This window comes from Bufo bufo, chromosome 5 (genome assembly GCF_905171765.1).
Source record: "Bufo bufo chromosome 5, aBufBuf1.1, whole genome shotgun sequence".
Taxonomy (NCBI): Eukaryota; Metazoa; Chordata; class Amphibia; order Anura; family Bufonidae; genus Bufo; species Bufo bufo.
The window spans coordinates 379,853,104-379,997,282 of NC_053393.1; the positions used below are offsets into that span (position 1 = coordinate 379,853,104).

General features: G+C 44.2%; 1 protein-coding gene across 1 annotated transcript; it reads left to right on the plus strand.

Moving 5' to 3' along the window:
• Positions 1-36,231: 36,231 nt before the first annotated feature.
• On the plus strand, positions 36,232-120,061 carry LOC121001281 (N-acetyllactosaminide beta-1,6-N-acetylglucosaminyl-transferase-like). The gene is made up of 3 exons (XM_040432275.1): positions 36,232-37,264; positions 117,557-117,646; positions 119,871-120,061. The coding sequence occupies exons 1-3, from the start codon at positions 36,289-36,291 to the stop codon at positions 120,059-120,061; spliced, it is 1,257 nt and encodes a 418-aa protein (XP_040288209.1). The 5' UTR covers positions 36,232-36,288.
• Positions 120,062-144,179: the final 24,118 nt, after the last annotated feature.

Below are 144,179 nucleotides of genomic sequence, written 5' to 3' on the forward strand. Positions count from 1 at the left end.
CATATAATGCCATGCGCAAAACCCGGGCATGGTACAAAAAAGTTGTGGTCTACTTGGTACAGATTGCCTTGTACAACTCTTTTGTACTATCCCGAAGCGCTGGCAGCACAGGGACATTCCTCCAATTCTATGAGGCAGTCCTCAAAGACCTGATTTTTTCTGACCGGGAAAGGGCAGGCCGGAGTACATCGGGAATTGGAGGCGCCCGGATCGTCCCTGGCCAACATTTTCCAGGTGTGGTCCCCCATACTGGAAAGAAGGGACGAACCCAAAAAAGATGCAGAGTGTGTCACAAGAGGGGGATACGGAAGGACACCACCACTCAATGTGACACTTGCCCTGATCATACGGGCCTCTGCGTTATCGATTGCTTCAGGGAGTATCACACTTCCATGGAGTACTCAATTTTTATAATCCCAAACAGTCCCCTAGAGAACATAAAAAACTATAGCTCTCAGACTTTGGAGACACGGAAACTATTTTTTTTCCCCAAAAAAATATTAGTTTTAGTGCAGGCATCCTCAAACTGCGGCCCTCCAGATGTTGTAAAACTATAACTCCTAGCATGCCCAGACTACCTACAGCCATCGGCAGGGAATGGTGGGAATTATAGTTTTACAACATCTGGAGGACCACAGTTTGAGGATGCCTGCTTAGTGTCTCCAAAGTCTGAGAGCCATACATATTGGGCATCGCTGCGTCCGTAAAAATCTTCTCTATAAAAATAACATTTAACCCAACCCCCCCGGATGAACAGCGTTAAAAAAATAAAATAAAAAAAGTAAAAAAAATCAAAATGTTATATGCACCCCCAATTAGTGCCAATAAAACAGTCATCTCATCCCGCAAAAAATGAGCCCCTACATTAGATAGTCACCCAAAAAAAAAAAAAAAAAACTGTAGCTCCTAGGCTATGGAGATTCTAAAATATTTTTTTTTGGTTCCTAAAATGATAATATAGGGTAAAATCTAAATAAATTTTAAAATGTAGACATATTAGGTATCGCCGTGTCCATAAGAATCTGCCCTATAAAAATAACATTTGACCAAACCCCTCGGATGAAAAGCGTTAAAAATATAAACTAAAAACGGTGCCAAAATTTCCATTTGAATCCTTTTTTTCCGGTAATAAAGCAAGGGTTAACAGCCAAACAAAACTAAATATTTATTGCCCTGATTCTGTAGTTTGCAGAAACACCCCATATGTGGTCGTAAATGGCTATATAGCCACACTGCAGGGCATAGAACGAAGGGAACGCCATATGGTTTCTGGAAGGCAGATTTTGAAGGACTATTTTTTTTGACACCATGTCCCATTAGAAGCCTCCCCTGATGTAGCCTAGACTAGAAACTCCAAAAAAGTGACCACATCTAATAAACTACACCCTTCAAGGTATTCAAAAGTTATTTTACAAACTTTGTTAACCCTTTAGGTGTTCCACAAAACTAAATAGCGAATGTAGAAACAATTTTAGAATTTAAATTTTTTGCTACCTTGCCTCAAAAAAGTGTAATATAGAGCAACCAAAAATCATATTTACCCTAAAATAGTTTCAAAACAACGACCACCTAATCCCGTAGTTTCCTAGATGGGGTCACTTTTATGGAGTTTCTACTCTAGGGGTGCATCAGGGGGCTTGAAAGGGTACATGGTGTAAACAAACCAGTCCAGCAAAATCTGCCTTCCAAAAACCATATGGCGTTCCCCTTCTTCTATGTCCTCCAGTTTGGCCACACAGTAGTTTACGACCACATATGAGGTGTTTCTGCAAACTACAGAATCAGGGCAACCCATATTTAGTTTTGTTTGGCTGTTAACCCTTACTTTATTACTGAAAAAAATGGGTTAAAATGGAAAATTTTCCAAAAAATAGAAATTTCTAAATTGTTTCTCCATCTGCCATTAACTCTTGTGGAACACCTAAAGGGTTAACAAAGTTTGTAAACCCAGTTTTTAATACCTTGAGGGGTGTACTTTTTTAGATGGAGTCACTTTTTTGGAATTTCTATTCTAGGGGTGCAAGAGGGGGCTTGAAATGGGACATGGTATAAACAAAACCAGTCCTGCAAAATCTGCCTTGCAAAAACCATATGGCGTTCCCCTCCTTCTATGTCCTCCCGTTTGGCCAAACAGTAGTTTACGACCACATATGGGGTGTTTCTGCAAACTACAGAATCAGGGCAACCCATATTGAGTTTTGTTTGGCAGTTAACCCTTGCTTTTTTCCTGGATTTTTTTTTATTATATTGGAAAATCTTCCAAAAAATCAAAATTCTTAAATTTTATGTCCATTTGCCATGAAGTCTTGTGGAAGACCTAAAGGGTTAACAAAGTTTGTGAAATCAGTTTTGAATACCTTGAGGGGTGTAGTTTCTAGAATGGGGTTTTTGGATGTTTTTGGATGTTTTCTATCATGTAAGCCTCACAAAGTGACTTCAGACCTGCACTGGTCCATAAAAAGTGGGATTTGGAAAATTTCTGAAAAATTTCAAAATTTGCTTCTAAACTTCTAAGCTATGTAACATCCCCAAAAAATTTAATATCATTCCCAAAATGATACAAACATGAAGTAGGCATATGGGGAATGCAAAGTCATCACAATTTTTGGGGGTATTACTATGTATTACAGAAGTAGAGAAACTGAAACTTTGAAATTTGCTAATTTTTCTAAATTTATGGTAAATTTGGTATTTTTTTTTGCAAAAAAATTAACTTTTTTGACCCAATTTTAGCAGTGTCATGAAGTACAATATGTGACGGAAAAACAATCTCAGAACGGCCTGGGTAAGTAAAAGCGTTTTAAAGTTATCAGCACTTAAAGTGACACTGGTCAGATTTGCAAAAAGTCCTTAAGGTGAAATAGGGCTTAAGGGGTTAATATTAAATTAATTTTATAAAATGGATTTTATAATAGAGAGAGTTGTAGATAAAATAATTTTAAATCAAATACTTTTTAAATAAAATTACTTTCGAAATAGAATATTTTACAGTCTAAAATTATTTTCAGCGATTTGAACATAAAAGAAAAGGGCGTCAATAATTTGTATATTCTAATGATTCATTTAAACTAAACGGCGACAGAGTGTTCAATTTAAAAATCCAAAACATTTCCTTTCTACATAATGTCTGGAAAGAATGGGGTACCCATTCTAAGGGTCTAACTGACAAGGAGGAAGGATCACCATCGTGACGGAGGGCATAGAGGCGGGAGACGCTATGTATATTAATTTTCCGTCGTATATTCGAGCGATGCTCGTTCATGCGTTCTCTTAGTGACTGGGTAGTACGACCTACATATAAAAGTTTACAGGGACATTGTAATAGATAAACAATGTTGGTGCTGCTGCAAGACATATTTTGTTTTAAAATAACGCATTCTCTCGGGTGAGGTAGGGTTATTTGTTTGCCACAAACATTAATCATATCACAGCACATACACCTTTTTCCACCACACTTGTGGGGACCAATACATTTTTTGGGGCTAAGCTTTTCCAAGCCAATCATGAAAGGATTAAGGCATGATTGTGTTGTCACTTTATTACCCCCAATGGTTAATTTGGGGCCGGATGGGGCAAGAATATTTTTCAAAGTCTGGGCTCTCTTAAAAATTAGCTTAGAGGTTTTGGGAATAGATGTACCTATAATAGGGTCTTTTAACAAGATATTCCAATGTTTATTCATGATTTTCCTGATGTCATTATGCCGCGTGTTATAGCGAGTGATGAAATTAAGATTAAATTGTTTAGTGTCATCTTGTTCACCAACAATTTTCTTTTTCCCTTTAAGACTTTCTGTTTGAGAAATTTCAAGGGCCCTTTTCATCGATTCATTCACTAGTTTATTTGGGTACCCTTTATTCAAAAATCTCTGTTTCAACACGGATAGTTGTTCCTTACATGTAATATCGTCTGAACAGTTCCTACGAATTCTACCTATTTGGCTATAAGGAATATTATTCCGCCATTTTGTATGATGGCAGCTTTTATAATCTAGATAACTGTTCATATCAACTTTTTTTAAATGCGTTTTAGTGGTTATTTCATTGTTGATAATTTCTAGTTCTAAATCTAAAAAGATAGCCTTAGTGCGGTGATGTTCAAGCGTGAAAGTGATGTTCCAGTTGTTTTTATTAATTTGTTCGGTGAATTCTATAAGTGTTGACGAATCTCCATTCCAAACCATGATGAGATCGTCTATATATCTCTTATAGAAGGCCAAATTCCTTCTCAAAAGCACCCATGAATAAATTTGCGTAGGCTGGGGCAAATTTAGTCCCCATTGCTGTCCCTTTGCATTGTTCATACACTACATCCTGAAATATAAAATAATTGTGATGGAGTATAAAGTGTATAGAATCCAACACAAAGGATTTTTGAACTTTCGGCATCAAAGGGTCTAGGCTAAGTGTTTGCTCTATTGCACGGAGGCCCAAAGTATGGGAAATGTTACTGTAAAGAGAAGTAACATCTAATGTTGCCCAATAATAAGTATCCCTCCATACAAAAGGATTTAAAGTGGTAATCAAATGCGAGGTGTCACGCAGAAAAGACGGCAGCTGTAAAACATATTTTTGTAATAAGCTGTCAATATAATCAGATAAATTAGATGTTAATGAACCCACACCAGAAATAATGGGTCTCCCCGGGGGATTAATCAAGGATTTATGCACTTTAGGTAGAAAGTAAAAATGTGGGATGAGATGTTTTCAAAAAAACACGTTCTTTCTTGTTGATAATACCTTGACTAAAACCCTTGTCAATAAGGTATGCTAGGCTTTTTTTATAATCATTAGTTGGATCATATGGTAAGATTCGATAGTAGTCCCTATCCGAGAGGATACGTGATGATTCTGCCAGGTAGTAGGAAGAATCCATAATAACGATACCTCCGCCATTTATCGGCGCTTTTAATAACAATATCTTTTCTCTGTGGGAGAGACCTAAGAGCTTTTGAAAGGTCTTGATTTAATTTACTGTTAGTGGTGGGGTTGGTGGGCATAGATGAAAAACTCTCTTTAAAAACCGACATCACCACTTTGAAAAAACTTTCAATATGGGCTCCTCTGCTATCGAGAGGGAAAAAAGAGGATTTAATCTTAACATTTTAAATTATGGGGGTCTGTTGAAGATCACAGACCATATTAGTAGATGGTGGGGCCACCAATGTACTGCTCATTATAGAGCTAGCATGATCTATGGATTTTGTGCCAGAAAAATGATCACTGTTTAAATCTAATGATGATGTCGTAGCACCAATAGCTTGTGCATGTAAAGCGGTGATAGCATTAGAACTGTCAGAGGGAGATATTGTAGTTTCAACTGTGATACCCAAATCTTATATGGAATTTTTAAAATGTCGATGTAAAGTTAGTTTACGTGTAAATTGATTCAAATCGGCAAACAATTCAAATAGATTGGGTTGATTAGTTGGACAAAAAGAGAGTCCTTTGCCCAGTAGTTCAATTTCTTTCCTCGTTAAATTGTGTTTTGATAAGTTAAAGATTCCTAGTTTTCTTTCAAAATCTATAGGGTTATGAATAACACTATTTACTTTCTTGTGATCGGGATTTCTTTTCTTGGTTTTAATTTTTTGTTGACTGGAGCATTGTTTTCCACTTCCCATGCATCCTCTAGGTCTACATTTGATCTTTTTTTCTTCTTTAAACTGGAAACTGGTGTGTAAAAGTGTGTTATCTTGAGTGATTGAGGGGTAATGGTGGATGTTCTGGGTGGGGAGGGGTCGGTGGGTCTTAGTAGTGGGCTTAAGGTTAAAAAACTGGTCAGTATTTTCCTGGTCGGTAATATCAATGGTCCTTTGTTAATGGTCGGGGAAACCTGTTCTAAAAAAGAAGAGTTGTCTGAGAGGTTCGTAGGTAGAGCTAAAAAACTTTCAGGACTAACAGATGAAACGGAATGCGTGGAAATATTTAAAAGATGAGAAGAACTGTTAGGGGAATGGTAGATGACCTAGGTGAAGAGTAGACAGACAGATTAGTAAGTAGTTCCAATGATTTAGAAGTATTAGAATCAGATAGATTCAATGAAGCTAACGGAGAGTCTATTAAAGACTGTGATTGAGAATTAGGTCCTGACACTGATGATGGAAGTGGTGGAGGAATGAGTTCTAAAGAGTGAGATGCAGTTCCATCTGTAGATGGGACCTGTGACCTTAATGCGGTGGGAGGTATGATAGACTCAGCCTCGGTGGTGGAAGGGGCACTCAGACTTGTTACGGCCTGTTTTACAGACACTCTGCTGCACGGACAACCACAGTTCTTTATATCTCCACGACGATTATGTAAAACGCACCTTAAAGTTCTTTATATATCTATATGAATTTGCATTTGCTTTTACCCTAAAGTCTGGTGGAATACGCATATATAAACTCCATGCATTCCACTGACGTCACATCCGGTTTTACCCATAGCTACCAGACGAAGTAAGGAACCTAATTTATTCTTATTTATATATTTTCTATACGATAATTTGCTGATTTAAATCATAACATTGTTTGTCCCCTTTTAGGACCATTGTAAAACCTATATCCAGATTGGTTTCTGTACCCCTAAGATGACTGTGTATGACGTTATTTCCGTAGCCCCGCCCACAAGAATTTGACGCCCGTTTTTGATTTGTCCTGATTTGTTTATTATGTATATATATATATATATATATATATATATCTGTAGATTATCATTCACCTCCCTTATTTGCTCCTGAGGAAGGGGGGTATTATATGGACCCCCGAAATGCGTTGAGCTTGTTTTATTTCCAATAAAGAGAGATTTCATGAAGTTAAGGATCCAGCTGCTGCTTCCATCTTCACTGCAGATTTGGTCCACTTACATGGATCTCTACCATTCTACGAACGATCTCGGATCAGGGGGGAATCACCCCAGGTGTCTTGAGTTTATCCTGGAGGCGACCCCCCTTGTGAAGTGAGTGGAAAAGTTCTTTGTTCTTACTACTTGTTTTTATACATTTTCCATATATATATATATATATATATATATATATTTTCCTTTGACCTCCATTGGGACATATCTTCTATTGGGGCATATCTAGATTCTGGGTTTTTTGTCCAGTTTTAACTATATTTAATTATAGTGACTGCATTCTGGTATTATTACCATTAAGAATCTACAATAACAATGCTATATTCGTCCGTCTTGTTCACTTATCTAGAGATGTATTCATCTATCCATCTACTATTAATTTACATATATCACTTATATGTACATCACATTTATTCTCCATCGTATATGATATTAGATTAGAAGTTTGGCGCTCGCCTTCTCCTTCCCGGTGTTGTTTCTACCACTTCACTGGTTATGGATCCTTGTGTTTCTCTCTAATCTGTTTCAATTTACGTTGATGACATCTTGACATGTTTTGAACAAGAAGGGAACTATGACCAAATAGTTCACAAACTAAAATAAAATTTTGAAATTAAAGAGTTGGGGAACATTACTCACTACCTACCGTAGGAATTCAAATAGAGCGGGAAGAGGATGGAAGCTATCTTCTTAACCAAAGTCAGAAAATTACAGAAATATTAGAACAGTTTCACATGCAAGATGCAAAGGAAGCGAGAACACCAATGGAACCAGATTATCCAAAAAACAATGGAACAGAAAGCTTGTTACCTAACAATGATTATTACCGCAGGGCAATGGGAAAATTGCTATACATCACCACCGTGACAAGACCAGATATCACCGTAGCAGTGGGAATACTTTGCAGGAAAGTCGCAACACCGTCTCAACGTGACTGGAACGTAGTAAAGAGGGTAATGCAGTACCTAAAGGGAACAAATCTGATTAAGCTGCGACTTTCAGCATCGTCAAACCCAAAACTGATTGGATATGTGGACGCCGATTGGGCGTGAGACACCACTGACCGCAAATCTACAAGTGGTTACATCTTCCAGTATGGACAAGGAACAATAAGCTGGTCTAGTCGGAAACAAGTGACTGTTGTACTATCCTCAACTGAAGTGGAATACATACCAGCAGCAGATGCATGTCAAGAAGCCATTTGGGTTCATCAACTTCTACTTCACATGGGACTGAATATGTCACAACCCACACCCATCTTTGAAGACAATCAGGGATGCATGAAGTTTATACACTCTGAGAAGATTAACCCAAGAACCAAGCACATTCATGTAAAATATCATCTGCTCAGGGACATGCAAGAACAAGGAATTATCAACATCCAGTACTGTCAATCAAAGGAGATGACTGCAGACACACTCACCAAACCTTTGCCAAGGGAACGTCATTGTTCTTTACAAAAGAGACTGATTGTCGTATAATTATGCACATGCCGTTGAGAAGGGGTGTTGGGGATGCAACAGTATGTACTATATAAAGTATTGTGTATTAATATCACTTTACCAGTAGATGGCACTGTATGTTAAGGTTAGCAGTTTTGTATATCTGTAAAAACTTGTTGGTTCTCTCTTTCTCTCTCCTTATACCAAGATGGCTGCTGTTACAGTTTGCTGAAATGTCTTGTATGTTTGGAACTTAATCCACACAAGTAAACCAAGTTCTACCTCATCACAAGCTACTAGTGTCTTCTCTAACCCACAACCAACATAGACCTGATCCCTTTACAAGATCTCTGTAAAAAAAGTACTCCCTTCTTTATCTGACATGGACTTGGTGATTGTTCGAGCTCACAGACTGCCTACACTGAAGTCTATTCCAAAATCTGTACCAAGAGATGTACTTGCTAGGATGCATTATTTCCATGTTAAAGAACAGATCATGGAAGCTGCTCGGAGAATACATTCGCTACCAGTCCCATATGATTCTGTTCACTTGTATATAGACTTATCTGTAACTACACTGCAAGCACGTTGTCAGTTTGTGGATGTGACAAAAGCACTCCGGGCGCAAAAGGTGAAATATAAATGGGAGTTCCCAGAGGCAGGAAAGCAATGGCTCTTACACCATAATATGTTTGGGTTGTAAGGTTCAGCCGGAACTGATTCTGCACAAGCATCGACGTGAAAGTGATAAAGATGAGAGGAAAATTAGTGACTAGCAAGGATTGATGTTTACCTTTTTCATTTATGATGCTGGGTCAATATTTTCTCTTTTTCTTTTTTTTCTCTTTATGCTCTCAGGGGAAACAGCATTGTCCATAATTAAGCAGCATTGTTCATTGTGTATTGAGCAGATAAGAATTGCCCACAGGGAGAGTTGCTTAGGTGTTTATTTTCCTGTCGTTACAAAGGCCTGAATTCACGAGACTATAACATGTTGGGCTTCCAACAAATAGTAATCAATACAGAAACCCAGACAATTCCAAAGGGCTCACTTAACTTTACTTGCAACTGAAGGGACACTACCAATACAGCATGCATAACTGTATTAAAGGTCAGGGCCGATATCTCACTTTCTTTTAAATATTTAGAGATAAGCTAATCGAATACAAAGAAGTGGAATTTGATTTACAGCTCCCTGTCATTGCACCCGCTACTTACAAAAAGATGTGCTTTGCGACAAAGTAACATTTTTTGTAAAATTCGACGAAGCAGCCGAATCAAATTTTCCAAAACTTCGCTTATCTCTGTAAATAGTTATAAACACAGAAACAGGAGAATGTCATTGAGCCTCTCTCTGAAATATGGGATATTGGCATACCCCAAATATAGAAAAAAAAAAAAATCTTTCATATTAAAGGGTAGTGATGGACGAACATCGGCCGGGACGATTCGCGATCAAATGTTTGTGAACAGCAACTTCGCGGCGGGCCCCATTCCCTTTAATGGCAGGCGAACCTGAAAAACCTTCAGGTCAATTACTAGAAGTGTACAAATCGTCCCACAACATGGACAGTGACATACCAGAGGGGGATCAATGGCAAAAATTTGCACAAAAAATATGTATTCTAATCAGGGGCCATTTTTATACACCTTAAAGGGAAACTGTCAAAAATGTGCCCTGCTGGAGCCTAGAAATTTTTTATTTTAGAACACAGGAGTACAGGCCCCAAACATTAGGCATTACCTGGACAGAAAACATCAAGTGATTATGTGGCTGGAGGTATATTGGACTGTCATTAAATATCAATTTTACTGCAGGCCAGTGGACTACAGGCTCCAAAAATTATTCATTCACCGGACAGAAAACATCAAGTGATTATTATTATTATTTTTATTATTTTAATATTTTATGCACTTATATAGCGCTACTATATTCCACAGAGCTTTACAGACATTAGCATCCAACTGTCCCCAATGGAGCTCACAATCTAAGGTCGTATCCACTGCCAACCTCATATCTCATAGATTCTGGTGGCCGGGGTGGCGTAAGTGTGTGAAGGACTATGTGTCAGCCTGTACTACCTGTGCACGTGCCAAGGTGACACATGCTCGACCTTCTGGATCTTTACTTCCGTTACCCATTCCGTCCAGACCATGGACTCATGTATTCATGGACTTTATCACTGATCTACCTAATTCTTCAGGAAAGACAGTTATTCTGGTGGTAGTTGATCGATTTAGTAAAATGGTACAATTTATTGCATGCATAGCCAACCTGCGGCTCTCCAGCTGTTGTAAAACTACAACTCCCACCATGCCCTGCTGTAGGCTGATAGCTATAGGCACTCTGGGCATGCTGGGAGTTGTAGTTTTGCAACAGCTGGAGAGCCTCAGGTTGGCCACCCCTGTTTTATTGCATTACCAGGCCTACCTAATGCTAAAACCCTTGCACAGGTATTTGTTGACAACATTGTGAAACTTCATGGCATTCCTTCTGACATGGTCTCAGATGGTGGGACTCAGTTTGTTTCCAAATTCTGGAAGGTGTTCTGTACTCGTCTGGGAATTCAACTGTCCTTTTCTTCGACTTTTCAGCCTCAGTCGAACGGACAGACGGAGCACACTAATCAGAGTCTGGAGACTTACTTGAGATGTTTTGTATCTGAGAACCAGGAGGATTGGTCTTCCTTTTTGTCTTTGGCAGAGTTTGCCATAAACAATCGTAGTCAGAAGTCCACTGGTGAGTCGCTGTTTTTAGGGTCCTATGGATTTCAACCGCAGTTTGGCACATTTTCTGGTTCTAATACTTCTGTTATCCCTGAGGAAGAACGTTTTTCATAATCATTGTCATCGATATGGCGAAAAATGCAAAATAACTTGAAAAATATGGGCAACAAATATAAATGTGTGGCCAACAGGAAACGTATGAATGGTCCGGACCTAAGTGTGGGTGATTCTGTGTGGCTGTCCACAAGAAACATTAAGTTAAAGGTACCTTCCTTGAAGTTGGGTCCAAGGTTTATCGGCCCATATAAGATCACGGCCATTATTAATCCTGTAGCTTTTTGTCTTGAGCTTCCTCAGGCCCTGAAAATTCATAATGTGCTCCATAGGTCTTTACTGAAAAAATATGTGGAACTTTTACAGCCATCTTCCTTGCCACCCGCTCCGGTCATGGTGGACGGTAATTTGGAATTCGAGATCGTGAAAATAGTTGACTCTCGAGTTCTACGTGGATCCCTTCAATATCTTGTCCACTGGAAAGGTTATGGACCGGAGGAGAGGATGTGGGTGCCGGCATCCGACGTTAATGCCAATCGTTTAGTGAATACCTTTCATAGATCTCACCCGCATAAGGTCGGTCCTGGGTGCCCGGAGGTCACCCGTAGAAGGGGGGGTACTGTCACGGACGTTCCCGTGGCAGGTACCAGGAGATCGGAGAGACTGGTAACTCGTGAGTTAAATTGACAAGTTGACTGTGGATCTTATTGTGTCTGTGTTTTGGTGAATGCCACACCCCTTGCTTCAGGTGTTGCTTGTTGGTAATTTACTTTTCCCATAAGTAGCTGCTTCTCACTCTTGGAGGTGCGGTTTATAGATTTTCTTCCTGCCTTCTAACTAGTTGGTCGGTTGTACTCTGTGGTGCTTCTGGAGTTGCCAGTTTTCTACTTTCAGATAAGTCTTGTCTTTTCTTATTGTTTTGTGTTTGTTATATTCCCTGTTGTTTTTATCTGGGCCTGAGACAGAGACTTCCATTCGTCCATCTGGAGAGGAATGGGTTGTCTCTGGTCCTAACCTCATTCCAGGGCCTTATAGGGATATAAGGGCCTAGGTATACAGCATATGAATATTCCTACCTTCAAGGTCTATTCATATTGATAGGTAGTTAGGGCCCGGATTAGGGTTGTTTAGGAGGTGACCTGTTCCTTCCCTAGTTTCCAGGCCCAGTTACTGTTCCCCTTCCCTCCTGTGTTTAGTGTGGAGTTTTTCCCCCACACTGATCATGACACAACTGCTGCACAATACAAATGCACTATAATATACTTTCTATGTTAGAAAGTATATTATAATTATATCACACCCCTCAGTATGTCACACTTATCTATAGCACACCTATTCCAGTCCATAAAAGGACTTTTGTGGCCCCATTAGCTAGTGTTTGGTGTCCCTAACAGTCTGTCCATGCTCCACACAGCAACCTCTCCCTACACTAGCAAAAAACAAAATGTAAAATGGCTTCCAGATCGGGTTTATTTATAGGGTAGAGGGTGTGTCCATGTGCTGAAACATCTCTATTGGCTGTCCTGTCCCACCTGATAGATGTGTCATGGGTCAAAGTTCTTCACAATGCAAAAAATATGGCGCCACCTGTTCAGCGAACCGCGAAATGTCCGCCGGGCGAACTGCAAGGCCATCTCATTAAAAGGGTTGTCTGACATATTTAAGGCTGAAGCTGCTGGCTAGATCTTCACTTTCCGCTCTGTAGGTGGGCGCTGACTGGAAGCTTGATTGATGGCACAGGCAAGGAGTTAAGATTATGTAATCCTGCGTCTTGCCTGTGCGTGGACGCTTCTGAGGCTGCTAATGAAACATATTCTCTAGCAGCACTGAGGATCTTTTCCCGATCGTGACAACCAGCTATAGGCTATTAAGGCCTATTTATAACAGAAAATCATACAAAATTGAACGCAGACAATGCGACAATCGCCCCATGTAAATGATATGACCGATCAAGTGACTGCTGAGAAAACACTTGTTAGTCATATTTAAAAAAATCATTGATATAAATCCTTAAAAGGGGTTTCTGAGATTTTGATCGGCGGGGGTCCAACAAGGATTAGCTGTTTGAGAAGGCACCAACACTCCTGTGAGAGCTGCAGCCTTCTTGCAGCTTAACAGTATTGGGCCCTATTCTCTTCAATATATTTATTAATGATCTTGTAGAAGGCTTGCACAGTAAAATATCAATTTTTGCAGATGACACTAAACTGTGTAAATTAATTAACACTGAAGAGGACAGTATACTACTACAGAGCGATCTGGATAGATTGGAGGCTTGGGCAGAGAAGTGGCAGATGAGGTTTAACAGTGACAAATGTAATGTTATGCACATGGGAAGGAATAATGCAAATCACCCGTACATACTAAATGGTAAAACACTCGGTAACACTGACATGGAAAAGGAATTAGGAATTTTAATAAACCGCAAACTAAGCAGTAAAAACCAGCGTCAGGCATCTGCTGCCAAGGCCAATAAGATAATGGGTTGCATCAAAAGGGGCATAGATGCCGTGATAAGAACATAGTCCTACCACTTTACAAATCACTAGTCAGACCACACATGGAGTACTGTGTACAGTTCTGGGCTCCAGTGAACAGGGCAGATATAGCAGAGCTGGAGAGGGTCCAGAGGAGGGCAACTAAAGTAATAACTGTAATGGGGCAACTACAGTACCCTGAAATATTATCAAAATTAGGGTTATTCACTCTAGAAAAAAGACGACTGAGGGGAGATCTAATTAATATGTATAAATATATTAGGGGTCAATACAGAGATCTATCCCATCATCTATTTATCCCCAGGACTGTGACTGTGACGAGGGGACATCCTCTGCGTCTGGAGGAAAGAAAGTTTGTACACAAACATAGAAGAGGATTCTTTACGGTAAGAGCAGTGAGACTATGGAACTCTCTACCTGAGGAGGTGGTAATGGTGAGTACAATGCAGGAATTCAAGAGGGGCCTGGATGTATTTCTGGAGTGTAATAATATTACAGGCTATAGCTACTACAGAGGGGTCGTTGATCCAGGGAGTTATTCTGATTGGAGTCGGGAAGGAATTTTTCCCCCCTTGAAGGGACACTGACAGGCCCTATAATCCTATTTAGTTATTCCTATGCAGTCATAGATCTATTAAAGTGTATTCCAATGATATAAGAGTACCCCCTGTCCGCATTGTAAACCATGTAAAAACAACTTTATATTAATCTGTCAATCACATTTCTTTATGCCAAGGGGCGTTTTTTCTCATACCTTTGTGCCCAGCCGCGCCTCAACTGTCGATTCCTACCGCCGCCCAGCTCATTATTATTCACTGCGCTGGGCGGCTCTTACATTCCCCGATCCTGTCAGTTCCCGCGCATGCCCGATAGAGACTTATTGGCATCGGCCTCAATCGGACCATCTGCGCATGCGCCGGCACACTCCCAAGCCTGTAATTGAATGCGCCTGCATCCGATCTCTCCTCCAAGGCACTCGTATCCAGCGCTTCAGAACGCTGATGTCATCAGAAATTCAGATAGTTAATGCGCCTGCGCCGGCCAAGAAACTCTTCTCTCCGCTGACAGGATCTGGGAATGTAAGAGCCGCCCAGCGCAGTGAATAATAATGAGCTGGGCAGCGGTAGGAATCGACAGTTGAGGCGCGGCTGGGCACAAAGGTATGAGAAAAAACGCCCCTTGGGCATAAAGAAATGTGATTGACAGATAAATATAAAGTTGTTTTTACATGGTTTACATTGCGGACAGGGGGTACTCTTATATCATTGGAATACACTTTAATAGATCTATGACTTCATAGGAATAACTAAATATGTTTATAGGGCCTGTCAGTGTCCCTTTAAATGGGGAAAATTGGCTTCTACCTCACAGGTTTTTTTTTTTGCCTTCCTCTGGATCAACTTGCAGGATAACAGGCCGAACTGGATGGACAGATGTCTTTTTTCGGCCTTATGTACTATGTTACTATGTTACCAAGCACAGCGCCATAAATTGTATAGTGGTTGTGCTTGGTATCGCGCTTAGCCCCATTCACTTCAATTCACTTCTGCTGTCAGCATGTTATAGAGCAGGAAGAGCTGAGCAGACTTACAGTATATATGATGTTGCAGGAAAAGGAGCAGTATAACTTGTGATTTACTCATTTATATCTGTGCTCATTCTGGGCTTTGAAGTCACATAGGCGATCCTATCAGTGATTGACAGCCTTCCCTCTATGACTGTTTATACAGAGATAGCTGTCAATCACGAATAGGACCGCCTCCTTGACTACAAAGCCCAGAATGAGTGGGGATTTAAATGAATGAAATACAGATTATGCTAAATCTATTCCCACAAAACTATAAATCAATCTGTTCAGCTCCTCCTGCTCTATAACATGCTGCCTTCAACTCAGACGCCATGTTCAATATGACAGATTCCCTTTAAATTATTGCTTGTTGTTAACAACTGATGTATGAGAAGTGAAATCACTGTATCGTTTATTGATGAAAAGAAAATCGGAGTGGTGTGGTGTTCGGTGGAACGAAAGTCGAATTAGTGGCTATATGATAAACTGAAACAATTATTTCTAGAAATAACTTTGGGCCTAAAATATTGAATGTTGGGTACTGGAAGTGATTGTGTCTGCAATCACTACAACATATATCTGTCACGGCTGTATGTGAGCAACAATAGTATACACAGTAAAAGAGCTACTGACCGGACCCAAACTAGGGAGGATAAAGGGTGACCCCTGTCAGACCCTCAAAGCTCTCCCTATTCTGCTAAAGCACATGCCCGGATCCAAATGGCGGAACGAGGCATGCCCACGTGCCTAAGACTGATGACCACTGTAACCCCTACAATAGTGGAAGGGGCACGGCCACCGGTGCCCTACTCAGTATATGGAGGGAACCGTAGCCACCTCAGATCCAGTCAGAAAATAATCAGGTACACAACAATGTCTGTACACTTAGCTGAAGGTGTTGCAGCCGCAGAGAAGACGGATCCAAGGACAGCTGGCAATATCCGGAGTGCTTGCTGCAGCAGAACACAAGTCCAGTGAACTGATAGCTACAAGTGAAGATACTAAAGCAAGAGCTACAACTGAAATGAGAACTATAATCCACGCCCTACAATAGGAGGAGGGGTGATATAAAGAGAGGGAAATCAAACGCATGAGGAACAGTTGGGAGGAAGAAACCAAAAGTAAACAGAGCAGTGAGAACTCCTCCCAGCTCTAGTAGTGACATCATCACAGGGGTGGAGAAACAGAGCTGTGAGAACGTCCCAAAGCTCTGGTAGTGACAGTACCCCCCCTCTATGGGGGGACTCCGGACACCCAGGACCCACTGTCACTACCAGAGCTTTGGGACGTTCTCACAGCTCTGTTTCTCCACCCCTGTGATGATGTCACTACTAGAGCTGGGAGGAGTTCTCACTGCTCTGTTTACTTTTGGTTTCCTTCCTCCCAACTGTTCCTCATGCGTTTGATTTCCCTCTCTTTATATCACCCCTCCTCCTATTGTAGGGCGTGGATTATAGTTCTCATTTCAGTTGTAGCTCTTGCTTTAGTATCTTCACTTGTAGCTATCAGTTCACTGGACCTGTGTTCTGCTGCAGCAAGCACTCCGGATATTACCAGCTGTCCTTGGATCCGTCTTCTCTGCAGCTGCAACACCTTCAGCTAAGTGTACAGACATTGTTGTGTACCAGATTATTTTCTGACTGGATTTGAGGTGGCCACGGTTCCCTCCATATTCTGAGTAGGGCACCGGTGGCCGTGCCCCTTCCACTATTGTAGGGGTTACAGTGGTCATCAGTCTTAGGTACGTGGGCATGCCTCGTTCCGCCATTTGGATCCGGGCATGTGCTTAGCAGCATAGGGAGAGCTTTGAGGGTCTGACAGGGGTCACCCTTTATCCTCCCTAGTTTGGGTCCGGTCAGTAGCTCTTTGTCACTACCAGAGCTTTGGGACGTTCTCACAACTCTGTTTCTCCACCCCTGTGATGATGTCACTACTAGAGCTAGGAGGAGTTCTCACTGCTCTGTTTACTTTTGGTTTCCTTCCTCCCAGCTGTTCCTCATGCGTTTGATTTCCCTCTCTTTATATCACCCCTCCTCCTATTGTAGGGCATGGATTATAGTTCTCATTTCAGTTGTAGCTCTTGCTTTAGTATCTTCACTTGTAGCTATCAGTTCACTGGACCTGTGTTCTGCTGCAGCAAGCACTCCGGATATTGCCAGCTGTCCTTGGATCCGTCTTCTCTGCGGCTGCAACACCTTCAGCTAAGTGTACAGACATTGTTGTGTTCCTGTTTATTTTCTGACTGGATCCGAGGTGGCCACGGTTCCCTCCATATACTGAGTAGGGCACCGGTGGCCGTGCCCCTTCCACTATTGTAGGGGTTACAGTGGTCATCAGTCTTAGGCACGTGGGCATGCCTCGTTCCGCCATTTGGATCCGGGCATGTGCTTTAGCAGCATAGGGAGAGCTTTGAGGGTCGGACAGGGGTAACCCTTTATCCTCCCTAGTTTGGGTCCGGTCAGTAGCTCTTTACTGTGTATACTATTGTTGCTCACATACAGCCGTGACACTCTTTTACTGTGTATACTATTGTTGCTCACATACAGCCGTGACACCCACCTTCTCAGGATGAGCCCTATGAAATGCCCTGATGAGGCGAGTGGCTTTAATGTCCGACACCGGAACCCACATCCTCTCTTCAGGACCATAACCCTTCCAATGAACGAGGTACTGAAGAGAACCGCGGACAATGCGAGAGTCCACAATTCTGGAAACCTCAAACTCCAGATTGCCATCAACCAAAATCGGAGGAGGAGGCAAAGAGGAGGGTACCGTGGGCTGGACATATGGTTTTAAGAGAGATCTGTGAAATACATTATGTATCTTCCAAACCCGTGGAAGATCAAGACGGAAGGCAACAGGATTGATGACTGACAAGATTTTATAAGGCCCAATAAACTTGGGACCCAATTTTCAGGAGGGAACCTTCAGTTTAATATTTCTTGTAGACAACCACACCAGATCACCCACATTCAGGTCCGGACCAGGCACACGTCTCTTATCAGCCACACTCCTATACCTCTCACTCATCTTTTTAAGATTACTCTGAATCTTTTGCCAAATGGTAGACAAAGACGAGGAAAATCTCTCCTCCTCAGGTAAACCAGAAAGAGCCCCTCCCGAGAATGTCCCAAACTGCGGATGGAACCCATATGCACCAAAGAATGGTGACTTATCAGAAGATTCCTGACGACGGTTGTTCAGAGCAAACTCAGCAAGAGGGAGAAATGAACACCAATCCTCCTGGTTCTCTGCCACAAAACAGCGCAAATATGTCTCCAGATTCTGATTGAGGCGCTCAGTCTGACCATTCGACTGCGGGTGAAAAGCAGAAGAGAAGGACAGCCGAACCCCCAGGCGAGAACAGAAAGCCTTCCAGAACCTGGACACAAACTGCGTGCCTCTATCGGAAACAATATCAGAGGGAATGCCGTGCAATTTAACAATATGGTCGACAAAAGCTTGCGCCAACGTTTTAGCATTGGGTAAACCAGGGAAAGGTACGAAATGAGCCATCTTGCTAAAACGGTCCACCACCACCAGGATCACCGACTTCCCCGAGGAACGAGGAAGATCCGTGATAAAGTCCATGGACAGGTGTGTCCAAGGACGGGAAGGTATGGGTAATGGGAGAAGGGAACCTGAAGGCCGTGAACGAGGGACCTTAGCGCGAGCGCACGTCTCACAAGCAGCCACAAAACCCTCCACCGACCTACGAAGAGCCGGCCACCAAAATCTCCGAGCAATGAGATCTACCGTGGCTCTACTCCCGGGGTGACCAGCAAGAACCGTATCATGATGCTCCTTAAAGAGTTTGTGACGTAGCTCAGGAGGCACGAACAACTTCCCAGAAGGACAACGGGCAGGTGCCTCAGTCTGGGCAGCCTGGACCTCGGCCTCCAAATCGGAATATAGAGCAGAAACAACTACCCCCTCCGCCAAAATGGGACCCGGGTCCTCGGAGTTTCCTCCTCCCGGAAAACAGCGAGAGAGAGCATCAGCCTTCACATTTTTTATCCCTGGTCGGAATGTAACAACAAAATTGAATCTGGAGAAGAACAGAGACCATCTGGCCTGTCTCGGATTCATACGCCTGGCCGACTCCAAGTATGCCAGATTCTTATGGTCGGTAAAAACGGTGATAGGGTGCCTGGCCCCCTCCAACCAATGGCGCCATTCCTCGAAAGCCCACTTGATGGCCAACAACTCCCTATCTCCCACATCATAGTTTCTCTCTGCCGGGGAGAGTTTTTTAGAGAAAAAGGCACAGGGTCGCCATTTGGCAGGAGAAGGGCCCTGGGACAAAACCGCACCCACACCCACCTCGGAAGCATCCACCTCAACAATAAAAGGTAAGGAAACATCGGGATGCACCAAGACGGGAGCAGACGCAAAACTCTCTTTAATCTTAGAAAAGGCTGCAAGCGCCTCCTCCGACCAAGAGGAAAAATCCGCCCCCTTTTTTGTCATGTCAGTAAGGGGTTTGACAACAGAGGAATAATTCAAAATGAACTTTCTGTAATAGTTCGCAAAACCCAGAAAGCGCATCAATGCCTTCTGATTCTCAGGAAGCTCCCACTCAAGTACAGCACGGACCTTCTCCGGATCCATGCGAAAACCAGAAGCAGAGAGGAGAAAACCCAGAAATTGAATCTCCGATACCATAAAAAGACATTTCTCCAGCTTGGCGTACAATTTATTTTCCCGCAGAATCTGCAGAACCTGAAAAAGATGATCCTGATGGGTCTGAACATCAGGGGAAAAAATCAAAATATCATCAAGATACACCAATACAAATTTCCCCATTAAATGGTAGAAAATACTATTAACAAAATGCTGAAAGACGGCCGGAGCATTCATCAGGCCGAAAAGCATAACGAGATTCTCGAAATGCCCGTTAGGGGTATTAAAGGCCGTTTTCCATTCATCCCCCTCTCTGACCCTGACCAGGTTGTACGCTCCTCTCAAATCCAATTTGGAAAACACCTTGGCCCCAACAATTTGGTTGAAGAGGTCCGGGATCAGAGGAAGGGGATAGGGATCGCGAATCGTGATACGGTTCAGCTCCCTAAAATCTAGGCAAGGTCTCAGAGAGCCATCTTTTTTTTTAACAGCCACAGGTGACTTTGAGGGACGAATATGCCCCTTCTCGAGACTCTCGGAGATATAAGTTCGCATTGCGATTCTTTCCGGTTGTGAGAGATTGTAGAGGCGTGCTTTTGGCAGCTTGGCGCCGGGAATGAGGTTAATGGGACAGTCAAACTCCCGGTGAGGAGGTAGATCCTGAACACCACTCTCGGAAAACACGTCCGAGAAATCAGAGAGAAATGATGGCACTGTTTTAGTAGACACCTCTGCAAAAGTCGCTGTGAGACAATTCTCTCTACAAAAGTCACTCCACTCATTTATTTGCCTTCCTTGCCAATCAATAGTGGGGTTATGTCTAGTGAGCCAGTGTAACCCCAAAACTAGAGGAGAAGGCAATCCGTTAAGGACAAAACAAGATATATCCTCCACATGAGTGTCACCTACAGCTAGCCGGATATTGTGAACAATGCCCTTCAGAGATCTCTGTGAGAGTGGAGCAGAGTCAATAGCAAAAACAGGTATATCCTTTTCTAATGTGCAAACCTGAAAACCATGCATGGCTACAAATTGAGTGTCAATAAGATTGACGGCCGCTCCACTATCGACAAAAATCTCACAAAAAATGACTTTGCTCTCTAGCGCCACCCTGGCAGACAGGAGAAAACGGGAACTGCAGGTCAGAGGAAAAGCATCAATTCCTACATCAACTTTGCCCAAAGTAGCAGATGAAGCAGAATTTGATGATTTACCTTTTGAGGTTTTTCTCTTATTATCGCTCTTAGTACAGTTCAAGAATCTCCTAGAGGGACAAACATTTGCCAAATGACCTATGCCCCCAGAACAAAAACACACCATACTCTAAGGACTAAATCCTCTTTTATCAGGGGCAAGTCGACCTAGCTGCATGGGCTCCTCCTCAGAGGGGAGCAAGACAGGATGAGGCCCCTGCACACTGAATGAGTCCGCACCACTGCCCCTAGACTGACAATGGCTGGACAGAGAGGTCTCGTTTCTTTCTCTTAGACGCCTGTCAAGGCGTACCGCCAATGACATGGCAGACTCAAAGGACGTTGGTCTCTCATGGAAAGCAAACGCATCTTTCAATCTCTCTGAGAGACCATGACAGAACTGACTCCGGAGTGCAGCATCATTCCAACCCGAATCAGCTGCCCATCTCCGAAATTCAGAACAATAAAGCTCCGCAGACAGTTTGTTCTGGCATAAAACACGTAAGTTAGATTCGGCCAGAGCAACACGATCCGGGTCATCATAAATCTGCCCCAGGGCCACAAAAAATCTTTCCACGGATCGAAGGGAGGGATCCCCTGATGGCAGCGAAAAAGCCCAAGTCTGAGCATGACCCCTGAGCAGGGAGATGACAATCCTCACCCTCTGCTCCTCCTTACCAGAGGAGTGGGGACACAAGCAAAAATGGAGTTTGCATGCCTCTCTGAAGCGAACAAAATTCTCACTGCCCCCGGAGAACGTTTCCGGAAGTGAGACCTTTGGCTCGCATCAGACTCCATGAGCCGGAGCAGAGCACAATGCTTGAAGCTGAGTCATAGATTGACGGAGATCCGCTAATTCCAAAGAAAGACCCTGCATGCGGTCAACCAGGCCAGAAAGCGGATCCATGTCAAAAAAGGACGGTTTTGGTGGATTATAATGTCACGGCTGTATGTGAGCAACAATAGTATACAGGGTAAAAGAGCTACTGACCGGACCCAAACTAGGGAGGATAAAGGGTGACCCCTGTCAGACCCTCAAAGCTCTCCCTATTCTGCTAAAGCACATGCCCGGATCCAAATGGCGGAACGAGGCATGCCCACGTGCCTAAGACTAATGACCACTGTAACCCCTACAATAGTGGAAGGGGCACGGCCACCGGTGCCCTACTCAGTATATGGAGGGAACCGTGGCCACCTCAGATCCAGTCAGAAAATAATCAGGTACACAACAATGTCTGTACACTTAGCTGAAGGTGTTGCAGCCGCAGAGAAGATGGATCCAAGGACAGCTGGCAATATCCGGAGTGCTTGCTGCAGCAGAACACAAGTCCAGTGAACTGATAGCTACAAGAGAAGATACTAAAGCAAGAGCTACAACTGAAATGAGAACTATAATCCACGCCCTACAATAGGAGGAGGGGTGATATAAAGAGAGGGAAATCAAACGCATGAGGAACAGCTGGGAGGAAGGAAACCAAAAGTAAACAGAGCAGTGAGAACTCCTCCCAGCTCTAGTAGTGACATCATCACAGGGGTGGAGAAACAGAGCTGTGAGAACGTCCCAAAGCTCTGGTAGTGACAATATCTGTTCATGTAAAAGTGCTATTGCACTCAGCATCAGTCCTCAGTAAAGGTGCCTTTGCACAGGACGACTATTGGGCTGATTATCAAGAACAAAGTCTCATACAAATGCTTGTTCCCAATAATCGGCCTGTGTAAAGCCAACTGTGCTGTCTTCACTATTGCATAGTCTGTTCATTTGTGTGCCTTCAGCACCATCTAGTGACCTTTATCTGTAAGTGCATCTTTTGCCTTGTTAAGTTATGCATATTCATTAGGTCACCTGACTTCCTGCTCACAGTGCTTTCTGGGAAAGAGACAGGCTCCTGCTTCCTTTTCTCCTCACCTCATGGAAGGAGCAGCTACACATTGTGTGTCTCTTACTAAAGCATCGTCTGTAAGGGATTAATTAATGTTTTTGTGTAAGTTTTGTGTACATTGTACTGTATATTCAGCTCTTGAATGTTCATTTTCTTATAGTTTACCTTATCTACTGCCGGTTAATAAAAACCACAGACTACAGAAACAAGTCTCATCTTATTAACTAGTAGAATGGTGATATCTGCCTGTTGAACTGCATACAGACCCCGGGGGTACATGTTGTGAGAACAGGACAGTAAATGACGACTTCTAGCGAGAGAGACGCACCTGACTACACAGAAGTCTGTTACGGTCCACACAATATCTGCAAACGGACACCACAGCGACTTCTATACAGTCCAGTGCTGCAAGGGGATAGCCGCTTCAAGCAATGTAGACACATTTGATTGCATACTGTGACCGCTCTCTAAGTACAGTGACCGACATTCCACAGCACAGTAGTCTCCACGCAGTTAAGTGTCTTCACCAACACCATGTCGTGTAGCACAGTATCAAGCTACAAGACAAGATCAAGGAAGGATGGTTCCACTAAGTCGTCTTCCGTTAGCAATGCGGCTGCCATTACCCGCGCAAAGGCAGAAGCTGTGAAGGTCAAAGCAGCCTTTGCCGAACAAGAAATGAAGATGAAAGAAGAAAAGGCACAGCTGGAAATGAAGATGAAAGAAGAAAAGGCACAGCTAGAGGCTGAGAAAGCAAAGCTAGAGGCTAAGAAAGCAAAGCAACAGGCTTCAATAGACATGCAAAAGGTCCTCTTAGATGCAAAGCTAGAGAAACTCGCCGTAGAGAAAGAAACGGCAGCCGCCATAGCTGAAGCAGAGTTCTTGGAAGCAATGGAATACCCGAAAACCGGAAGTCACCGCAGTGTGCTTAGCCCAGAACTCGGCCAGCAAGATCCTGTACAACTCACTTCAGAGTACGTCAGTCAACACTCTAGACCAAACGGCAATGCTGATCCATTCCCAGGAACCGAAGACGTCACCTATGCCACAGAAGAATCATACCGTCCAAAAGAAAGAGTCACACTCGGATCCCAGTCCTATAAACGAGAGAGCCCAGAGCCATGTGACAAAACCAGCTAACTTCCCTGCACACCAAGGAAGCCAGCTTCCAGTCCAGCCTGCAGAACGACCTTATCCCACAAGACGGTATGATATGGGCTGGCCTAAGTCAGAGACTCCATACAGGTATGATCGCCCACCACATTCTCACTGTGACTTTCCACCTCCAACCAACCTTGGTAGTAACCATAGCACAATAGACTTTGCCAGGTTCTTTACTAAACGTGAGCTAGTTACAAAGGGACTGGCGAAGTTCAGTGATCGCCCTGAAAACTATAGAGCATGGCGGGCCTCCTTTTATAACATTACAAAAGACTTGGGTCTGTCACACAGTGAGGAGATAGACTTCCTTGTAGATCGGCTTGGAAAAGACTCTGTAGAACATGCCAAGAGAATCAGGGATATTAATATAAACTACCCAGAGATTGGCCTAAAAATGATCTGGGATAGACTTGAGGAATGTTATGGTTCTGCAGAGGTCATAGAGGATGCGTTGTTTAAAAGAATTGACGAATTCCCTAGAATATCTAGCAAAGGGTTCCAGAAACTTAGGGATTTAAGTGATCTACTGATGGAATTACAGGTTGCCAAAGCCGAAGGGGATTTACCGGGGCTTGTTTTCCTCGACACTGCCAGAGGTGTCAAACCGATTGTATTAAAGCTTCCCCACAACCTGCAGGAGAAATGGGTCTCCCACGGGTCAAGGTACAAACATATCCACAATGTGCCATTCCCTCCCTTCACTTTGTAAGGCTAGAGGCCAATATTCGTAATGACCCTAGCTTTGATCTATCACAGTCTTGTGCCGCTCCCTATGACCACAGACCACACAAAGGATCAGTGGCAGTGCACAAAACTAACATTTCACCTGCAGATTCTTACAGGCATTACAGCTCCGCCAGCCACGAAACAGTCAAAGATCCTGGTAAGCAGTGCCCTCTACACAAGAAGCCACACCCTCTTCTGAAGTGCAGAGCCTTTAGAGAAATGTCCATAGGAGATCGCAAAGCCTTCCTCAAGGAGAACCGCATTTGCTACAAGTGCTGCTCATCAACATCACATATTGCCAAAGACTGTCAGGTTAGTGTAAAATGCACTGAATGCAACAACTCAGATCACAACACGGCCTTACATCCTGGGCCTTTCCCATGGACCTCATCACAGAGTAACGGTGCCAGAGAGCATGGCGGGGAGGAAAGTAACTCTGAAGCTAACCCACCAGCAGTTACTTCACAATGCACTGAAGTCTGTAAAGGACTCATAGGCGGCAGGTCCTGCTCAAAAATCTGCCTAACAAAAGTATACCCAAAGGGCTGCAGAGACAAAGCCATCAATGTTTTCTTTGACATTTTCAACATCAAAGGGCCTAACACTCCTTATTCTCTAAAGACTTGTGCGGCTACTGTAGAAACAGTAATTAAATCCATAGATGGTAAAACGTGTCTTTCCTTACCAACTATTACTGAATGTATAATCAATCAGGTAGTCAGAGATGGTGGCTCACTCAAGACGTGATCACAGAGTTGGTGCTACTAACCCGCAAGAGGGACACCCACCCTCTGGTCAAAAAACAGTAGCTATAGAATAAATAAGGGTGAGCACTCAGCAAATGGCATTTGGAAATTAAAAGTTTAATTAAACACTAAAATATTAAAATTAATAAAATGGTAAAATACTAGATGAAGGATAAAACGGTATCAACAATTTCATATATAAGCAATTCACATGTGTTCACAGTTCGCATGAATATGCATAAATGTACATTAGACCTATTCAATATACGTAATCTCTTAATATATGTTTGTTCAATCAGTGTCCTGAATAGGTGATCCTATTCGACTGTCTCCTGCAGGTCATTTTTATGAAAGTAGTCTGTATGAAATCATTGTACTATATCTTGGAACCTACACTCAATTGTTCTGTATTTATTATCAAATAGTATCCACAATATGTCCCATTTGTAATGATGTGAATATTCTTGATTTTAATAATTTTAATAATCTTAATTATTTATATTTTATGAATCTATGTTATATACTAAAGGATATCCAATATATACAACTCCATTTGTTATTTAAATATACCTAATATTGAAAAAAGAACAAAAGGAAAGAAAAAAGCCAAAAATACAAGCTAAAAACATAATTCGAAATTTAGATTGCAAATATCTCATTCATGCAATCCTGGACTATCTTTTCCTCTATACAAGAGCTTCAGTATGAGAAAATGCATCTATATTATAAAAAACGCATAAGTGCTAATAAAAACGCACACAAAACGTATGCAAACCGCAACAGAGTATTTATGGTCCAGTGAAATCCAGGTATCCACAGCTTTGATCTAGATTGTGGGTATAAAAGGCGGAGACTGTTACAGAAGCGATACCACTGATGAAGGGAAGCAGAGCTCCCGAAACGCGTCTGGGCTGGATCGCTATTATAAAGAAGAAAATACCTCCGCAATAATCTGCATGGCCATGCGAGAAATTCAATAACCTGGAAAAGACCGCTACTTTGTTGTACCGTTACGCTGGATACAGGTCACGTGAACGGACTAACCCGGAAGAGAGCTTCAACTCCCGCGAGAAGTTGGTGAGTTCATGAAGCAGCGTGCAGAACCAAGCCAGCTGTATCCCGCGGCACCCTCGTTAGATGAGAGGAAAATTTGGGACAGACACGAGGAAGGTAAGATCCAGCTACCTCCGCAATCTGCCCTTATACTGGTAAGGCCGGTACTATATTGGAGATCAGCAAGCGCTAAGCCAAATTAATATGTATGATATTGAATGATGTCACTGGAGGCGCTTTAACCTATTATTCAGCATCAATTGCTGTAAGAGACAGTCGAATAGGATCACCTATTCAGGACATTGAGTGAACAATTATATATCAACATATTATCACTGGAGGTGCATTAACTAATTATTTAGCACTAACTGTTGCAAGAGACAGTCGAATAGGATCACCTATTCAGGACACTGATTGAACAAACATATATTAAGAGATTACGTATATTGAATAGGTCTAATGTACATTTATGCATATTCATGCGAACTATGAACACATGTGAATTGCTTATATATGAAATTGTTGATACCGTTTTATCCTTCATCTAGTATTTTACCATTTTATTAATTTTAATATTTTAGTGTTTAATTAAACTTTTAATTTCCAAATGCCATTTGCTGAGTGCTCACCCTTATTTATTCTATATTACTGAATGTAACCAAATCCCTGATAATAGACACGAGATCCCTACACCAGAGGTAGCCATACATCACCCCCATTTACAGCGTATAGCCCATCTCTTACCAAAACTCGATCCTAACGCTCAGATAATCCTACTCCTAGGGAGATATATCTTACAAGTTCATAAAACTAGAGAACAGATTAATGGCCCACATCATGCTCCTTATGCCCAAAGGCATTACCTAGGATGGGTCATAGTAGGAGATGTCTGCTTAGGAAGCATACACAAACCAACCTCCATTAATAGCATGCTCACAAGCACATTAGATAATGGACGTCCCTCTATTTTCCAACCATGTAAAAACAACTTCCTCATAAAGGAACTGCCACATAGTACTCAACTACCTTGTTCTTTCATAGACTCTGTAGACCACGACATAGCTTGTGACAGTGACGAAGACCACTTAGGTTGCTCAGTGTTCCAAAGGACCAAGGAGGACAATCAGGTAGCAATGTCCCACGAAGACAGATTGTTTTTAGAAACCATGCAAAAGGAAATCACTAAGGATGAAACAAATAGTTGGGTCGCACCCCTTTCCTTCAGGCCTAAAGCTCAAGAAATGCTCGCATGCTCAAACCTGAGACTCCACAAAATAGCCTCCAATAGTAAGCAGCTGATAGAAGCATTTCCCTCTCAAGACCACTCAAATGACCTACAGAGCTTAGACTTAGGGACTGACTCCCTTCCTATACAACGTAGCCTTGGTCTCCTCTGGGATCTAAAATCAGACACGTTTACCTTCCAAGTCAGCCAGGAAGAGAAGCCCTTTACCTGTAGAGGTGTCCTGTCTGCCATAAACAGTCTTTATGATCCCTTGGGATTCACGGCCCCCGTTACAATCCAGGGCAAATCACTACTTAGAGACTTAACTCGGGAGACATTGGATTGGGATCACCCACTTTCCCCTGAAAAAAGAAACATATGGATAGAGTGGAGAAACTCCCTAAAGACTTTATCTAACCTGCATGTTCCACGTTCTTACGCTCCTGTGCCATCCACAGAAGTAAAAACACAAAGACTTTACGTATTCTCTGACGCGTCTGTCAAAGCAATTGCCGCTGTAGCTTATCTTAAAACTATAGACAACAAAGGTCAGTGCCACACAGGGTTTGTCATGGGCAAAGCAAAACTCGCACCACTTCTCGAACATACAATACCCAGGTTAGAACTCCGTGCCGCTGTACTAGCCGTTGAACTAGCTGAATTAATTACATCAGAGATAAACCTAGAGATTCGAGACACCGAGTTTTATACAGACAGTAAAGTGGTCCTGGGCTACATTTACAACCAAACTAGGCGTTTCTATGTCTACGTTAACAACCGAGTGTTAAGAATCAGGAGGTCCACTTTCCCACTTTGTACCTACTGACCATAACCTAGCAGACTTAGCAACCAGGTCAGTTGCTGCCAGTCACCTTAAGGACACAGTTTGGTTCACGGGTCCTGCTTTTCTATACAACTCAGAACATTCTTCTGCCTGTGACTCATATGAGCTGTTAGATGCAGATTCTGACAAAGAAATCCGCCCCCAGGTATCTGTGCTACTTACTGAAAGTTCGTACAATCAGCTTGGTAGCCACCGTTTCATCAGGTTTTTCACCTGGAAGTCACTCGTGCGAGCTATCACCTGTTTAGCACACGTAGCCCGTTCCTTCAAGCATGCCCCATTTGTTATGGAATGTAACTGCAAAGGTTGGCACCATTGTAAGAATGGATACTCAGTGAGCTAGAACAATCGAATAATCTAATTATTTGTTCCATGCAACAAGAGACATTCGCCAAGGAACTCTACTGCATCAACAACAAAAAACCTGTGTCAAAAGACAGTGTGTTAGTGAAGCTCGATCCAGTCCTTGATGAGAATGGTCTGCTAAGAGTGGGAGGGCGGCTTAGGCTACTTTCACACCTGCGTTCAGGTGTCCGCTCGTGAGCTCCGTTTGAAGGAGCTCACGAGCGGTCCTGAACGCAGCCGCCCGGCCCTGATGCATTCTCAATGGAGGCGGATCCACTGAGAATGCATCTGCCTGCCAGCGCTCAGCCTCCGCTCCGCTCAGTGAGCGGACACCTGAACGCTGCTTGCAAACGGATCCGTCCAGACTTACAATGTAAGTCAATGGGGACGGATCCGTTTGAAGATGACACAGTATGGCTCAATTTTCAAACGGATCCGTCCCCCATTGACTTTCAATGTAAAGTCAAAACGGATCCGTTTGCATTATCATGGTAATGCAAATGGATCCGTTCTGAACGGATCTAAGCGTTTGCATTATAGGTGCGGATCCGTCTGTGCAGATACCAGACGGATCCGCACCTAACGCAGGTGTGAAAGTAGCCTTAAAGAGGCCAAATTAGGGTTTAATGAGAAACATCCTATCATAATACCTGGTCATCATCATTTAGCTTCCTTGCTTGTAGAGCACTACCACAGTAAGATAAAACACCAGGGCCGACTATTCACCGAAGGAGCATTATGTGCTGCTGGGCTGTGGGTCGTTGGTGTAAAAAGGTGTATTAACAAATGTATATTCAAATGTATCACTTGCCGCAAGCTACGCGGGGGTTTACAAACGCAAAAAATGGACAATCTCCCATCCGACAGGGTTAACATGGACCCTCCATTTACTAACGTGGGCCTTGACGTGTTTGGTCCCTGGTCGGTTATCACACACCAAACAAGAAGTAGCCACGCTAGCTCCAAGCGATGGGCAGTCATTTTCAGTTGTATGTCAATTCGAGCCGTCCACATTGAAGTTATTGAGTCTATGGACACTTCTAGCTTCATAAATACCCTCAGGCGCTTTATAGCAATCAGAGGTCCTGTAAAACAAATCCGCTCTGACAGAGGCACAAACTTTGTTGGAGCTGCTAATGAGCTAAAGATTCTCTCCAACTTGGATAATAACAGTGTAAAAAGATTCCTTAGTGAGCAAGGATGCACTTAAATTTTCAATTTCCCTCATTCTTTTCACATGGGAAGAGCCTGAGAAAGAATGATTGGCATAGCCCGCAGAATCTTGAACTCTATCTTCCTACAAGTGGGCAATGCTAGACTCTCTCATGAATGCCTTACAACCTTTATGGCCGAAGTCTCTGCCATTATCAATGCCAGACCCCTGGCTCCGATATCAAATGACCCAGGAGATCCAATACTCCTTACGCCTGCCTCTCTACTTACCCAAAAGACTGGAATAGTGAGTGCCCCTTCTGGAGAGTTTGGCACCAAAGATCTCTACAAACGCCAATGGAGACAAGTGCAAGGCCTTGCCGATACTTTCTGGAATAGGTGGAAGAAGCAATATCTTCCCACCTTACAGACAAGAACCAAATGGCACACAGTTAAGCCTAACCTAAAACCTTATGACATTGTTCTTGTTAAAGACTCTCAGGCTCAAAGAAATCATTGGCCTTTGGGCCTCATTACTAAAGTGTTTCCAAGTGAAGACGGACATGTCCGTAAAGTTGAGGATAAGATTTTCAAACAAAATTAGACCAAACTGTTTATCAGACCTACTTCCGAACTAATCCTACTGTTATCTGTTGAGGACTCTAATAGTGACATCGGCTGATGTCAAGCGGGGAGTGTGCTGTCTTCACTATTGCATAGTCTGTTCATTTGTGTGCCTTCAGCACCATCTAGTGACCTTTATCTGTAAGTGCATCTTTTGCCTTGTTAAGTTATGCATATTCATTAGGTCACCTGACTTCCTGCTCACAGTGCTTTCTGGGAAAGAGACAGGCTCCTGCTTCCTTTTCTCCTCACCTCATGGAAGGAGCAGCTACACATTGTGTGTCTCTTACTAAAGCATCGTCTGTAAGGGATTAATTAATGTTTTTGTGTAAGTTTTGTGTACATTGTACTGTATATTCAGTTCTTGTATGTTCATTTTCTTATAGTTTACCTTATCTACTGCTGGTTAATAAAAACCACAGACTACAGAATCAAGTCTCATCTTATTAACTAGTAGAATGGTGATATCTGCCTGTTGAACTGCATACAGACCCCGGGGGTACATGTTGTGAGAACAGGACACCAACGCTGATCACCCGATTCAAAGAGCATCAGGTAAAAGCATTGTTTCTAGTCAGAAGATCATACTGTGTAAATGATATTCTTGAGGGACAAATGCAATACAGCGGAGGTAACTGCTGTAAATGAAGTTCTCACCTTCCCTGATGAGCACGCAATGATCTGGAAAAAAACAAATCATTCCGATAATTGCCTACCCAGTCAACCCATGCAAATTGGCCTTAAATAACTTCATTGTATACTTTGTGCATATCAGTTTTTAACACAAATACGCTAACCCCTCAATGAGCGGGCGATTTTTCATTTTTTTCATTTTCGTTTTTTACTCTAAGGCCCCTTTCACACGAGCGAGTATTCCGCGCGGATGCGGGAGGTGAACGCATTGCACCTGCACTGAATACTGACCCATTCATTTCTATGGGGCTGTGCACGCGAGCAGTGATTTTCACGCATCACTTGTGCGTTGCGTGAAAATCGCAGCATGCTCCTCTTTGTGCGTTTTTCACGCAACGCAGGCCCCATAGAAGTGAATGGGGTTGCGTGAAAATCGCAAGCATCCGCAAGCAGGTGCGGATGCGGTGTGATTTTCACGCACGGTTGCTAGGAGACGATCGGGATGGAGACCCTATCATTATTATTTTCCCTTATAACATGGTTATAAGGGAAAATAATAGCATTCTGAATACAGAATGCATAGTTAAACAGCGCTGGAGGGGTTAAAAAAATAAATAAAATCATTTAACTCACCTTAATCCACTTGATCGCGGAGCCCGGCATCTCCTTGTGTCTCCTTTGTTGAAGGACCTATGGTGAGCATTAAATACAGTTACAGGACCTTTGATGACGTCACTCCGGTCATCACATGGTACGTCACATGATCTTTTACCATGGTGATTCACCATGGTAAAAGATCATGTGACGTACCATGTGATGACCGGAGTGACGTCATCAAAGGTCCTTTACCCAGGTCCTAAAGAAAAGAATACAGAAGCAGATGCCGGCTGCGCTATCAAGTGGACTAAGGTGAGTTTTTAACCCCTCCAGCGCTGTTTTACTATGCATTCTGTATTCAGAATGCTATTATTTTCCCTTATAACCATGTTATAAGGGAAAATAATACAATCTACAGAACATTGATCCCAAGCCCGAACTTCTGTGAAGAAGTTCGGGTTTGGGTACCAAACATGCGCGATTTTTCTCACGCGCGTGCAAAACGCATTACAATGTTTTGCACACGCACTGAAAAATCGCGGGTGTTCCCGCAACGCACCCGCACATTTTCCCGCAATGCCCGTGTGAAAGAGGCCTAAGCCTTCCCAAGGCCATAACGTTTTTATTTTTCCATTCACATAGCTCTGTGAGGGCTTGTGTTTTTATTGTGTGGGAAAAGTTGTAGTTTCTAATAGCACCATTAACAGTTGCATACAATGTAGTGGGAAGCAGGGAAAGAATTCCAAATCGGTTGGAATTATAATAAAAAAGTAGATTCTGTCACAGTTTTGTTTTTCCAGCATTTCCTATGCAGTAAAACTGACCTGTAACTTTCATTCTACAGGTCAGTACAATTACAACAATACCCCAAATGAATAGTCTTTCTTGTGTTTATATACAGGGTGGGCCATTTATATGAATACACCTTAAAAAAATGGGAATGGTTGGTGATATTAACTTCCTGTTTGTGGCACATTAGTATATGTGAGGGGGGAAACTTTTCAAGATGGGTGGTGACCATGGCGGCCATTTTGAAGTCAGCCATTTTGAATCCAACTTTTGTTTTTTCAATAGGAAGAGGGACATGTGACACATCAAACTTATTGGGAATTTCAAGAAAAACAATGGTGTGCTTGGTTTTAACGTAACTTTATTCTTTCATGAGTTATTTACAAGTTTCTGACCACTTATAAAATGTGTCCAGTGTGCTGCCCATTGTGTTGGATTGTCAATGCAACCCTCTTCTCCCACTCTTCACACACTGATAGCAACACCACAGGAGAAATGCTAGCACAGGCTTCCAGTATCCGTAGTTTCAGGTGCTACACATCTCGTATCTTCACAGCATAGACAATTGCCTTCAGATGACCCCAAAGATAAAAGTCTAAGAGGGTCAGATCGGGAGACCTTGGGGCCCATTCAACTGGCCCACGACGACCAATCCACTTTCCAGGAAACTGTTCATGTAGAAATGCTCGGACCTGACACCCATAATGTGGTGGTGCACCATCTTGCTGGAAAAACTCAGGGAACGTGCCAGCTTCAGTGCATAAAGAGGGAAACATATCATCATGTAGCAATTTTGCATATCCAGTGGCCTTGAGGTTTCCATTGATGAAGAATGGCCCCACTATCTTTGTACCCCATATACCACACCATACCATCATTTTTTTTTTGTTCCAACAGTCTTGGAGGGATCTATTTAATGTGGGTTAGTGTCAGACCAATAGCGGTGATTTTGCGCAAACTGAGGGTCCTGTTCCAATTTTTGTTTTGCCCATTCTGCAAATTCAGTGCGCCGATCTGGGTCATCCTCGTTGACATGCTGCAGTAGCTGGAGTTTGTAAGGGTGCCATTTGTGAGTAGCTAATATCCACCCAATGTTCGACTAATGCCACTCTCCAGTGACATGCGGCGAGTGCTACGCTGTGGGCTCTTGCTGAATGAAGCTAGGACAGCCACTGATGTTTCTTCATTAGAGACAGATTTCATGCGTCCACATTTTGGCAAATCCAACACTGAACCAGTTTCACGAAACTTAGCAAGCAGTTTGCTAACTGTAGCATGGGAGATGGGTGGTCTTGTAGGGTGTCTTGGATTGAAATCTGCTGCAATGACCCGGTTACTGCGTTCACCAGACATCAAAACAATTTCTATCCGCTCCTCACGTGTTAACCTCGGCGACATGTCAATGGCTGTAAACAAAGAGAAACTTGTAAATAACTCATGAAAGAATAAAGTTACGTTAAAACCAAGCACACCATTGTTTTTCTTGTGAAATTCCCAATAAGTTTGATGTGTCACATGACCCTCTTCCTATTGAAAAAACAAAAGTTGGATTCAAAATGGCCGACTTCAAAATGGCCGCCATGGTCACCACCCATCTTGAAAAGTTTCCCCCCTCACATATACTAATGTGCCACAAACAGGAAGTTAATATCACCAACCATTCCCATTTTATTAAGGTGTATCCATATAAATGGCCCACCCTGTATATACAGTACAGACCAAAAGTTTGGACACACCTTCTCATTCAAAGAGTTTTCTTTATTTTCATGACTATGAAGGCATCAAAACTATGAATTAACACATGTGGAATTATATACATAACAAACAAGTGTGAAACAACTGAAAATATGTCATATTCTAGGTTCTTCAAAGTAGCCACCTTTTGCTTTGATTACTGCTTTGCACACTCTTGGCATTCTCTTGATGAGCTTCAAGAGGTAGTCCCCTGAAATGGTCTTCCAACAGTCTTGAAGGAGTTCCCAGAGATGCTTAGCACTTGTTGGCCCTTTTGCCTTCACTCTGCGGTCCAGCTCACCCCAAACCATCTCGATTGGGTTCAGGTCCGGTGACTGTGGAGGCCAGGTCATCTGGCGCAGCACCCCATCACTCTCCTTCATGGTCAAATAGCGCTTACTTTCAAAGTTTTCCCAATTTTTCGGCTCACTGACTGACCTTAATTTCTTAAAGTAATGATGGCCACTCGTTTTTTTTTACTTAACTGCATTTTTCTTGCCATATTACAAATTCTAACAGTCTATTCAGTAGGACTATCAGTTGTGTATCCACCTGACTTCTCCTCAACGCAACTGATGGTCCCAACCCAATTTATAAGGCAAGAAATCCCACTTATTAAACCTGACAGGGCACACCTGTGAAGTGAAAACCATTTCAGGAGACTGCCTCTTGAAGCTCATCAAGAGAATGCCAAGAGTGTGCAAAGCAGTAATCAAAGCAAAAGGTGGCTACTTTGAAGAACCTAGAATATGAGATATTTTCAGTTGTTTCACACTTGTTTGTTATGTATATAATTCCACATGTGTTAGTTCATAGTTTTGATGACTTCAGTGTGAATCTACAATTTTCATAGTCATGAAAATAAAGAAAACTCTTTGAATGAGAAGGTGTGTCCAAACTTTTTGTCTGTACTGTATATGCGTAAGGCCGCATGCACACGGCCGTTGTGCGGCTGTTTCGTGCATTGGGGACTGCAATTGCGTCCCGCAATGCATAGGCAACATCCGTGCAGCGGGCCGGACCCATTCAATTTGAATGGGTCCATGGTCTGTCCGCACCGCAAAAAAATATGACATGTCATATTTATTTGCGGTGCGGAACAACGGAAAGAAACACCACGGAAGCACTCCGTAGTGCTTCCGGTGTTCCGTTCCGTGACTCCGTTCCGCATCTCCGGAATTGCGGACCCATTCAAGTGAATGGGTCCGCATCCGTGATGCGGGGTGCACACAGCAAGCGGCCGTGGATTGCCGACCCGCCTTTTGCGGGGGCGCAATACAGCCACGGCCGCCCTAAGGCCGCGTGAATGAGGCCTAAGGCGGTTGGGAACAGGTTAATTAGCAAAAACGGCAACAGCCGTATGCATGAGCCCTAATAGACGTATCCAAACACACACAAACCTGATCACTGCTTATGATGCCAAAGGATAATGATAAAGTTCATGAAAAATTATCCAACCTCTTCGTACATAATTGCTAAATCATTCTCTTGTAGGTCTAAAATATCAGTATTTGCACATCAGATTAACACAGTTGTGATCTAATAATTTCAGACAATCGCTGAGTCTACACCTTGTACATTGCTGGGATTTTAGTATGTAATCTGACCGTACTGCAAAGGAAAAGGCGGAATGCAGGTCTCAGTCATTCATGCTCGAGTCACCAATAGCAGGTCTGCTGCATTCATATGCAAGTGGTCTGTCCCAGAAGGCTGGGCATTGGGCACTGATAAAGCTGAGCTTTCAGAGGAAACAGACACACTATGAAACAAGCTGATAAACATCCTTCCCCAGCAGCGATGAAGAAAGTGATGACACCTGGAACACACAGCTAGAGGACTATGAGGCTTTCGAACAAATATCAGAAGCTCTTTATTTATTTGACCCTGGGAAGAATGACTTTTTATTTTCATTTATTTATCTTTGCGATTACGTTGGGAGTTGTGCTATTGTTCCTTTGTCAGTTCAGCCAATTCAATGGACAGAATAACTTGCACAGACTTCAGTTTTCCCACAGTGCGACTTTGTTACAGATCGCCTGTGACAGACTGACTAAACAGGAAAATTCTTTTATTTGGGTAAATTCGTTAACAATGCCTTTGAAGAGAATGAAATGCATGGAAGCATATGTCATTCAGAACCATTACATCACGGCTTCTCTCTCGGCTGAAGAAGCAGATTTTCCTCTAGCCTACATTATTGTGTTACACAAGGAATTCGATACCTTCGAGAGACTGTTTAGGGCTATCTACATGCCCCAAAATATATACTGCATCCATGTGGATGAGAAGGCGAGCGCGGATTTCTTGCAGGCAGTAGATGATTTTGTAAATTGCTTTCCTAATGCTTTTCTTGCCTCAAAAATGGAGCCTGTGGTTTATGCTGGAATATCGAGACTGCAGGCTGATCTGCACTGCATGAAAGACCTGCTGAAATCAGAGGTGCGGTGGAAGTACGTGATCAATACCTGTGGACAGGATTTCCCTTTGAAGACCAACAAGGAGATTGTACAACATTTAAAAAAATGTAATGGGAAAAATATCACTCCTGGGGTCCTGCCTCCAGATCATGCCATCCCCCGCACCAAATATGTTCATCGCGAGGATATAGTACATTCATATGTGTTGAGGACCAACGTTTTAAAGCCTCCCCCTCCTCACAATATCACCATATACTTTGGGTCGGCATACGTTGCCCTGACAAGGGAATTTACGAAATTCATTCTAGAAGATCAGAGAGCCTTGGATCTACTGAAATGGTCTAAGGACACTTACAGTCCAGATGAACATTACTGGGTGACACTGAATAGAATACCAGGTATGTGCATTGGGATAGTATAATGCTGTACCAAAATACAAGTATTCATTTAGTAGCTTGGTGAAGGTGGTAAAAAGCTTTAGTGACCAAATGTAAGGCTTATATAGTGCAGTTTGCATGAATTTTCCATTTTATAATAATGTCAATGGAATTAATTTACTTTAGCATTACAAATTGTCATATATAGTGCGCATATCAGGACCAATTCTATCCATTCTGTTGCCTGAGATAAAAATTGAAATGGCGCCCCCGCCCACCCCATGCACAGATTCTCAATCCAACCCCTTCTCCCAGCCCTACAGTTAGGCCTCCTGCACATGGCCATATCCATTTTGCAGTTGGCACTTTTCGCGGGCCCCATTGTAGAAATGCCTATTCTTGTCTGCAAAACTGACAAGAACAGGACATGTTCTATTATTTTCAGCCCAGCCACATGGATATGGATGGCACACAGATTTAGAAACGAATGGGTCCACATTCAAACTGCAAAAAATGCGGATGTAATGTGGACTGAAAATATAGTTGTGTGCTTGAGGCCTTAAAGACATATTTGGATGGACATTACCAGTGGCGTGCCCAGGGTGTTTGGCACCCGGGGCGGGTAATTTCTCTGCCCCCCCCCCCCCAATACTTGACCACATACCTCTTACATCCAGGGACATCTCCTGTCATGTAGACCTTCTCTTTCCTCTTCTCCTCCATTAGACCGCCATGGGAAATTCTTTCAGCTGCATCTCGTCTCTACAGAGTTTGTAACACATACACAGATTTCTCAGTTTTTCCATCAACCTCCCCATCCTGGTGTCCCCACAGTGTGATCCTGCTGCCACCCACAATACCTGTGCCCGTTGTGCCCCCCAATTCCCCAGGTACTATACTGCTGAAAAAATTGTGACCCTAATAGACATAATTGGAGTCCTTTTATCAAACTGGTGTAAAGTAGAACTGGATTTCCAAAATCGCTGTCAAATATGAAAGGTGGAATCTGATTGGTTGCTATGGGCAACTAAGCCAGTTCTACTTTACACCAGTTTGATAAATGACCCCAAATGTTCATATAGTGTCTACAGCAGTTAAAATGTCCCCTAGAGTGCCCCCAGTAATAATAACACCCAATACTGTGCTCCAGGCAATAATCCCTGTATAGTGTCCCCAGAAATAATAGACTGGCCCCTACAGTGCCTCCCCAATAGAAAGGCCCCCACGCTGCCCCCCACGCAGTAATTTCCCCAACACTGCCCCCCACACAGTAATTTCCCCAACACTGCCCCCCACACAGTAGTGTCCCCAACACTGCCCCGCACACAGTAGTGTCCCCCACACTGTAGTGCCCCCCACACTGTAGTGTCCCCCACGCTGCCCCCACACAGTAGTGTCCCCCACGCTGCCACCCACACAGTCGTGGCCCCCACACAGTAGTGTCCCCCACGCTGGCCCCCACACAGTAGTGTCCCCCACGCTGGCCCCCACACAGTAGTGTCCCCCACGCTGGCCCCCACACAGTAGTGTCCCCCACGCTGGCCCCCACACAGTAGTGTCCCCCACTCAGTAGTGCCCCCCATGCAATAGTGTCCCCCACACTGCCCCCATACAGTAGTGTCCCCCACACTGCCCCATACAGTAGTGTTCCCCACACTGTAGTGTCCCCCACACTGTAATTTCCCCCACACTGCCCCCCACTCAGTAGTGTCCCCCACACTGCCCCCCACACAGTAGTGCCCCCCACACTGTAGTGGCCCCCACACAGTAGTGTCCCCCACGCTGCCACCCACACAGTAGTGTCCCCCACGCTGGCTTCCACACAGTAGTGTCCCCCACGCTGGCACCCACACAGTAGTGCCCCCCATGCAGTAGTGTCCCCCACGCTGGCTTCCACACAGTAGTGTCCCCCACGCTGGCACCCACACAGTAGTGCCCCCCATGCAGTAGTGTCCCCCACGCTGCCCCCCACACAGTAGTGTCCCCCACGCTGCCCCCCACACAGTAGTGTCCCCCACGCTGCCCCCCACACAGTAGTGTCCCCCACGCTGCCCAACACACAGTAGAATCCCCCATGCTGCCCAACACACAGTAGTGTCCCCCACATTGCCCCCCACACAGTAGTGTCCCCTACACTGCCGTCCCTCCCATAATAAATTTTCCCCCACTGTGCCACACAGTATCCCACCATATTCCCCCCACGTCCTCCTGTGTGCACCCCCCTCATGTCCCCCAAAGTTGGCACATTATGAAATAAAATAAAAGTTTGCCCCCACACGTCCTCTGTCCTGTGTGCACCCCGGCCCCCCATGTCCCCCAAAGTTGGCACATAAAAGGAAAAACAAAACAAAAAATAAAATAAAAGCTAAATACTTACCTGCGCTTACTTGCAGAGTCCCAGCACTGTGCTGCTGAGTCCCGGCACAGGCGCGCGCGATGACGTCATCACGCGCGCCTACGCCGGGATTTCACTACCGCATAGGCTCCAGGCCTACTAGGCCTGAAGCCTATGGCAGTGATTGGCGGCGGGGCAAGGAACTATGCGCTCCGCTCACTGCCCCGCCGCAGTATATGGGACTGGGTCACGGGTGTCAGCGCTTCAGCAATGAGAGCTTCCATCTGTATTGATGGAAGCGCTCATTGCTTCTGGGCCTGCTGGCACCGCCCCCCCCCCCTACCTGGGCACGCCACTGAACATCACATACAGCACTATGAAACATACAAGGTAATACAGCACTACATACCTCTTACATTCAGTGATGTCTCCTCTGATGTAGATGTTCTATTCCTTCATCTTCTCCATTCGGAGATCAGACCGCAATGATAACTTTTTTCTGCCACATCTCGTCTCTGCACAGTTTGACAGAGACATCTTAGATTTCGTGCCCCAACATTATTCTCCCCAATGCCCACAAACACTATATTACAAAAATAATAGTACCATACAGATAGTGCCCCCAAAATAACTTGCAGACTGCCCTCAATAGTAATAGTGCCCCCTACAGTACCACCAGTAGCGACCTCATTAGTATAAATGCCCTCCATATTGTGCCCAATAATAATGCTACCATAGTGCCCCCATAGGGCATTAAGACCCCCCTTATAGTGCCCCCAGCAGTAACAAGGCCCCTCTATATAAGGCACCCTTTTAGAGCTATCAGTAGTAATAAAACCCCCATAGTGTCCCCAGTATTTACAATGTCCCCTGTAGTAGTCCCAGTAGGTATAAAACCATGCAATGCCCCTTGTGATTATGACCCCATGTAGTGTACCCTGTATTATAATGCCCCCAGTAGTGCCATAGTGTCTAATGAGCCCCCCTATAGTGCCCATTTGTATAATGCCTCCTGAATTATAATGCCCCCTCTAGTGTCCGGTCTGCATTATAATGTGCCACCAGTAGTGGTCCACCTGTATTATAATGTGCCCCCTATAGTGCTCCGGCCTGTATTATACTTCCCCCTGTATTACAATCTCCTCTGTAGTGGCCTGGCCTGTATTGTAATGTCCCCCATAGTTCCTATTGCACTATAATGCCCCCCGTAGTGCTAGTATGTATAATGCTCTCACCCTCCCCCCATAGTCCTCCTGTAGTTTAATGCTGTCCTGTAGTGTTAGCATGCATAATGCTCTCGTCAATTCCCCCAGAGGTATAATGCACCCATGTAGTGGTAGTATATATAATGCTCTCTTCCTGTGGTATAATGCCTATATATATATTTATTTATATATATATACTGTATATATAATGTTTCCCCCTGCAGTATAATGTCTCCATTTATATAATGCTCTCTCCCCCCCTTACTGTAATGGCCCCGTATATATAATGTGCTCCCCCCAGTAGTATAATGACCCTGTATATATAATGCTCCCCCTATAGTATAATGCCTCAGTTTATATAAAGCTCTCACTCCCATAGTACAATGCACTCCCCCTATAGTATAATGCCTCTGTTTATATAATGCTCTCCCCCGTAGTATGGTGCCTCCATATATATAATGTTCTCCCCCCCATATTATAGTGCCAGGCCACTGTACTGCAAAGGCGAGAGAATTTAAATAAAAAACTAAAGATTTGTGAGGCTAGAATTGATTCTGCAGAAGCGGTACTATTAGGAGCCTGCATGGCACATTCTGGCAAAAAAAAGGACAAAACCTTGCTGCATTCAGCAGTATTTTGTCTGGCAGAATGGCAGAAACCATGATGGAAACCCAAGGGATTCCATTATAGTCAATCGGGTCCGTTGGGCATCTTTGGTGTCCATTAGATGCCAGATCCAGAGCTCCTGTTTTGTTTTGTGTTTTTAAATTTTTCTGTTTCATACTTGAGAGTAACATTGGCAGGCTGAGATAGGGCTATTTAACCAAACACCAGCACAAAAGAGCTTCCTATCCAAGGGTCCGAAATGTTGCACCATCCTAATAGGTGCTGTATAAATGGCTGTAAATTATGAAATAATAAACAAGCATATTAAAAATCATATTGGCGCGCTGTTGAAAACTTTTAGGCTACATACACACGGCAGTGAAAAACAGACATGTGATGTACATTTTTTTAACGGCCATCACACGTCCATTTTAAGACCAATGGTAGTCTATGTCTTATTCACACGGCAGTTTTTTTTTACGTCAAAAAATAGAACATGTTCTATCTTGTCCATTTTTCACTGACCAACAGCCATCATACAATACAATTGAATGGGTCAGTTTTTAAGTCCGTTTCTCAGAAAGGCATCAGTGAAAAAAACCTCTGTTAAAAATGGACAGTTTATTTTGGTGCAAAATGGTGCATCTTAGGCCATGCCCCTTTACAGTGAACCCACACCCTTTCCAGTAAACTATATCACCTATTCAGGCGAGGAGTAGATAATTTATCTAAGGCCTCTTTCACACGGGTGAGTTTTCCGTGCGGGTGCAATACGTGAGGTGAACACATTGAGGGGCTGTGCACATGAGCGGTGATTTTCCCGCATCACTTGTGCGTTGCGTGAAAATCGCAGCATTCTCTATTTTGTGCATTTTTCACGCAACGCAGGGAAAATAATAGCATTCTTAATACAGAATGCTTAGTAAAATAGGGCTGGAGGGGTTAAAAAAAAAATTTAATTAATAATTTAACTCACCTCATCCACTTGTTCGCGCAGCCGGGCTTCTTTTCTGTCTTCTTCTTTGCTGTGCAGTAGGAAATGGACCTGTGGTGACGTCACTGCGCTCATCACATGGTCCATCATGGTCCGTCATGGTGATGGATCATGTGACGGACCATGTGATGAGCGCAGGTAAGTGGATTCAGGTAAGTTAAATTATTATTTATAATTTTTTTTAACCCCTTCAGCCTTATTTTAGCATTATTTTAGGCATTCTATATTAAAAACGCTATTATTTTCCCTTATATCCATGTTATAAGGGAAAATAATAAAATATACACAACACCTAACCCAAACCTGAACTTCTGTGAAGAAGTTCGGGTTTGGGTACCAAACATTCAGATTTTTCTCACGCACGTGCAAAACGCATTAAAATGTTTTGCACTTGCGCGAAAAAATTGGGCATTTTCCCGCGACGCACCCGCATCTTAACCGTCGCCCAAATCCATGACGCCCGTGTGAAAGAGGCCTAAAGGTTGATGTTTGTGTGACATTTTGGTGCAATTTAAGCTAGAAAGTAGGTGCACATACGTTAGTAGATTTGGAACAAGGTCTTCCAGTGGAGTAAAATGCATCAGCCCGGTTAGAATTTATCAATTTTATTTTGTGCGAGATAAGCAGCACCTGATAAAGTTCTCTGACAAATAATGTAGATTATCATAAATCTGACAAGAAAGTTACCGTAATTCTTTATCTCTCTGTTGCTCTTATTAATTATTACTCAAGCCTTTTGCCCAGAGAGCCAACTCTCCTAATTTCTGAAAAGGTGCGGCAGGTACTCTAAAAGTCTTACAGAAATGTGAGCTTAAATGGAACCTGTCATTATACTGTATCTATGCAGCAAATGGAACATCACTGCTCGACATATTACACAGTTTTCAAAATTAAAGGGGTTATCCAATACTAATAAAGGCGTCCCAAAGCGTGGCTGTCCCGCTGTGGAGATCATACTTACCTGGTCCCTGCTTTTGAATTCCGTATCTGTTACAGTGGGGACCTGCTCCTTTTGAGTCACATGACCAGTTGTCGTGATACAAGGAGAGCAGGTCACCGCTGTGGCCTGTAATTGGCTGCGACGGTCATCTGTTTTCAGCACTGCAGGGAGAGGAAGACCCGGCCTAAGAGCAACACTGAACCCAAAGGCGGGGACTAGATAAGTATGATCTCCACTGTGGGTCGGCCACTCTGGGAGGTCTCTTGGATAACCCCTCTAAGCCCATTAAGCCATTTTGCTGAAATAAAAGTTAGTATATTGTCCTGATCTGAAGTCGTTGTAGGATCAGGAGTCATAGGGACGTATAACTGAAATTCCTGTGTCTTGGAATCACCATTACCGGCCCACCCAACTCACTCTGATTGACATTCCCTTAGCTTCCTGATATCAGGGCAAGCTCCTCTGAAATCTCACGCCTGTGCATTGAACACTCTGCTTCCTCCTTGCTCACATGCACAGTGAGCTGAGGTACATACACCTCAATAGGTCACTGCGCATGTGAGCGAGGAGGAAGCAGAGTGTTCAACGCGCAGGCGTGAGATTTCAGAGGAGGTTGTGGTGATTATACAACAATGTCGGGCGGCATTGTGCTTGATGTGGGTGCTCGGTCAGCGGGTGTCATCCCAGGCGAATCAATGAAGAAGAAACCGGCACTCCAATTTGCTGAATGATTCTTGTTTATTGGTCACTCATATATGCAGTAGTGACGCGCGTTTCGGCACATACAGTACAGACCAAAAGTTTGGACACACCTTCTTATTCAAAGAGTTTTCTTTATTTTCATGACTATGAAAATTGTAGATTCACACTGAAGGCATCAAAACTATGAATTAACACATGTGGAATTATATACATAACAAACAAGTGTGAAACAACTGAAAATATGTCATATTCTAGGTTCTTCAAAGTAGCCACCTTTTGCTTTGATTACTGCTTTGCACGCTCTTGGCATTCTCTTCATGAGCTTCAAGAGGTAGTCTCCTGAAATGGTTTTCACTTCACAGGTGTGCCCTGTCAGGTTTAATAAGTGAGATTTCTTGCCTTATAAATGGGGTTGGGACCATCAGTTGCGTTGAGGAGAAGTCAGGTGGATACACAGCTGATAGTCCTACTGAATAGACTGTTAGAATTTGTATTATGGCAAGAAAAAAGCAGCTAAGTAAAGAAAAACGAGTGGCCATCATTACTTTAAGAAATAAAGGTCAGTCAGTCAGCCAAAAAATTGGGAAAACTTTGAAAATAAGGGCTATTTGACCATGAAGGAGAGTGATGGGGTGCTGCGCCAGATGACCTGGCCTCCACAGTCACCGGACCTGAACCCAATTGAGATGGTTTGGGGTGAGCTGGACCGCAGAGTGAAGGCAAAAGGGCCAACAAGTGCTAAGCATCTCTGGGAACTCCTTCAAGACTGTTGGAAGACCATTTCAGGGGACTACCTCTTGAAGCTCATCAAGAGAATGCCAAGAGTGTGCAAAGCAGTAATCAAAGCAAAAGGTGGCTACTTTGAAGAACCTAGAATATGACATATTTTCAGTTGTTTCACACTTGTTTGTTATGTATATAATTCCACATGTGTTAATTCATAGTTTTGATGCCTTCATAGTCATGAAAATAAAGAAAACTCTTTGAATGAGAAGGTGTGTCCAAACTTTTGGTCTGTACTGTACATGTGCCTTTGTCAAACAGTGAGTGTACAGCTGATTGCAAAGATACAAACTAAGAAACTTTCGTAACACGACCACGGAGAGGAATAACAGAATTTGCATGTTTCCATGTATTTTTTTCGCTTGTTTGGTTACCACCCACCATTTCCTCTTCATTGAGGTTGTGGTGATGTCAGGAAGCTAAGGGAATGTCAATCAGAGTGAATGGGGAAGGGGGCTGACAGCAGTGACTCCGTGACTCAGGGATTCCAGTTTTACACCCCTGTGACTCCTGGTCCCACAATGACGTCTGGTTAGGACTAAATACTAACTTTTATTTCCGCTAAGAAATTTTAAGAAAAAAACTGTGAAAATTGTGTAATTTGCATGAATCATTTGGTGCATAGGCATAATCTGTAGAAAGGTTCTCATTAATTGATTGTAATTTGGAACGAATGAGAAGAATGACTGGTTCTGGCCAAGTTTCTAAGTGCAAATAATTAAAGGTGTGGCACGAATCCGATTCATTGTGCTTGTACAATATTGAGAAATCTGAACATATAATCATGAGTTGAGTTGAGAATGAAATAATATCCAAGAACTATGGTGAAGATATTATGGCATTATGAAGACTACTAACATCATATATAGAACAGAATATTCTGAACCTTATGAAAAACAGCCAAATTCTAGTAGCTATGGAGAAGTGCGTCAGGATGGCTTTTGTAGAAGCTCGAACTTTAGGTTATCCAGTCAGGTACGCAAACAAGGAAGATATAAAAATGTGTCTTTGCCTGGAAAGTTTCTTACTAGTGCTAGACATGACACATTCTTTATGCCGATCTAATATTGATGGCCTATCCTGAGGATAGGTCATCAATATTAAAAATATTAAAAACCCCTTTAAGGCCTCTTGTAGACGAACGTATTTTCTTTCCGTGTCCATTTAGTTTTTTTTGCGGACCGTATACAGAACCATTCATTTCAACGGGTCCGCAAAAAATGCGGATGACATCCGTGTGCATTCCGTATTTTGTGGAACGGAACAGCTGGCCCCTAATAGAACAGTACTATCCTCGTCCGTAATGCAGACAATAGGACATGTTCTATTTTTTTGTGGAACAGAAATACGAAAATACAGAAACGGAATGTACCTTCCGTTTTTTTGCGAACCCATTGAAATCAATGGTTCTGTATACGGTCCGCAAAAAAAAAACGGTACGGACACGGAAAGAAAAAAAGTTCATGTGCAAGAGAAAGAACGCATTTTTTTTTCCGTGTCTGTTCCGTATACGGAACTATTCATTTCAATGGGTCCGCAAAAAAAAACAGAAGTTACTCCGTGTGCATTCCGTTTCCGTATGTCCGTATTTCCGTTCCACAAAAAAATAGAACATGTCCTATTGTCCGCATTACAGACAAGAATAGTACTTTTCTATTAGGGGCCAGTTGTTCCGTTCCACAAAATACGGAATGTCATCCATATTTTTTGCGGATCCATTTTTTGCAGACCGCAAAATACATACGGTCGTGTGCATGAGCCCTAATGCCTCATTCACACGTCAGTGTTTTGGTCAGTGATTTCCATCAGTGATTTTGAGCCAAAACCAGGTGCGGCTATGAGTACAGAACAGGTGCAGATCTTTCCCTTAGGCCTCTTTCACACGGGCGTTGCGGAAAACTGTCCGGGTGCGTTGCGGGAACACCCGCGATTTTTCCGCGCGAGTGCAAAACCTTGTAATGCGTTTTGCACTCGCGTGAGAAAAATCGCGCGTGTTTGGTACCCAAACCCGAACTTCTTCACAGAAGTTCGGGCTTGGGATCGGAGTTCTGTAAATAGTATTATTTTCCCTTATAACATGGTTATAAGGGAAAATAATAGCATTCTGAATACAGAATGCTAAGTAAAACAGGGCTGGAGGGGTTAAAAATAAATAAAAAGTCATTTAACTCACCTTTATCCACTTGCTCGCGTAGCCCGGCATCTCCTTGTGTCTCCTTTGATGAAGGACCTGTGATGACGTCACTCCGGTCATCACATGGTACGTCACATGATCTTTTACCATGGTGAATCACCATGGTAAAAGATCATGTGACGTACCATGTGATGACCGGAGTGACGTCATCCCAGGTCCTTAAACTATAGTTAATGCTCTCCACAGGTCCTAGACAGGTAAAAGAGTCAGACGGAGATGCCGGCTACGCGAGCAAGTGGATAAAGGTGAGTTAAATGACTTTTTATTTATTTTTAACCCCTCCAGCCCTGTTTTACTATGCATTCTGTATTCAGAATGCTATTATTTTCCCTTATAACCATGTTATAAGGGAAAATAATAAGGTTCGGGTCTCCATCCCGATCGTCTCCTAGCAACCGTGCGTGAAAATCGCACCGCATCCGCACTTGCTTGCGGATGCTTGCGATTTTCACGCAACCCCATTCATTTCTATGGGGCCTGCGTTACGTGAAAAACGCACATAAAATTTTCAATAGATGGTTCCGCAAAAACGGAACGGATACAGAAGACATATGAATGCATTTCGTATGCATTCTGTTTTTGTTTGCGGAATCATTGACTTGAATGGAGCCACAGAACGTGATTTGCGGGCAATAATAGGACATGTTCTATCTTTGAATGGAAATACGGAAACGGAGTGCATACGGAGTACCTTCCGTTGTTTTTGCGGACACATTGAAGCGAATGGTTCCGCATACGGACCGCAAATGGAATACGCAAAAACTGAATGGAAACGTAAAAAAATATGGTCGTGTGCAGGAGGCCTAAGGCAGATAAAGACTTTACTGAACTGAGAGGGACACCCTTCACACTTGGACACAGCCTGGCGAGTCGTATCTTAATCCTGTATCCCTCAGCTGGAAATCACAACCACCCTTTCAAGAATAATATTGCCAGCATTAGATTCTGCCAAGAAAGTCTTTGGAGAGATAGAGGGAAGAAGTACCACAATCCCCATCCTGGCCTATATCCATACATTGCTATTGAAGAAGATTTGCACTGTGAATTATTTGGAACTTTATTTTGATACCTTTGGTTGTACTAAAACTCTGCACGTGCTGTACAGGGATGGAGCAGCCATCAGTCTCCATCCCTGTACAACACATGAGCTGAATGCTCCTGATATTGATGACCTATCCACAAGATAGGACATTAATATCCAATTGATGAGGGTTTGACCATGCCTTACCTTCACGGATGAGCTGTTGCCTGCAGCTTCCGGCGCTGGAACTAGCACTATTAGGGCTTCTTCACACGAACGTTGCCCCTCCGTGCCCGTGCTGTGGAGCGCAAATTGTGGTCCGCAATGCACGGGCAACGGCCGTGGGGCTGCCGCATGCAGATCGAGACCCGATTCACTTGAGTGGGGTTCGCGATCCGTCCGTTCCGCAAAAAAGATTGAGCAAGTTCTATCTTTTTGCGGTGCGGAGGCATGGAACTGAACCCTCGAAAGCACTCCGTAGTGCTTCCGTAGGGTTCCGTTCCGTTCTGCACCGCATCTCCAGATTTGCGGACCCATTCAAGTGAATGGGTCCGCATCCGTGATGCGGAATGCACACAGCCGGTGCCCCGTGGCAACGGTCTTGTAAACAAACCCTTAATGGAATATGAAGCATATCTTTGTTCAAAGTATAGTTATCATGCTAGGTTACTGCAGGTCAGCTCCCATTCACTTCAGTGGGAGCTAAGGTGCAGTAACCCCGTAACTTTGCAGTAACTCTTGGCTTAAATTGAAAGTTTTCCACCAGACATGGCGTTTTCTAACACTGCACATCACCCTGAACACACCATCAACATGGTGGTGGCAGCATTATGTTGTGAGGATGCTTTTCTTCATCAGAGACAGGGAAGCTAGTTAGAATTGATGGGAACATGGATGGTGCAAAATCCAGGAAATCCTGGAGTAAAACCTGGTGCAAAAGACTTGAGACTGTGGTGGAGGCCTCCCCTTCCAGCAGGAGAACAACCCTAAAAATACAGCCAGAGCTATAATGGAATGTTTTAGATCATATTCATGTGTTAGGCTACTTTCACACTGGTGTTTCTGGGTCCGCTTGTAAGATCCGTTTTAAGGGCTCTCACAAGTGGCCCAAAATGGATCAGTTCATCCCCAATGCATTCTGAATGGATAAGGATTAGGGATGAGCGAACCCGAACTGTATAGTTCGGGTTCGTACCGAATTTTGGGGTGTCCGTGACACGGACCCGAACCCGAACATTTTCGTAAAAGTCCGGGTTCGGGTTCGGTGTTCGGCGCTTTCTTGGCGCTTTTTGAAAGGCTGCAAAGCAGCCAATCAACAAGCGTCATACTACTTGCCCCAAGAGGCCATCACAGCCTTGCCTACTATTGGCATGGCTGTGATTGGCCAGTGCAGCATGTGACTCAGCCTCTATATAAGCTTGGGTCACGTAGCGCTGCACGTCACTCTGCTGATTCAAGCATAGGGAGAGGTTGCTGCTGCGACGTTAGGGCGAGATTAGGCAGATTAACTCCTCCAAAAGACTTCATTCTGTGATCGATCTCCAGCTGTGGATCATTGAAGTGCTAATATCGACTTGCTCACTTTTTTTAGGCTGCCCAGAGCGTTTTTATATCACTTTTTTCTGGGGTGATCGGTGGCCATTTTGTGGCTTGTGGTGCGCCAGCACAAGCTACCACCAAGTGCTTTTAACCATCAATAGTATGGTTATTTTTTGCTATATCCTACATCAGCTGCAGGCTAAGCCTGTGTCACCGAAGTGCATTTAACCATCAACAGTCTGGTTATTTTTTGACCATATACTACATCAGGTGCAGGCTGAGCCTGTGTCACCCAAGTGCATTTAACCATCAACAGTGTGGTTATTTTTTGGCCATATACTACATCAGGTGCAGGCTGAGCCTGTGTCACCAAAGTGCATTTAACCATCAACAGTGTGGTTAATTTTTGCCAATATACTACATCAGGTGCAGGCTGAGCCTGTGTCACCCAAGTGCATTTAACCATCAATAGTGTGGTTATTTTTTGGCCATATACTACATCAGGGGCAAGTTGAGCCTGTCACCCAGCGCCTAAAAAATAGACCTGACATTTCTATTCAACAAAATCTGTACTGTTTTAGCTGGTCAAATTATTTGTAGTGACCGTAAAAGCACAGTTTTTGTTCTGGGTTGAAAAACTATTCCCAAATTTGCCATTCTCAAAATAAGTAGTTTATGCTATATATATCAGGCCTACTTGAAATCTATCCCAAAAAGGATATCTTAGATTCAAGGTGCTGATAGTGTCATTCAGAAAAACTTAACACACACGCTACCGTGCAGATACAAGTCTAATTCTGTGATTAAACCTATACCTGTCACACAGCGCAAAAAAAAATAGCCCTCACATTTCTATTCAACCAAATATGTACTGTTTTAGCTGGTCAAGTTATTTGTATTGACCGTAAAAGCACAGTTTTTGTTCTGGGTTGAAAAACTATTCCAAAATTTGCAATTCTCAAAATAAGTAGTTTATGCTATATATATCAGGCCTACTTGAAATCTATCCCAAAAAGGATATCTTAGATTCAAGGTGCTGATAGTGTCATTCAGAAAAACTTAACACACACGCTACCGTGCAGATACAAGTCTAATTCTGTGATTAAACCTATACCTGTCACACAGCGCAAAAAAAAACAGGCCTCACATTTCTATTCAACCAAATCTGTACTGTTTTAGCTGGTCAAGTTATTTGTAGTGACCGTAAAAGCACAGTTTTTGTTCTGGGTTGAAAAACTATTCCCAAATTTGCCATTCTCAAAATTGTGGTGAACGGGAACAATGAGGAAAACATCTAATAAGGGACGCGGACGTGGACATGGTCGTGGTGGTGTTAGTGGACCCTCTGGTGCTGGGAGAGGACGTGGCCGTTCTGCCACAGCCACACGTCCTAGTGAACCAACTACCTCAGGTCCCAGTAGCCAGAAGGAATTTACAGCGATATTTGGTGGGGCCCAATGCCGTTCTAAGGATGGTAAGGCCTGAGCAGGTACAGGCATTAGTCAATTGGGTGGCCGACAGTGGATCCAGCACGTTCACATTATCTCCCACCCAGTCTTCTGCAGAAAGCGCACAGATGGCGCATGAAAACCAAGCCCATCGGTCTGTCACATCACCCCCATGCATATCAGGGAAACTGTCTGAGCCTCAAGTTATGCAGCAGTCTCTTATGCTGTTTGAAGACTCTGCTGCCAGGGTTTCCCAAGGGCATCCACCTAGCCCTTCCCCAGGGGTGGAAGAGATAGAATGCACTAACGCACAACCACTTATGTTTCCTGATGATGAGGACATGGGAATACCACCTCTCTGATGATGACGAAACACAGGTGCCAACTGCTGCGTCTTTCTGCAGTGTGCAGACTGAACAGGAGGTCAGGGATCAAGACTGGGTGGAAGACGATGCAGGGGACGATGAGGTCCTAGACCCCACATGGAATGAAGGTCGTGCCACTGACTTTCACAGTTCGGAGGAAGAGGCAGTGGTGAGACCGAGCCAACAGCGTAGCAAAAGAGGGAGCAGTGGGCAAAATCAGAACACCCGCCGCCAAGAGACTCCGCCTGCTACTGACCGCCGCCATCTGGGACCGAGCACCCCAAAGGCAGCTTCAAGGAGTTCCCTGGCATGGCACTTCTTCAAACAAAGTGCTGACGACAAGACCCGAGTGGTTTGCACGCTGTGCCATCAGAGCCTGAAGCGAGGCATTAACGTTCTGAACCTTAGCACAACCTGCATGACCAGGCACCTGCATGCAAAGCATGAACTGCAGTGGAGTAAACACCTTAAAAACAAGGAAGTCACTCAGGCTCCCCCTGCTACCTCTTCTGCTGCTGCCGCCTCGGCCTCTTCTGCTGCTGCCGCCGCCTCAGCCTCTTCTGCTGCTGCTGCCGCCGCCTCGGCCTCTTCCTCCGCCTCTGGAGGAACGTTGGCACCTGCCGCCCAGCAAACATGGGATGTACCACCAACACCACCACCTGCGTCACCAAGCATCTCAACCATGTCACACGGCAGCGTTCAGCTCTCCATCTCACAAACATTTGAGAGAAAGCGTAAATTCCCACCTAGCCACCCTCGATCCCTGGCCCTGAATGCCAGCATTTCTAAACTAGTGGCCTATGAAATGCTGTCATTTAGGCTGGTGGACAAACACAGCTTCAAACAGCTCATGTCGCTTGCTGTCCCACAGTATGTTGTTCCCAGCCGGCACTACTTCTCCAAGAGAGCCGTGCCTTCCCTGCACAAACAAGTGTCCGATAAAATCAAGTGTGCACTGCGCAACGCCATCTGTGGCAAGGTCCACCTAACCACAGATACGTGGACCAGTAAGCACGGCCAGGGATGCTATATCTCCCTAACTGCACACTGGGTAAATGTAGTGGCGGCTGGGCCCCAGGCGGAGAGCTGTTTGGCGCACGTCCTTCCGCCGCCAAGGATCGCAGGGCAACATTCTTTGCCTCCTGTCTCCTCCTCCTCCTACTCAGCTTCCTCCTCCTCTTCTTCCACCTGCTCATCCAGTCAGCCACACACCTTCACCACCAACTTCAGCACAGCCCGGGGTAAACGTCAGCATGGCCGTTCTGAAACTCATATGTTTGGGGGACAGGCCCCACACCGCACAGGAGTTGTGGGGGGGTATAGAACAACAGACCGACGAGTGGTTGCTGCCGGTGAGCCTCAAGCCCGGCCTGGTGGTGTGCGATAATGGGCGAAATCTCGTTGCAGCTCTGGGACTAGCCGGTTTGACGCACATCCCTTGCCTGGCGCATGTGCTGAATTTGGTGGTGCAGAAGTTCATTCGCAACTACCCCGACATGTCAGAGCTGCTGCATAAAGTGCGGGCCGTCTGTTCGCGCTTCCAGCGTTCACACCCTGCCGCTGCTCGCCTGTCTGCGCTACAGCGTAACTTCGGCCTTCCAGCTCACCGCCTCATATGCGACGTGCCCACCAGGTGGAACTCCTCCTTGCACATGCTGGACAGACTGTGCGAGCAGCAGCAGGCCATAGTGGAGTTTCAGCTGCAGCACGCACGGGTCAGTCGCACTGCGGATCAGACCCACTTCACCACCAATGACTGGGCCTCCATGCGAGACCTGTGTGCCCTGTTGTGCTGTTTCGAGTACTCCACCAACATGGCCAGTGGCGATGACGCCGTTATCAGCGTTACAATACCACTTCTATGTCTCCTTGAGAAAACACTTAGGGCGATGATGGAAGAGGAGGTGGCCCAGGAGGAAGAGGAGGAAGAGGGGTCATTTTTAGCACGTTCAGGCCAGTCTCTTCGAAGTGACTCAGAGGGAGGTTTTTTGCAACACCAGAGGCCAGGTACAAATGTGGCCAGACAGGGCCCACTACTGGAGGACGAGGAGGACGAGGATGAGGAGGAGGTGGAGGATGATGAGGATGAAGCATGTTCACAGCGGGGTGGCACCCAAAGCAGCTCGGGCCCATCACTGGTGCGTGGCTGGGGGGAAACACAGGACGATGACGATACGCCTCCCACAGAGGACAGCTTGTCCTTACCTCTGGGCAGCCTGGCACACATGAGCGACTACATGCTGCAGTGCCTGCGCAACGACAGCAGAGTTGCCCACATTTTAACGTGTGCGGACTACTGGGTTGCCACCCTGCTGGATCCCCGGTACAAAGACAATGTGCCCACCTTACTTCCTACACTGGAGCGTGATAGGAAGATGCGCGAGTACAAGCGCACGTTGGTAGACGCGCTACTGAGAGCATTCCCAAATGTCACAGGGGAACCAGTGGAAGCCCAAGGCGAAGGCAGAGGAGGAGCAAGAGGTCGCCAACGCAGCTGTGTCACGGCCAGCTCCTCTGAGGGCAGGGTTAGCATGGCAGAGATGTGGAAAAGTTTTGTCACCACGCCACAGCTAACTGCACCACCACCTGATACGGAACGTGTTAGCAGGAGGCAACATTTCACTAACATGGTGGAACAGTACCTGTGCACATCCCTCCACGTACTGACTGATGGTTCGGCCCCATTTAACTTCTGGGTGGGAAAAGGGGGGGGGAAGTGCGAGTAGGCGGGCGCGGTGAGGTGAGCTGGACGAGGGGGTTTAAGAAGGGGGACCTGGCCCCTCCCACAATTACAGGCTGCACGCAGCCTTAACTATTTGTGGCCGCGGCCACGGTCAGTAAGGTGACAGGAGGGGGCCCTAACAGTGGCTGGTGTGTGCCTGGAGCCACGGGACGTGGGCCTGCCTAAACGAGGGCCAAAAGACACCGGGTAGGAAAAGTGCCGTTGTTTAATACATGTTGGAACAGTATTACAAAACCAAGGAAAGGAATACCTGCCGGGTTTCAGTCAGCGGATCCGGGATGTACCGGGAAAAACAGGCAGATCTCCACCTACCCATGTGACGAATGACGTGCGGAGGCGTCCCGTGCTTGGAAGCTGCTGAGGCAGCTCCGATGCGGAATGAATGTCCTGATATAGTTTTGGGGTCCACCCCCAACCCTGCGACCAGGGATCTGATGTGTGAGACGAACTGTGGCGTGGAAAGGGGTTTCCCTTGGAATGGAAGCAAAGGAGACTCTGGATCTGGAGATGGCGTGGAATCAAGGAGACGTCGGAGTACCACCACCGGACACCAGGCGTTTTCGGACTTGAAGAAGCGGATCTGTATGGGAGGACCGGTTTGAGACGTCTTGGTGGAAGGAAGGCTTAACACCAGATGATCCTGGCTCCAGGACAGCTGCTTCTTCTTCAGAAAGATCGTCTTCTGGGAGGAAACTGAGAATTCTCCTGGACGTAGGAAGCCGTAGAAGCTTAGATACATTGCGGCCTTGATGACCAGACTAACGGAAGGGCCAAAAGGGTTGCCATCTAGGGATGCAGACAGCTGCCTGAATAGTTCGCCGGAGACCGGCCGACGGGAAGGATTTGAGTCCTTACTGCTCTTCTCAATGCCCCTGAGTGTGGCCTTGACGGCTTGGGATGGGAACGCCGAGCGAACCTCTGGATTCTGTAGGACTAAGAAATGTTGTGCCCCGGCTAGGTACAAACGGATGGTGCTGGGTGCCAGCTTGAGGTTGACATGGCAATGGGCCATGAAAGCCATGATGTAAGAAACGAAGGCCGTATCCTGTTGAGGATGGTCCCTGGAAAATTTTTGAAAGAGGTTCCAACCTGTGCTGTAATTGCGGGCCGTGTTGACAGAGAGGGATCGGTGCATGAGGTCCTTGGCGGTTGCCAGCAGAGACCTCAATCCAACATCAGGTCGCTGAAGCCGGGAATCCGGGCCCCGGTCCGGTCTGCTTCTGGACATACCTGAAAGAAGGTTTGAAAATTGAATCTGGATAAGGCATCGGCCGCCGTGTTGCTGGCACCTGGAATATGGGAACATAAGAAATAAAAGTTATTGATCATGGCCAGCCAGACCAGTTTGCGCAAAAGGGACATGACCCTGGCAGACTTGGCTCGGCCTTTGGAGATGATGTCCACCAGGTCCTGACTGTCAGAGATGAACATGACGCTGGAATTAGCCCAGAGGTGACCCCAGACGGACGCGGCTGCCACGATGGGGTAACATTCCAGAAACGGTGATGAACTGAGGGACTGAGGGTCAGAACTGACCTGAGGAGGCCATGGACCAGCTAACCACTGGGACCCGAAGATGGCAGCGAAACCCCGGGATGCTGCGGCATCGGAAAACACCCTGGTAGATGACTGGGACCATGAGGGGACGAACAGGCTGACCCCGTTCCAGGTTGAAAGAAAGCTGTCCCACATGCGCAAGTCTGCCATGGCAGCCCTGTCCAAGTGGACAATGCTGCTGGGTTCGGAGGCTGTAGGGAGGAGCGAGAGCAGGCGGGAAATGAAGGCCCTGCCCTGGGGCATCACCCTCAAGGCAAAGTTCAGCCGACCCAGGATGGACTGTAGCTCGACCTTGGTCACCTGGGAAGAGGTGATGGCCCCTGCCACGACTTCCCGGATTTGGGACAGCTTTGCCTCTGGAAGCCTGGCCTCCATCCTGTCTGAGTCCAGTACAATACCCAGAAAGGTGATGGAAGTGACCGGCCCCGAGGTCTTCCCCTGCGATATTGGGATGAAAAGGGCGGCAAAGAGCTCCAGGAGGGAGTGCAGCCCGGATGGCTGACATAGCGGAGGTTCTATGAGGAGAAAGTCGTCCAGGTAGTGGATGACCACTGGGGCGCTGCCGTGGTGGATCAGGATCCAGTGTAGAGCCTGCGCCAGTTGGTCGAATAACCATGGGCTGCTTTTAGAGCCGAACGTCAACCTGTTGGCAAAATAGAACCTGCCCTCCCACGGAATACCATAGAACTGCCATAGGTGTGGGGCGATAGGCAGCAGTTTGAAGGCGTCCGCTATGTCAGTTTTAGACAACCAGGCGCCTTTCCCGGCGCTAAGGATGAGGGTAATGGCTTCGTCGATGGATGCGTACATCATGGCAAATTCTTCGGAAGGAATGAGTGAATTGATGCTGGGGATGACGGAATCATGGGGGGCGGAGAGATCGTAAATTAAACGTTTTTTATTTGAATCTTTTTTGGACACTATTCCTATGGGGCTTATCCGCCAGCGAGAAAAAGGAACCTGGTTGAAAGGGCCCAGGAGGAACCCTTTCTCAACCTCCGAATTCAGGAGTTCCTGCACAGTGGCGGAATCTGACCTGGCTGACTGCAGATTGTCGCACTCCCAGTTGGAATGGGGGAGTGCCACCAACCCTGTGTCAAAGCCGAAGCAGAGGCCAGCGATCAGGAAGTCCACGAATCCCGGAACCGGATGTTCCCGTAACAGGAGGGCCAGGAGGTCAATGTTGCAATCGGCCTGTCATAGGCGCTTGGACGCCTGCTTGGGACATGTGGACCTAGGGTGAGCCCTGAAGCAGATGGAGCAGATGTGCAGGGCCCTGCAACCGCTGAAGAGACAGGAACCGAAGTTAAAGTTGTTGCATACTTGGCTGTTGCCAAGGTAAACAATGGGTCTGCCTAACTTATCAGTGGAGGAGGGGCTGCGGGGGACCCCGGAAGGGCCTGGGATGACCTTGTCTGGTTGGGCCGTGGCAGTTTGAGGACACCACTCTGTGGAATGAAAAGTCGACTGACAAGTTGAACAGGCGGGGCCCCGAAATGCCGGCAGAACAATTCCATGTCCAGAGTAGCCCAGTTGACGGAGAACTGAAACTGGGTCAGCGCGGCGGCGGCCTTGGCTGAAAAGGAGCGGTGGTAGTCGTAAAAAGCCGTGCCGCCGTACTTGTGCCCAAGATCAGTAACCCTGTGTAGATACGTGTCCAGCTCCTCCCGGCGAGCTGGATAGGCGGAGCAGATCACGTCTCTATACAGGCCAAAGGCCAAAACGAACTCAGGTACAGAGAGCTTGCGATTGAGATGGGCATCCTTGGCCCGAAGGACCACCGAGATTTCCCCGCAGTCAAAGGTCTTATTATCTGCGGCATCGTGGGACGCAATCAGGATGGACGCGAGATTCACGTCCTTGCCCGCCAAGATGTCCCTCCTGATGTTGTCCGGCACAAAGTGCGCAGGAGCCACCACGGGAGCAGCCGGGGACGTACCTGGAGCCGGTAGCTGATATAGAGGGGGATCGGTGATGGGGACCACCGCCTGGGATGACGCCGGTGTTCTGGACTTCAAGTCCACCACCCTGGTCCTGATGTCGGCAACGGATGAGATGAGCGAATCCATGGAGGCCTGTAACTGTGCCAAGGACTGCTGGATGGCTGGGGGTGGATCTTCTCTTTCAGGAGGACTGGGTTCGGTCATCAACAGCCTGTATAGCTCGGCCTTTCTGGCTGACGCTGGGTGCCTGATACCCCTTCTGCCCAACTCCGCAATGAGCCCTGGTACGGTCCATCTTCGGAGGGCTACTGGGCCGCCTTGGCCAGAGACCGAAGTACCCGGGAGGGACAATGCGTCGTCGACATCTGACACCTGAGACATGGCTCCGAAGATAGCAGAGACCTTATGCGAGACCTGGAATTAGAGACAACAATATGGCAGCTGGAGAGGTCATGGGGACCGTGTACCATGACTACTGAGGCCGCGGGTGAACGTATTTGAGGACGTACCTGAGCGTGGAATCAACACCCTTGCCTTACCGTCTGAGGATCGACGGGAACGACTCGGCTGGCCCTGAGGACTGGAAAAGTTAGGAGCGACGTGAGAAAATTGCAGCGCGGGACCTGAAAACCAGTGCTGATGCGTGCGGACACCCTCTGTGTCGGCTAATAACGGGAACAGGGAGACGTGGATGAAACATGAAACCAGGAATAAAGGGGTATCTGGGGAGCCAGTAGGTGGAGTCGAAGACTGCGGTACGAAGGAGGCCTGGATGTTCCAGGATGAGCGGCGAGGAGTGACCTGAACGTTTCAGGTTGGGGACGTGAGCAGGGTTGCCTGGGTGCCGCAAGATACGTAGGAACTGGGAGACACCTGACGCACCGGCTGACTACCGTAATGGTGGCTGCACCCGTGAGCTAAAGAGACCAGGAACGACCCTGATGCTACAGGCAACAGTGGACGGGGGAGACACCTAAACGCTTCAGGGTACCTGGGCAGAGAAGACACCTGAACGTCTCAGGCTAAGATGGACAGAGGAGACACCTGAACGCTTCAGGGTACCTGGACAGAGAAGACACCTGAACGCCTCAGGCTAAGATGGACAGAGAAGACACCTGAACGCTTCAGGGTACCTGGACAGAGAAGACACCTGAACGCCTCAGGCCGAGATGGACAGAGAAGACACCTGAACGCTTCAGGGTACCTGGACAGAGAAGACACCTGACTGTCTCAGGCCGAGATAGACAGAGAAGACACCTGAACGTTTCAGGGTACCTGGACAGAGAAGACACCTGAAAGTCTCAGGCCGAGATGGACAGAGAAAACACCTGAACGCTTCAGGGTACCTGGGCAGAGAAGACACCAGAACGCCTCAGGCTAAGAAGGACAGAGAAGACACCTGAACGTCTCAGGTTAAGTGAGAGAGAAACATCCTTTGAGTGCCTCCGGGGAGGCAACCCGGGATGCAGGTAAGAGGAACTGCGGGGTGCAGCCCAGAATTACCTACCTGAAAACCCTCAAGTTTGAGAATTCCCGCGAGTGGCCGGCAGCGACCTTCTGCAGGACCTAAACCTGACGTCAGGAAGTCGAGACAAGACACATCGGGGACCACGAACTCTACTGGCACCTGGGAAAGGAACACACATGTGAAAATTGGGAGCAGCAAGGGCCGGAGCCCCCGTGGGCCAGGCTGGCAAGGCCGTGGGTTGGCAGGGGCGTGAGCGGGCCTGGAGGGCCACGGGTCCAACCTGAGTGGGCGTGGAGGAGCCTGTGGCACGTGCCGGCCTGGCAGGAGCGGGTGGCCTGGTGGTTGGACACAGGAGCCAGGAATGGGCGAACTGGATGGAGCACAGTGAGACGTGAAGGGGTGCGGACCTGCACCCCACGGGTGTGGGGGGGGGCCCTTTCCTGGCGGAACGCGTGTCGAGGTACAGATTTTTCAAGGCATGCAGTGCTTCCATACGTTATGGGTGATTGATGCATTCCTAATTTCACTGACCGTGCCCTTATGTAGTGGTCATTGTCTCAATATGCTACCTCTGCTATGTCCTTGCTCTGTTTACACCTTATTATCGTGACCTAGCCTTCTTTTCACCAATGCAGGCTGGCCAGCATTATTTTCATGGGCTGGTTGAAACGGCACGGGTGGCAGCTAACATTATGCACACTTAGGATATGCATTCAGCTATGTTACATCAGACCCACCAGAGTGTGGTTTAGCACCTTGGATGTTCTGGTTTGGCCTGTTCTCTGGGGGCACGGACAGCACTGCGGGCAGGATGCCAGCACAAAGCAGGGGTAGCAAGGTGAGGGGCAGCAAATGTGACCCTGTTACCCCAACTGGGGGAAAAACGTAGCAGGGGTAGGCTCCTGCCGTCGCGGCACTGACAGGAGCGTGGGAGGCGGGAGCGGCCGTGGTGTGCGGCCCGGCCGTGGCAGAGGGGCGGAGGCAGTGAGCGGGGCTCCCCCTCTGTTCCCCCCCATCCCCTTATGGCCAGCGCTCAGTGCGGCAGCCGGCAGCTGGGACCGGGAGCCGGCTGCGCATGCGCCCGACTTCTCGCGAGAGGACGGACGCGTCTGACAGGACGGCGGTGGAGGGAGCTCGCGGTGCAGGGAAGCCGGATGCGGTGAGGGGGAGCGGACCAGCGGCCGACCCCGGTCCTGATGTCGGTCGGACCGGAGACACAAGGCGGGAGGCGTGCGGCGGTACTTACCTGGGGAGGCGTGCTTACCGGAAGTGACGTGAGTCACAGGAAGTGCGAGTAGGCGGGCGCGGTGAGGTGAGCTGGATGAGGGGGTTTAAGAAGGGGGACCTGGCCCCTCCCACAATTACAGGCTGCACGCAGCCTTAACTATTAGTCCAAAATACCTTGCTCCAGGGCATTACACTACTTTTCACACATATACTTCTATTGGTTTCAGAGTGCTCTTACTCCTCAGTGGCCGAGAAGATGAAGGAGTAAGAGCACTCCATTTATTTTCTCCACTATATGGAGTTATAATAAGCTGGTGTGGGTGGAACGAATACTGCTTGGACCAAGGTGAAAATTCAAAAAGAAGCAGATAAATGCTGAGTATAGGCCGAGGGACTCTCTGGTGAGAATCGCTATCAGATACCACGTGATACTAAACACAGCAAATAGTGGATGACGACGAGTGGATCACGTGGGGCGCCGGGAAACAGGACTTACAAGCGTCAGCGAGTCACCACTTCAGAGCGAGACACAAATGAGAGATAAGTAAGGCCATACAACTTTACTATTTAGCAAATATTATACCAGCTATCAATTTTTCATTTTTACTTTTTAGTAAGTACTTATATTTTTTAAACATAATATCCCGGGCAACAATCATGGACTAACAAGAATTAACATGAACTAATAAATGAACCAATACAAATATACGGTACATCCATATTAATTCATCTTATATGATATGATTATTCGTTTGTTTTTGTACTCACTGTATCTATAATCTAACAGTGTAATGGTCACTGATCTATGGGGATTCTATGAATCGCATAGACCACTGACAATTCCTGCATAAGAATATATCAGGCATATTTGGATGATATAGGTGGTGTAATGCTAATGTAATGATAAAGGCAAACTGATGGCCAGCAAACATGGTGTACCAGACACACTTTGCACAAGCCGTCACACTCTGAACACCCTTGAGGACCGGGGTACTCTTCACCCACCTCCAGCAGCAAGAGGGACTTTGGCAGTGCCCTTCCCAGGTGTCAAATGGTAGGGTGGCTGGGCACACCAGCCTCAGTTGGGCAAAACCCCAAAGTAAATACCATGACACAATGACAATGGTCAATAGGGAAACACGAGAATGGTCAGTAAACGTAAGCCAGGGCTCAAGAAACAGAAGACAACCAAAACCAAAGCCAGAGTCAATAACCAGAGAAACCATTTGCAGCCAGACAGTAGCGCAGGGGCAACACGTGAGGTGCATGGTGGACCGATGAGGGGCCAAATTATAACACACAGTTCATCAGTTTACTCACGGTTAGCAGAAAGCCTCCCTGGGCTGGCAGCACAGTGTTGAGGTGGACAGCACGAAATCCTCCGGGGCACGCTCTGTGGTAGGGAAGCATCAGCCAAGATGAGGTGCCCTTGATGTTAGGGGTGCTTAGGGTGCTTGTTGCGGCTGAGTCCCTTGATGGTTTTTGTTGTGACGCCAGTACCGTTAATGGCGATACAACCATTAGTAGTAATAATGAGGTAGACAGTGGTAAGATGCAACTCACAACTTTTACTGGTGATGACTTTTGTTGCAGCAGTACAAAAATGCAGTCTCTTGATTTTAACAGAGTAGGTCTTCAAATCCACTGTTTCTAGGCTTTTCAGGTTTGACTTGGAGCTGTGGGTTCGGTGTACCTTGTTCCTATTGATGTGCTCAGACCTATTCCTTGTCTTTTCCCTACAAGTTGAACATTTGGACAGGAAAACTCATCTGTCTCTCAGAAGTATGGTGTGGCTGCCAGAAGCTATAAGTCCTCCACCATGCGCAAAGGTGTCTGTGGCCCTCAATAATGGCTCTTATCACCGATGATTCCTTAGGAAGTTTGTTTCTATTCCAGGGAGGCAAACTCTCTCCTACTGGTCAGGGATGCAAGTCTATAGTCCGGCCACAGAAGGAAAACTGTTTTCTGCGCCTCACATCTTAGCACAACCTCATAACGAAGTTGGCTTCACTCACTAATCTGTGTCATGGAGTCTTCACTCTACATTCTCTCCCACTAATCTAATCTGATTTCCTCAGATCTGCTCACATCTCTTTTTGAATTTGAATCCAGTTCTCATCTCTACTCTGATCTGCCTCACTAGGCCTGACCAAGGTATATATATATAAGATCTAAGCTATATCCCCATCTAGTGGTGGGATGTATAAATTACACCTAATCTGCCTGGTAACAGGGATTTTACAGATACATTAATACAAAGTACCACAATACAACATAATGCAATTGATAAGGAAAAAAGTGCTTTTAAGCAGTGCCCACACAAACGTAGTGGGACGCTGCATACCCCCATGGTAAAATGTAAGTCGCCCTCGACGTTGGTAATGTCTGAAGCTGTGGACCTCTAAGCCGTGTCCTGAAATACACCAAATACACACCTCCAAATATACACATGTGAATATAGACATTGCAATGTATTATCATGACTCTTCAATAACCTCCTGCGAATAAAGGGTTATGCACAAAAATACATTCTAGGCAAATATATAAAATACATCACATACATTTTTTTTTAGGGTAGAAGTGTTACGGCCAAAAATGGTTATTAGAGAATGATCTCACATAAGGGCAGTAAAGTCCATGATATGGTTCAGAAGACAAAGTCCATACCTAAAATGGGGTATAAAACATGTAGAAAAACATTTTAAAGTGCAACAATTTTGTTGTAGAACTGTTAAGCACAGAAAAGTCTTTCTGGGTATTTTACTTTAAACGTTGCGTTAACAAAGTCCCTTGATAACCTGAAAATGGGGTAAAAAGGGGTTTAACATGATAAAACACAACTGTAGTGCAAAATTTTCTGGATTAGGTGGAGTCCTGGATGGAGTCCTTGCAAGAACATAGAGAGGGGCTCAAAACAAAAACAATAAGAGAAGTCCTCTCAAACAATGGTCTCTCCTGCTCCATGTAATGGTTATTGAACGGTCTACTTAGTTTTAGGGATCAGAACAGGATGACACGTCTGTTGGAATTGGGCTTCCAGAATCCCATGAATCAGGGGATGATCCCTCTGGTTGGCCCTCCATTACTCTCTGTTTGGGTGTAGATGGCAAGTTAAGTTCCTGCTTCACTTTCTCAAAGATAGGGGGCTGTTCTTTTTTTACATTACAAACCAGCCCAACTGTAGGGTCACTCCTGGTCACAGGATTTGATCTTTCAGATGGCTTTTTCTGTGTTGAAGAACCAGCAGGCTCCGCTCCATAATGTGGGATAGCAAATCCCTGTCGTTGCTGAACAGCCAGTTGTTGCAATAGCATAGCACAGTCCTCTGTAGCAGTAGTGAGGTTTTGTGGCTCGGGCCTTCTTCTCCTAACCATTTCTCTTTGAGGTTTAGGCTTCACGTCAGGGTCTTTGGTGACAATGGCGGGTTGCCAAAGAATGTTGGTTCCTGCAAAACCAGTGGCATACTGATTCTGGGTAGTACTTGGTGGTATATATTTTGCATCAGGCCGCACGGGGGCGGTAGAAAGTTCCTTTTCTGGCTCTTCCTCAGACTCAGAGTCCTGATCAAGCTCCTGGGTCTCTGTAGGTTGTCCTGGCCTACGGACTGCAGTGGCATAGGGTCCACGTGTACCCTCTGCAGGGGTGAACTCGACCACTTCTCCAATATATAGACTATGTAGCCAAGAGGGAAGTTCTTTTCTTTTCACGGACCGGCGGTTAACATAGATCCTCACGATCCGTCGCCATGTCGCGGATGAATCCGAATACCCGCTGCTTACAAAAGTCCAGCACTCGGCCCAGTCTTCGCACTGGTACCAGGAAATCTTTTACCGGTGCCTCCAGTAACTTGCGAGTTAGTCCCTCATTATAGTGTTTGCAGGCATGAGTGCGCGGAAGTCGAGCAGACTTTATCTCTGCAGACAATCTAGCCCAAAGCGCGGTATGTTCCATAGTGGGCCACGCTACGGTGGAAGCATCTTCAACCAGACCGGACCTCTCGGCAACTTTTGGAGGCTGGTGTCGCAGCATCGCGGGTGCATGCTGACTTGCACTGCTCTCTGCAGACTCAGGGCCGCGGTCGCCACTACGCTCCCTCCAGTGACGGTCCTACAACTCCTGCACACGAACCTGTAGCTCCCGAGTAATATTCGTGGGGGTCCAAGTCGGAGCGGCTACCGGGTTCCGTCCGGATTCGTTTTCAGGTGCAGAGCTCTCTTGTCTTTCGACCATGCTGCTCCGGTACTTTGCTTCTCTCTCTGTGCAGCAATCAGCGTCTCTGTCTCTAACGTGCGCACGCACGTCACGCTCTTCCTGAGTACTAGGCCCGTCTCCCAGGTCTGTTTGAATGACAGGAGCGGCGCAACCACTATCCACCACACGAGGGGCGGTCTCAGCGAGTCAGGCTTTTGGCACAACACTGGTCAGTACTCCAATTGGGCTTGGTGGTTTGGTGACACACCATAATGGAGCAGTCTTTTGAGTATCAGGACATTCATAGGGGACTGTATCTTCGTCATCCCATCCAATAAATGGACACATTGATATTCCACACATAGTTCCACGCATTTTGTTTCTATGGTAGAACTCTTCATAGGGCACAGGAGGCGGTGCTGCGTTTGCATACAGGGCTGGCCTTTTAGAAACCACACAGTAAAGGTAGAACGGGCTTTGACCAGACAATTTTGCATAAATGGGCGGCACAATATTTTCCCGCTCTTCAGGGGGGGTCTCTAACTTGTCCACAGTGATGGCGCAGTATTATTTTTCAAACAAGAGCTCCGGCGGCCATCTTAAGTGCATATAAACAGTCTATTCACTGACAGCAAGCAGTTGTAGTGACACACAAATGTTGGATTTTCTCACTTTTAACACTGCGATTTTTATGCTGGGGACTAGTATAGCACTTCAATATACTTTTCAAGCAGTTTAAACAGTTCTGTAGCCCAAAACAGCGCACAATAAACAAAAGTCTTTCAATCAAATAAAGGGGCTTATTCACATGCGACAGTCTCTCAAATATGGCGCAAGGGTTAATATCCTGTTTGTGACGCCAATAAAAGATATGCAGCCAGCCAGTAGCGCAGGAGCAACACATGAGGTGCACGGTGGACCGATGAGGGGCCAAATTATAACACACAGTTCATCAGTTTACTCACGGTTAGCAGAAAGCCTCCCTGGGCTGGCAGCACAGTGTTGAGGTGGACAGCACGAAATCCTCTGGGGCACGCTCTGTGTAGGGAAGCATCAGCCAAGATGGTGGTTGAGGTGCCCTTGATGTTAGGGGTGCTTAGGGTGCTTGTTGCGGCTGAGTCCCTTGATGGTTTTTGTCGTGACGCCAGTACCGTTAATGGTGGTACAACCATTAATAGTAATAATGAGGTAGACAGTGGTAAGGTACAACTCACAACTTTTACTGGTGATGACTTTGGTTGCAGCAGTACAAAAATGCTTGATGTTAACAGAGTAGGTCTTCAAATCCACTGTTTCTAGGCTTTTCAGGTTTGACTTGGAGCTGTGGGTTCGGTGTACCTTGTTCCTATTGATGTGCTCAGTTCTATTCCTTGTCTTTTCCCTACAAGCTGAACATTGGGACAGGCAAACTCATCTGTCTCTCAGAAGTATGGTGTGGCTGCCAGAAGCTATAAGTCCTCCACCATGCGCAAAGGTGTCTGTGGCCCTCAATAATGGCTCTCATCACCGATGATTCATTAGGAAACTTGTTTCTATTCCGGGGAGGCAAACTCTCTCCTACTGGTCAGGGATGCAAGTCTATAGTCCGTCCACAGAAGGAAAACGCTCTTCTGCGCCTCACATCTTAGCACAACCTCATAACGAAGTTGGCTTCACTCACTAATCTGTGTCATGGAGTCTTCACTCTACATTCTCTCCCACTAATCTAATCTGATTTCCTCAGATCTGCTCACATCTCTTTTTGAATTTGAATCCAGTTCTCATCTCTTCTCTGATCTGCCTCACTAGGCCTGACATAGGTATATATATATAAGACCTAAGCTATATCCCCATCTAGTGGGATGTATAAATTACACCTAATCTGCCTGGTAACAGGGATTTTACAGATACATTAATACAAAGTACCACAATACAACATAATGCAATTGACAAGGTAAAAAGTGCTTTTAAGCAGTGCCCACACACACGTAGTGGGATGCTGCACATTCACCAGGTAGCTTAAGATCCAGAACCAGGAAGTAACTGAATAATCAGCAGTGAGTGGGGGAAAAGACCAGGTTTAAATATCCCTCCACAGATCACCTGACACTGCTGAGGTCACACCCAATGTCCACCCTCAGATCAGGGAAGCACAGGTGAGGGCTGAGAGTGTGCAGAGGAAGGAACCTCCCACCACGTGTCTAAGTCAGGAGACATGACAACAGAGGTTCCCTGGCAACAACTGACGCTAGGGGTTACGGCATCCCAGGACCCCTGACCAGGGTCAATTCTGGGAATGACGGCGTCTCGTCTTTTAGCAGTACCAAGATCCAGAGTGGATCTCACAGAGTTACTCGCACGCGTAAAACGCTAACATTTAATAGCTCCGCCCTCTGGGGTCGACACCTGGCCCCTCGTGGCCAGCGAGGGGTGAGGGATGTCCCGCCGGAGGGCCGGAGACCACTTGGGAGAATAAGAGCCACGTCTTCGCGTGGTGACATGCTTTTGGTGAGACTGCGTCTGACTCCCTGGCTGCCTCACAGGTGGATAATATATATAACTTTTAGGGATTACATATTTGATGGTGACAAGGTACTGTAATTAATGCATACGTTTTCTCCTTTTTATATAATTTTTAATTCATAAATATCTATATGGTGAGTAACCAGAATTTTATATGAATTAATAACAGCGATTCCTGTATGAAAGTGTGCCTACCAATAGAAGTATATTGTATATTATATTTTGGCATTGGGTAAGCATCTTAATCCATTGGATTCAGAGTGGTGAGCCACTATCCATATTACCTTTCACACATGGCTGTTTAGCCAGACAGCCCTGCTCTTCTAATTCCTGAAAAGCTTTCTACCAAACAATTCGGAAAAGGGAAGCTCTTATCTGCTGGCTGTAGCAGGTTCTTGGAGATTGCTATACAGTGTCAGAGCAGCTGCCAAATAGCTGTATAAGAGAAACCTCAGCCCTGTCTCACCCCTCCAGTTGTTAGTCTACAACAACTAGCAATGGGCACCCTTTCATTACAGGCCTATAAGGGGTACACGTTGAATAATGGCAATCCCCCTTCTAAACAGTATTGACTTGTGCATACTAATGTAAATACGGTAATATATCTACGTTAAAAGTTGTGCTTATAAATAACATTTATTCTCAATAAAAACCATCATAAAAGACAATCATAAAAACAACATAAACATAAAAAGTTAGAGACTTTGCTCCAGGCCTATAGATGCTGTGACCATGGTTGCTTTGGTGACAATAATTTACAGGTTAGTAAACAAAAAACACATGCGATTGTTAATGAATAACTTCTTCATCAAAAATTGCATGTGTTTTTTGTTTACTAACCCGTAAATTATTTGTTACAAAAAGCAAGAAAGAGATTGCCTCCATTAACGGTGTTCCTGTTTACATCTGTTCCTATAGATACTAGTTGTGTAAAGAGACTATGCTGTTAGAGTAGCTTCCTCTACTGAAAATGAAGTTGTCGAGGATCAAGCTATTCACCGGCCATGGGACATTAAGCAAACACAGAGTTGGTGTACAAGTCCAGGTACCTGTATTCCAGGTTTTCCCTTTCTCAGTGTGTTCATGTTATAGGACAGTGATCCAATCAGATTAGAAAAAGCCTCATGTCAGGACAGAACAGGTTATAGTTGAATGTGTGGACAGGGTCTGCCTGGCAACCTAAACATATTTTGTAGTCCCCCTCCCTTCCTTCCCACACCCTATATTGGAATGTTCTTAAGAAGTTTGGAAAAGTTTGTTTAACACCTTCAGGACCCTGCCATTTTTTACCTTAAGGACCAGGCCATTTTTTGCAAATCTTACATGTGTCACTTTATGGGGTGATAACTTTAAAATGCTTTTACTTATCCAAGCCATTATGAAATTGTTTTCTCGTCACATATTGTACTTCATGACAGTGGTAAATTTGAGTCAAAATATTTCATTTTTATTTATAAATAAAATACCCCAAATTTTGAAAAATTAGCAAATTTCCAAATTTCAATTTCTCTACTTTTATAATAGATAGTAATACCTCCAAAAATAGATATTACTTTACATTACCAATATGTCTACTTCATGTTTGGATCATTTTGTGAATGCCATTTTATTTTTTGGGCATGTTAGAAGGCTTAGAAGTTTAGAAGCAAATCTTGACATTTTTCAGAAAATTTCCAAAACCCACTTTCTGAGGACCAGTTCAGGTCTGAAGTCACTTTGTGAGGCTTACATAATAGAAACCACCCAAAAATGACCCCATTTTAGAAACTAAACCCCTCAAGGTATTCAAAACTTATTTTACAAACTTTTCAGAATTTCACTTTTTTGGCAGATTTTCCATTTTAATAATTTTTTTCCAGTAACAAAGCAAGGGTTAACAGCCAAGCAAAACTCAATATTTACTGCTCTGATTCTGTAGTTTACAGAAACACCCCATATGTGGTCGTAAACTGCTGTACGGGCACACGGCAGGGCGCAGAAGGAAAGGAACGCCATATGGTTTTTGGAAGGCAGATTTTGCTTGACTGTTTTTTTGATGCCATGTCCCATTTGAAGCCCCCCTGATGCACCCCTAGAGTAGAAACTTCAAAAAAGTGACCCCATTTTGGAAACTACGGGATAAGGTGGCAGTTTTGTTGGTACTATTTTAGGGTACATATGATTTTTGGTTGCTCTATATTCCACTTTTTGTAAGGCAAGGTAACAAGAAATAGCTGTTTTGGCACCTTTTTAATTTTTTGTTATTTACAACGTTCATCTGACAGGTTAGATCATTTGCTATTTTATAGAGCAGGTTATTACGGACGCGACAATACCAAATATGACAACTTTTTGGGTTGTTTGTTTCAGCTTTACATATTAAAGTATTTTTGAAAAAAAATGACTTTTTAGTGTCTCTACATTCTGAAAGCCGTATTTTTTTTTCGTTTTTTTCTGGCGAATGTCTTATGTAGGGGCTTATTTTTTTCAGTATGATATGATGGTTTGATTGGTACTATTTTAGGGTGCATAGAACATTTTGATCGCTTGGTATTACACTTTCTGTGATGTAAGGTGACAAAAATAGCTTTTTTGCCACACTTTTTTTCTAGTGTGTTTACCTGAGGGATTAGGTCATGTGATATTTTTATATAGCAGGTTCTTATGGATGCGGCGATACCTAATATGTATACTTTTTTTATTTACTTAAGTTTTACACAATAACAGCATTTTTTAAACCCCAAAAATTATGTTTTAGGGTCTCCATATTCTGAGAGCCATATTTTTTTTGGGGGGGGGGGGCATTGTCTTAGGTAAGGGCAAATTTTTTGTGGGATGAGGTGACGGTTAGATTGGTACTATTTTGGGGGGGAATACGTCTTTTAGTGATGTAAGGTGACAAATTTTTTTTTTTTTAGCACAGTTTATTTTTTTGGGGGACGGTGTTAACCTGTGGGGTTAGGTCATGTGATATTTTTATAGAGCAGGTGATTACGGACGTGGAATTACCTAATACGCATACTTCTTTTTATTTATTCAAGCTTTACACAATGATTTCATTTTAGATTTTTTTTTAAAAAAAGTAATGTTTTAGTGTCTCCATAGTCTGAGAGCCATAGTTTTTTTAATGTTTTGGGCAATTGCCTCAGGTAGGGTATCATTTTGCGGCATGAGATGACTTGTTTGATTGGCACTATTTTGGGGTGCATATGACTTTTTGATCGCTTGCTGTTACACTTTTTGTGATGTAAGGTGACAAATAAATAGCATTTTTGACCCCTTTTTTTTAATTTTTTTTACGGTGTTCACCTGAGGGGTTAGGTCATGTGGTATTTTTATAGAGCAGGTGGTTACGGACGCGGTCACACCTAATACTTGTACTTTTTTTATATTTTTTTACATTTAACACAATAAAAGCATTTTTGAAACCCAAAAAATCATGTTTTTTGCCTCTTTCACACGGGCGAATTTTCCGGGCGGTTGCAATGCGTGAGGTTAACGCATTGCACCCGCACTAAATCTGGACCCATTCATTTCTATGGGGCTGTGCACATGAGCGGTGATTTTCACGCATCACTTGTGCGTTGCGTGAAAATCGCAGCATGCTCTATATTGTGCGTTTTTCACACAACACAGGCCCCATAGAAGTGAATGGGGCTGTGTGAAAATCGCAAGCATCTGCAAGCAAGTGCGAATGCGGTGCGACTTTCACGCATGGTTGCTAAGGAGACGATTGGGATGGGGACCTGATCTTTATGATTTTCCCTTATAACATGGTTATAAGGGAAAGTAATAGCATTCTTAATACAGAATGCTAAGTAAATTAGGCATTGAGGGTTTAAAAATAATAAACAAATTTAACTCACCCCATTCACTTGGTCGCGTAGCGGATCTCCTCTTCTTTCTTCAGGACCTGGGTAAAGGACCTTTGATGACGTCACTGCGCTCATCACATGGTCCATCACATGATCCATCACATGGTCCATCACCGTGGTGATGGACAATGTGATGAGCGCAGGGAAATCATCAAAGGTCATTTACCCAGGTCCTGAAGAAAGAAGAGGAGATCCGCTACGCGACCAAGTGAATGGGGTGAGTTAAATTTGTTTATTATTTTTAACCCCTCAATGGACATTTTACTAAGCATTCTGTATTAAGAATGCTATTATTTTCCCTTATAACCATGTTATATGGGAAAATAATAAAATCTATAGAACACCTAACCCAAGCCCGAACTTCTGTGAAGAAGTCCGGGTTTGGGTCTGGGTACCAAACATGCAGATTTTTCTCCCGCGCATGCAAAACGCATTAAAACGCTTTACACTCGCACGGAAAAATTTTCCTGCAACGCACCCGCATCCTATCCGGCCCTCAGACGCGACGCCCGTGTGAAAGAGGCCTTAGTGTCTCTATAGTCTGAGAGCCATATTATTATTTTTTTTTGGGCGATTGTCTTAGTTAGGGGCACATTTTTTGCGGGATGAGGTGACAGTTAGATTGGTATGATTTTGGGGGGCATAAGCCTTTTTGATCGCTTGGTGTTGCACTTTTAGTGATGTAAGGTGACAAAAAAATGATTTTTTTAGCACATATTTTATTTTTTGACGGTGTTCATCTGAAGGGTTAGGTCATGTGATATTTTTATAGAGTCAGTCGATACGGATGCGGCGATACCTAATATGTCTACTTTTCTTTTTTTCCCTATTTTTTATTAATTTTTTTACTTTATTTTGGGAAAAGGATGCTTTTTTTTTACTTGAAACTTTAAATTTTTTTGTAAAACTTAATTTTTTGTAACTTTTTTTACACTTTATTTTTTGTCCCACTCTGGGACTTCAACTTTTGTGAGTCTGATCCCCTTTACAATGCATTAGAATACTTCGTAAGGCAGCCACGATGCCTAAGGAAGACATCGGGCTGCCTTCCCTGCCATCGGGTCCCCGTCACAGCAGCACGGGGACCCGATGGAAGCTCCAATGCCCGCACAGACATCGCAAGTGCCGCGGGGCAAATCAAGGGTTAATGCGTCGGCATTGGTGATTTCACCGTTGCCGGCGCATGCAACAAGGGTCCGTGACTATCAGTGACTGCCAGACCCATGCCTCGGATCGGACGGGCCCGTCTCCTGCACCCGCCCGATCACAGCGCCGTACATGTACGGCGCTGGTCCTTAAGTCACAGACATCTGCGCTGTACATGTACGGCGCGGGTCCTCTACGGGTTAAAGACAAGATGGAATTGGTTACATTAACATGCTAAGACACCTGTACCGCAACTACATGCTGAAAAAGTTGTCCAGTAAAGTCTTCAGTTCTCTGATACTCTGATGTGGCCTCCCTAACAGGTCCCATATCAGTTGCCTACCCTGTCTCCATAGTACGTGCACCACAGTTTTGTATTATGTGTTTTAATGAATTATACTTTGGCCCCACCTCCAATGGGCATTTTTGGTGCCAGTGGAACTGCTTATGTGCTTATAAGAATGTGTGTTGTAATTCAGTGTTAATCCTACCGTCTTTGCCCAGAATCTGAAGAAGATCCTAGATCCGGTACATATCATTTCAAATGTATCCTGTTTTACTTGGATTAAAGAAAATCCTGTTTTGGAAGGCACTGGTATCTGGATCCTTTTTCAACATTTGCGCAATCACATTTTGTGTCAGTGAATGGGTCTTCACTTTCCAGGGACATGAAGTGCAACAAGCTTACTATATACAGCATTTCCACTGAATGAATTGTCTCTGGCAAGATTTTTCTGGAGTAGAAGATCCTGCCGGTTATGCATTTTCCCTGGCAGCATCTTCTGTAGTATTATATGTAGTATTGCATGGTGGCAAGTCAGATAGTCTATGGTTTATATAATACATGGACCACTTGAGTACATCACTTAAAGGGATTGGCCACTTTCAGGCTACCATTGATAAATGTGTTTGTAAGACGACTATATGACACTTAGTAATATAACTTTTGTTGAAATTCTATGCCTTTTTCAATATTTCCCCAGATTTTGCCAAGTCTTTTGTTCTGTCCACAGGGAGGTCCTGTCCATAAAATAGCTGCTGATGGAGACACATCATTTAGCCTCCTCCCTTTAAACATACTGCACCTACATTCAACTCACAACAGTACAAGTGCAGATGGAAGGTGCATTGTATTTGAATGTAGGAGCCATCACATGGACCCTCCATCAGCAGCTATTTTATGGACAGGAATATAAACAAAGGCTATATTAGTAAGTGCCATATAATCATCTTACAAAGACAATGGTCAGCAGTAACCAGAAAGTGGCCAACCCTTTTAACAGCCATTGCTTCTCAGCAACTCTGCATTCTGGTCCATATAGAGGGCTCCTGAAGGGCATCATCTATGTCATCCATATACTTTATTGGGGGGGGGGTGTCCTGCTCTAACAACCCTTTTGAAGAATATGCTGTATACTCCTACCCCCACAAAGATTGATGTTCATATGAGCTTCCTGAATACACTAATACACTGTAGTTTCTCCTGAACCAAAAAGACCTTGATTACAGAAACCCTCAAGCAATAAAATGGGAGAGATTATTTAATGGATCACTTGTATAAAGCAAAAAAATAAAAATGGTAACAAGACATTCTTCTATTAGGCACAACAGGATCTGCTGTTTTGCCATTTTTTTTTACATGATCCAATCCAGAGAGTGCAGCCTAATGTAGTACCTCAGCCAGAAGGTGTCCTCATATACAGTGCACCAATCCACAGTCCCTCTGCAGAGATTCCCTAATATGTACGCCCTCAATTCTTAGTTGCCTAGTAGGAAGTGACCTGCAAGAACAGCCTTCAATTGGCCTTTGCTGTAGTTCTGTGTTCCTCCGATTTTTTTTCTCACATGGTCTGTATGTTGTTAGGTAGTTACTGTATATACACCTAGAAGATCACATTAGTTGAACCCACAAGATTAATGGGGTTTTCCAGTATTTTTATATTAATGGCCTCAGATGGGAGGGGGTCGTACCCAGATTGATCTGATTTTGATGACTGTTGATCCTGTTTATAGGCCATCAACATACAAATTCTGGAAAACCCCTTAAAACTGTGATGGGAGTTAAAATCTAATGTCTAGTCTGCTCTATTTTTCATTCATTTCATTCAAGGCCCAATAAAGTTTGAAAATCAGCTGAGCTTCAAGCTCATGGATTCCAACAATATGATCTCCAGAATGGTCAGTCTTTTTCAGAATGGTCAGCCTACTTTTGTTTGGATTTCTGCTTTTCGTCATAGCAGCAGAATATACATTGCAAGTTTGCAGTGAGCCCTGGAGGATGATAGTGGTGGTGGCCGTGTACTCCTTCAGGTCGTAGCTCCCTGGGGATAGGTGCAGTAGAAATGTATATATTAAAGAATAAAGCAGGAATTAAATGTAATAAAGTCTTTTTTACTAAGTGCAACATAGAATTTCAAATACATTCAGTAGCAACTGTTTCAAGTGCAATTTTCTGGTACCAGTAAGAAAAATAGCGGCAGGTTGGATTGCTGCAATTTAGCACTATTATTGTGCTGGCCTAGTAGTATTCTGGGTAATGGGTGTCTTAGGCTACTTTCACACTAGCGTTCAGGTGTCCGCTCGTGAGCTCCGTTTGAAGGGGCTCACGAGCGGCCCCGAACGCATCCGTCTGGCCCTAATGCATTCTCAGTGGAGGCGGATCCACTGAGAATGCATCCGCCTGCCAGCGCTCAGCCTCCGCTCAGTGAGCGGACACCTGAACGCTGCTTGCAGCGTTCGGGTGTCCGCCTGGCCGTGCGGAGGCAAACGGATCCGTCCAGACTTACAATGGAAGTCAATGGGGACGGATCCGCTTGAAGATGACACTATATGGCTCAATCTTCAAGCGGATCCGTCCCCCATTGACTTTCAATGTAAAGTCTGAACGGATCCGTTCAGGCTACTTTCAGACTTAGAAAATTTTCTAAGTAATAATGCAGACGGATCCGTTCTGAACGGATGCAAACGTCTGCATTATAGGAGCGGATCCGTCTGATGAAACATCAGACGGATCCGCTCCGAACGCTAGTGTGAAAGTAGCCTTAGCCGTAGTCCCTCAACTTACAGCAGTGTCTTCTCAAGAATTTACATGAGGCACAATCAAGTTGATCTCCCTGGATAACCTATCTTAGGCCTCCAGCACACGACCGTATGGTTTTGCAGGCTGCAAAAAACGGATCCGCATAAAATACGGATGACATCCGTGTGCATTCCGTATTTTGCGGAACGGAACAGCTGGCCCCTAATAGAACAGTACTATGCTTGTCCGTAATGCGAAAAATAATATGACATGTTCTATGTTTGAACGCAATGGAAATACGGAAACGGAAGGTATATGGAGTTTTTTTTGCGGATCAATAGAAATGAATGGTTCCATATACTGTCTGTATACGAAACGCAAAAAAACTGAATGTAAACGGAAAAAAAATAAACGTTCATGTGCAGGAGGCCTTAGGAACAGAAGCTCTGTTTTGCTTCTTCTCTCCTCTCTGTCTTCATAGGAACTCAATCACCTGACAGGAACCAGGGCCAGCCTACCAAGAGGGGAGGAACAGGGTGGTTAGCACGGTTCCTGTCAATTAGAGATGAGCAAATCGAAGTTGACGAAGTGGAATTCAATCCGAATTTCAGGAAAAATTTGATTCGCACTGATGCTAAATTTCCTCACGCTTCGTAGTAACGAATCACATTTTTTCCTAAAATGGCTGCAGCACGTGGAGAAAGAACCTTTGGGAAGGCGGGATCAACCATAATGCCATGCATGCAGCCAATCAGCAGCCAGCCAGCCAGCGCCTCAGCCATCTTGGATTCTGCCATTTTTCTGTGTGCTTTGTGCAGGGAGAGACATCAGCAGGCGCTAGGGACAGTGCTAGAAAATACTTTATTGTGCTGAAAAATCGATTTACAAGACCAGAGAAAGATTATTCACACTGTAGGGAAAGCATAGGGAGGCATCATGCAGCGTACTCAAGTTAGGTTTAGAAATGTTACTGGGTGTTGTAGTGCAATAGACACTAACCTGAGACGGCTGACTCTCTGCAAGGGCAGGTGATGATGAGAAATGTTCGTGACGCCAGTGCCAATTAAACGGTGGCTAGCCGTTTGCTGATAGCAGGAATAACTGAGGAACCACGTGATGTTAAAGCAGAACTCAAACTTTAGTAGTCATCATGCATGGACATAGATGGAAGCGCAGTTCCTTTGCAGACAGTTGGTTGCAGTACATTTGATGCAGGCAATATATATAGCAAGGTGACATTCAGAGTGTTAGACACAGGATTTGTAGTACAGGCGGCTTGCACTCTATTCCTGACTGATCCTGGAACATAGAAACTCTTCTCCAAGGCCCAATGCCCTAGCTCTGGCGTATATCCTTGGCTTTATCTCTATCAAGTACCTCCTCTGTTGTCTTGAGTACCTCTTGCTTTTCTGGGCTTGCCCCTGTCTCTCTCTCAGCTTCCTCAGGCTCTTTAATCGAGGTGTTCCTGCTTCTGCATAGGTGAACTCAGGAGGGGAACCTTCTCTTTGAATCTGGAACCCGGTTACAGGGACTGCAATACCCTCTCCTGGTCTGCAGGCTTCCGGCCTGGACTTGACTCAGACATAGTCTAAACTCCAACTGCTGTAGACTGGCTTTAGACTAGACTCCCTTTCCTTTCCCTGACTGGGCCTTATATAACCTAGGGCTCCCTAGCTCCCTCTAGTGACTAAGAGCTAAAATGACACCCCTAGCAGGCCTGTACATGCAAGTTTCACAGTAACAGGGAAATACATAGCATTACATTACATTAAATTTTATAAAGATGACTTATACCAACTTCCCCATAAATAAGGGGGACGACAGCACACAAGTGACCCTTCTGTAGTGACGGGCATTACAGTCCCCGTACACTACATACCCCACTGCTTTAAGCTGAGTACGACCTCGTACTCCATCAGGGCTCGCCCAACTGGAATCTCTACCTGAAACAGAAAAAGAGACATGCAGGCATACATATATGTAATTCATCTGCATTTACATTCATATCAGGTCCAATTGGCAAAGGTGAAGGTCGGTGACAAGGGGCGTCGATCTCTTCTTCTCAGGATAGTGAATGGAACTGGGGCGCTGACCTGGCACAGCGTAACATTATAACCAGGATAGTCCATGACAATGAATAAGTCCATAATAGAACAGCAAAATAGATAAAACAGTATAAAAGTTCTTGGAGGCTCAAAGAACAAACATGAGTCCGTACCCAGGTTATTTTCTTATAAATCACAGAGGCTCTCGTGCGGTGGAGTCCATCTCTGGGCACATTCACTTTAAAAAGAGTAAGAATCTCAGAGGCTCAGGTTCTTTTGAGTCTGTCTCCGGGCACGGTTCCTTAGTATCAAGTTGCACAATATAAAACAAGTGCTGTAATACCCCTGATCAACCTGAAAAGGGGGTTAAGGTAAAAGGTGCAACAAAGGAACAGGCACAACTTGGCGTGGGATAGCAAAAGCAGGCAGGAGATCCTGGAAACAAACTTGGTTTTGTTGACCTTGTGATTTCAGTGGTTAACACCTACCACTGAGCCGTGGATGAACTGGCAGCAGCAACAAACGACCAGGAAACATAGGACTCCTGTCCTGGAAGGGTTAATAACATCATTCTTTGGTGAAATAAATCAAAGGCCTAGCAGGCTGATTCACAGGGGTATGTCATCATTCCCCGGCTCTGCTGGCAAATACGGCCTGTAGTAGTCCTCTACAGGAGGATGGGCCCACATAACGGTGTTAGGGGGCAGCTGCAAGGTAAAGGGACCCCTAATAGGTATTGGCCCCATGGGCCTAGGGGTAAACCCTTGGGTGGACCGTACTGGTCCCGGCATGATAATTGTGGGATGTAAGACAGTTGGTACCGCCGCCGCAAGCGGTCCGGTGGGCTCGGTGTAGCAACTCACAGGAATAACGGGTCTTCCTTGGGGCCTTGACGGAGCAACATTAGCAGACGGTGGTTTACGGGTGGTGACAGGCACCCTTACCTCGTCCTTCTTTGGCGGCGTCTGGATCCTGGCGGTCGCGATCTTGCGCAGCTCCCGCAACTTCTCCTCCAGCCGGACAATCTGTTCACCGATGCTCTCCGTGTCAGAGTCGCTGTCATCTGCTGGCGCCGCCGGCGCAGGTACAGTCAACGATGGCGCGGACTCGGCCTCTGCAGGTTCTGGTGATGCATCGGGTCTCCGACCCCTCCGGATGTTCTCAAAGGTATTGCGAAGTCCTTTTAAGTTTTCCATATCTTGTATGGTCTTCTCCCGACGAGGCAGCTCGGGGGAAGGATAGGGGCTCACCCATTTTTCCAACACGGTTGGCTGCCAGAAGACGTTAGGCCCAAAGAAGGAGCTCCGCTCCTGGAAGGCGTGATGGGCCGGCTCTGGAGAGCGTTCCGGTTCCCGCTCGCAGCCAGAGTAGTCTTCTTCTTCTGCCTCCCAGTCCTCAGGTTCTCGCTTGGGACGGGTCACAGCAGTTGCATAAGGGCCTCTCAGGCTCTCGGCAGGGGTGAACTCCACTTCCTCTCCCTCGCGGAGGCTGTGCTGATAGGAAGGGAGGTAGTCTCTCTTGACAGATCTTCTGTTAACATATAGGTCTCTGCCAGTCAGGTAATCTTGTATGAACCCGTAGCCACGGGCTTTGTCGAAGGACACCACCAACCCCTTTCTCCTTTCCAGACGGGGTTGGGTGTTGGTGTGTCGTTCATGGATAGTCTTGGTCAGTTCCTCATAATAGATTTTGGTCTTTGTATTCCGCTTTATAGCGGCCTCCCGGATCTCTGCCATTAGTGAAGACCACTTGAAAGAGGGCTGAAAGAAGTCTCTCCAGGAGCCATAGCAGGGCTCCGGTTCTTTCTCCCGTGGCGGGCAGGCGGGTTTCTCCGGTCCCGGAGAGTAGGCCGGTGGAGCCTCTTCTGGCTCTACACCAATATCATTCATTTTTGGTATTTCAGGCGTGGACGTTGCAGCAAAGCGGTGCTCACTCTCCAACATGCTCGATCCTTCTCTGGAGAGCGATAGGGTGGCGCCAATAAGATCAGCCAGCTCCCCCCATTGCACTGGGAGGCCGCCCCCCAGGTATTCCAGTATGGGGAAGGCGGAGTCCATGCTGGCAGACATGCAAATGTCCAGATAAGCAGTGGCGCCTGACCTTGAACTCCTTCCCGCTATTTCCTCAAAAAGGCGCCAATTTTTCCCGCCTTTTCGGGATGAAGATGACGCAGCAGCTATTTCAGTAGTCTCAGCGGCCATCTTTAGTAGAAACGCTGTCTATTCACTGACAGCAAGCAGGATTGTTGAAAAGTCCATAAAACCACACTCCGGTGTGGCGATTTTCTTCCTCTTGATAGCGCAACACTGTACAGCGCTTTTTGGAGGTTTTTGGCACCCTTTTAGTATGTTTTTCAGTCCACAAAATTCACTTTAATAAAACAGGCAATATGTCACTTTGGTCACAGGGCAACTGTATAAGGCACAAAGTTCACGCTTCTTGCACTAGAAAGCGTGCGTATCCTGTTTGTGACGCCAAAAGAGAGGTGCAGCGTACTCAAGTTAGGTTTAGAAATGTTACTGGGTGTTGTAGTGCAATAGACACTAACCTGAGACGGCTGACTCTCTGCAAGGGCAGGTGATGATGAGAAATGTTCGTGACGCCAGTGCCAATTAAACGGTGGCACGCCGTTTGCTGATAGCAGGAATAACTGAGGAACCACGTGATGTTAAAGCAGAACTCAAACTTTAGTAGTCATCATGCATGGACATAGATGGAAGCGCAGTTCCTTTGCAGACAGTTGGTTGCAGTACATTTGATGCAGGCAATATATATAGCAAGGTGACATTCAGAGTATTAGACACAGGATTTGTAGTACAGGCGGCTTGCACTCTATTCCTGACTGATCCTGGAACATAGAAACTCTTCTCCAAGGCCCAATGCCCTAGCTCTGGCGTATATCCTTGGCTTTATCTCTATCAAGTACCTCCTCTGTTGTCTTGAGTACCTCTTGCTTTTCTGGGCTTGCCCCTGTCTCTCTCTCAGCTTCCTCAGGCTCTTTAATCGAGGTGTTCCTGCTTCTGCATAGGTGAACTCAGGAGGGGAACCTTCTCTTTGAATCTGGAACCCGGTTACAGGGACTGCAATACCCTCTCCTGGTCTGCAGGCTTCCGGCCTGGACTTGACTCAGACATAGTCTAAACTCCAACTGCTGTAGACTGGCTTTAGACTAGACTCCCTTTCCTTTCCCTGACTGGGCCTTATATAACCTAGGGCTCCCTAGCTCCCTCTAGTGACTAAGAGCTGAAATGACACCCCTAGCAGGCCTGTACATGCAAGTTTCACAGTAACAGGGAAATACATAGCATTACATTACATTACATTTTATAAAGATGACTTATACCAACTTCCCCATAAATAAGGGGGACGACAGCACACAAGTGACCCTTCTGTAGTGACGGGCATTACAGTCCCCGTACACTACAATCATCTACACTATAAAAGGAGAACAGGGTGCAATAGGAGAGTGTACAGCCTGGGTAATAGGAGCGATTACTATTACACATTGCTGCACTAATTGGGGATCCAAACTGCTTTTAGATTGTTTGCACTATAGGATACAATACTAATTCCAGCAAACCTTGCTTGTGATTGGGATACAAGTTCTGTGTGATACAGCCATTTACGGGGTGTATTAATATGAAAGATACATACGTCCTATTAGCCGTTCTGCGTTGATTTGATATTGTTTTACTTTTTTTTGGGAGGTGTATTAATATGGGGAAAAAAATGGAAAAAACATATGTCATAATTGCTGTTCAGCAGTGAAGTTACATTGTACTACAGCCATTTACGGGGTGTATTAATAGGAAAGATACATACGTCCTATTCGCTGTTTTGCGTTGATTTTACATTGTTTTCCTTTTTTTGGGGGGTGTATTAATAGGGAAAAAAAAGGAAAAAATATGTCAATTGCCGTTCAGCGGTGAAGTTACATTGTTGGGCCACCTTAACACTATGTCACTGGACCACTCTGTAGTCTCCTGATGCTGCAGCCACTTCAGCACTATGTCACTTGGCCACTGTGTGGTCTCCTCATGCTGCTGCCACCTCAACACTATGTCACTGGGACACTCTGTGGTCTCCTCATGCTGCTGCCACCTCACCACTATGTCACTGGGCCACTCTGTGGTCTTCTCATGCTGCTGCCATGTCAACACTCTGTGGTCTCCTCATGCTGCTGCCACCTCACCACTATGTCACTGGGCCACTCTGTGGTCTCCTCATGCTGCTGCCACATCACCACTCTGTGGACTTCTCATGCTGTTCCCACCCTCCCTACTCCATGACTGGGCCACTATTTTGCCTTTTTGGCCTGGTTGACTTCATCATTTATTTGACCCTTCTTCTGATCTGTCAGAAGCAAGGAAAAATGAGACACACAACGCATCCTGTCTATGTAACAGCTGTAAGGCCTGTATGACATGGTCCCTATTTTGCATCAGAATTTGCTTATGATTTGGTAACCAAAAGCAGGAGTGGGTACAAAACACAGAAGACATGCAAATATTCCACGCCTCATCTCTGTTTTGGATACACTCCTGTTTTTTGGGGGGCTTTAGCAATACTGATAGATTACTGACCAAATGCTGATCGGGGGAAGCGGATGCTCAGACAGAATCCGTTTTTTGGGGGTTATTGTGCTGACGGATCAGAGGAAGGGCAAAATTATCTGTGATGTCAACACAAAGTTACTGCTGACACCCTCTCCCCTCTGTCAGGGGGGCTCTACTTGTATAAGCGTTTGATAGAACAGGTTCTCTAGACCTGTAAGGCTGAGTTCACACTTAAGTTATTTATTGTACCCAAAAAAAGGCTGAGACAGCCAACATATGTACCACACGGCCGCAGAATATGAACTCCTATAATTGCACAACACACCAGCGGTAATGTTCATACATATCTTTATTTAACATATATGCATACTGACAAAAATGAATAAATAGTATAAAATACAGGCTCAGTAGGGAAATGCAGGAGAATGTGGATAAGAGCCCCCCAGACCAGTACATATATAAATAAATAATATTAGTATCAAATTGCCACTGCCCATATGCTACACTGGGCACTGTATAAATAAGGATGAAAAAATGAATGCGCTCACATATCAGTCAGCTCATGAAGTGCACAAACTCACCACAAGCTGCGGCAGCCACACCTGGGTGGAGTGAGGTGACTAATGAGCATATCAGTGTACAGAAAAAACAGCATAAACCCAGTGACGCAGATAGGCAGCAATGATGGCATAAGCAGTACATAACACATATGAATACTGAACCTGGTTATTTAGTGTTCTACATCACTATACAGGCTCTCTGCAGCCAGGAAATAGCTTTTTTTAACGCGATTCGCCACAAATAAATTCGGATCGAAACTAATCTTTTCAGAAAATTCAGCGAACCAACCGAATCAAATTTTTGAGAAATTCGCTCATCTCTACTGTCAGCGGCATTGCTATAGTGGAAAAAGGGAAATCTACTGCTACGGGGCCTGAACTCAGAAGGGGCACACCCAGGAGGAGGTCCCCTCAACATTATTATATAATGACATTATATACAGTGACACTGGGGGTTACATGGGAGGAATGGGTTGCAAAGAAGTTACTGGAGACAGTAGGCCATTCAAAAATTTGCTGTGGGGCCCAGTTAGGCCCCTTTCACATCAGCGAGTATTCCCCGCAGGTGCATAGTGTGATGCGGACCCATTCATTTCAATGGGGCTGTGTACATGTGCATTGGTTTTCACGCATCACTTGTGCGTTCCGTGAAAATCGCAGCATGTTTTATATTCAGCTATTTTCATGCCCCATAGAAGTGAATGGAGCTGCATAAAAATCTCATCCACAAGCAAGTGCGGATGCGATGCATTTTTCACGGATGGTTGCTAAGAGATGTTGTTTGTATACCTTCAGTTTTTTATCACGCTCGTGGAAAACGCATAAAATCGCATTGCACCTGCACGATAACAACTGAACGCAATCGCAGACAAAACTGAATGACTTTGTTTGCGAAATCGCGCATTTTTCACTGAACACATTCGCAACGCATCCGGACCTAATCCGCACACGCTTGTGTGAAAGGGGCTTTATTTCTTAGTTATGTCACTGTTGCCAACAATTACCTTAACTGGTAGTTACGGCCAAACATACAAAAATATAACACATAATACAAAACATAACTATTTGCAATTGTGGTATCCCCAGGTGTGAGTTACTACAAGTTCATCCATCAGCAAAGGGAACAGACCAGATTACTAGGAAACACTATGCAAATACAGAAATTTTTTGTAAAACCATTTTAAGAAGCTTATTTGCATGTTGCTCCTAAAGGAGTTTTACTCATTTATCCAGTGGAATTATGTTAGACAAATATATTTTCATGTATCCAAAGATTGAGAATAGCACAAAAATAGCCTTTTGTTATTGACCTGGTATTCTTTGATTAAGGAAACAAATCTGGGGTGTTGTAAAAATTTTAATCCTCCTTTTATTTGAAGTGTTGTGATGTTACAGATGGTAGATACATTTTTAAATTATGTGAGCCCTAGCCTTATGTTATAAACTTACCTGTCCGGGTTCCAGAGGCGTGATCCTCGGCTTTGGCACGGCCACTGCCCCACAGTGACACAGCCGCGACCCTAATTATAGGGCGCAATGCTCTGCTTTCTCTTCACAGCACACGTGTGCTGGGGGAGACAGTCAGTGGGCTGAAGGAAAGACCATCTGCCCTATCTTTGATTTTGTGTCTGACCATTGGAGAGTCAGGTCACCGGACCAATCAGGTTCTGGTCCAGAGACGTGGGTGTAATGACCGATGTCACGCACAAGGAGGAAAAAAGGGAAAGCCCTGCCCAAGGGAGAGGGAAAGGTAGTGACCCCTAACTCGCCTTGCGGCTGGCACCTGACTGCCCTGACGTCCCTAGACGGGTTCCTCACCCGTGCGGCGATCACGTGCCTAAACCCTGGTTTTCTCTAAAATGAGCCCTAGATAGTGAACGGGCCGGTGAGATCGCTAGTCCGCACCACTATCACTAAGAGGGAAACACCAGGGAGAGGACAGACAAAACAGACAAACACATACACCCAGGTGGGCGACCACAATAGACCACAAAGGTCCAACAGGGATCCGGAGGGTAGCGTTCTGGACCAACTACCAGAGAACGCAGCAATACAGCTCCAGAAGGTCAGAATAGATGTCCAGGCAGGAAGCTCTATCTCTGGCAACCAGAGAAGTGTGAGAGAGGAATATAAGGAGGTTAGGGAGTGCTGGACAAGGAACAGCTGAGGAGAAGGAGCTACGGATCCCTGAGTGAGCCAAAAGGGTTTGCATAGCAAACCCAGAAAGCTACCATAAGGAAAACAGCCCTATCTTAAATAGAGCGTGCAGCCAACCGCTGCGACTTCCTGACCCCAGGTATAACGGAGTCAGGCGTGGTTCTCGATACCCTCGTGACAGTACCCCCCTCTCTACGAGGGGCCTCCGGACACTCAGGACCAGTTCTCAGGATGAGAGGCATGAAAAACCCGAACTAGCCTGTCAGCGTTTACCTCAGACGCAGGAACCCACATTCTTTCCTCGGGACCGTAACCTCTCCAATGCACCAGATATTGAAGAGAGCGGCGGACCCGACGAGAATTAACAATTTTGGATATCTGAAATTCTAGATTACCATCCACGACAACAGGAGGGGGTGGCAGCGGTGACGGTTCTAGAGGTGGAACATATTTTTTGAGTAACGACTTATGAAAAACATTATGAATTTTAAAAGTCTGAGGTAACTCCAGGCGAATTGATGATGGCTACAATTTTGTAAGGGCCAATAAACCTAGGACCCAGTTTCCAAGAGGGAACCTTCAATTTAATATTCCTAGTAGACAACCATACATAGTCATTCACTCCTAGGTCCGGAGCTGGAGACTGTCTCTTATCAGCCATGCATTTGTATTTACCTCCCATATTTTTCAAGTTAGCTTGCACCTTCTGCCATACCAATGAAAGAGATGACGAAAACCGTTCCTCTTCGGGAACCCCAGAAGACCCCCCCTCTTTGAAAGTACAGAATTGGGGATGAAAACCATATGCACCAAGGAATGGTGACTTGCCAGTGGATTCCTGACGACGATTATTTATGGCAAACTCAGCTAACGGTAAATATGATGACCACAACTCTTTGTTTTCAGACACAAAACATCTTAGATATGTCTCAAGGTTTTGGTTGGTACGCTCAGTCTGTCCATTCGACTGAGGATGGAAAGCTGAGGAAAAGGACAAGTGTACCCCCAAACGGGAACAAAAAGCTTTCCAAAATTTAGAAATAAACTGGGTACCCCGATCCGAAACAACATCGGAGGGGACCCCGTGAAGCTTCACGATTTCACTGACGAATACCTGAGCAAGAGTCTTAGCATTAGGTAGTGCGGGTAACGCAATGAAGTGTACCATTTTTCCTAAACCTGTCCACTACTACCAAAATAACTGTTTTAACCGCAGACAAAGGTAAGTAAGTGATAAAATCCATTGACAGATGTGTCCACGGTCTATTGGGAATGACGAGTGGTAATAGAGACCCTGCAGGACGTGTATGTGAAACTTTTGCGCGCGCACAGGTAGAACAAGAAGACACAAAATCCAATACATCCTGACGCAACCTTGGCCACCAAAAACGACGAGACAATAGCTCCAAGGTTGCTTTACTACCCGGGTGCCCAGCAAGTGCCGAATTATGCCGAATGATGTTCCTTTAATAATTTGAAACGTAGGTTCAACGGTACAAACAATTTCTCTGAGGGGCAAGAGACCGGGGCGTCCCCCTGGGCCTCTAACACCTTCCCCTCCAGAGCAGAGTGTACCGCAGAAACAACCACTCCTCTTTGAAGAATGGGCACCGGATCACTCACATTACCCCCTCCAGGGAAACAACGGGATAGTGCATCAGCCTTGGTGTTCTTTGCCCCAGGACGATAGGTAATCACAAAGTTAAACCTGGTAAAAAATAGCGACCACCTAGCCTGTCTAGGGGTGAGACGCTTAGCTGATTCGAGGTACAGAAGATTTTTGTGGTCCGTAATCACAGTGACGGGGTGGACTGCCCCCTCTAAGAAGTGACGCCACTCCTCAAACGCAAGTTTAATAGCTAATAGTTCCCTATTGCCAATATCGTAGTTCTTTTCTGCTGCAGATAGTTTTTTAGAAAAGAAAGCACAAGGACGCCATTTGCCAGGAGACGGACCCTGAGACAGCACCGCCCCCACTCCAACCTCTGATGCATCGACTTCAACAATAAAAGGCTGAGAGACATCAGGTTGAACTAGTACAGGTGCTGAGGTAAACCTCTCTTTTAGAGAGGAAAAAGCAACTTTAGCGGCGTCAGACCATTTAGAAAAATCAGTCCCGTTCCTAGTCATGTCAGTAAGCGGTTTTACAATAAGTGAATAATTTTTAATGAATTTCCTATAGAAATTCGCGAAGCCCAAGAGCTGTTGTAGTGCTTTGAGGTTCTCAGGAAGATCCCAATCTAAAATTGCCTGGACCTTCCTAGGATCCATATGGAAACCTGAAGCAGATAAAAAATAACCTAGGAATTGTATCTCCTGAACCGCGAAGACACATTTTTCAATTTTAGCATATAATTCATTCGTCCGTAGGACCTGCAGTACTTGTCTGACATGCACCTCATGTGTTTTCAGATCAGACGAATAAATTAAAATATCATCTAGGTATATTACCACAAACCTGCCGATTAGATGACTAAAAATGTCATTAACGAAATGTTGAAAGACGGCAGGAGCATTGGTCAGACCGAAAGGCATAACTAGATTTTCATAATGCCCCTCAGGGGTGTTAAACGCTGTCTTCCACTCATCCCCCTCCTTAATACGAATCAGATTGTAGGCCCCCCTAAGATCAAGTTTGGAGAACCACCTAGCACCCGCAATCTGGTTAAACAGGTCAGGAATGAGAGGAAGAGGGTATGGGTCTCGGATGGTTATCCGATTTAATTCGCGAAAATCTAAGCAAGGACGCAGGCCCCCATCTTTCTTTTTAACGAAGAAAAACCCTGCAGCCACGGGTGAAGAAGAGGGTCTGATGTGTCCCTTAGCCAAGCTCTCGGAGATATAATCTTTCATGGATTGTCTCTCTGGACCTGAAAGATTATATAACCTGGTCTTGGGTAATTTTGCGCCGGGAATAAGGTTAACCGGGCAATCATAAGGACGATGAGGTGGTAACTTCTGACAACCCTTTTCAGAAAAAACATTCTCAAAATCCGAAATAAATGTAGGTAGGGTAGTTATGGAGGCGACTAAGCAATTGCTATTTAAGCAATTTTCTCTGCACTGCTCACTCCACTCCAATATCTCCCTGGCCTGCCAATCCACCACTGGATTGTGCGCTACCAACCAGGGAAGACCCAGCACTACCGGAGTGGGAAGCCCCTCCAGAACATAACCTGAAAGCATCTCGTTATGGTGGTCCCCTACCCGAAGGTGTAAATTATGAACAATGTGGGTGAGGTTTCTCTGAGACAGGGGAGGAGAATCAATAGCGAATATGGGAATAGGTCTCTGTAACGTACAGAGAGACAAACCCAAAGTGCGGGCAAAATGGGCATCTATCAAATTTACGCCTGCTCCACTGTCTAGAAAGAAAGAAATAGTCTCCGTCTTATCACCAAAAATAATAACCGCTGGCAACACGGTTGACATCCTCCACACAGCCTGGGGTTAGTAGTTTTTCCGACGGTCTTTTGTTTCTGAGGAAAGAAGGACAGACATTAATGAAATGACCCCTCTCCCCACAAAAAAAACAAACCCTACGCCTACGGGGAGCCTCAGGAGGACGGACCTGATGAGTAGTTCCTCCTAGCTGCATAGGCACGTCTAAGTCCGTACAGACTAACTGCTGCTTGGGAGGGGTTACCAATTGCTCTGGTTTTTTCAACCTGTCCCTAAGGCGTCTATCTATTCGGATAGAAAGGGACATAACCGCATCAAGGGAAAAGGGGGTCTCATATAATGCAAGCGCATCCTTAACCCTTTCGGATAACCCAGAGCAGAACTGACTCCTGAGAGCCGGGTCGTTCCATTGGGTATCCGTAGCCCACCTACGGAAGTCAGAGCAATACTCCTCTACCGGCCGCTCTCCTTGTAGGAGTCCCTGTAAACTTGATTCAGCCAGTGCGACTCAGTCAGGGTCGTCATATATGAGACCCAAGGCCCCTAAAAACTCATCCACTGACCGAAGAGCCTGGGAATCAGTGGGTAAAGAGAACGCCCAGGACTGCGGGTCCCCCTGCAGCAGGGAAATAACAACCCCCACCCGCTGATCTTCATTACCAGAGGAGTAAGGGCGCAGTTTAAAATATAACATACAGGCCTCACGGAATGTCAAAAACTTGTCCCTTCCCCCAGAAAATCTGTCAGGGAGAGGGACCTTGGGTTCCGCAACAACCTGGTTACCAGTAGCAACCGCTGGGCTTGCGGTTAGTTGCAATCGCTGCTGTTGCTGGAGGACCGACGCCTTCAATCCTGCCACCTACACAAAATAAGGGCCAGAGATAATGTAATGACCGATGTCACGCACAGGGAGGAAAAAAGGGAAAGCCCTGCCCAAGGGAGAGGGAAAGGTGGTGACCCCTAACTCACCTTGCGGCTGGCACCTGACTGCCCTGACGTCCCTAGACGGGTTCCTCACCCGTGCAGCGATCACGTGCCTAAACCCTGGCTTTCCCTAAAATGAGCCCTAGATAGTGAACGGGCCGGTGGGATCACTAGTCCGCACCACTATCACTAAGAGGGAAACACCAGGGAGAGGACAGACAAAACAGACAAACACATACACCCAGGTGGGCGACCACAATAGACCACAAAGGTCCAACAGGGATCCGGAGGGTAGCGTTCTGGACCAACTACCAGAGAACGCAGCAACACAGCTCCAGAAGGTCAGAATAGATGTCCAGGCAGGAAGCTCTATCTCTGGCAACCAGAGAAGTGTGAGAGAGGAATATAAGGAGGTTAGGGAGTGCTGGACAAGGAACAGCTGAGGAGAAGGAGCTACGGATCCCTGAGTGAGCCAAAAGGGTTTGCAAAGCAAACCCAGAAAGCTACCATAAGGAAAACAGCCCTATCTTAAATAGAGCGTGCAGCCAACCGATGCGACTTCCTGACCCCAGGTATAACGGAGTCAGGCGTGGTTCTCGATACCCTCGTGACAGTGAGTCTCTATTTAAATCCCCTGTCAGGGAAGCATTGCCAGTGATAGTCTTCAGGCTCAATCGCAATCCAGATCAGCAACAGGAGAGTCAGGAAGTAGCAGGCAAGGATCAGACAGGCAGCAGAATCTAGAACACAAGCAGGGGCCAGGAACACAGGAACTCAACGCAGACAAACTCTCCTTTGCAGGACACAAGGACCTTTGATGCTCAGGCACCTGGGAAGGAGGCTGGACCACTTATATAGGTGCAGGATGCCTGGGATTGGTCACACAAGTCACATGTGTAAAACCTTTAAAGAACAGGAAGTGACGCGCGCTGGTCCTTAACGAGGTGCTAGAGGGAACAGGCTGGAAGTGCAGGGCTGGAAGGAAACCTTGGGGTGGATTCCAGGAAGGACGATGCCTACAAGGACAGAACACAGGTCCGCGGCGGTGAATGGGAAGACTTCGGCAACAGATCACAGCTACCTGCCCCATAATACAGCCAGACGTGCACAATGACGAAGGTGGCCAGGAAGGCCAGTAATATATTGAGGCGAAACCAAGCTCGCCACTGGGTTTTGGAGGGGCCTGAGTACTAGCCTCTTGCCCCAGGATTATAGGCCCTCTCATCAGCCAGGCCACATTTGTTCACAAAGGACTTGGACTAACTTGAACCCTGGTCTAATTCGGGCCATTTTGGTATGTTAAATGTCTATGTGTATTGAAAAGGGTGGGACATTGTATACGTTGAGTAGGGAGGTCTGTTCCATTGTCTCTCTGTGTGTATTGGCGATGTGACGTCCTTTGTCCTGAGAGATAATTGAATTACTTCTCGGTTGTCTCCAGGACAGAGCATATTGTGTATTCGTCTGCCTGTGATGATTGCATCAACCCAGTGTGAGGTAATTCTATCACGGACAGAGGGGAGGATTTTGTGTGGGAGTGTCTGAGTGTATTGTACGTGGTTATTGGCTGTTTTTACAAAACCCTGGGGTGGTAACTTTGTTTGAAGATGTGTATAAAATGCTTGTGTGTTAAAATAAAGGGAGTTCCTGTTTTATACCTCCATGAAGTCTTGGCTCATGTTTGGCTCATGGGATAACTACACTCTTGGGGATTGCTATATCATAATACTCCCCTGAGTATAAGCTCTTGTAAGAGCTTGCTCCTGGTTCCTGTCTCTGGATTTAGGAGAGGTTCACCCACTGGAGCCTGGAGCCTTGTCGTAGGTCCAGGGTGGGTAGGAGACGGCGAGACCTCCACCAAGCTTCGGCGGTTCGTGGGGTCTGCAGCGCTGACGGTGTCAAGTGGAGTGCTTGGAGTCCTCTGGAAGCATTAGGAGCATCTATCGACGGAGGTACCCGGTCGGGGTGCTAGGCGTTCCGTTACATATATATTGCTGTTTCTTCAGACACTCTTGTAGTACGCCAGATGAAGAGACTGAAGTTGTCTCGAAAGCTTGATATGTAATACCATTGATTCTATTTTTGATAGTCATTAAAAGGTATCATACCTGCAAGACTTATATTTTGTTTCTCTTAATGAAAGCACTAAATTAAGATTAATGAACACATTAATGAAACATGTTAGACCATTTTCTCATCCTTATTCCCTCTCGAGCTAGACCTGTTGAGGCAAGGCTGGTCTAGGTATCCTGTGATGTCAGTCACCAAGATGATGGGAGCAGATCCTTTAAAGGGGTTGTGCTCATTTGGGGGGTTTGGTGTACCCCCTTCCTCCTTGGCAGCCCACAAAGGGAAGCATACTTACCTGCTTCCCGACGCTGCTCACGGCTCCTGCACTCTCCAGCCTTCTCTACTCTGCTCGGGTCCCTGGATATAAACAACCGGTTTGATGTCGCTGCAGCCAATCGCTGACCGTGTAATGTCAAATGGTCTTGTGATGCAAGGGGAGCAGGACACTGCTGTAGGCAGACATTGGGCACAGTAGCGTCAAACTGGACTTTTACTTTCAGGGACCCGAGCACTGCAGCGGAGGCTGGAGAGCGCAGGAGCTGCGAGCCAACGCCAGGAAGCAGGTAAGTATGCTTCCTTTCACAGGTGTGCTGAGGAGTGGGGGTTTGTTGTGCAACCCCTTTAAGTACTAAAAGCAGCAAGATGGGTCTGACTTGTTTAAGCACATACTACATATTTCAATTGGATTCAGCCATGGGAAATTTAGAGGCAAAATCCACATCTTGAACTCTTTATCATGTTCCTCATACATTCTTGAACAATTTTTGCAGTATGGCAAGACAAATTATCCTGCTAAAAAGGCCAGTGCTATTAGGGATGGTTGAGACTGGCCAACCATTTAATGTATACTTGAGGATGTCTCAACTCTGCCCCAATGTCAGTTCGAAAGAAGAGTCAGCATGTTGGATTTCAACATGTTCAATCAGTGGCATGCTTACCCTGGAGGCAGACCATGCCGCTGCTATGGAGCCCATGGTGAGAGGAGGTCCGATGCTGAACTCCTTGAACTTCCTAATGTAGAGCTAGAGCATTTTCCTGCAACCACCACTGGTGGAGCTCAGTAGATAGAGTTTTTTTTAGCTTCCATTGGGTTTAATGACAGCTGTATCCATTTTTATGCACTAAGATCCCCCTAGCTATGACTGTAGGCAGCCAGTTTTATCATCTAGAGTGTGAAAGAACATAGGATTAAAATTGTGTGGATAAGAATTGCATGCTTATTTTGTCCAAGTGGAGGCCAGTATCCATTCCAGAAACCCAATGGACCCTATTAAAGTCAGTGACATCTGTAAGGTTGCAGCAGTCTCCAACATGTAGATAATGAGTATCCTGGCGCTTGCTATCTCCTTTGTATCCTTTAGCTGCAGTGCCGTAGCAGAATCGCACAAACTGCTACCAAGTGCAAAAGCTTAAAATCAATATCAATGACACCGCGCCTGCCTCAACCTTCTACAGTACACTACTACACGATAGGATTGTCACAGACTATTTAACTTAGTGCTGGAGCTGCCATTACTTACTAAGAAGAAACTGCCGTTACCTGTCTCCTAGCGCTTGTTCCTTGACTGCTATCTCCTGTGGGCTGAAGTTTGAAGTGATACTGGGTACTTGGTTGGGGTTGTTTGTTTCACGGTCCGCACCCCGGCTGGTGGCGCGACGCCGTTTCTACAAATAGTACTCAGCGTTCTCATGAGTGGATAGTGACGTCACTGTTCCAGCTACGGATCGTAGCTGGTACCAAAATTCCTAACAACTTGTTTTGGACAGTATGTTGTCCTTCATCAGGTAAAGAGTAGGGTTGAGTGAACCCGAACTGTAAAGTTCTGGTTTGTACAGAACTTTTGTATTTTTGGACCCCGGACCCGAACTTTTCAGTAAAAGTTTGAGTTCTGTGTTCGGCGGGTTAATTGTGCTTTTTGAAATGCTGCAGAGCAGCCAATCAACAAGCGTTTAACTTGTGTGCCCTTAGAAGCCAGTGCAGCATCTGACCCAGCCTCTATATAAGCTGGAGTCACTTAGCGCCAGGGGCGGACTGACCGGTCGGGCACTTCGGACATGGTCCGAGGGCCCGGCCGGGATGGGGGCCCGCCGCACTCACTGTATGCTGGCCTGGTAATGGTGGTAATGGCAGCGGGGCCCGGTGCAGTCACTGTATTCTATCGCACCGGGCCCCGCTCACTGTAATACTAATTTCCATATGTGAACAAGAAGAGAAATCCTCTGCGATCCTCTCCCTCTCTGTACTCACAAACTCAGTAACAGCCTGGCAGGCCGGGCGGCAGCGTAACTCACTGACGTCACGCGCCTGCTCTGCCTGCTTCATTCATAAAGTGGGAGGAGCAGGCGCGTGACGTCAGTGAGTTGCGCTGCCGCCCGGCCTGCCAGGCTGTTACTGAGTTTGTGAGTACAGAGAGGGAGAGGATCACAGAGGATTTCTCTTGTTCTTGTTCTTGTTCACATATGAAAATTAGTATTACAGTGAGCTGGGCCCAGTGTAATAGAATACAGTGACTGCACCGGGCCCCTCTGCCATTTCAACACCAGATGCCGGCCCCCAGACCCTGTATTGGGGGTCATTCACTCACAGGGACACTGTTATGGGGGGATCTGTGGATGACACATATATAGCTGTAGGTCACGGGTCTCGCGGGATCACGCGCCGAAGTGACTGAACTCATGCCCACGTAGCCCGCAAGTAGCAGATCAGTGGAACAAGTACAAGGTGGAGGGGACTGTATCTAACAGAGGATCACTAATGGACGCTGAGATTAGATCACCCCATACGAAAGCATTGAATCAATGCTTTCCTATGGGGAAAAATCTGACCCTGGAGGTCATCATGCAGAGTGTGAGGACGTCCAGCGTCAGATACCAGACCAAAGGTCTGTTTTAATCCAGGAAGCCCTCAGGTGGCTGCCAGCCACTAGAGGCTGACTTATTGCTGGAACGTAAACAGTTTCTCTAGAACATTGCAGCTCGATTTGCAAAAGGGACACTGTACCCAGACCACTTCAATGAGCTGAAGTGGTCTGGGTGCCTTTTGTGTCGCTTTAACTTTGAAATCTTATTAAAGATTGTGTAGGGTGTGGCTGGAGGCAGGGCATGGAGGCAGGACAAGGGTGGGGCTTGCAGCAGAACATGGGTGGGGCAGCTTTTCCAGCCTCTCATGTAGTATCAAGTCCAGTACCTTTGGGGGTAGGGGTCTAGCAGTCCTCCCGACTCTGACCTAGTGACCCTACTTTCCCAGGTGTCACTGCGTCCCCCAAAGTCCAGGCTATCATCTAGCCTCGTGGCCCCTCAGCCTCCCCAGCTGAGACCACTCCAAACCTCTGCAGGTCTCTGGTCTCGGATAACACACTGGGAGGTGCTTTATCGCAGCCTGATTAGAGAAGGCCTCACCTACGATCACCTCAGGTAAAAGGGAATACCCGTGCCGGATGGGTGTGGACTGGCAGCTCCCTCTACCAAGCCTAACTGCCAGTCCAAGTAAAATCCAGCCCAGAAAATGTTTACAAAACTGTCTCAGCAAACTATGCTTTTGCTGAGACCGCTGCCACTCTCTGGATTTTATCTGTCTCAACCATCTGAGGTACCCGAGTGGGACAACACGCCTTCCAGCACTGTACACCTTACCACAATATGTTCTCCCACCCTTTTTCTTAATTGTCTTTTGGTACGGCCAATATACATCTTGTTGCAGGGGCATGTGATGGCATATACTGTATTACCCCCCAACTATTGCATGTAATGAACCCTTTAATGTCTTCTTCGTAGGTGCTATTGATGTTTTCTATATTCATCTGTATTTTGCTGTTGCTGGACATTCTGCACCCTACACATTTCTTACACGGGAAGAATCCATTATGTTGGCCTATGCCTTTATAGTGATCTTTATTATCATCTTTTTTTTTATTGTTTTTATTTCTATTTGTATTTTTCTCGTTTGGTAATACAACTATTAGTGGCTGCCAACATATTGCCTAGGTTTTTAGCTTTCAGATAGTTAAATCTAGGCTCCTTGGGGATCAATTCCCCCACTATTTTGTCTTCCCTCAGAACGTCCCAATGTTTGCTCACAATTTTTTTTATAGAGGCTCACTTGGCCATTGTACAGTAAAATAAGAGGTGGGATTATTATGTCCTCTTCCTCCTTTATTTTGGACTTTTTTCTTCTCTCCAGTAAAGCTTGTCTATCTAGCTGTCCCACTTCTTTCTATTGAGTTATCAGTTTGGCCACGTTATATCCTTTTGTTTCAAATTTTCTCTGTAGGTCTTCAGCTTCCCTTTCATATTCTACTAGTTCCGTACAATTTATTTTAATATGTAGAAACTGACTCCTTGGTATGTTATCTAACCACCGGGGCAGGTGGCAACTCTCCTTGGAGATAAAGCTGTTGGCGTCAGTAGGTTTATTAAAGTTCTTTGTATGTATCTTGTTCCCCTCAATAAAAACAGTCCGGTCTAGAAAAATTTATCTCTCTCTTGCTAAAAGTCTGTGTAAATTCTAAAAAAAACTCATTTTTATTATTCTCATAAAAAATTCCTGTCGTTTTTCTTCACCTCCCCTACATATAAAAATAATATCATCGATAAAACGCTGCCAGAGGACAAGGTTCACCCGGAGCCTGCCTCCGGGATGTATGGTCTGATGTTCCCACCATCCCACATATAGATTTGCGAACCCCGGTGCGAACCTCGTCCCCATCGCGGTCCCCCACGTCTGGAGGTAAAAATTATCATTATATAAAAAATAATTCCTCTGTAAAATAAACATAATACACTCCCCTATAACCTCTATCTGTATTTCTGGCATTTCCCCTTTCATTTTTAGGAACAATTTTGCCGCCTCACATCCTTTTTGGTTCTCAATTACCGTATACAGGGATTTTACATCTAGTGTTCCTATTATATAGCCCTCTTCCCACTTTATTTCATTCAGGACTTGTGATATAGGGTTAGTGTCCTTTAGGTATGTGGGAAGGGATTGTGCATAGGGCTGTAACTGTTCATCCACATACCTAGAAAGGGCACTGGTGAGATACTTTATGCCCGATACAATGGGCCTTCCTGGCGTTTTTTCTTTCCTTATGAATTTTTGGATTATGATAAAATGCGGCTATTCTGGGATGTGTTAGGTTAATAAATGCAGCTTCCTCCTTTTTCAAGAGACCCTGTTTTTTCCTTTTTGCACTAATTCTTTTAGCTCCTTTTTATATATTTCAGTTGGATTTTTTTTTAGCAATTTATATGTTCTGCTGTCACTTAGTATATTTTTTTGCCTCTTTGTGGTAGTCTTCTTTATTCATTATAACAATTCCCCACCTTTATCCGCGGGACGGATGATGATATTACTATTTTCCTGCATAGATACAATTGCTTTTCTTTCTCTTCTAGTAGTATTACTTAAATATTGGATTTTTTTGTTTTCTCACTTTCCTTATTTCCTTCGTTACCTGCGTCACAAAGGTGTTAAATGCCGCTGAAAACTCTTGTAATGGATGATATTTTGATTTACATTTAAGGTCTGTATGCTTGAATGTAGGTTCAATTGGAGATATTTGTGTTCTCTCCTCTCCTTCTGCTTACTTTATATTTATCTTTTTTTTTTTTATATTTTTTTCAATGCTAGTTTTCTCATGAATCTTCTCAAACCTATATATGCTTCAAATTTATTAAAGAATGCTGTAAGGGCAAATTTCAGGCCTCTCTCTAGTATATTCCGCTCAATGTCAGTGAGTTGGTATTTGCTCAAGTTATATATTTTTTGAGACAGGCCTTCCTTCATATATCTAGGTGTTAATGATTTTTTTTCTTTTTGGCGAGTCCCCCTCCCACCCCTACATCCCCTTTTTTGTTTGCGCTCTTTCTGATCTGGGAAAAATCCTGTTTTACTGTCTTTTTAATTATAGGTTTTCTTTTTTTATCCTGTGTGTTTTCCTGCCATTTTTGTTCTTTTCCTTTATCCCGGGCTTATCCATCGTTCGCGCGCGCCCTGCGCATGTGCAGAGAGGAAAACGGCCGGCTGAGTGCGTGAGACTTGCACAATCCCAGCCTCACAGCAGGATGTCAATCACAGTGAAGGGAGGACGGGTAAGGGGCGAGCTTAGCTTGACTTGAAGCAAGGAGGCCGCTGCCCCCTTGACTTCAAGCTGACTCTGAGGATAGCGAAAACACAGATTAAAACAGCGTTTTTATAAAGTATACAACAACCAGTGAAGGAATGAAAAACATGATTAGGAACACACTGGGGCTAAGGTAATGATGTCGGTATAAAATGTGTTTTGGAGGTTACAGGTTCCCTTTAATGTGTCAAAGTGTGGACTTAATTCTCATTCACACGTCAGTGCTTTTTTGGTCAGTGATTTCCATTAGTCATTATGAGCCAAAACCAGGATTGGAGCTTCCACAGACATAAGGTATAAGAGAAAGATCTGCACCTGTTCCATATTTAGAGCCACACCTGCTTTTGTCTCACAATAACTGAAGGAAATCACTGACCAAAGCACTGATGTGTGAATAGGGCTTTGCTCTGTGTATTAAAGGGGAACTAACTCCAAACATAAAAAGAGAACAAACAAAACCTCATATAATATTTTTATGTATCTTTGTTATTTACTCTTGTTTCATTATATATCACAACTGTAGACCATGAAAAATATAATAGCAAAGCAATGCATTGTTCTCTCAGGCTGCAGCCATGTCATCTCCCCCTCCCTCTACCCCCTCTCATGCTAATACATGTGAGACAGAAAGTACAGAAGCAACGGGATGGATTTAGTCAGAATAAGGCTACTTTCATACCTGCGTTAGGTGCGGATCAGTCTGGTATCTGCACAGACGGATCCGCACCTATAATGCAAACGCTTGTATCCGCTCAGAACGGATCCGTTTGCATTACCATGCATTTGTTCATGATAATGCAAATGGATCCGTTTTGACTTACACTGAAAGTCAATGGGAGGCGGATCCATTTTCAATTGCACCATATTGTGTCAGTGAAAACGGATCTGTCCCCATTGACTTATATTGTAAGTCAGGACGGATCTGTTTGGCTCCGCATTGTCATGCGGACATCAAAACGCTGCAAGCAGCGTTTTGGTGTCCGCCTCCAGAGCAGAATGGAGGCTGAACGGAGGCAAACTGATGCATTCTGAATGGATCCTTATCCATTCAGAATGCATTGGGGCTAAACTGATCCATTTTGGACCGCTTGTGAGAGCCCTGAAACGGATCTCACAAGCGGACCCAGAAACGCCAGTGTGAAAGTAGCCTAAATTTTGCTTACACAGTGAGGGTGGCCATTTTGCTGGAAGAAATCTCCTAGTTAATACAAATAAATTTTTTACAACCATGTGAAAGTCTAATAGACTGCAGAATACTAACTCTACCAAAACAAATCCCCCTCCCCAGTCCTAAATGGCACCACAGCTAGGTATATTTGCCTTTCAGGTTCCTGGGAAAGCTGGGTTACTTCCAAATGGATCTATAATATCTGCAGAATACTACAGGCTACCAAGAAAAATACTCCCCCTCACTCCTAAATAGTGCTAAAGCTAGGAAAATTTGCCTTTCAGGGCCCCAGGAAAGCTGGGTTACAATAATGTGGAACTGTAATAGACTTCAGAACTCTAGATCTACCAAGGTACATTGTCCTCCTCACTCCTAAACAGCACCACAGCAAGGTAGATTTGCCTTTCAGGTTCCTGGGAAAGCTGGGTTACTACCAAATGGATCTGTAATAGAGTAAGCAGAATACTAAGTCTACCAAGAAAAATCCTCCTCCTCACTCCTGAATAGTGCCATAGCTAGGCAGATGTGCCTTTCATGGTCCCAGGAAAGCTGAGTTACAATCATGTGGAATTTTAATAGACTGCAGCATACTAAATCTACCAAGGTAAATCCCCATCCACACTTCTCAATCCTGTCACAGCTAGGTACATTTGACTTTCAGATTCCTGGGAAAGTTCGGTTACTGCCATATGGATCTGTAATGGAGTCTGCAGAATACTAAATCTAAAATGAACAACCCCCCTCCGCACTTAGATATGTACAAATATAACCCAGACAGAGGTTTGTAGCGACAGTGAGAGAAAATGTCTGTTCTGATGGAAACCTTCCCCATCTCTCAGAAATCTATTAGATCTTCCTCTCTTGTGATAGCCATTATAAGCAGGTAAAGCTGTTATTATGGGGCATTAGTGATCACTATAGGGAAGGGGGTTTAGGAGAAGAGAACTACAACTTCAGTATGTCCAGACTGTTATCATGGGGCATCAGTGGCCTTTACATGATATAAGATAGAGAACTACAACTCCTAGCATTTCTAGGATGTTATTATGGGCTATCAGAGGACATTACAGAAAGTGAGTATAAGGAAATACTATTTGATAAGTTATAGAGGGAAATGTTAACGTCTCACACACAGCACAGGAGTTCCGTCCACATTGTGACATCACACAGGTCCTTACAGGTCCTTCACCACATCTATGCACTGCTGAGCTCTCTCTCATTGGGTAAATAGGAGGTGAAATAAAAATGGCTGCAGTTAAATAAGCAAGTTTGAAAAGCTGGGAGGCAGATGATAGATCTCAGGCGCCTGAGAGAGAAAGTAGCTATCGGTACCAAGGGCAAGTGTCACAAAGAGGGGGAGGGGATGGTGCACCACTGACTCCACCCACACCGATGTCCCTGCCTACTTGCATTATCCGTCCTAGGTAACGGAGCACAACTGGGCGGCGTTCCCTAGCCTTGGTAAGTGCGGAGGGACAAACAAACATAGAATAGTGAACAAGCCGAGTCAGAACCTGGAGGTAACAACAGTACAAGAGGATTAGCAAAGACGGGTGAAAAAACAAGCCAAAGTCAAAAACCAGGAGAAGTGAAGCAGACACAAGGAGCAAGCAAGGACGCAGACGATCAACGAGTAAGGAGTCAAAACATGGAATCACACAAAGAAACACTGGATAGGACCTTACTCACAGGCAACCTGTGGCAAGCAAGTTGCCTGTATATATAGTGGGGAATAGGATTCATGTGATGTGGCCAGCGCCACATGACTCATTCCCAGCAAGGGGAGTCATGTGACGTGGCCAGCACCACATGACTCATTCCCCTGCAACCAGCCGAGCGCCGAGTGCTCAGCTCGGCGCTCGGACTCCTTACAGTTGCCATGGGAGTGTAGGACGCCGACCGCGCTAAGGAGGTGAGTGCGGTTGGATCCTCCACGTCCCCTGTTGCTGTGGAGACGAGGACGCAGCGCACGTCCTTGCTCCGTACTAGCCCCAAGGCACCAGTGGCACTGAGGAAAGGGAACGTGAAGTTGGCGCCTCGTGACCGCAAGGACTGCTATAGCAGTGCAGGAAAATCAATCTGCCAGCATTTTAACATTTTAACTTCCTGTTCAGTGTGTGTGTGCAAGTGACATCAGGCAGGTTCACCTACCTGTTCCTTAGCTTATGACAGCAGTTTGGGAAACACCTTGTAGTCATAGCTGTGTGTTGTGGCGTACCTACCATATAGGCAGACCACACAGCTGTTATGGGGCCCTTGAGGAAGAGGGGCCCGCAGTGGAGGAGAGGCCCCACCCCCTAATTGCTCCTGTCTATTTTTCTAAAGCCAAAGGACCTTTGATGATGTCCTCACAGGTCCTGTAAGGGAACTGCACAGTGTAAAGTGTAGTTCCCAGGTTAGAACAGTACATCAGCCAGGACCTGTGATGACATCATCTTCAGCATCACAGGTCCTGCAGGATCTAGCAAAGGAACTGCACCAAAAATGGTGTAGTTCCTAGGTTTGAAAGGTACATCTGCCAGGACCTGTGATGACATCATCACCAGGTCCTTCAACCCCTAACAGAAAATATTAGAAGTTCACAATCAGCTCTGCATTGATCCATACAGACTGGAATGGAGTGGTAAGAGGTGGTCCTCCACTTCTTGTCATTTACCCCCCCATGCCCTGTTTTTACTGATTGCGCACTCATGTATAATACTTCAGACAGTTACACTGACCACTACCTCATGTACCTCACACACAGTGACCATAATGCATAACTGACCACATATTTATAAAAACAATCTATAGTATTACACCTTGTATGCCTCACATCAATACACTGCTCTGTGTACTGTATATATGTTGGTAAGGCTGATTAGTCAGCCTGCATTTGTGGGAGGGGCGGAGGCTCTTCATATACGAGCCACAGCCTCACTCACAGGTGTGTGTTCTCAGGTGCACAGCTGCCGCTGGGTGTCATTAGCAAACTAGCTTCTCTGGTGGTAGGATTCTTTCTTTGCAGCATGGAGCTTGTTATTTTGCTCTCTGCTACCATAGCATGCACGCGCCATACTACGTAAGTAGGTTGGGCCGGGGCCGTCTCTCCTGGCCGGTCGGAACCGTCTTTGCTAGCGAACGGGAGGCTTTGCCTCAGAACTTCAGGTTTGCTCGTTGGGGCTAAATACTTGTATTTCTTTTCAACTTTGTTTGTCGGTAATAGGAGTTAGTTCCTATAAATCTTACAAGTTTTACTTCGCTTTGTTCATCTCGTATGAAAAGTTACTTCAGCCGGTTTGCTGTAAAGGAAGAGTTACCCGGGCTGCACGTGACGTCATGTTTGGAGACCGGACGCAGCGTTTATGGTTTAGGCCTCTTGCTGTAGCTGTTCCTTGCCACGTGTCTCCCCCTCCCCCGCTACCACCATCTTTAGACTTCACGTATTTCACTGCTCCATGTACTTAAAAACCCTGCCGCACTTTTATGCTCTGCTGTTATCCTGAGCGGCATTTACACTTATGGCTTTTATTTCATGTCTTATGCTGCATCCGCACGTCTTTACTGTCCAGCACTTTCCTACTCTTGGTTCGTATTCACTCAGATTGATCTCACATTCAAGCTGCGTCACCTGTTGGCTGTTACATCTCATTCCGTACCCAGCCGACAGCCAGATCCGTATTACACGCCTGTTATTACATGTTGTGTACTCGGCTCACAGCTGCTACTGTTACTCCATTTTTATTCTCGGAACGCACCACCCTGGTGTTCACACCATGCTCCACTCACAACCAGAGCTGCGTTCATGCGTCGACTGGTATACCATGCTTGCTCTGCCCACTGTAACAACATGTTCATACTAGGCTTGTTTCAGAGCTGCATTCACTTTCACTGTTACAGCATGTTTATGCTCCACTCACATGTAGAGCTTCTGTTCTACCAATTTCATTCTCGGCAACACCCAGAGGTGCATTCACACTACGCTGTCAAATCATTTTTTGCACTCCACCCTCGACCAGAGTTGCATTCATACGTCTATCGGTATATCAGGTTTACTCTACTCGCACCCAGAGCTGCATTCACACGTCCTTTGCTACTACAGGTTCTTTCCAGGCCCATTTCAAGAACTGCATTCATGTCGCTGTTACATCTATGTTATGCTCCATTCACAACCAGAGCTGCTGTTATACCAAATTTCATGCTCTGCTTATACCCAGAGTTCACACTTCCACTGCTACACCAGGTCGTATACCCCACTCGCCAAAGCAGCTTTCCATGTCTGCTGTCACATCAAGTTAATATTCCGTTCACATCCAAAGCTGCGTCCGCATGTCTGCTTTTACATCTTGTCCTATACTCCATTCACTACTAGAGCTGCGTTCATGTGTCTGCTTTCGCATCACGTCAATACTCTGCTCACTTTCAGATTGCATTCATACGTCTGCTTTATACCATGCTTTTCATGCGCTACCCATACTCAGAGCTGCGCCCATACCATGTTTTTTAGGTACCACTCACATCCAAAGCTCCATTCACCCATTTGTTGTTACATCATGTGTTGCACTCTGCTTCCACTCAAAGCTGCATTCTCCTGTTCATTGCTAAGTCATGGTTTTACTCAATAATCTCACGGGGGCAGTCTGCACCCACCGCTCTGGTACCTCTCTCCCGACAAACATAACTGCATTTTTTTCAGGCTTACGTTCCTTTCCTCGGTGGTCTGTTACATTCCATAGGCCTACTTTTCTGTTCACCTCTGGGAGAAATTTTTTAATTTTTTTTTGGTCTTCTTTAAACCTGGTTCATATTCACTCAGACTGGTCTCCTGTTACTTCTGGTTCGTATTCACTCAGATTGGTCTCCTGCCCCAGTTCACCAAACAGCTCCTCAGCGGAGGTCAGTGGGCCAATAGGAGTAAGTTTCCTGCTATGTTTTCACAAGCTGTTCATTTGTTTGTCACGATAAGAGACTTCTCTTAGTGAACTTGCAATGCCTCAGGCTCTTGTTTTTCTCCCATCTCTGTTTCAATTTCATGTTTACGTTTTATGGTTCGTGGTGGTTAGTGTTTTATGTATGCACGTGCTCTATTATTACTAATGTCTATATTTTCAACGCCTGTTGGCAGTTATGTTCTTTAGGCCACCTTCTAGCCAATCCAATCATTCAAGTCGCTGCATATCCCATCAGGTCTGGCTTACGTTTTAATTACTTATCGTCACCACAACGTCATCCCTCTGGCTTCGGGGGCCCTATGACTGATCCGGCCTCATGGCTCCGGGGGCCCCATGACCGTTTTTCATGTTTTGTTTGTTAGAGGTACGACATAATTGTAGGCTGGTTAGTGTCCCAGGTTTGCTGTTGGAGGGGGTCATGGTTATGCGAGTCCCCAAGGCATTCTGGTGCTGCATAAGCGGTTTAAAAAAATAAAAACATAAGAGGCTCGCCCGAGTGGCTCTTCGCTTATAGGACCTCACGATTGGCACCGACACTTGTAGTTCGCACGGCCATCTGATACTTTTTTCCGCCATAAGAGTCTCACACGCATGGCTCCCACCATATGAGACTCGCACGCATGGCTCCCGCCATATGGGACTCGCACGCATGGCTCCCGCCATAAGGGACTCGCACGCATGGCTCCCGCCATAAGGGACTCGCACGCATGGCTCCCGCCATAAGGGACTCGCACGCATGGCTCCCGCCATAAGGGACTCGCACGCATGGCTCCCGCCATAAGGGACTCGCTGGAGTAGCTCTTGGCTTAGAGGATTTCACAATTGTCATCAACATTGGTAGGTCATACGGCCATCTGATACTATTTTTCCATGGCACACCTTTCAGAAGTTTTCTTTTGTTCATTTATATTTTACAGATTAGTACTTGCGGTTCATTTCAGCCTCATTTCATTAAGAAGCTTTACCCCATGTCTTTGTCTTTCTAGGTTATCGAGTCCCGGTTGATTATTAAACCCGTGGGGTTAAGCCCCAATCTTTTCCCCAGCCGTCCTTAATTCTAAGGTTCACATCCCGGCGGCTGCCCGGCCCCATGGGCCCCTGGTGGTTGCTTCGGCCCCATGGCTTCAGGGGTCCGACCAATGGTTGTCTGTCCACCTGTGCAGCTATGCTTTTGGTTTTGAATGACTCACATCTTTACCTGCTTGCCAGCTTATGTTATTTAGGTTTCATTTTAGTTAATGTCCATTATTATCTCCATTTTCTGTCACGTTTCCCTTCGTCTTTTCAGGTCATGCAGTTGAATTCATAATGGGGGTCACCTTCCACGTCTGTCAGGTCTCGTTCCTAACGATATTTCGCCTTGCATGTTATTCAGGCCACGTAGTTTATCTTAGGTATCGCCTGCCACATCGGTCAGGCTCATGGTTTAATTTCACCTGCACCTTATTCAGGTCACTTATTATAGTTATAATTTCTTGATAAAAAAAACCAAAAAAAAACTCGGCCCAATGGCTTTGGGGGCCCGATGATGGCTTTGGACCAATGGCTTCGGGGGCCCCATGACTGCTTTGGCCCCATGGCTTCGGGGGCCCGATGACTGCTTTGGCCCCATGCCTTCGGGGGCCCGATGATGGCTTTGGCCCCATGGCTTCGGGGGCCCCATGGCGGCTTTGGCCCCATGGCTTCGGGGGCCCCATGGCGGCTTTGGCCCCATGGCTTCGGGGGCCCGATGACTGTTTTCAGTCCTGCTGGGCTGATTGCCTGGTTGGTTGTCCATCTGTGCATCTGGGCTGATTTAGCCCATATGTATCACATACTGTACATACCTGCTTCTCTAATTTCCTAATAATCCATGTGGATAGCTCACTTTGTTTTGACTGCAAACTGGTCCGGTTCGCCCTACAGCATCATTGTAATGTCTTACGCAGACATTTCGTCTTGCTTTAATTGTTCATGCTTTCGTTCAGGTCCTGCCAGAGGAGGAACAAGTAGGGTAATTCCCTCTAGCATTTCAGTCTCTGATCGTAGTCGATCATATCAACCAGGTCCCCGAGCAAAGTCTTTGCCTTTTTACCACGACCAGGAATTCATTTTCGCCGGTAGCTTCATTGCAATTGCATTCCCTCACTCATGGGGGGGCATAGACAGAATCTTGTATATTATGGCTTTGTAGCTTCTTTCCGCACTAACCTCACACTCCCTACAACCACGTTGAATCGGGTTTTGGACAAGGTTCAGCATTTCCTCACGGTAGAAGATTCAGATAGTAGGTCAGTCTTCACTTCTCAAGTGTTAAAACAATTCTCAGGGGCACACAGTAGAACAACGCACGGACCACGGCTAGCAGATAGCTGTTGTCTGGGCAACTATTCAAGGATTCTCTTCCTATCTACATAGTTCTTTTTGGCCCTCATTCCTGCATAGTCTAGGCAGTTAGGTTTCGGTCACACGATCTCCTGAGGTTAGGGCATTGCCAGTACTCCCTAGAACCAAAACTTTACAAGGTTCAGTTGGTTTTCATGATCCATTTCACAACGTATTCCCGGTCCTCCATTCCGCTTTGGGGCAGTATCCGCAATATTGAGCATCATGTCTCTGGCCCTGTCACCCACAAGATGGGTTGCAGGTCTCCTTCTGGCCTTGCCTCATACACCCCGAATTTTTCGCTCTAGATCCCTGACGCCTTGCAGTTGGCTTGGGGATTAGTTTGCACATGCCATTCGAATTCCTTTTCTACCCTACTTGGCTTGGTTTTTGCCCACTTATAGGCCTACCCACTATCATGGCTTAGGGCACACAACAAGTCATTTAGTCAGGTTAGCTAAGACACGCCTAGCTGGGTTAGGTTGTTCGCGTTGTTTCTCTCCCTAGGGTTCTTCGGATATCTCTTGTAGCCATGACCACAATTTATATATATATATATATATATATATATATATATATATATTACAGACCAAAAGTTCGGACACACCTTCTCATTCAAAGAGTTTTCTTTATTTTCATGACTATGAAGGCATCAAAACTATGAATTAACACATGTAGAATTATATACATAACAAACAAGTGAGAAACAACTAAAAATATGTCATATTCTAGGTTCTTCAAAGTAGCCACCTTTTGCTTTAATTACTGCTTTGCACACTCTTGGCATTCTCTTGATGAGCTTCAAGAGGTAGTCCCCTGAAATGGTCTTCCAACAGTCTTGAAGGAGTTCCCAGAGATGCTTAGCACTTGTTGGCCCTTTTGCCTTCACTCTGCGGTCCAGCTCACCCCAAACCATCTCGATTGGGTTCAGGTCCGGTGACTGTGGAGGCCAGGTCATCTGGCGCAGCCCCCCATCACTCTCCTTCATGGTCAAATAGCCCTTACTTTCAAAGTTTTCCCAATTTTTCGGCTGACTGACTGACCTTCATTTCTTAAAGTAATGATGGCCACTCGTTTTTCTTTACTTAGCTGCTTTTTTTCTTGCCATAATACAAATTCTAACAGTCTATTCAGTAGGACTATCAGCTGTGTATCCACCTGACTTCTCCTCAACGCCACTGATGGTCCCAACCCCATTTATAAGGCAAGAAATCCTACTTATTAAACCTGACAGGGCACACCTGTGAAGTGAAAACCCTTTCAGGGGACTACCTCTTGAAGCTCATCAAGAGAATGCCAAGAGTGTGCAAAGCAGTAATCAAAGCAAAAGGTGGCTACTTTGAAGAACCTAGAATATGACATATTTTCAGTTGTTTCACACTTGTTTGTTATGTATATAATTCCACATGTGTTAATTCATAGTTTTGATGCCTTCAGTGTGAATCTACAATTTTCATAGTCATGAAAATAAAGAAAACTCTTTGAATGAGGTGTGTCCAAACTTTTTGTCTGTACTGTGTGTGTGTGTGTGTGTATATATATATATATATATATATATATATAATTATACACACTGCATATATTACACAGTATTATAGATGCAATATGTACAGATATATAGTATATATTGCAGTGTACTGATATGTGAGGTACGAGGTATAATAGATGAAGTGTGTACAGGTATATTGTGTATATACAGCAGTGAATTGATATGTGAGGTACGAGCTGTAATTTATACCTCATACCTCACATGTTAGTACCTGCAATATATACATATGCAATATATCTGTACACACTGCATCTATTATACCTCGTACCTCACATATTACACTACTGTATATACTGTTGTAGATTAATAGTTGTAATCTGCTCGCATCAAACTTTGTGTAAAGAAATAGGTACATCTCTCTTCCCTCCACCACAGTCAGAGACAGACCCAGGTGTTACCATCTTGATTGAATTCTTGCTGAGCAACTCCTCCTCCTCCTTGCCCAGTCTGCTCCTTTTATTTACTCACAAAAGGTGTAAAAGGGGCTGGCCCAAGACAAGGATACAGGAAGTGATGACATACAGGAAGTGATGACATGGACAGGGAGGGGCAATCAATGTGGCTGGACAGACAATGCACACACCCCATCCCTGTATAAGGAAGGATAAGTCATGTCCACTGTCTGACCAGCCAGGTGGCCGCCGACCCCCCCCCCCATCACTGTCAGCATGGACCTCATTCAATACTGCTCAAAAGTGACCAGTATCTAATGATCATTCTACTGGTTCTTATAGGTTTGAGATTATCTTCGAGACATTGCTGCGGCTATTGTCAGTATACGGTACGAGTATAACGACAAGGCAGATATGCATGTCTTGAAAGCAGATATGTATCCAGAAAGGGATAGCGAAGCCGCAGCAGAGGTATAATATGTATCTCTCGTTATGTAGACAGACTTCACTTCTCTAATGTGTATAGACATTTGAAGGGAAGAAGCCCAGTGCATTGCACTTAGTGCTCACAAACCAGCAAACGCCCCCCTACACACTGAGAACACGTCTCCAAGCCCATGAGAAGGTTTTCATACTGACGGTTTTACCACTGGTCCCGATTCAGCCCAAGTACCCTCTGCTAGAGCGTTCTTTGGCTAAATCCGACACAGGGAGACAGATGACAATCTATAAAAACACAACACATCCTAAGATAAATTGTCCACATAATAAAATTTCCACAACAATACTATATATCTGTACAGACTGCATATAATATACTCTGTACTGCACATATCAATACACTGCTGTATATACTATATACCTGTACACACTGCATATATTATACCCTGTACCTCACATAACAGTACACTGCTGTATACACTATCCATCTGTACACACTGCATATATTATACCCTGTACCTCACATATCAGTACACTGTGTATATACTATATACCTGTACACACTGCATATATTATACCACATACCTCACATAACAGTACACTGCTGTATACACTATCAATCTGTACACACTGCATCAATTATACCTCTTTTGTGTGCCAGGGCTGTTTTGTAATCCCAATCTGGCCCTGATGGCATAAATTTTAAAACACAGCAGAAAGCATAGTTCATGGAACAAAGAGAGAGGCCTGGAATGGGTAGTGGGAGGGGCTATAAAAGGGGAATGGGGGCCCAATTCAGATTCTTGCTATGGGGCCCAGTGATTTCTATGTACGCCCCTGGCTGTGTGCACTATGGATTAAATGCATTTTTGTTTTTTATGTTTTTTTTTATGGTTTATTTTTCCTTTTAAATTTTGCCCTGAGTAATGTGAATATGGAGTTAACTAGCTGGCCATAGTTACAGTAGTTAGATGGTGGCTCCTTCACCCACTTCTTTTAGAGGGGAAAGTAGGTCAGTTAGTAATAATAGACGATGCCAGCCCCTAAGGGAAAGGAGAACTAGACTCAATAGAAGGAAAGCATCCATTGTTTATTTTATTTATTTATTTATTTATTGGGAATTGTGCATGGAACAGGTCTGTGAAGATCATGCATGTGTAAGGCTTTGGGCTTCACAGCAAAGTGGTTGAGTTAGAGACTCAAGAGAATACTAAAGAGACAGATTGGTCATCTGTTAAAGGACCATACAGTAAGGGAACTATTGTTTCTCTTTGACTGGAACAGCAAGCTAGCTTGATTTATTGAGGAGTGACTCAGAGAAAGAGAATCCCTGGCCTGTTCAAGCCATATTCACAGTCAGGATAAACTGTTCTCGCAACCGTTGACAAGACTTGTGCCTACTTTTGCGAGACTGTACATAATAAGAACTGTGCTTTTCTGGAACAATACATGTATTTGCACTTTGCCAAGCCTTTTAACTAAAGACAGCTATCTGCTTCACTAAAACTGGCCTGATTATTGCCTCTTATCGCTGACTCTATGTACCTACCTCGCACCACTCAACATTTACCAACATCAAGGTGCTCCGACGGTGCGCTCTCCGTTTACTGTGCATTAGCCCCAGGGAGCACTGGGGAGGACCATAGCCACTAAGGGGACTAGCAACACCATCGGTTCTCTACTACCATTCCCATCCTCTCGCCTTCTGCCCCCAGCTCGCTGCACAGAAAACATGAAATATTTTATTGTATTTTATGAATGATTTATTTTATTTTAGAGGTGCGTTCACTCATTGTATAGGTTATTTATTAATATAGAAAAAGGAACAAACCCGGCTCTCCCCTACCTCGGCACACACTTCCTCCAACGCGTTTTGGAATACTCTTTTATCCTTAATCCCTTAAACGCGTTGGAGGAAGTGTGTCCTCAAGAGGCATCCGTAGACAAGAGCGTGTGACGTCACACCGAAGCCCCTTTCTCCTGGAAAACTAAAGTGCGCATCCCCCTTGCGCGAGCGAGCTGCCGGCCGGGGCCGTGCGCCGAGGTAGGAGAGAGCTGAAGACAACCCGACCACTCTTGAAACTTTTAATTTTCATACTCTACAAACGGCAAGTACTGTTTACTTTACTTTACCAACATATTTGTACTTCATCTGAGTCAGCGCGAGTTTGTTTCTTCTTCTATAACTAGTAATTGTTTGCATAATCTAGGGTGCTGGCAGTTAACCCTTACGTACTCTGCAGCGACGAGATTCATCTGATGAAGTGTTTGTGAATGCAGCGCTGGGGTATATGTACATTCCTTTTGCTATTTATTAATATAGTTTGTTGGCGCAGCCCTGTTACTTAATAAATGTTTGGCAACCGTTTTGGTATCAATTAAAGAGGTTGGCCAAGTTAGGGCCCTTTTACATGGCCTGATGTAGAGAGATTGTCAGGAAGGAAGCATTCTTTCTTGGCAATCGCTTGATTGTCATTAACCTCTTCAAGACCAAGCCAGTTTTCATCATAAGGACCAAGCCACATTTTGCAAATCTGACATGTTTCACTTGTGTGGTAATAACTCTGGAACGCTTTTACTTATATAAGTGATTCTGAGATTGTTTTCTCGTAACACATTGTACTTTATGTTAGTAGTAAATTTGAGTAAAGTTTCACCTTTATTTATAGAAAAATGCAAAAATTTACAGAAAATTTGTAAAAATTCACAACTTTTTAAATTTTATTGTCTCTGCTTTTAAAGCAGATTGTGATACCATTTTCCCATATGTCTACTTTACGTTGGCATAATTTTCTAAATGTCATTTTATTTTTTTAGGACGTTAGAAGTCTTAGAATTTTAGAAGCAATTCTTACATTTTAGGCTAAATGCACACGAACGTTGTTTGTTTCCGTGTCCGTTCCATTTTTTTTGCGGATAGGATGTGGACCCATTCCGCAAAAAATGCGGACAGCACACAGTTTGCTGTCCGCATCAGTATGTCCGTTCCATTGCCCCGCAAAAAAAATAGTGCAAGTCCTATTTTTTTTCTAGTTTGCGGACAAGGATAGGCATTATTACAATGGATCCGCAAAAAAAAACGGATCCGCAAATAAAATCGGATGCCATACGGAACATAATCCTTTTTTTTTTTTTTTTTTTTGCGGATCCGCAATTTGCAGACTGCAAAATACATACGGTCGTGTGTATGTAGCCATTTTAGAAACTACACCCCTCAAGTTATTCAAAATTGATTTTACAAATGTTGTTAACCCAAGAATGAAAGGAAAATGGAGGTGAAATTTTAAAAGTTCACTTATTTTGCCGATTTTTCATTTTAATCTATTTTTCCCTGTAACACAGCAAGGGTTAACAGCCATTGAAAACTCAATAATAATTACCCTGATTCTGCAGTTTACAGAAGCACCCCACATATGGTGGTAAACTGCTATATGGGCACACAGCAGGGCGCAGAGGGAAAGGAGCGCCATATGGATTTTGGAGGGCAGATGTCGCTGGGATAATTTTAAGTTGCCAACCATGTCACATTTGAAGACCCTCTTATGCACCCCTGGAGTAGAAACTCCCCTAAAAGTGACCCTATTTTGTAAACTATGGGATGAGGTGACAGTTTTATTGGTACTATTTTGGGGTACATATGATTTTTGATTGCTCGATATTACGCTTTTTGTGAGGCAAGATAACAAAAAAAATGGCTGTTATGGCACAGTTTTTATTTTTATTTTTTTACGGAGTTCTTCTCACAGGATAGATCATGTGTTGCTTTTATAGAGCGGGTTGATACAGATGCGACAATACCAAATATGTGTATTTTTTTGTTTCAGTTTTACATAATAAAGCAAAACAAAAATAATGTTTGGGTCTTCATTTTCTGAAATAATGAATGGTAAATGGCACTACAAATCCCACCATGGGTTAAATCATACCAATAGTCCAGGTACCCGGCATTTAGGTCCAGAGTAGTGGTGCCCGTGGAAGGAGATCCAGGCTAGGGGTCTCTTCAAATAGCAAAATAGTAGAAATATCTGCAGCACTCTTCAATTTGTGCAAAAAAATGTGTTTTTTTTATTCCATCAGCAGCTTACAATGCCATTGCAAGGCATTGTAAGCTGCTTATGGATTAAAAATACATATTTTTTGCACAAATTGGAGAGTGCTGAGGATATTTCTACTATTTTTCATTTTCTGAAAGCTTTCTTTTATTTTTCTGCCGATCATCTTGTGCAAGGGCTCTTTCTTTTTTGCAGGAAGAGCTGACATTTTTATTGGTAGCATTTCTGGGTACATATGATTATTTTTTATTTTATTTTTTGATCATTCAATTTGACACTTTTGGGGCAAGGTGACCAAAAAATGTCTATTTTGGCTTATTTTTCTTTTTTTTTCTTTAACAGCATTCACCTGAGGGGGTAGATCATATTGATCATATTTTTATAGAGCAGGTCATTACGGACGCAACAATACCTAATATGTTAATTTTTTTAGTTCAGTTTTATTCAAAAAAAGCATTTGTGAAAAGAAAATCATATTTTTTTTGTGTCCCCATTTTCTGAAAGCTATATATATTTTTATTTTTATGCCGATCGTCTTGTGTAGGGGCTCATTTTTTACAGACAGAGTCGACGTTTTTATAGGTAGTATTTTTTGGTACATTGATTTTTTTATTTACCTTGGGGGTTAGAGCATGTGATATTTTTATAGAGTAGGTTGTTACGGACGCGACTATACCTAATATGTGTACCTTTTTTATGTGTTTGAGTTTTAAACAAAAAAAAACATTTTTGAAAAAAAATCAGGATTTAGCATCTCAATTTTCTGAAAGCCATATTTTTTTTATTTTTTGGGCGATTGTCTTATGTAGGGGCTCATTTTTTGCAGGAAGAGATGACAGTTTGATTGGTACTATTTTGGGTTGCATATCACTTTTTGATAGCTTGGTATTACACTTTTTATGATGAAAGGTGACAAAGTTTTTTTTTTTTTTTATGGTGTTTACCTTAGGGGGTAAGTCATATAATAATTTTATAGAGCAAGTCATTACAGATGTGAAGATACCTAATATGTCTACTTTTACATTTACCTTAGGGGGTAAGTCATATAATATTTTTATAGAGAAAGTCATTACAGATGTGAAGATACCGAATACCGTATGTCTACTTTTACATCTTACATTTATTTCAGTTTTACACTATAAAAGCATTTTTGAAGAAAAAAAATCATGTTTTAGTGTCTCCATTTTCTGAAAGCCATTTTTTTTTTATTGTTTGGGCGATTGTCCTATGTACGGGCTCATTTTTTGCTGGAAGAGACTGTTTGGTACTATATTGGGATACATACAGTACAGACCAAAAGTTTGGACACACCTTCTCATTCAAAGAGTTTTCTTTATTTTCATGACTATGAAGGCATCAAAACTATGAATTAACACATGTGGAATTATATACATAACAAACAAGTGTGAAACAACAAAAAATGTCATATTCTAGGTTCTTCAAAGTAGCCACCTTTTGCTTTGATTACTGCTTTGCACACTCTTGGCATTCTCTTGATGAGTGTCACAACCAGACAGTTGAGAAGCTCTGACAGGAGCTTTCCAGATCCTCCTCCTTGAGTTTCTTTGTTTTGGTTAAGTTCCTCATCTCGTTAGTCTATCTCAGCTGTCATGCAGTTGGACTGATTGCTTCCCTTTAAGTTCCTCCCCAGGATGCATTAGGTTGCGGCTTATACAACTTCCTGGAGTGTGTGTGCATGCTGTTTCTATTCCTCAGTCCTCTGCAAGATAAGTGCTGTTCCTTTATTTGTGATTTTCTGTCTGCTGGATTTTCAGGTGACCCTGACTCCCTCCGTGTCTTGTGTAGGGAGCCGGTGGTCGTGTCCCCTCACTATTGTAGGGTCTTCAGGTATTAGATAGCCGAGGTACGTGGATATGCGCCCATCCACCTTTGGGGTGTTCGCATAGGCTGAGCAATTAGGGAGAGTGGCAGGACTCATGTAGGGGTCTCCCTTTTGTTCCTTAGTTGTGGATCCAGTGAGTCATTAATTGTATTGCATTGTCTTGTTTCCTGTACACCATCCGTGACATTGAGCTTCAAGAGGTAGTCCCCTGAAATGGTCTTCCAACAGTCTTGAAGGAGTTCCCAGAGATGCTTAGCACTTGTTGGCCCTTTTGCCTTCACTCTGTGGTCCTGCTCACCCCAAACCATCTCGATTGGGTTCAGGTCCGGTGACTGTGGAGGCCAGGTCATCTGGCGCACCACCCCATCACTCTCCTTCATGGTCAAATAGCCCTTACTTTCAAAGTTTTCCCAATTTTTCGGCTGACTGACTGACCTTCATTTCTTAAAGTAATGATGGCCACTCGTTTTTCTTTACTTAGCTGCTTTTTTCTTGCAATAATACAAATTCTAACAGTCTATTCAGTAGGACTATCAGCTGTGTATCCACCTGACTTCTCCTCAACGTCACTGATGGTCCCAACCCCATTTATAAGGCAAGAAATCCCACTAATTAAACCTGACAGGGCACACCTGTGAAGTGAAAACCATTTCAGGGGACTACCTCTTGAAGCTCATCAAGAGAATGCCAAGAGTGTGCAAAGCAGTAATCAAAGCAAAAGGTGGCTACTTTGAAGAACCTAGAATATGACACTTGTTTGCTATGTATATAATTCCACATGTGTTAATTCATAGTTTTGATGCCTTCATAGTCATGAAAATAAAGAAAACTCTTTGAATGAGAAGGTGTGTCCAAACTTTTGGTCTGTACTGTATGTCTTTATGATCGCTTGGAATTACACTTTTTGTAATGTATGGTGACAAAAAAGTTGCATTTTTGGTATAGTTTTTATTTTTTTTACGGTGTTCACCTGAGGGGTTTGGTCATGTGATATTTTTATAGAGATGGTTGTTACGGACGTGGCAATACCTAATGTGTCAACTTTTTTAAAATGTATTTCAGTTTTAGGCCTCATGCACATGGCCATTGTTTTGGTCCAAATCCGAGCCACAGTTTTGGCGGCTCGGATGCGGACCCATTCACTTCAATGGGGCCAAAAAAGATACGGACAGCACTCCTTGTGCTGTCGACATCCATTGCTCCGTTCCGTGGTCCGCAAAAAATATATAACATGTCCTATTCTTGTCCTCGCTTTGCGATGCAGATGCTGGCGGATGCAGCAGGACTCATCACGTACATGTACATGAATATTTGTGAAGGGGTTAAAGGAGGAAGCAGCATTTAAATGCAGTGATCTCCTCCACAGTATGAGGAGAAGCTATCTCTAATGCCATTGCTCATTCCCATACATAATCATTGTTTGCCGACAGCAGAGGCTGTTTAGACAGCAGAATCTGTTGCCGGTAAATGATTTTTTAGGTGTCTGCACAAACGGTCGTTCATTGGGTAATCGCGGCACCTGTAAACTGGCAGAGTATAGCTAACGAGCGTTCGTACGACTGCTCATATAGTGTTATCTGTCTGAAGCAGTGTAAAGGGCCCTTTAATAAAAAAAAACTTCCCCTGTGTCACTAAATATTAAATAAATAATCATCCTATAATTCTGTTTCTCCCACACTGTTCGCAGCTCCACAGCTCCGTCCTCCTCCCTTTGTTGGTATACAAAATTAAAAATATTGCCCTCCTGTAGCAGTCAACACAAATGTTAAGACTTCCTATGGTAAATAGACAGCGTAACGGGCGTGGAGCTACTGTGCCAACTAACCTTTGGGCTAAACCTAAGGGTGTTGTCTCCGGTCCTCCTCCCTTTGTATACAAAATTTAAAAAAATATTGTCCTTCTACAGCAGTCAACAAAAAATGATAAGACTTCCTATATAGCTGTGTTCTAAAAGCTTGTAGTTTGCATCCCATTGGCAGACTACAGGCTGCATAAACAGCAGTCTGTAGTTTTCTGAGGGATTTGAAAGGCGATAACAGTGCATCTCATTGCTGGGTATTACTTGTAAATGACGCTCTTACTTTATTAAAATAAATCAAGAAGACAGACACTGCTAATAAGAAACAAAATATAGGGTGCAACAAGCATGCAGCAGTATACACAGACAAAAACAGTGCACATCTAAAACCCATATCAAAAACATCTATCGTTATTGAAAAAGCCATTACATAAAAAAAAAACATACTCACAAGAGAACTAAAACAATTCAATCAAGGTCCGTACAAAGGTACAAGTCCTTGATAAGGCTAGCTGGCATATGAGGCAAAATATACAGAAAATATTAATGAAATATGATAGAAATGCAGTGCAAAAAGCACCTTAAAGGGGTTTTCTGGAAGTAGAATATTGATAGGTCATCAATATCAGATCGTGGGTGTCCAATGTCACAGCATTTGAGAAGGCTGTGACATTGCAGTGAGCACTGTGGCCTCTTCCTAGGCTAGTGATGTATCTATCATTCATCAGTCACATGGCCAATGTGCAGCTCAGTCCTATTCAACTGAATGGTCCTGGGCTGCAATACAAAGTACAGCCGATACAGTGTATAGTGCTGCGCTTGGTTTGCGGTCAGGAGGCTGCAGTGCATCTGATGAATGGCGGTTCCAGGTGTCAGACTTCCACCGATCAGATGTTGATGACCTATCCTGAAGAAAACCCCTCTAAGATAAACACGATAACATACTCTGCTTTGAAAAGCAATGACCCAAATTGCTCTAGTGCTACACTGCTAAAATGCAATAAGTATAAAGACATAAATCGTTAATGTGACATCCAAGGAGACAAATAGTGCAAAATAAGAAAAAATGCATACAAGCCCGAAAGGTGGCATGGCAATAACCCACAGAGTACCATTGAGCACCTCCCTCATGGGTATTGTGCTATAGCATGAAGCTTTGCCAGGAGCTAAGGTAAGGCAGGCAAGGCCGCTTTCATATAATCAAACAATAGATAGTTATGCAATATAAGTACAATACATTATCTAATTACTGGTGGAGGCTTCAGGACATGCACAATGTAACCACTGAAGCACAAGGAGTACTGCATGATTAACCTGTTCCCAACATGTGGTGTACATGTATGGTGCAGCGGGAGGCGACTTCCCAAACCACGCTGTACATGTACTGATAGGGCAAGCACAGGAATTGCCCAATTAGGGACAGGTGCATGGCTGTTACTGACAGGAAAACCTCTGCTATATCTGCCGGCATTGGCGAAAACACAGATGCAAGTGGATGGACCCCTTAGATGCGGCGGCCATTGCATTTAAGGGGTTTATAGAGAAAGAACGTTTCCACTCTCAACCCATATGCTCCCTACGTTACAGTCGAGGGGTGCTGATGGTTACAAAGGCCTCCAGGCGTTCGGGTAGTGTAAAGGGGCCTGTTTACAGCATTTATTGCAAATTCACAGGATATTCCATAAACATCTGACAGATGCAGGTCCTACCCCCGATTCCCCTGCGGTGAGACAGCCTCTGGCTGCCACATCGGAGTGGAAAATAAATCTAGAGGTGGGTGTTCATGTATGAGATTTATGGAAACAGTAGAGTAAGAGTGCTTGGATAATTCTGTAACTCCGTGAATATGAGTGACCACCGCTCTTCATCCTCCCCCTGGTTGGAGCATCACCTCACCATGTGGGTGAAAGGTTGGGGACACCCTGCGCGTCACATAGGTGGGACCTGCATCCTGTGGCTGTACCATACATTTGTAATTTGAGAATACCCCTTTGACACATTGTCATTCCAGCTGTAATAGTAAATATACATGAATTTAAAAGCATTCTCCAGAAAAATGTGGACAGAAAATACAAAAAACTTTGAATGCCTCTCATTTATAGGCACCGGTGATGTACTCTCCCTGACACAATGTTTTTTTTTTTCCTTTTCCAACAGATTTTCCAGGGTCCATGCCAGATGCTAAATGGGAAGGTAATCTCAGAGCGGTAAAGTGGAGTGATGACAGTGGTCACGACGGTTGCCATGGTAACACGCCTTTCATTGTTTTTACTGTAGTATGAAAGTCAAAGATAACAGGACACTTGATACACATAGCAGAACAAGATATAGCAGCTCCACAGGGCGACTTCTTTTTGAAACAAGCTATTTAAAAGACCAACTATTGATGCAGACAACTTTCACCTGATCTTACAACGCTGACAGACGACTGTCGTCCATTACAGTATCAATGCAAGTTCTTAGAAAATGACATTATTCTTTTATAACTGATAGATCAACACCGCAGAGCAGCAGTCAACTATAATCATGATTATTATGCTGTGCTTAAAGGGCTTCTGTCACCCCCAAAAGTCATTTTTTATTTTTGGGCTAATTAAAATCCTTATAGTGCGATTATTCAATATATAGTGCTCTTACCTTTTTCTGTGGCTTAGTTTCTTTAAAAACCGCACTTTTATAATATGTTAATTACCTCGCTACCAGCAAGTAGGGCGATTACTTGCTGGTAGCCGCCGCATCCTCATTTCAAAAAAAAGCCCACTCCTCCTGTTGATTGACATGGCCAGCGAGCGCTCTCCTCCTCCGGCTGGCCCTGTTAGCATTTCAAATCCCGCGCCTGCGCCTTACGTGTCTTCATTCGGCGCAGGTGCTCTGAAAGAAGGACGCTTGCTTCCTCAGCACTCCCTCAGTGCGCCTGCGCCGATGACGTCTTCTCTTTCGGGTTTAGAGGTGACGTCATCGGCGCAGGCGCACTTGCAAACGTATCCACAGGGCCACACTTACCAAACAAATTAAAAAACAGTGTCCTTTTGCCATCCGCCAGGCTGGTATACATCAGCATTCCTGTTTTTTCACTGTATAGGAACACAGGTCTGCTGCACATCCAGTAAAAAAAGTATATTGCCTGGCAGTTTTTTTTTATGGAACCCTATAGGTGACGTATGCCACTGTATGCCCATACAATGGCATATGTTGGAGCCTTCTGATGAAGGTATACATCTGCAAATTTTTATCTCTTAAACTGTACCTTCAACAGAAGGCAAAAATCAGACCTGAACAATGGCATTACATACAAGAGCAAAATCTACAAGCAATACTTTAATTAGTATTTTATGTGTGTGTGTGTATATGTATATATATATATATATATATATCCTGGATTTCTTTTAGGACTAATGAGATCAGTGTCTAAATGCCCAGATAAAAATGTTACCTTTTACACATTTTTAAATGGTATTCCAATCTGAGCCATTATTCATGGTTGAGAACAGAATTCCTGTCCTATGCAGAGGCTATAGGTGGTCAAGGTTACAGAAAGAGCCGAGCTACTCTGTATTTGTAACTCTCATAGTAGTCAGTGGCAGCTATAAATGGCTGATATTGGAATATCCCTTAAAATGAATTTCATCATCCTTTATAATGTTTTTTGTAGCTTTAAAATAATACCAAAATGGAACCAGATATGTTTGTTCTATCTTTATATTGGCGAAAATGACCACAAAACCAGCTTTTACGTGTGTCGCTATAATGTCCAAAAACAAAGGTCCGTCCATGTCTCCTACATTTCTATAGATACAAAATTGCATGGATAACACAATTGTGCTAAACATATTACATCATATTTGCCTCTATGAATTAGAGCTACCCTTAATGTTGTCACCCAACTCTTTAGACTTATGGATGGCAACCCTGCCTAGTTATGCAGTGATATATGTTCTGCTGCCATGTCACCGATTCTATTCAAGAGCCTGGGAAAGCTGAGCCATAACCTCTATGGTAGCTATCACAGTGACCAGCATCATTTATCTCTCCTAGAAGCAAATACCAGATGTGTCCTTCCTTATCTTTTCTGTTGACTCAAAATATCCCGAGATGACTGGTACAAGATAACCAGCATTGGAAAAAATAACTTTTGCTTTGCTCACAAGTGACCGTCTTTTTTTCAAAACTGGTCTTCTCACACATCTCAATCTCGAAAAAAGTAAGCAAGGACACATGGAACTATGAAATGGCTGAGAAGAATTTTTAACCATTTGACGGATGTCAAAGCCTGCTCTTAAAGCGAGCATCTGGATTATTGATACAGTAAACCTGTATGAGCATTGTCCTTCCCAGTATGAGTGCCTTCAAGCTCTCAAATGTACAATATCTCATCCTAGAGACAATGGTGGGGGGGGGGGGGGGGTCCAATAAAACATTGATGACACTATAAATAACTGAAATTGTGCTTTATTTCTGCCATCTGTTACAGGTCGCTATGTCAGACAAGTCTGTGTTTATGGGACAGGAGACTTACAATGGCTATACAACTCCACAGAACTTTTTGCCAACAAAGTTGAGCTGTCAAGTTATCCTCCTACAGTGGAGTGCCTGGAGCTGAAGATCCGCCACAAAGCGTTATCTCAGAGTGAAACTGCACTGCAACCCAGTTGGTTCTTTTAACTACTGTGAAGAACTTCAAATATTGGTTCACACTTCGAAACAATGTAAAATATTCTAAAATGTGTAAAATTATAAAATATTTTATATTTTTTTTATATTATGTTGTTGGTCTTGGTTATTCATTCACAATAAAACAGTTTTAGGCTGGATTCATGCATTCAGTTTTGATTTAAAGGGGACCTGTCAAGGGTTTAAAAAATGCTAAATAAGTACATGTGCTAATAGACACTTGCTCCATGAGTATAGAACTTTAATTTTTTTTGTCATTTTCCCCCATTCCTGAAATCTGACCTGGATAGTATTTAGCAAGCTGTATGTTAATAGAGTGTGGTCTGACATCTCATTTCTGTGCCTACAACATTGCTCTGAGGCAGTGTGATCAGAGAAGTCAGCCTCACAACAATGCAGAGGTCCAGAATGTTTTTGCAAGCTCTTATTTGTGAGACTAGGCAGGGTGAAGACATCATTTTGAGGCAGAGCGGCATTTCAAGCAGATGGCAGGTTCAGCAGGGAGCAGAGTCTTCAGGACAATAGTGGGCGGTGTGAACTGCTGACTGGTCTTCTGAAGCTGCTGGTGCCCACTGAAGCTTGTATGCACTTGTGATGCCTCTAGGCTTCTCAATCACTCTGAAGCTACCTGCTCTGATTGGACAGCATCAGAAAAATACTATAGACCCTGCCTACAGAAAAGAGATATGGTTGCCACCCTGATGGTAGACTTCACTCTATTAAAATACATCACGCCAAATACTATGGTGGACCAGATCTCAAGAATGGGAGGCTAAAAAAAAAAACGAAGACAAAATAAGATGACTAGCACATGAACTTACTTAGCATTTTTTAGTACCATGACCGGTTGTCTGTAAACCAAAGCCAGGATTAGATCCAAAAGAAAGAATACCAGAAGTGATTTTTATGCTTTTATTTACTTGTGGATCCACTCATGACTTCAGCTCAAAAAATGTAAGATTCCAGTATTAGGGTATGTACACATGTCAAAATACACGTCGGAAAAATCCAACCTTTTATATACTGTGTAACCTACATCACAAATCTGAGGCCGATGTGGCCAAGGCTATATCATGAATTTCCCATTTAAAACAATAGAAAATCAACTGGAAGCAGATTGTAAGTGGATTACATATGATTTCAATATGTTCCAAAATCCTTGAAGAAATAAATGCTGGTTGAACATAGCCTTACTGAGTTTCCCGCAGCACTATACAGGGAAAACATTTAATATAGTCAGATAGATTTATTACTGCCCATGTCTTGATGCCTACAGTATACAGACCTGCAGCAGGGTTCTGCACTTAGAAGACTGTGAGAGTGGTATTTTCTAGCACTAAAGGACCTCGTACTTATCTTTAGTTCTTAGCTCCTACTTCTCTGTTTGCCTTTTAGCATGCTATCAGGTGTTGCTGGACACTTGCCTTAATTCTCTCATTCTAATCATGTAAATTGAACTTCTAGTTTTTCACCTTGGACTGTTAAGAACTGTGTAGAAAAAAGTTCTTAACTGTCTCATACATCTGAATGAGACATGTGTGCCACTGTTTCTAGAAGAAGGGCCATGTTTTTTCTGATTCTGTCCTATCCCTTAAATATATTTTACCGAAGAGTCAAGCAAGTTGGTGTAAAATATTTTATCCTAATTTTGACTATGGACATTAGAATACTTGCCTGGTTTAATTACACATTAATTTTGTTAAACAGACTTTGTCGCTTCCTGTCTGGTATGCTGTGTATAGGGTTCCCACCCCAATCACTAGTGGACATAAATCACAGCAGAATTTTTAGTTTCTTTGAGTTTGTCTCTTATTACTCGGTATGTTCATTTCTCGGTACATTCAATTAAACGGCAGTGTGTAAAAACTTTTTCGGCTTGCAGGCCTTCATTAGACACTGTGCCGCAGTTGAGATGAAAAAGTCGCAGTGTCCTAAATTAGGATGTAACACCTATGTGAAATGGCACTATCCAGTGCCTGGAAGGCACCTCTCCTTCCAGGCACTGGTTATTGCCATTTCACACAGGTGTTACATGATAATTTAGGACACTGCGACTTTTTCATCTCAACTGCGGCACAGTGTCTGATGAAGGCCTGCGAGCCGAAAAAGTTTTTACACACTGCCGTTTAATTGAATGTACCGAGAAATAAACATACTGAGTAATAAAAGACAAACTCAAAGAACCAAAAAATTCTGCTGTGATTTATGTCCACTACACATTCATTTTGTATATAGGAAAAAACCCTAACTCCACCTTAAAACAACCCAAACTACAGAAAACATAGACAAACACTTGTATAAATATATTACCGTGTTTCCCCGAAAATAAGACATCCCCCGAAAATAAAACCTACTTCCAGTTTTGCCTCTTGCTGTAATATAAGGCATCCCCCCGAAAATAAGACCTCCCCGATAATAAGGCCCCCCGGAATATAAGGTCCCAGAAGTTACTGTAAGGCGTCTGACTCCTATGGATCGTAGCGGCGGGCGCCGCCGCGCAGCTCACTGATTGGCCGCAGCGTAGCCAGAGCTGTTCAGGCAGTGCGAGGTCTCTTTAAATCAGAGAGCCTGCTCCGCCGCTAGGAGGTGAGTGAGTCGCGCAGGGCAGGAATCGGGCACATTGTGTGGAATCTGGCCGGCACGGACACACAGGGGTGACTGAGGTAAGGGGGGGAAATGTCTGATAAAGTGGTGGGGGATGTCTGGTGAAGGTGGGAGGCGGGAGAGACTAAATAATCCACTGTCCGCTGGAACAGGGGAGGGGGGTCACTTAAAATGACACAGGGGGATCAGAGGGGGGAATCAAAATGACACAGGAAGATAAGAAAGGGGTATTAAAATGGTAATCCCCCCTCAGATTCTCCTGTGTCATTTTGATTCCCCCCTCTGATCCCCCTGTGTCATGGAAAAATAAGACATCCCTGAAAAAAAGACCTAGCGCATCTTTGGGAGCAAAAATTAATATAGGACACTGTCTTATTTTCGTGGAAACAGGGTAGTTGTGTGTTAGGCCTAGTTTACACGAACATATGGCTTTTATAGTTTTTTGCGGTCCGTTTTTCACGGTTCCGTTGTTCCGTTTTTGAGTTCCGTTGTGTTTCCGTTTCTGTTCCGTTTTTCCGTATGGCATATACAGTATACAGTAATTACATAGCAAAAATTGGGCTGGGCATAACATTTTCAATAGATGGTTCAGCAAAAACGGAACAGATACGGAAGACATACGGATGCATTTCCGTATGTGTTCCGTTTTTTTTGCGGACCCATTGACTTTAATGGAGCCACGGAACGTGATTTGCGGCCAAATATAGGACATGTTCTATCTTTCAACGGAACGGAAAAACGGAAATACGGTAACGGAATGCATACGGAACACATTCCGTTTTTTTTGCGGAACCATTGAAAAGAATGGTTCCGTATACGGACCAAGAAAAAACGGCCCGTACACCCGCAAAAAAAACGTTTGTGTGAACTAGGCCTTAGAATGACCTCAGCTTCATTTAAATCACAGAGGATGTTACTCATAGGGTCCATTCACACGTCCGTATCGGTTTTGCGGATCTGCAAAACACGGATACTGGCAATGTGCGTTCCGCATTTTGTGGACCGCACATCGCCGGCACTCTCATAGAAAATGCCTTTTCTTGTCCGCAATTGTAGACAAGAATAGGACATGTTCTATTTTTTGGCGGAACTGAAGTGCGGATCCGCAAATGCGGACAGCACATTCCGGCCCCATTGAAAATGAATGGGTCCGCACCTGTTCCGCAAAATTGTGGAACGGATGCGGACCCATTTTGCGGACGTGTGAATGGACCCTAAGTGATACATACTGGATGTGATTTTTATATGTCCAGGGTGCTGCTGCCTTCATTAGCTCTCAAGTATCAGCACAGCTTCATTCCTGAATGCTTTCTGCTCAAGTGATCTCCTCCCATTTGTACATCTAGTCACCAATGTGTGTGATTCCCCTCCATATGCAGAGTCTGCCATGTGCTCTCTTTCTTAAAGGGGTTGTCCGCCTTTTACTATTGATGACCTATCCTCAGGATAGGTCACCTATAACAAATTGGCAGGGGTCTGACACCTGGCACCTCTGCCAATCAGCTGGATGAAGAGAAGGCCTTTTCTGCTCTGTTTACCTGCTCGCAAATGCAGTGGTGAGCAGGTGTAATTACACTTCTATGAGACTGCTCTGTCTGTTCAAGTGAATATTACAGAGATGTCCCATAGAAGTGAATGGGGACGCCATACTTGTAAATTCACCTGCTCACCACTTCAATTGCTATATGCTGCCCTCGCTTCAAACAGCTGATCGGCGGAGGTGCCAGAAGTCAGACCCTCGTCTGATATTAATGACCTATAGGTCTTCTATAGTAAAAAGCGGACAACCCCTTTAACTTGTACACAGCTTCAGTTTCTTGCTGCTATGTAAAGCTGAGTTAAACAGAATGTGTCACCAAAAAATGACCTATTGTTTAAATCACATTTTTATGCTTAACATATTTATAAAGAATTTTTGATGATGTTATTTGAAATTTTTTCATGTCACTATCTATATTTAGGCAAAAGCTAGAGATGAGCGAACCAAAGTTGACGAAGTGGAATTCGATCTGAATTTCAGGTTTTATTCGATTCGCACCGAATCCGAATTTCCTCACGCTTCGTGGTAATGAATCACATTTTTACCTAAAATGGCTGCTGCACGATGAAGCAAGGCACTCTGGGAAGGTGGGATCACCCACAATGCCATGCATTCAGCCAATCAGCAGCCAGCCCTGTGATGACACAGCCCTATAAACAGCCTCAGCCATCTTGGATTCTGCCATTTTCCAGTGTACTTAGTGCAGGGAGAGACATCAGCAGGCGCTAGGGACAGTGCTAGGAAAGAGTTCATTGTGCTGAAAAAACGATTTACAAATTTAGGGAAAGATTATTCAAGGTGTAGGGAAAGGATAGGGAGGAATCATTCCACTGCATTTATGTTGAACAGGGTTCAGTAGGGGAGGTTACAGCCTGGGTAATAGGAACAATCCTATTACACCTTGCTGCACTGACTGGGGATCCAAATTGCCATTATACAGCACTGTAATTCCAGCAAACTGTTCTTGTTATTGAGGTACAAGTGCTGTTTTATACAGCCATTAACAGGGTTTATTACAAGGAAATATTTCTATGTCTTATTTGCCCTTGTGCGGTGCAGTTATATGTTCTAAAGCATTTTTGGGCTTGTATTAGTGGGGGAAAAGGGCTTATTAGCCGTTGTGTGGTGAAGTGTGAAAATTACAGCGCATTTTGGCATGTATTAGTGGCAATAGAAAAATATATTTGCCGTTCAGCGATGCAGTATAATGTTCTAAAGCCCTTTTTGGCGTGTATTAGGGGCAAAAATAAATATATATATTGTGGGGATTCGCTCTGGTAGACAGGATAAGCGGACACAGTATAGAGCAGGGGTCTGCAACCTTTAAGACATAAAGAGCCACTTGGACCCGTTTCCGAACGGAAAAAAAAAACTGGGAGCCGCAAAACCATTGCGACATTTAAAACAAATATAACACTGCATATATTGTTTCTTACCTTAATGCTATATACAGGATCGTGCAGTCAGCTGTCAATCTGAAGAAAAAAATTACTTTTTCACTTAACAATGTAAAATATATTTTTGCTAATTAATAGCTAATTAAAATATTTAATTTACCTTTACCAGACCCCCCAATCATGTGCCAGTAATACCAGACCCCCCCAATCATGTGCCAGTAATACCAGACCCCCCTCCAATCATGTGCCAGTAATACCAGACCCCCCTCCAATCATGTGCCAGTAATACCAGACCCCCATCCAATCATGTGCCAGTAATACAAGACCCCCCTCCAATCATGTGCCAGTAATACCAGACACCCCTCCAATCATGTGCCAGTAATACCAGACCCCCCTCCAATCATGTGCCAGTAATAACAGACCCCCCTCCAATCATGTGCCAGTAATACCAGACCCCCCTCCAATCATGTGCAAGTAATAACAGACCCCCTTCAATCATGTGCCAGTAATACCAGACCCCCCTCCAATCATGTGCCAGTAATACCAGACCCCCCTCCAATCATGTGCCAGTAATACAAGACCCCCCAATCATGTGCCAGTAGTAATACCAGACCCCCCCAATCATGTGCCAGTAGTAATACCAGACCCCCCAATCATGTGCCACTATACCAGACCCCCCCAATCATGTGCCAGTAGTAATACCAGACTCCCCCCAATCATGTGCCAGTAGTAATACCAGACTCCCCCCAATCATGTGCCAGTAGTAATACCAGACCCCCCCCCAATCATGTGCCAGTAGTAATACCAGACCCCCCCAATCATGTGCCAGTAATTCCAGGGCCCCCTCAAATTCCCCAATCATGTGCTAGTATAATACCAGGGCCTCCCCATTATGTGCCAGACTGCCAGTTAAAAAAAAAAAAAATTAACACTTATACTTACCTCTTTGGAGCGATGCAGGCCTCTTCCGGCCTGTGTCCCGACTTCAGCGCTGTACGGCTCAGGCGGCGCGATGACGTCATCGCGCCGCCTACGCCGGCCTCTGATAGGCTGCCGGCCTAGTAGTGCCGGCAGCCTATCAGAGGAACAGGAAAGGGACACACCTCCCTGCCCTGCTCCTCCGCACAGCCTTCTGTTTGTATCGCTGTCCTGAGGACAGCGATACAAACAGATCACTATGGAGATGAGCGCTTTGCTTCCTCAATGGAAGCGCTCATCTCAGTGCCTGCCCAGCCGCCGCCGCACAGTGCCTGCCTCGCCGCCGCCGCCGCACACACACTGCCGCTGGCCTGGGGGGGATTTGATACCCCGCTTCCTATGCCCATGCCGAAACCGCGGCAAAGGTTCAAAAGAGCCGCATGCGGCTCCGGAGCCCCGGGTTGCCGACACCTGGTATAGAGGCACCAACCAGTTCTTAAATCAAACAGTTCAGTATTTATTCACACTCTTGGCAAGTTCATAAACAAAAAAGCCACATTCAACACAAAAAGTCACCTTTTGGTTTTGGTGTTAGTTTACACCCAGCTGGCAGTTCTGCCTCAAAGAGTCCATGAACAGACTTTAGGCGGCCTGTTTCCCATCACACTGCTCTCAGACCTCCAAGCCCAGCACAAGCCTCAGATCCCAATACAGAGATCCTTTCTGCTGAACCCAGCTGTCTTTTAAAGGCAGCTAGGTCTTGTCAAAACCCGGACCGGCACATGAGTCCAGTCCGGTGTTTGACCCCCACCTGGCCGCTAATCAGTCCAGCAGCACACACTGGGAGGAAAATACCTGCCTCCCCATACATCTCCCTTTACTGTGTCACAAAATATATATACAGTGGATATAAAAAGTCTACGCACCCCTGTTAAAATGTCAGGTTTCTGTGATGTAAAAAAATGAGACAAAGATAAATAATTTCAGTAGTGATGGACGAACATCGGCTGGGACGGTCGCGAACCGCAAGTTCGCAACGGGCCCCAGTCACTTTAATAACAGGCGAACCTGAAAAACCTTCAGCTCATATTTGCAGCCAGCAAATACTTAGTAGAAGTGCACAAATAGTCCCACAACATGGACAGTGACATACCAGAGGGGGATCAATGACAAAAATTCCAACAAAAAATATGTGTCTTAATCAGGGGACATTTTTATGCATCTTAAAGGGAAATTCTCTTAAATGTGCCCTGTTGCGCTACCTAAATGCACTATATAGAAAGTATAATATTGGTATATACCAGCCCTGCTTCAATCACTTTTTTGGGGGGGCAACTGGTATATCACACCAGTAGAAATTATTTGTTCCAATAACGCTTGTCCCTCTATATACCTGCAGTATCGCAGCAGAACCGCACACAACTGCCGCACAATACAAATGCACTAAAATATACTTTCTATGTTAGAAAGTATATTATTACATTGTATAAGGAAGGCAATCCATTAGAATATACATAAAGATAAAACGTAACCTTTAATAATGTTACTATTAAAAGATATCCCTCAAAATAAAAATAAATCAAATTATTAAAGTTAAGCAAAAATTATAGATGTGGTAGGCAATAACAAGTGCTCGGCGGCACCAAATCAGAAACCATATGTCCTACCACAATCCGGGGGGTTCCAGTGCACATCGATGAATCCCGGAGTGAAAGCAAAAAACATCTATCCCTGTGCTAGATGATGATGTGGGATTGAAGGACAGGGTGGGCAAAAACTGTCCCTGATATTGCCCTACAGGGGGGTGCTATTCTGGCCCTGATAGCCTAACCACGGAGCACCCGCCCTGATAAGAGTGACCCTGTCCGGAACCTTACCCTATATACAAATGACCCTAGTAAGCCCCTAGCCCCTAAGCCCCTGACTTCCAGGTGATCATTATATAGATCTATCTATGTGTTTTTGACTCATTATAAAAGTATATTATAAGTATATCACACTCCTCTGTATCACACATATCAATAGCACACCTATACTAGTGCTTAAAAGGACTTTTGTGGCCCTATTAGCTAGCGTTTGGTGTCCCTAACAGCCTGTCCCTGCTCCACACAGCAACCTCTCCCTACACTGGCAAAAGACTGAAAGTAAAATGGCGTCCTATAACGTAGGGGGTATGTCCATGTCCTGAAACGTCTCAAATGGCTGTCCTGTACCACCTGATGGATGTGTCATGGGTCAAAGTTCTTCACAATGTAAAAGAATATGGCAGGCACGAATATTGCCATATGTTCGGCGAATCGCAAACAGGCAAAGTTCGCCGCGAAACGACCGCCGGGCGAACCGCAAGGCCATCTCTACATTTCAGAACTTTTCCCACCTTTAATGTGAACTATAAACTGTACAACTCAATTGAAAAACAAACTGAAATCTTTTAGGTAGAGGGAAGAAAAAATATAAAAATAAAATAATATGGTTGCATAAGTGTGCACACCCTTAAATTAATACTTTGTTGAAGCACCTTTTGATTTTATTACAGCACTCAGTCTTTTTGAGTATGCTGGGTATCAGCATGGCACATTTTGACTTGGCAAGATTTTTCCACTCTTCTTTGCAAAAACACTCCAAATCTGTCAGATTGCAAGGGCATCGTCTGTGCACAGCCCTCTTCAGATCACCCCACAGATTTTGAATCGGATTCAGGTCTGGGCTCTGGCTGGGCCATTCCAAAACTTTAATCTTCTTCTGGTGAAGCCATTCCTTTGTTGATTTGGATGTATGCTTTGGGTCGTTGTCATACTGAAAGATGAAGTTCCTTGTTCAGCTTTCTAGCAGAAGCCTGAAGATTTTGTGCCAATATTGACTGGTATTTGGAACTGTTCATAATTCCCTCTAGCTTAACTAAGGCCCCAGTTCCAGCTGAAGAAAAACAGCCCCAAAGCATGATGCTGCCACCACCATGCTTCACTGTGGGTATGGTGTTCTTTTGGTGATGTGCAGTGTTGTTTTTGGAATTATGGCCAAAAAGTTCAACCTTGGTTTCATAAGACCATAACACCTTTTCCCACATGCTTTTGGGAGACTTCAGATGTGTTTTTGCAAATTGTAGCCTGGCTTGGATGTTTTTCTTCGTAAGAAAAGGCTTTCGTCTTGCCACTCTACCCCATAGCCCAGACATATGAAGAATACGGGAGATTGTTGTCACATGTACCACACAGCCAGTACTTGCCAGATATTCCTGCAGTTCCTTTAATGTTGCTGTAGCCCTTTTGGTAGCCTCCCAGACTAGTTTTCTTCTCGTCTTTTTATCAATTTTGGAGGGACGTCCAGTTCTTGGTAATATCACTGTTGTGCCATATTTTCTCCACTTGATGATGACTGTCTTCACTGTGTTCCATGGTATATCTAATGCCTTGGAATTTCTTTTGTTCCCTTCTCCTGACTGATACCTTTTAACAATGAGATCCCTCTGATGCTTTGGAAGCTCTCTGTGGACCATGGCTTTTGCTGTGGGATGCGACTAAGAATATTTTTTTGGGGTTAATCAGAGGCACTTTAAATGATGGCAGGTGTATGCTGACTCCTATTTAACATGATTTTGAATGTACTTGCTTAATTCTGAACACAGCTACATCCCCAGTTATAAGAGGGTGTGCACACTTATATGCAACCACATTATTTTTGTTTTTTTTTTATCTTCCCTTCACCTAAAAGATTTCAGTTTGTTTTTCAATTGAGGTCACATTAAAGGTGGAAAAAGTTCTAAAATGATTTATCTTTGTCTCATTTTTTTACAGCACAGAAACCTGACATTTTAACAGGGGTGTGTAGACTTTTTATATCCACTGTATTTGTCGATCAGTGGTGCAGTTATATGTTCTAAAACCCTTTTGTGTCGTGTATAAGTGGCAAAAAATAAGGGCCTATTTGCCATTCATGGTTGCAGTTATATATATGTTCTAAAGCCCTTTTTGTCGTGTATTAGTGGCAAAAAAAATATATTATTTGCCGTTCAGCAGTGCAGTTATATGTTTTAAAGCCCTTTTTGGTGTGTATTAGTGGCAAAAATATATATATTTGCCGTTCAGCGGTGCAGTTATATGTTCTAAAGCCCTTTTTGTTGTGTATTAGTGCAAAAGAAAAATATATTTGCCGTTCAGCAGTGCAGTTATATGTTCTAAAGCGTTTTGTGGAGTGTATAAGTGGAAAAACATATGGGCCTATTTGGCGTTCAGCCGTGCAGTTATATGTTCTAAAGCCCTTTTTGTCGTGTATTAGTGCAAAAGAAAAATATATTTGCCCTTCAGAGGTGCAGTTATATGTTCTAAGGCGTTTTGTAGAGTGTATAAGAGGAAAAAAGAAAAATATATTTGCTGTTCAGCGGTGCAGTTATATGTTCTAAAGCCTTTTGTGTCGTGTATAAGTGGAAAAAAATAGGGGCCTATTTGCCTTTCAGCGGTGCAGTTATATGTTCTAAAGCCCTTTTGTGGAGTGTATAAGTAGAAAAATAAAAATATATTTGCCATTCAGCAGTGCAGTTATATGTTCTAAAGCATTTTGTGGAGTGTATAAGTGGAAAAAAGCAAAATATATTTGCCGTTCAGCGGTGCAGTTACAGTACAGACCAAAAGTTTGGACACACCTTCTCATTCAAAGAGTTTTCTTTATTTTCATGACTATGAAGGCATCAAAACTATGAATTAACACATGTGGAATTATATACATAACAAACAAGTGTGAAACAACTGAAAATATGTCATATTCTAGGTTCTTCAAAGTAGCCACCTTTTGCTTTGATTACTGCTTTGGACACTCTTGGCATTCTCTTGATGAGCTTCAAGAGGTAGTCCCCTGAAATGGTCTTCCAACAGTCTTGAAGGAGTTCCCAGAGATGCTTAGCACTTGTTAGCCCTTTTGCCTTCACTCTGCGGTCCAGCTCACCCCAAACCATCTCGATTGGGTTCAGGTCCGGTGACTGTGGAGGCCAGGTCATCTGGCGCAGCACCCCATCATTCTCCTTCATGGTCAAATAGCCCTTACTTTCAACGTTTTCCCAATTTTTCGGCTGACTGACTGACCTTCATTTCTTAAAGTAATGATGGCCACTCATTTTTCTTTACTTAGCTGCTTTTTTCTTGCCATAATACAAATTCTAACAGTCTATTCAGTAGGACTATCAGCTGTGTATCCAACTGACTTCTCCTCAATGCCACTGATGGTCCCAACCCCATTTATAAGGCAAGAAATCCCACTTATTAAACCTGACAGGGCACACCTATGAAGTGAAAACCATTTCAGGGGACTACCTCTTGAAGCTCAACAAGAGAATGCCAAGAGTGTGCAAAGCAGTAATCAAAGCAAAAGGTGGCAACTTTGAAGAACCTAGAATATAACATATTTTCAGTTGTTTCACACTTGTTTGTTATGTATATAATTCCACATGTGTTAATTCATAGTTTTGATGCCTTCAGTGTGAATCTACAATTTTCATGTCATGAAAATAAAGAAAACTCTTTGAATGAGAAGGTGTGTCCAAACTTTTGGTCTGTACTGTATATGTTCTAAAGCCTTTTGTGTCGTGTATAAGTGTAAAAAATAAGGGCCTATTTGCCGTTCAGCGGCACAGTTATATGTTCTAAAGCCCTTTTTGTTGTGTATTAGTAGAGATGGCCCGAATAGTTCGCCGGCGAATAGTTCCCGGGGAACATAGCTTGTTCGCGTTCGCCGCGGCGGGCGAACATATGCGATGTTCGGTCCGCCCCCTATACATCATCATTGAGTAAACTTTGACCCTGTACCTCACAGTCAGCAGACACATTCCAGCCAATCAGCAGCAGACCCTCCCTCCCAGACCCTCCCACCTCCTGGACAGCATCCATTTTAGATTCATTCGGAAGCTGCATTCTCAGTGAGAGGAGGGAAAGTGCTGCTGCTGCTGCTGATTCAATAGGGAAAGCGTTAGCTAGGGCAGTGTTCTGTGTCCACAGACTCATCTGCTGTAAGAACAGCATCCTGACAGCACCCCAAAAAGCCCTTTTCAGGGCTGGTACATCAGTCTGCTTTTTTTTAATTTATATATATATATAATGAAGAAAGGCACCGCGGCACATCCGTTTAGTGAAAAAAGTGGGACCCTTTATTCACCCATGCGACGTTTCGGTCCGCTTGCTGGGACCATTTTCAAGCAATACAATAATGTGAGAATTCTGGGTATTTATGCAGTCATGATCAATTCACATTCATAAGTGACAATTAGCTAAACTTTACAAAAAACAGAGTATCGATACATATCATAAAAATAAAGATGTGACCAACCCGGAAGGTAGTGAGAATCAAAGCCGTGATCGGTATATGCAAAGCTTCCAGGTACATATATACATTAATATTACAGTGAAATACATAAGTGACAATCAATAGTGAATCAATATCACCTGTACATGTGTGAGGATAACAGGACCGAGCGTGGAATCAGGCGTGCTCAATAGAGGGAGGATACAATGTAGCGAGTTGCACCACATGGAAACGGCGTCCCGGAACTGCAACTGCGCATGTCGGTGACGTCACTGAAACGTCTCACGTGACCTCTCAGAGGAACGTCACATGTCAAGCAGCAGAACGTAACACTGTCATACAAAGAAGTATAGAATCAAGCGTCCTAACAGTAAATTCAATAGGTAATACAGCGATACAAGGATGAAACACCTAGGGTATAGTGTCGGGTGACGTGCCATCCTGCGATGGACCGTCACCAGGCATCTACGGGCAAAAAGGGGGAGGGGACAGCTGCAGCCATCACCCTCCCACCATGCTCGTCACAATTTAACCCCTTATCAGGTGAAAAAATCCTCCACAGTAGCAGATACGCTTGTAGCAGTAATAAATGTGTAGTATAATATGCAGTAATCAGGGAATAAGCCGCACAAGTCCAAACAATGAGCATCTCGCCTCCCGTTGAGCTGAGCCCATCCAGCAGGAGGTCCTGAAAGTGAAACAATAAAAGAATTATATTATCCAAATATATTCATTAAAAACACAACAATTTTTTTCAACACGTACACCGACAGGAACAGAACCGGGGGAAGTCATATGAAGAGCCATGGCCTATATTCTACATTCAAGCCCATCGGTCGAATGGTTTGTAGCTTAAAGATCCATTCAGACTCGCGTTTTTTGAGCAATTTGATGCGGTCACCACCAGTCCGCGGTAACGGAACATGATCAAGGATCATGAACTTGAGATCTCCCTCTACATGGTCCATGTCCGCGAAGTGGTGTGAAACAGGCAGGTCCTTACGCTTTTTACGTATGGAAAACCTGTGTTGATTAAACCGGGACTTGAAGTCACAGGTGGTTTCACCGACGTATAAAAGTTTACAGGGGCACCATAAAACATAAATCACAAAACACGAGTCACAGGTCAAATAAAATTTAAGGGGGTAAGAGATCCCAGTTTGTGGGTGGATGAATTCACGTCCCTTCACCATGTATTTGCAGTTTACACAGTGAAGGCACGGGTAACTGCCACACTTTTTAGGGGCCAAAAGTAATTGACGGGTACTTTTTTGTGAGCCTATATCGTTTTTGACTAATTTGTCTTTTATGTTACGAGCTCTCTTGTAAGAGAAGAGCGGTCTACTACAGAATTCAGAAATATTTTTGTGTTCAGTTTTGAGAACTGTCCAGTGTTTATTGAGAATTTTGTTGACGTATGGACTCGCTTCACAAAAAGTGGAAACGAAGAGTATTCTCTGGAATTGCTTCCGTTGTGTACCCTGAAATAATTCGCTTCTTTCTTTTTGTTTAATGCGTTTTAGTTGTTGCTGCAATACAGCGGCTGGATACTGTCTTTGTCTAAAACTTTGTGTCATGGTTTCCAATGTTGTATTAAGCAATGTAGTATCACTGACTATACGTTTAGCTCTGATGAACTGGCTATAAGGTAATGACCACACCATCGTCCGGGGATGAGCGCTGTCAAACCTCAGGACGGTGTTGCGGTCAGTAGGCTTAGTATAAACCTCAGTGCTGAGTGCACCACCAGTGCATCATACATTAACATCTAGAAAGTGTAACGTGTGGGTAGAGAATTCCAAGGTAAATTGTATATCAGGAATCAGGCTATTTAGATAATCGTGAAACAGGTGTAGCTCAGGGGCAGTACCCGTCCAAATAACAAAAATATCGTCTATGTATCTCCACCACCTCAGCACATGGCTGAAGTGGTGGGACACATAGACGTGCTGTTCCTCCAAATGGGAGACGACCATGTTGGAGTAAGTGGGGGCCACATTCGTCCCCATGGCCGTCCCTCTGATTTGCATATAATAATCATCTCCGAAGAGGAAATAATTATTATATAAAATCATGCGTAATAAAGCCAAGAAAAAAGTTTGCAACTCAATGGTGTAGTCAGAGTTAACTAGAGCGGATTCCACAACTGCCATCCCTATATCATGTTGTATAGAAGTATACAGACTGACGATGTCGAAGGAGGCCAAGATGGCGTCCTCCGGCATCGTCACGTCTGATAACTTGGACAAAAAATCTGTGGTGTCACTCAAATATGATCTTGAGTTGACCACATATGTCTGCAAAATCTTGTCTAAAAAAATAGAAGCATTGCTAAGTAAGGAGCCACGGCCAGAAACAATAGGTCGGCCGGGCGGGCATTGTAGGTTTTTATGGATTTTAGGCAATAAATAAAATAAAGGGGTGACTGGATGTTCTATCTGAAGGAACTCGCTCAGTTGCTCATCAATGAGGCCGATTTGTGTATAGGTGTTAACTAATGACTTAAATTCACGTTGTATATCAAATCTAAGATCCCTTTGGAGTTTAACATAAACCGCAGAGTCAGATAACTGGCGGGCTGCCTCTGTCAAATACATAGCAGTATCCATGACCACTACCGCACCACCCTTGTCAGCGGACTTGATGGTGAGGGAGTGGTCATGGATTAACTGTTCAAGTGCCTGTAATTCCTGTTTGGAAATGTTAGGGTGCTGGATGTGATCCAAGAGCCCAGATTGTTTTAGCTCCTGTATATCACCCAGTACCGCATCTGAAAAAACATCAAAAGCCTTAGAAGATATTTGAGGGGAGAAATCCCTCTTGATCCTCAATCCCCAGTCAGATAAACACAATTCATGCATAGGCTGAGTAGCAGAGCTGTGTACATTATGAAAATGGATCTTAAGTTTAATTAATCTGAAAAAATACAATAAATCAGCTTCCAACTCATACCAATTGGTGACACTAGCTGGACAAAAACTTAGACCCTTTTCAAGTAACTGTATTTGTACCGGAGTCAATATATGAGATGATATATTTACCACCGTCCGTTCAGTCAGGCATTGGTCTTTCTCAACATCTTTTGGCTTCTTGTTTTTACGGTATCGGTTTCTGTTTCTACCGCCCCTTCTTGTGGCTTTTTTCCGTGGACTGGTGGAGGCCCTAAAAAAATAGCTGGATTATTGGTATTGGAATCATCCCGCTTTTTCGTATTTTTCTGACTCAGATTTGGATTTGGTCGATTATTTTCATTCCAATTATAGACGTGACCCGTGGTGTAATCCATTGTGTCCCTTTGCCATTTTCCTCGCTTGGTCTCTTGAATTTCACTTTTAAGCTTGTTGAGATGGGGTTGAAGCTTATTGTAGTAATCATCAAAGTCCTGTGGGGACAAAGTTGCCCTTGATGAGGCCTCATCTGCGGTCTTGTTGGATCTTTAAGCTACAAACCATTCGACCGATGGGCTTGAATGTAGAATATAGGCCATGGCTCTTCATATGACTTCCCCCGGTTCTGTTCCTGTCGGTGTACGTGTTGAAAAAAATTGTTGTGTTTTTAATGAATATATTTGGATAATATAATTCTTTTATTGTTTCACTTTCAGGACCTCCTGCTGGATGGGCTCAGCTCAACGGGAGGCGAGATGCTCATTGTTTGGACTTGTGCGGCTTATTCCCTGATTACTGCATATTATACTACACATTTATTACTGCTACAAGCGTATCTGCTACTGTGGAGGATTTTTTCACCTGATAAGGGGTTAAATTGTGACGAGCATGGTGGGAGGGCGATGGCTGCAGCTGTCCCCTCCCCCTTTTTGCCCGTAGATGCCTGGTGACGGTCCATCGCAGGATGGCACGTCACCCGACACCATACCCTAGGTGTTTCATCCTTGTATCGCTGTATTACCTATTGAATTTACTGTTAGGACGCTTGTTTCTATACTTCTTTGTATGACAGTGTTACGTTCTGCTGCTTGACATCGGACGTTCCTCTGAGAGGTCACGTGAGACGTTTCAGTGACATCACGGACATGCGCAGTTGCAGTTCCGGGACGCCGTTTCCATGTGGTGCAACTCGCTACATTGTATCCTCCCTCCATTGGGCACGCCTGATTCCACGCTCGGTCCTGTTATCCTCACACATGTACAGGTGATATTGATTCACTATTGATTGTCACTTATGTATTTCACTGCAATATTAATGTATATACGTACCTGAAAGCTTTGCATATACCGATCACGGCTTTGATTCTCGCTACCTTCCGGGTTGGTCACATCTTTATTTTTATGATATATATCGATACTCTGTTTTTTGTAAAGTTTAGCTAATTGTCACTTATGAATGTGAATTGATCATGACTGCATAAATACCCAGAATTCTCACATTATTGTATTGCTTGAAAATGGTCCCAGCAAGCGGACCGAAACGTCGCATGGGTGAATAAAGGGTCCCACTTTTTTCACTAAACGGAGGTGCTGCGGTGTCGTTCTTCATTTTACATCACACACCTTGGTAAGGTGTTTTCACTGCTGGCACCCTAACATCCAATACTGAGGAGTGCTGCCTTGAACTTCCATTTCCATATAATACCACAGGAGCGGGCACCCACTTTTTACCTTGAGAGTAAGCAACATCTACTTTATACACATCAATGGATCCGCTGTTAAATCAGCCTTCACCGGTCACTTTTTCGTACACCGAAGCCGACAGGGACAGAATCGTGGGAGCATGTGGAGGCAATGTGGACTTTCTTTCGGTTCCCTCGCTGCTTGACATCAGAAAAAGGTACGAACGTGACACAAAAAAATGCCTCACCTTGGAATTACATTCCACCACTTTAGTGGAATACGTCAAAACCAACCGTATACCCAGGGGGATGCGTGTACAACCAAGATCCTCCATGTACTCCAATGACCTAGAATTACGGTCGAAATATGAACAAATTTCCAACAAATATTCTTTAGATTTGATGCTTTTAAACATTGAGTTTATGCGCAAAGATTTATTTTCAACAGCAGCGAACAAGACCGCAGATGAGGCCTCATTAAGGGCAACTTTGTCCCCACAGGACTTTGATGACTACTACAATAAGCTTCAACCCCATCTCAACAAGCTTAAAAGTGAAATTCAAGAGACCAAGCGAGGAAAATGGCAAAGGGACACAATGGATTACACCACGGGTCACGTCTATAATTGGAATGAAAATAATCGACCAAATCCAAATCTGAGTCAGAAAAAAACGAAAAAGCGGGATGATTCCAATACCAATAATCCAGCTATTTTTTTAGGGCCTCCACCAGTCCACGGAAAAAAGCCACAAGAAGGGGCGGTAGAAACAGAAACCGATACCGTAAAAACAAGAAGCCAAAAGATGTTGAGAAAGACCAATGCCTGACTGAACGGACGGTGGTAAATATATCATCTTATATATTGACTCCGGTACAAATACAGTTACTTGAAAAGGGTCTAAGTTTTTGTCCAGCTAGTGTCACCAATTGGTATGAGTTGGAAGCTGATTTATTGTATTGTTTCAGATTAATTAAACTTAAGATCCATTTTCATAATGTACACAGCTCTGCTACTCAGCCTATGCATGAATTGTGTTTATCTGACTGGGGATTGAGGATCAAGAGGGATTTCTCCCCTCAAATATCTTCTAAGGCTTTTGATGTTTTCTCAGATGCGGTACTGGGTGATATACAGGAGCTAAAACAATCTGGGCTCTTGGATCACATCCAGCACCCTAACATTTCCAAACAGGAATTACAGGCACTTGAACAGTTAATCCATGACCACTCCCTCACCATCAAGTCCGCTGACAAGGGTGGTGCGGTAGTGGTCATGGATACTGCTATGTATTTGACAGAGGCAGCCCGCCAGTTATCTGACTCTGCGGTTTATGTTAAACTCCAAAGGGATCCCAGATTTGATATACAACGTGAATTTAAGTCATTAGTTAACACCTATACACAAATCGGCCTCATTGATGAGCAACTGAGCGAGTTCCTTCAGATAGAACATCCAGTCACCCCTTTATTTTATTTATTGCCTAAAATCCATAAAAACCTACAATGCCCGCCCGGCCGACCTATTGTTTCTGGCCGTGGCTCCTTACTTAGCAATGCTTCTATTTTTTTAGACAAGATTTTGCAGACATATGTGGTCAACTCAAGATCATATTTGAGTGACACCACTGATTTTTCTTCCAAGTTATCAGACGTGACGATGCCAGAGGACGCCATCTTGGCCTCCTTCGACATCGTCAGTCTGTATACTTCTATACAACATGATATAGGGATGGCAGTTGTGGAATCCGCTCTAGTTAACTCTGACTACACCATTGAGGCGCAAACTTTTTTCTTGGCTTTATTACGCATGATTTTATATAATAATTATTTCCTCTTCGGAGATGATTATTATATGCAAATCAGAGGGACAGCCATGGGGACGAATATGGCCCCCACTTACGCCAACATGGTCGTCTCGCATTTGGAGGAACAGCACGTCTATGTGTCCCACCACTTCAGCCATGTGCTGAGGTGGTGGAGATACATAGACGATATTTTTGTTATTTGGACGGGTACTGCCCCTGAGCTACACCTGTTTCACGATTATCTAAATAGCCTGATTCCTGATATACAATTTACCTTGGAATTCTCTACCCACACGTTACACTTTCTAGATGTTAATGTATGATGCACTGGTGGTGCACTCAGCACTGAGGTTTATACTAAGCCTACTGACCGCAACACCGTCCTGAGGTTTGACAGCGCTCATCCCCGGACGATGGTGCGGTCATTACCTTATAGCCAGTTCATCAGAGCTAAACGTATAGTCAGTGATACTACATTGCTTAATACAACATTGGAAACCATGACACAAAGTTTTAGACAAAGACAGTATCCAGCCGCTGTATTGCAGCAACAACTAAAACGCATTAAACAAAAAGAAAGAAGCGAATTATTTCAGGGTACACAACGGAAGCAATTCCAGAGAATACTCTTCGTTTCCACTTTTTGTGAAGCGAGTCCATACGTCAACAAAATTCTCAATAAACACTGGACAGTTCTCAAAACTGAACACAAAAATATTTCTGAATTCTGTAGTAGACCGCTCTTCTCTTACAAGAGAGCTCGTAACATAAAAGACAAATTAGTCAAAAACGATATAGGCTCACAAAAAAGTACCCGTCAATTACTTTTGGCCCCTAAAAATTGTGGCAGTTACCCGTGCCTTCACTGTGTAAACTGCAAATACATGGTGAAGGGACGTGAATTCATCCACCCACAAACTGGGATCTCTTACCCCCTTAAATTTTATTTGACCTGTGACTCGTGTTTTGTGATTTATGTTTTATGGTGCCCCTGTAAACTTTTATACGTCGGTGAAACCACCTGTGACTTCAAGTCCCGGTTTAATCAACACAGGTTTTCCATACGTAAAAAGCGTAAGGACCTGCCTGTTTCACACCACTTCGCGGACATGGACCATGTAGAGGGAGATCTCAAGTTCATGATCCTTGATCATGTTCCGTTACCGCGGACTGGTGGTGACCGCATCAAAATGCTCAAAAAACGCGAGTCTGAATGGATCTTTAAGCTACAAACCATTCGACCGATGGGCTTGAATGTAGAATATAGGCCATGGCTCTTCATATGACTTCCCCCGGTTCTGTTCCTGTCGGTGTACGTGTTGAAAAAAATTGTTGTGTTTTTAATGAATATATTTGGATAATATAATTCTTTTATTGTTTCACTTTCAGGACCTCCTGCTGGATGGGCTCAGCTCAACGGGAGGCGAGATGCTCATTGTTTGGACTTGTGCGGCTTATTCCCTGATTACTGCATATTATACTACACATTTATTACTGCTACAAGCGTATCTGCTACTGTGGAGGATTTTTTCACCTGATAAGGGGTTAAATTGTGACGAGCATGGTGGGAGGGCGATGGCTGCAGCTGTCCCCTCCCCCTTTTTGCCCGTAGATGCCTGGTGACGGTCCATCGCAGGATGGCACGTCACCCGACACCATACCCTAGGTGTTTCATCCTTGTATCGCTGTATTACCTATTGAATTTACTGTTAGGACGCTTGTTTCTATACTTCTTTGTATGACAGTGTTACGTTCTGCTGCTTGACATGTGACGTTCCTCTGAGAGGTCACGTGAGACGTTTCAGTGACGTCACCGACATGCGCAGTTGCAGTTCCGGGACGCCGTTTCCATGTGGTGCAACTCGCTACATTGTATCCTCCCTCCATTGAGCACACCTGATTCCACGCTCGGTCCTGTTATCCTCACACATGTACAGGTGATATTGATTCACTATTGATTGTCACTTATGTATTTCACTGTAATATTAATGTATATACGTACCTGGAAGCTTTGCATATACCGATCACGGCTTTGATTCTCACTACCTTCCGGGTTGGTCACATCTTTATTTTTATGATATGTATCGATACTCTGTTTTTTGTAAAGTTTAGCTAATTGTCACTTATGAATGTGAATTGATCATGACTGCATAAATACCCAGAATTCTCACATTATTGTATTGCTTGAAAATGGTCCCAGCAAGCGGACCGAAACGTCGCATGGGTGAATAAAGGGTCCCACTTTTTTCACTAAACGGATGTGCCGCGGTGTCTTTCTTCATTTTACATCACACACCTTGGTAAGGTGTTTTCACTGCTGGCACCCTAACATCCAATACTGAGGAGTGCTGCCTTGAACTTCCATTTCTATATATATATATATATATATATATATACTACAGTTGCGTGCCCGTGTGTGAGAGGCTGCAGGCTCAGTCACAGACAGTACTGTGTGCACACCATTCATACAGGGTGTGACAGAAAATACCTCGCAGATAAAAAGAAAAACTATTTAATCTTTTTCTGTGATATAATCACAGTTGCAAGCCAGTGTGTGTCAGGCCCACACATACTGTATTGTGGCCACTGGCTAGGCCTCCACTCATACCGTTACAGGGTGTCACTCACTCAAATACCTTTCAGATAAAAAAAAATCTATTTAATATTTTTCTGTGATATAATCACATTTGCAAGCCCGTGTGTGTCAGGCCCACACAGACTGTATTGTGGCCACTGGCTAGTGGCTAGGCCTCCACTCATACCGTTACAGGGTGTCACTCACTCACAAATACCTCGCAGATAAAAAAAAATTATATTTATGTGGTAATAACTTTGGAACGCCTTTATTTATCCAAGTCATTCAGAGACTGTTTTCTCGTGACACATTGTACTTCATGATAGTCATAAATTTGAGTCAAAATATTTTACCTTTATTTATGAAAAAATCCCAAATTTACCCAAAAATTTTAAAAATTCGCTATTTTCTAAATTTCTATTTCTCTGCTTTTAAAACAGAAAGTGATACCTCATAAAATATTTATTACTTAACATTCCCCATATGTCTACTTTATGTTGGCATCATTTTGGAAATGTCATTTAATTTTTTTAGGACGTTAGAAGGCTTAGAAGTTTAGAAGAAAATTGCCAAAACCCACTTTTTAAGGACCAGTTCAGGTCTGAAGTCACTTTGTGGGGCCTACATAGTGGATACCCCCATAAATGACCCATTGTAGAAACTACACCCCTCAAGGTATTCAAAACCGATTTTACAAACTTTGTTAACCCTTTAGGCGTTCCACAAGAATTAAAGGAAAATGGAGATCAAATTTTTAAATTTCCCTTTTTTGCAGATTTTCCATTTTAATCAATTTTTTTCTTTAACACATCGATGGTTAACAGCCAAACAAAACTCAATATTTATTACCCAGATTCTGCGGTTTACAGAAACACCCCACATGTGGTCATAAACTGCTGTATGGGCACACGGCAGTGCGCAGAAGAAAAGGAACTCCACATGGTTTTTAGATGCCATGTCCCATTTGAAGCCCCCTGATGCACCCTTACAGTAGAAACTCCCAAGAAGTGACCCCATTTTGGAAACTAGGGGATAAGGTGCCAGTTTTATTAGTACTATTTTTGGGTACATATGATTTTTTGATCATTCATTATAACACTTTATGGGGTAAGGTGACCAAAAAATTGGTTGTTTTAGCACAGTTTCTATTTATTTATTTTTACAGCGTTCACCTGAGGGGTTCAGTCAAGTGACATTTTTATAGAGCAGATCGTTACAGAAGTGGCGATACCTAATATGTATACTTTTTCTCATTTATTAAAGTTTTACACAATAATAGCATTTTTGAAACAAAAAAATTATGTTTTAATGTGTCCATGTTCTGAGAGCTATAGTTTTTTTATTTTTTGAGAGATTTTCTTATGTAGGGGCTCATTTTTTGCGGGATGAGGTGACGGTTTTATTGGTACTATTTTGTGGGACATACGCGTTTTTGATCACTTGGTGTTGCACCTTTTGTGATGCAAGGTGACAAAAATTGCTTGTTTTGACACAGGTTTTTTTTTTTTTTTTTTTACGGTGTTCACCTGAGGGGTTAGCTCACATGATATTTTTATAGAACTGGTTTTTACAGACGCGGCAATACCTAATATGTATACTTTTTTTTATTTGTTTCACTTTAACACAATAATAGCATTTTTGAAACCAAAAAAATGATGTTTTAGTGTCTCCATGTTCTAAGAGCTATAGTTTTTAAATTTTTGGAGAGATTTTCTTATGTAGGGGCTCATTTTTTGCGGGATGAGGTGACGGTTTTATTGGTACCATTTTGTGGGACATACGCGTTTTTGATCACTTGGTGTTGCACCTTTTGTGATGCAAGGTGACAAAAATTGCTTGTTCTGACACAGTTTTTTTTTTTTTTTTTTTACGGTGTTCACCCGAGGGGTTAGGTCATGTGATATTTTTATAGAGCTGGTTTTTACGGACGCGGCAATATCTAATATGTATACTTTTTTTTATTTGTTTCACTTTAACACAATAATAGCATTTTTGAAACCAAAAAAATTATGCTTTAGTGTCTCCATGTTCTAAGAGCTATAGTTTTTTTATTTTTTGAGAGATTTTCTTATGTAGGGGCTCATTTTTTGCGGGATGAGGTGACGGTTTTATTGGTACCATTTTGTGGGACATACGCGTTTTTGATCACTTGGTGTTGCACCTTTTGTGACAAAAATTGCTTGTTTTGACACCGTTTTTTTTTTTTTTTTACGGTGTTCACCCGAGGGGTTAGGTCATGTGATATTTTTATAGATCTGGTTTTTACGGACGCGGCAATACCAAATATGTCTATTTTATTTTATTTTTTCTATTTTTAACATTTTTTTTTCATTCCTTACTTGGGGACTTTTTTTTTTTACATGTGAAACTTTTTTTTATTTATTTTTTTTCAACCTTTTATTTTTATTTTT

Bases quoted from the DNA above. Each gene is read 5' to 3' on its own strand.
- LOC121001281 (XM_040432275.1), top strand. From the start codon at position 36,289: ATGAGGCTTTCGAACAAATATCAGAAGCTCTTTATTTATTTGACCCTG. The intron at 37,265-117,556 runs GTATGTGCATTG...CTTTTCCAACAG, and splicing joins GACACTGAATAGAATACCAG to ATTTTCCAGGGTCCATGCCA. The intron at 117,647-119,870 runs GTAACACGCCTT...CATCTGTTACAG, and splicing joins TGGTCACGACGGTTGCCATG to GTCGCTATGTCAGACAAGTC.